Genomic DNA, 144,179 nt, shown 5'->3' with positions numbered 1-144,179 from the left:
CCTTTGGCGTGGATGTATTACTTAAATGACAGTTTATGACATTATTACTCGTCCGACTCGCCACACACGGTGCGCTAAGCGGACATATGCCCTTTGGCATGCCTGCCTTCAAAGACATGACCATGAAACCACATTCACCCTCACCCGCGCAAGTCAAGAAAAATTAAAGGATGGACGAAATACACCTCTCCCACCTCTCCGCTCCACTGTGCTCCGAGGCAAAGAGGGAACGATGGGCCTGACGGAATTTGCTCGGAGCGTTCCAATCTATTACAGAGATCCCAAATCAATAATCACATAGGCTTGGGGATAGGCACCTCGCAATGAGAACCGCAAACAGACAACAGTACTTAGCTTGTACTTTGCAGTGCGCGGCGCGGGTGCGCCAAGGTGCCGGTATTTATTGGAGTAGGCGGATCGTTGCACAAAACCAAGGGCGGGGCCAACCTCCCAAACACACACCCTAGGAAATAAATAAATAAATAAGGGGTTTTAGATATATGACTTCAAAAAATAAGAAAATTAATTCTCAGTTTTAAGCCATCCCAAGGCTATACAGATTTCAATGGGCTCCAAGTATATATATGATTGCGGGCACACAGTTTTCAAATGGGCTCCTACTATAAATGGCAATGCGGCCACACAGTTTTTAATGGACTCCACTATGAGCCCTACGTGCAAGTACAAAAGTCACCTCCTACTTCCTGAATGGAGGGTCAGGCACTTCGCGTGTCTCCAACAAAGATGTCCTCCAGGGCTGAAATAAACAGCACGCCACGAGTGCCGATCCGGATTCAATACATCTGAAATGCGTAGGAAATCAGAAACGTTAGCCCGGGATAGTGTCGGGAACAGCCAACAGTACTTAGCTTGTACTTTGCGGTGCCTGTCAACAGAGCTGCCAAGTGTCCCTAAAATCGTGGAAGTCTCTAGCAAAAGGAGGCGGACACCTGCACTCTCGTATTTGAGCAGGATTTTCTTTCTACATCTGCAAAGAAATTCAGCTGTGCCTCAGACAGTCCCTTTGTTTGTGGCAACACTGGGTTGAAGTAAGTAACACACTGCTGAACACAGCACTCAACAGCACATGCTGGTCTGACTGGGGCTAAGCTGTGTCCTGTACACCTCTGCTGCTGAATTTCCAGCTGATCTCAGTGGCAACTTTGGATAAAGAGGGATAAATGGTATAGATAAGATGATCATGTGTGTAATTTCAGCACAGGTGGTGTGCGAGAGGCTACACAGCCCATGTGATGGTCTGACATGCATATTCTGGCACACAAACATGACTGTAGTGTCTGACAGGACATATTCTTGCTTTGCTTCTAAATATTATTAGAAACCACATCCTGCAGTCTCATAAGAAGCACAGTTTAGAGTTTCTAAGCCAGTACTTTCGTTTTTTAATGTTACATAAGAAAAGGAGAGGACCTTGCAATTCTCTTATTGATTTCATGTGCAAGTTCATCACTACCAGGTCGGTGCTGCGGGCCCCGGTCAATGTCAAGGGATAGGCTTCACAGAGGGACTACTGCACCTTAATGTCTACTTTCCTGAAGCCTCAGCCTGAGGAAAATCCAGACACTTCCCAACAGACTGGTCCCTCTGAATGTCGCTGTGGCTCATATGTCTCACACGCTACACGACCTCTATTGTTCTTCAAAATCATGCATGAAATAGACAACTGTCCTCAGGGCCACAGCTTTATGGAAGAAATGGCAGCAATTATATGGCTTTTCCCCTAGTCCATGTTGGCAAGAGAGTAACAATATTCTTATACTGCAGGCCCATGTGAAATATAGCTTTCTCTTAAATCTATGTATCATATGTTTGTCCTTCTGTAGGCTGTTGATTTCTTGGAGTCATAGATGTGTGTGATGTGTTGCATTTTGATAAGTTGTTCACATAGCTCTCAACCATTTGGGTCGCGAAGGCGGGTGAAAACACCCGATTTTAGTTTTGGCGGGTGAGACGCCCATTGAAATGAATGGGCGTGCTGGAGGCTTGGCGGGTGAGTCAGCTGTTTACAAGGCGGGTGACACCCGCCAAAAGCATGAGAGTTGAGAGCTATGTGTTCATTTTGTGAGGCCCATTGCTTCCAAGTCACATTTTACATGTTACTGTGTGGGATCTCAGCAGTGGGACAAAGAATAGAAGAAAAGCATGACAGGGTTTAGTTAAAAACAATATTTCCAGAGACACATGGGCTAGATGGAGCCTGGGGTCCCCTGGTATATTAAACAGGCCAGGCATTTCAGGAGCCACATAAGGAAAGAAGGAAGGCCCTTTACCCTGGAATAGGGGGTGCAGAGAGTGGGGGCTCCCAAAGCATTGATACGAAGAGAAATGCGACATTCACAAATAGAGTGTGAGGTGTTCCTTGGTCTGTTGTGGTGTCGTCATGTCCACCTTTACATTTTTCATCATCCTAACATGATCGTGATGGACCCAAAACCCCTACTGCCAATTTTCCAAGGGTCATTTCTTCGCACAACACTCCCATTAGAGCACTTGACTGCAACTGTCAGATTACATGGTAACTGTCCACTTCGATGCAGTGGCTGGCAACCCCATGGACTACCTGCTCGGTTATCCAGGTCTTAGGGCGTCGACATCGGAGGCAGTGGAAGTTGAGGCAAAAGCTCTGGTTAGCATGGTCAGATCGATGACTCCTCTAAAATATTTATCACTTTGATTGTCCTGCTGCTATTTAAATTCGTTTTCAGCTGTGTGCCCATCTTGATTGTCCTGCTCCTGTTTACATTTGTTTTTAGCTTTGTGCATAACCTGCTTTTCATGAGAATGTGTTAACAAGTCCACCCCTCTGTACTCTGTCTAGTCTGCCACTGATTACCTCACCCTTCCTCAGTCCCATTGTCCATCTGTGCTGTTATTCCCCTCAGCCATACACCCACTACGTCCCCTTCCTCTGCGTGTTCACTGTTCTTCTGTGCATATTACCTCCCCCAGCTCCCATTGTTTTTCTCCCATTCTTGTTCCCTGTCTCCCCCCCCCCTCTGCCTTCTGCTCTCGCTGTGCCTCTGTGGCCTCAGTCTGGTTAAGTGTACCTCACTCTCTGCAGTTTGCTACGGTACTATCTATCACTCTTATCTTCTCAAACTGCTTCGCTATCTCTTATCCTTCACCCCTTACTAAGTCTGTCAGGAAGAACCTCAAGAAGGAGATACTGAGCTCTAACCCAGGCCTTCCAATTGCAAGCACCTACGTCATTTCCTCTGCCAGAGAGACTCTCCCAGACATACTCTGTCGTTCCCTCACCCGTCCTATGGACTCTCCATATGATTGCTCTTCTCTCTCCTTTCTCTTCTTTGCCCATCAATGGTGGCACCGCTGCGAGGTCATTCTTGCCCTCTCCACCTCCAGGGTCATCATCAATGTCTACTGCAATGGTACCATCATGGTCCATGGTCCTCAAACCAACCTTCTACTCTTTCATAGGCTCCTCCCCCGCCTTATCAACCTCCCTCCGCCTTTTGCACCAGCTCCATCAGCTGCCCTGGCCCCCATGCCAGCTGTGCCCACCTTGGCTCCCTTGCCACCTCCTAACCACCATTCTACCCTCGCCATGGCTTTCTTGCCACCACCCCACACATTGACAATCCCATCTGCCTTCTCCTCTTGGGTGAACCAGTCACCCACTAACACAGAATCTGGGGCTCCCTTGCCCCCTGTGGTGCCTCCCGCACCGGCTCCCTCCTCACCCATTATGGTCCCGTCTCCCTTACCGGCCTTGGCTCCTCTGCCCCCTTCTACCTCTGTCCCTCAGGTACTATCGTTACTTAGGGGGGCCCACTGTCCCCTGCTCCCCCCATAAGTCTTTCACTGATTGCAAGCTGCTCCACATTGCCATGGTAAGCACTCGCTCAGCTGTCAAACACTCCTCTGACATCTGCAACCTCCTTGAACTCCTGGATTGTGATGTTCTTGATCACTGAAACCTGGTTCAAGGATTGCTCTGTCACAAGCTTTGACACACTTCTCCCAGAAGGCTACACAATACTCTCTCTTCCTAGACCAAACAGATCAGGTGGGGGAGTAGCATTGATCTTCCCTGAGTGTATCCCTGTGTCTGTCATTCCCACTCAGGCCTACTCATCCTTTGAGTGCCTGATCTGCAGGCTGTCCCTCTCTCCAAGCTCTTCACTACTGCTGTCCACCTTCTATCAGCCACCTGGTCAGCCCTCCCTCTTCCTTTCGTAATGGGCTGACCTGGCCTCCTCTCTCCTTTCCTCCTCTTCTCATCTCCTACTGGGTGATCCCAACATCCATCTCGACTCACCTGATTCCTTAAGACCTTTATGCAACCTTTGCGACTCTCCCTTTCTTTCCATCTTACCGTCTGGCCCAACGCACAGCGCTGGCCACACCCTGGATGCTCTCTTCTCAACTGACATTCGGCTATCTATCCCTCTCACTACTTCTCTCTCCTGGACTGATCATTTTCTCCTCTCTTCTCACTTGAAGCTCTCTTCTCCCGTTGCATAGGTAAGCCCGGCACTGCCTCCCGTCTACAAGATCATCTGACCCATGAAAAGAGTCTCAGTAGCTGCCTTTGCCTCCACCTATTATACTCCTTCCACTCCTGCGACTGACTCCCACCCTGCCACAGCCCTCTCAAACTTTAACCTCTCTGTTTCCAATACTCTTTATATTCTTGCCTCTGTCATGAGGGTACGATTGAAGCCTACCAAAAAGTGCAACTCTTGGTATGACTCCAAATCAGCTTCTGTTAAACACAAGTGCAGGGCAGCCAAATAGAAATGAGATTCCTCTGGCGCACCCTCTGACAAACTGACCTGCTGCCTCCTCCAAAGGCAGTATAGACTCTGCATCTGCTCCAAGAAAAGAGTCTTTATACAAGCCTGCATCTCTGCGGTATCCAATAACACGGACACAGTTTTCAAAGTCTGCAAGGAATTAGCCAACCCTACCGCAGCCTCTTCCACCACCTCGCACCACCAGCTCGCACCATCCACCACACATGACACAAAGTCAGGCACGCACGCAGTGTCAATGAAAGGGAAGGGGCGCCTGAAAGCAGACATGGATGTGTGTCAAAGGGTAAAATAACACATATACTGCATAGCACCTGCATCACACACAAGCATGTGACTGGCATAGTCCTTCCACAAACATGACTGATGCCAATACACAGATGGCACGTAGTATATCCATGCCAGAATTGTCAACTAGCCTCAGATGGAAGTTGAATACTCCTGACCATGAGCCATGTACAATGCATGTCAGATGACATTTCATGGAATTCACTATTAGAAAACACACATGTGTCACAGGGTGCAACAGCGCTAGGGTGTTGTGCGTGGGTTAAAATGGTTGCTCAGAGTACCGTGTCGTAGCAGACAGTGTGGGCAGGTGGCAAGTGCCTTTTCTCAGTCATCTGGGACTACAACAGGGGAGAGGAGGACAGAAAGCACAACACATGAGGAAGCATCAGAAGTGCTTGCAGACCTGGAGAAGCTACACCTCCAGTTACATAGAGGCAGGGAGGCTGTACCAGAGGGAGGCCCCAGCTCAACACAGATGTGAACCACAAAGTAATTTCCATGAGGAGCAACTGACCCTGAGGGAGTAAGAAAGGGATGATCAAAGACCATGAGAATGAAGTAAATACTGGAGGTGGAGTTGAAGGAATTGCTGGCCCAGGACCCATAGGGACTTGCTAAGAATCCACAGGGTTCAGGAATGAACACTCATAGCCACTGTGAGCCTGTGCCATCATCACAGTCCTAGGGAGATACCTTGCACCAAGCCTAAAGGACTTTTCACACAGTCCAGGACTGGCAGAGTTGCAGAGGGAAGAGTGTATAATCATAGAAATCCTGGTGAAGCCTGTTGCAGTAGTCCATCAAAGGAATTACCAGTCCTCTGGAGACAGTGAGCTGCTGGGGGATGGAGAGGAAAGGAAGAATTCCTCTGAGGATGAGCAACTTGCAGGGTGACCTCACAGAGACGTCAGTCATGTGATGATAGAAGGCGACTGTTGAGTGGAAGATCATCAGAGGCTATCCGCGACCACAAGTTGGAGCAAGAATAGGGCCAAGAGAGGCTGGACAGAGAGTGTCATGGAAGGAGGGAGCAGGTGTGGTGATGAGGATTGCCTCTGTGTGCAGCATATGGTTTGTATGCAGTCTGCATGATAACAAGCACGTATCAGTCCAACATCACACGGGTCACACATGGCAGTCATTACAATGTAGCTTGAACTGGCAGACAATCATAACACATCACCCAAGCAACATACAGATGGCCTGTACACACACGCATCACCACTCACCGGACATTCCCTCATACATTGGCAGGTCTCCCACGCCTTGGATCTGCTCCACTGCAATGAAATCACTAGTGATCTCCTCATGTCCAGTGAGTTCATCGTCCTCTGGTGGTGACCCACTGTCAGTCACCATGTAGAGGCAAACTTTGAAGACAGCTTGTCTTTTGCTCGGTGTTGGAAGTCATTCCAGCGCTTCACAACATCACCAGCTGTGCGCCTCTCATAGCCCAAGACGCTAATACGGTCAGCGAGGCACTGCCAGGGGGGTCATACACTGAGCAAGTGTATGTGTACTCCCTGCCTGCACCAGCATGTCACAGCCATGTTCCAACATGTAGTCCAAGAGTATCTTCAGTTCCTCATCACAGAAACTCCTCATTCTCGATGTGTGGGACTCCTGTGTCGTGTCTGGGGTCTTAGCCTGTACTGCTGGAGCATGCTTCTGCTTCTTGTGAGGTGGTGCAGACCCTGAGTGGCGTGTACTGCGCTGGTCAGTAGGGGCTGGAGTACAGGTGGACTGGCCTATGGAATCAGCCACCAATGTAACTACAGAAGGTTAGCTTGCAGGTATCAGTAGCTGGGTGCTGTTGCCAGGACTATGCGCCACACGTGCTTGGCCTTAGTGACAAGGGACTTGGCCCCTGAGTCACACTGGGCCGGGACCAATCCATTCCTGGCTGGGTGACCCTGAGACAGGGTGCCGGTTTCTACAGCTGCCCTTGCAGCTTCCAGACACTGGCCGGTGTGAACAGCAGATGACACCGCTGCTCCAGATCCCCGTGTGCCGGTGCCTGGAACTTGCACCGCACGTGTCTTGGCCTTCGGGACATGGAAATCGGCCATTGAGTCATCCTGTCCCTGTGCCGGGACCACTACCGTCCGGGCTGGCTGACCCTGATCCTGGGATGTGATAGCCGCAGCTGCCCCTGCAGCTTCCACACTCTGGACAGCAGATGGCACTGCTTGTCCGGGACCACGGGTGCTGGGTTTGTCAGCAGCTGCTGCATCTCCCTGGCCCGGTTGGGTGTGGGGCATACTTCTCCATGCATGGTCCTGCACACCTTGCCCATGTGGACCACCTTGGCCACCTTGGCCACCCTGGCTACGTCGCCCACCTTGGCCAGCTTGGCCACCCTGGCCACGTCGCCCACCTTGGCCACCTCTGGCAAGTCGCCCACCTTTGCCTCCCTTCCCACTTGTTGCCCTCCCAGTCATGGCACTGATGGACTAGCGCAATGGGAGGCGCAGCCAACAAATGTCCTGGGAAATTGGAGTGAGGGGCCAGGGTACGTGATGGAAAATGTACCACTGTGCTCCAGAAAAGCTCTATGTGACCCCTGGTGAAAAAATAACAGGTCGTGCAAAGCTCAGGCACCCAAAAAACAAAAATCAACGTGTATGGGACCCCTCGGTAGCCCACCTTGAGTAAAAAACAGCCTGCAGTATGCTGTGTCACCCAGCAACACAAAAAATGTGTACGCGAGGAATACATAGGCTACTATGACCTCGAAAATGGTGTACGCGTCACACAGGGGCAACCACAGTGGGAAAAATGTGTGCACGACTCACTGTCTGTCTCGTAGAATGAAAAAAAATCACACGTGTGTCTGCGCGTAGGCAACTCCTGCGCCAAAACAAGAAGTATGCACTGCCACAGTAGTGAACTATTTGCGTGTGAACCCACAAAAATATGAAGTTCACGCATCCGTCCCCACGAAAAGCATGTACAGTGCACTGTTGTCCTACCCAGACCTTTAACCCGATACTGAATGACAACGCTCAATGTCCAGCGCATGTCACGCAACTTACGCGCTTAGGGCCTTTCCTCTGATTACAGACTAACGTGCTGTTTACGCATGTGCGGAGTCACTCTGTTTCCGGCTGGCCGCGCAAAAGAATATGGAAAACCCACGCTCCTGCCTACAAGGCCATTTACCTGCCTCCAACTGTCCAAGCTGCCTCCTACGAGCCATCTGCTGATGCCAGCCCACTCTGTGTGCCTGCTGCCCACATGCCCTGCATTTTGGTGCCTGCTCATCAGCCATTGCCAGTGATCCTGTCATTGTGACCACCTCTGCTGATCCTGAGGACTCCTGACTGCCGCTCCACAGCCCAGCCCCAGGACCACCTGGCCCACCCACACCTGCCTCAGGGGTTGCCATGTCTGACACCACACGATCTGAGGCAAGTGGCAACCCCCTGGCAGAGAGGCAGAGGGCTGTCAGCTTCTCACCCAGGGAAGATGGCATCCTGGTAGAGCAAGTCCTGGGGCATCATGATGCCTTCTTCCACGGCCCATCGCAAGTTGGCAATGAAGGACGTGAGAAGATCTAGGGGGACATAGTGGGTGCCATCAATGTAGAGGGGCTGGCACCCCGCGACTACCATCATGTCCACAAGTGCTGGGAAGACTTCATGTCCAGGACCCACAACAAGGCCCGGTGCCTCATTAAGGCTGGTGATGATCGAGTGAGGTGCCAGGGCCGGTTGACCACCAACGAGATGTGGGTCCTGGAGCCTACCCAGTGCTGTACCCCCAGGTCTTGGAGTTGGTACTCCTTCTGGAGTCGAATGGTTCATGTGTTCTTGTCCACCATTGAGCATGTGCATGTTGACATGTGGCTGGAGTGTGCACCTTGGCCTTATGTCTGGCATGCCTCCTGTACAGATGTCTGTGTGCATGTCCCTGACAGTGCTGCATGAGAGTCCATTCAAGCGTGTCCCACATCAATGGTGTCTGTGTTGCGCACCGGCATGTAACGATGCGCGCATGTTTGCATACCTGTGTCTGGTCTGGGGCATATGAGAGGTGTGACGCATAGGTGCTTATGTCATCATCATGGACATGCATGGTGTACATGTGCGTGTGTCTGAGTAGTGAGTGTGTAACTGCCCAACACTCCGCACGTATGTTACTTGAGTTCTTGATTTGTGATTGCCTCACGCTGCCAATTTGCCCTTGAGTGCACTGTGACGTGATAGCTCCATGGCCTGCCTCATGACTGTCAGGTGATGTGTGTGAATGAGATGTGTATGTCCCATGATGTGTGTGAGCTGAATACAGAATTATGATCTTGTGTCAGTGCCTTGTCCATGGATGTGAATGTCTGTTGTGAATGATAGACATGTTTGTGAATGTGTGTGAATGGCACTTCCCTGTGTGTAGTGGAGGTTGATGATGGTTGTGACCTTTGACAGTACCACTGATGTACATTTGCATTGTGACAAACACACATACACACATATGTTCAGTAGCCTGATGTTTGTGTTCTATGTTTCCCTATCCACAGTGACGATGGAAGAAGAGGGCGGAGAAGGCGCTGTGGAGCACCGCAGCAGGGATGCCTCCACCAGGCACAGACGCAGGGCACAGTCCTCCTCCCAGGTACTGTCATCTTCCAGGAGCGAGGAGACTGGTGCCGCGTCCATGACAATGGCCACAGCTGGTGAGGGGAGGCCCAAGAGTGTGAAGTTGGTCGTGGGCACCTCAGCAGTGGGAGGGACAGATGAGCCCACACAGGGGCAATCCTATGCAGAAGACAGTGGGGAGTCATCCAGGTTGGTGGTGGTGGTGGAGGAGGAGGAGGAGGCCATATCAGCCCAGCACATGGGGCCCAGCAGGGGTGATGAAGTAGGTGTGAGTGGTGCAGTCCAGGATCAGGGGCCAGAGGCAGTGCAGGTCACCGTGGAGGGGCATGTGACTGATCTTGTCCCTGGAACTGCGACTGCCCCAGTATGCACCTGCGGGCATGCCTCAGGCCGGACCCCTCCGCAGGTGGCGGATGTATCCACGCAAACAGATCCTCCACTACCTGTGGATGAATCAATTTGTCACAGGGTGGAACTGTTGCTAGCCGTTGCTAGCCGGTATTGCGAGGCATACAGGCACCATTAGTGATGATGTGCAGGCTTCCAATCGGGGGCTTGCACATCATCACGATGAGGTCTATCGCCTCATTAACTGGCTAGCTCAGTTCCTGGTCACAAATCTGGTACATGTGCTGGCCACTGCTGCAAACCCCTCTTCCTTTTCCTCCTCTGTGCGCCAGTCCTCCTCCCTGCCATCTTCCGGCCCAGATACCACCCAGGCCCCCTATGTACCTGTCCCAACCCCGGCGGCCAGTCTGGTGGAGATCACATCCCTGCCACAGTCGGGAGTCGAAGGAGGATCAGCAGAGGTTGTCACTACAGCGACAGGAGCTATGGCAAGGGAGGAAGTGCAGGCACCAAGAAGGAGGGCACGTGCATGACAGCCCCGGGTTGTATCATCATCCCGCAGGCTGTCCTTGTGGCGCATGCACCAGGCATTTTGGCAGCAGCAGGCTCAGGAAAGGAGGCAACAGGACTCGGGCGTTCATCATCAGAGGGGCAGGTATCGGCCATCGGGCAGGAGACAAATGTGGACCTTACGACAAGGATGTCTTCCGTGTTGGAGCGTTTGGACCGACAAAACGGATAAGAGCGGCAGCGGGCACAGGAGAAGCAACTCACCATGGCCAGGGCGGAGAATTCACTGCGTCGGGCAGAGAGGCGGGTGGAGGTCCTCGAGGAGACTCGCAGGGAGTTTGAGAGGAGCATGAAGGAGTCCCTGCAATCCCTCGAGGGGGAAGCCGAGGCCCGCCTACTGGAAGTGGACGCAGTGTTCGATGACGCCCTGGCGGAGACTATGAGAGAGCATGGTGAGGAGATGGACTAGCCTGCTGCCTTTGTATATAGTTCTTTAGGAGTAGGTTTCATTTGTTTTTTTCTTTTTATTTGGAGTTCCTGGACTTTGCTCCGCATCTTGTATATAGTTATTTTTGTATTGTATTTTTAGGATTTTTCTACATGTTTTGGGACCATGGACCCTGGATCTTTGTAAATATTTGGATTTTAATTTGGAATGGTTTTCACATGATATGTGATTTCATTTGCACATACATTAATGGACAAGGACCACATTCTTGACTCTTTCATTTTTTACATCACATTGATTTTGGTTTTCACTTTATTTTGATTTTTCATTTGGTTCATGCATGTTTAATTTGTTGTTTTTACTGTGGGTGACTTAGATACATGTTTTTTAATATAATTTTTTGACATTGAAATCGAAGTGGTATCTGGTCTCAACGGTTTAGTGCATGTTTCACTCCTCCTTGATGCATTTGCGTGTCCCTGCTGTTCACCAATGTTGTTCATGTGTATGCACATGCATGCATGTGTGATGTTAGGATTCACATAACATAGGGAGCATGACTGATGGATGGGTGTTGAGGTGCACCAGGGGGATGCAGCGTGTGGTGGCATTTTAGTTGGCATGTGCTGCGTGGTTGTATGTTGGTCCAATGTGTTTTGGGGTGGGGGGCGGGGACATGTGGCAGGGCCTGCCTGCAGGTTGCGGTCACTGGTGGGGTTGGGGACATACATGAGGCGGGGCCTGCCTGCAGGTTGCCATCACTGGTGGGGGGTGGGGACATGAGGCGGGGCCTGCCTGCAGGTTGCTGTCACTGGTGGGGGGGTGGGGACATGAGATGGGGCCTGCCTGCAGGTTGCCATCACAGGTGGGGGCATAAGGCGGGGCCTGCCTGCAGGGTATGGTCACGGGTGAAGGGGTGCCTGTGTGGTGTGGGCTGCCTGCGGGGTATGTTCATGGGTGATGGTGCTGTCCCATGTGGTGTGGGCTACCTGCGGAGTATGTTCACTAGTGATGGTGTGGGTCCCATGTAGTGTGGACTGCCTGCGGGGTATGGTCATGGGTGATGGTGGGGGTCCCATGTGGTGTGGGCTGTCTGCAGGGTGTGGTGATGGGGGAGCCATGTGGTGTGGGCTGCCTGTGGGGTATGTTCACAGGTGATGGTGGGGGTCCCATGTGGTGTGGGCTGCCTGCGGGGTATGTTCACAGGTGATGGTGGGGGTCCCATGTGGTGTGGGCTGCCTGCGGAGTATGGTCATGGGTGATGGTGGGGGTTCCATGTGGTGTGGGCTGCCTGCAGGGTGTGGTCACAGGTGATGGGTTGGCCATGCAGGGTATGTTCACGGGTGATGGTGGAGATCCCATTTGGTGTAGGCTGCCTGCGGGGTGTGGTCACGGGTGATGCGGGGCCATGTGGTATGGGCTGCCTGCGGGGTATGGTCCACTGCTGGGGTCTGGCTGTCCCGTGAGGAGGCATCTGCCTCCAGGGGAGTTGTGCATGTTTCACAGGGTACACGCAGGCCTTTCCACGTGATTTGGCTGGTGCGAGCGGGGTACGTAATTTCGCTGGGGCGCGGACGGGGTACACGCGGGCCTTCCCACGTGATTTAGCGAGTGGGGTAAATGATTTTGCTGGGGTGAGGATGGGGTATGTGCGGGCCTTCGCACGCGATTTGGCTGGTGCGAGCGGGGTACGCGATTTGGCTGGGGTGCGGACGGGGTACGCATGGGCCTTTTCACGCGATTTGGCTGGTGCGAGCGGGTTACGCTCTGATTTTTCATGCAATTACAATGGGGTGGATGTGTGCTGGGTCACGGATGGTGTGGGGCGTTGCGCCGTATTGGGCATTTCACTGTCTTTTGCCTGCGCATGGGGGTGTGTTGGGGCGTTGCTGGCGCTACTTGATGTTCATTGCGCCACGGTTACTGATGCCTCAGAAAATCCATGAATACGCGTGCCGTGCAATTGCTGGTTTGTGCCACAGCTGGTGCACGCATGGCACATGCTCCTTCTCGGCGTGCAGCACTTGTGCTGCTTCTGCGCTGGATTCTGTGAATTGGGCCCTAAATCTGAAGATTTAGCAACATTTGTAAATTATGTTTTCATGATCGTGTATATACTCTGATATATAATTTATACATATTATCAGTAGGATATGGTTGTACTGTATTTATCACAGTTTGTACAGTCAAGTGTGAAACGCATGAATTAATGTACAAACACACACTTTGATATTGTGACCATACTGTTTTGGAAAACATGTACACAATATATGATTGACATTTAAAGCATTACACAGTAACAGGTTTTGGATTGAACTGTTTTTTACATTTAGTATTATGCAAGAAAAGCACAAGATGCAAAAACTTTCAGTAAATTGTTTCTATGCTACAAACTTTCATAATTGTACATGTAGTTTGTTTTAAGATGTAACTTAAAATAAGAAAAGGAGCAGCTTTGGACCATGTAAGAGTTCACATTAGAGTTAGAATTTGATTGAACTTTAATATCGTGAGACATAATGGTGCAGTGGTTAATGGAGCTGTGCCCATTACAGGAGGTTATGAGTTCGAATCTTTCGTAGAGCATTTTAATTTTATTTTTAAAAAAAGGGAATAAAATTGACATTTCGTATTTTTATTTTTTAAAAGGAGGATTATAATTTGAAAAACCAAGAGACACCGTGACACCTGAAACCTTTTTTTTGGGGCATGGCATGTGACAGATGCTAGTGGCACGTGTCACTTGTAGTGGTGACATGCAGTGGCACGTGTCACTGGCATATGACACATGCCATATTCGGCTCCAACCCCTACTGGGATTTTTTCCAGGTGTGCAGCAAGTATAATTGTATTTATGGAAGAGAAAGCTGAGTGCATTATAGATTGCCAGTACATGCACATGTACATTATTTATACCTACTATTCCCTGTAAAGATAGGTGGCGTTGGGCATTAATAGTGAGGGATGATGGCACTGTAGCAGACCTACAAGTCTCCTGCAACGCAGGCGAGTCTCCAGCAACAAAGCTCTGTCTCCCAGCCTCTGCTATTGGCTGTAATAATGAGAGTACATGCACTGTCTGGCAACCACTCCCTCAGGCATTCTGCGTGGCAGCACCAAGGAGATGCGTGGGGTGCTGTGCTGAGCACTGCACATGCCACGTTTCTCTACTGGCTGTGACCCTCACATATGGCACTCCAGGAGCCCTTGTGTACTTTGTACTCGCCCAGGGGTGTACAAAAGTAGGTTTAATATTCCCAGCAGAACCCAAATCTAAGTCTCACTTGGTCCAGCAGCATTGCAATGCATTCACTGTCTGTGTATTCTCTATCACCTTAAGAGTATCATTCTCTCAGGGTATATCAGAACATAATTAGTTTTACTGTGTTTTGGTTTGCATCACACCTTACACATATTGCAAAAATAAATTTGACTTAATACATACATAATTCATTGCAAACAATGTATTATTACGATTGATTTTGAAAGATAAATCATCTATAAATTAAACAAATACATCATGTGCTTTTTTTTTTAATTTAATGTATTTATAAAGCGTAAAAGACGAGAGCCCGTGGGCATGGGGGCACTAAACAAAACAAACATACATAAAGCAGAAAAAAGAGGCAACCAGGGGCTACAAGTGTTTGATTACTAGATCAAAAAAATCAGCTGAACTGTGCTGTCTGCAGGCCCTTCATTAAAACAGAAAAAGGTGAGCACGCTCTGGAATTGAGAGGAAGCTCGTTCCAGAGGCTCCCGGCTCTCATTATAATTAAGACCAATCATTAGAATACATTTCATGCATCTAATATCAGAAAATAATATGGTTTTTCTAGGTTTTAATAATGTACTTTACTACATAATTGTAACATTTGTATTATGGTTACAATATTTACTGGAAGTGAGAATAATAATGAACATTTTCTTTTTCAAATGTAATAATGGTAGCACAATTAAATTATTTCATTATTTTTAATATCACCTTTTACAAAAAAATACACACCATTTTGTGTTTCAAAATGTCCTTACTTCAGGGAATGGGATGTGATCTGATTAAACTAATGACCTGCTTCTTCTGTGAGCACCAAGACAGTGCTTAATTTTGCAGGTGGGTCACTAGTTGCTAGTGCTGCTAAACCAGCACATTTATTACAGTCTGCAAAGACACTAATAATTAACAAAGAATGGGACCTACAAGCACATTTGCAGAGGCTGGTGCTCTGGTGACTTACAAGGTCTATCCACGCCCCCTTCAAATCCTGCAAACAGACAATGCAACCTCAGTGTGATGCCGGCTTTCCTGCAGGACAAACACGATGACCAAGTATATCTCCAAATACTAGGCCGCTCCTCTCTTATGGGGGTGCTGCTGTTCTCATATTACCATTAACTGTAAAGAATCACTGCAACTCCTCCAAGACAGTGCTTGCGCTCTGGTTATCCTCCTGTCAGCAGCAGCTGGGGTGGATCAAGCAACCATGCACCTAACAACACAAATATCTCCTACAGAGTGAGAGGGAGCCATCCTGATTGAGGGCTGTGGGTAGCAGAGGCATCCTGCATGGAGGCTGTGGGTAGCAGAGCCATCCTGCCGAAGGTGGTGGGTAACTGAGCCATCCTACATGAAGGCTGTGGGTAGCAGAGCCATCCTGCATGGAGGTAGTGGGTAGCAGAGCCATCCTGCTTGAGCCGTTGGGTAGCAGAGCCATCCTGCATGAAGGTGGTCGTTCATGGAGCCATCCTACATGAAGGCTGTGGGTAACTGAGCCATCATAAATGAAGGCAGTGGGTAGCAGAGCCATCCTGCATGAAGGTAGTGGGTAGCGGAGCCATCCTGCTTGAGGCGTTGGGTAGCGGAGCCAACCTGCATGAAGGCGGTGGGTAGCAGATCCATCCTGCATGAGGGCTGTGGGTAGCGGAGCCATCCTGCATGGAGGCTGTGGGTAGCAGATCTATCCTGCATGAAGGTGGTGGGTAGCAGATCTATCCTGCATGAAGGTGGTGGGTAGCAGAGCCATCCTGCATGAAGGCTGTGGGTAACTGAGCCATCCTGCATGAAGGTAGTGGGTAGCAGAGCCATCCTGCATGGAGGCTGTGGGTAGCAGATCTATCCTGCATGAAGGTGGTGGGTAGCAGATCTATCCTGCATGAAGGTGGTGGGTAGCAGAGCCATCCTGCATGAAGGCTGTGGGTAACTGAGCCATCCTGCATGAAAGCTGTGGGTAGCAGAGCCATCCTGCATGGAGGCTGTGGGTAGCAGAGCCATCCTGCATGGAGGCTGTGGGTAGCAGATCTATCCTGCATGAGGTGGTGGGTAGCAGATCTATCCTGCATGAAGGTGGTGGGTAGCACAGCCATCCTGCATGAAGGCTGTGGGTAACTGAGCCATCCTGCATGAAGGTAGTGGGTAGCGGAGCCATCCTGCTTGAGGCGTTGGGTAGCGGAGCCAACCTGCATGAAGGCGGTGGGTAGCAGATCCATCCTGCATGGAGGCTGTGAGTAGCAGAGCCATCCTGCCGAAGGGGGTGGGTAACTGAGCCATCCTGCATGAAAGCTGTGGGTAGCAGAGCCATCCTGCATGAAGGTAGTGGGTAGCGGAGCCATCCTGCTTGAGGCGTTGGGTAGCGGAGCCAACCTGCATGAAGGCGGTGGGTAGCAGATCCATCCTGCATGAAGGCGGTGGGTAGCAGAGACATCTGGCATGAAGGTGGTGCATAGCAGAGTCATCCTGCATGAAGGTGGTGGGTAGTAGAGCAATCCTGCATAAAGACGGTGGGTAGTGGTGCCATCTTGCATTAAGGTGGTGCATAGAAGAGTCATCCTGCTTGAAGGTGGTGGGTAGCAGATCCATCCTGTATGAATGCAGTGGGTAGCGGAGCTATCCTGCATGAAGACACTGGACCGCAGCAGGAGAGAAACATGGGGGTTTGCAAAGGTGCGAGTCAGAATGTTAACTATCCTGTTGAGAGGCAATGTAGTAGTGAGGAAGGCCTAGTGGAAGGGCAGATCAGTCGTCAAATGGCCTGAAAAGAAGACCAAATGGGAATTAAGGTTTTATTAGAGAGCTAGGTGAGGTGGGGTGGATTTTGCATATGTTCAGTGTGTTGATCCTGACGGCCGTGACTGTAGACGTAATGCAATGTTCAAGCTTTGGCTCATTCCCAAAGAAAACCCCAAGGTTGCATACCTTGGAGGCTGGTGTGAACAGAGGAAGGATATGGGGGGGGGAGTGTTGCAAGTTGTGAGACATTGTTTGGTTTGATAGCAGTTGAGCGTTCAGTACTGGAGTGCTATCCAGTGACCGGTGCTAGTGAGACAGTTGGATATATGGATGGGTCGTTCCGAGGTGAACGATGGGAAAGGGTAGAAGGTGTGGGTGTTGTTGGTGAATAGGGGACCTGTTAGGAGACATCAAAAGAAGAGATTGGCTTGTGGAGGGAGGAGGGTGAAGAGAAGTGATCAAATAACTGATTCATGTGTTACATCCACTAAGAGAGGGATGGTGTGGAAGTTCTAGTCCATTAGGTCTGAAGAGATCCACTGATGGGCAGTGCTGTGGATGACCATGATAGAGAGGGTGTGTGTGTAGGAGGGGGGGGCAGCTGACAGTGTCAAAGGCAGCACTGAGCTGGTCCCATGGATGGAGGTGTAAGTGGGAGCTGGTTCCATGGATGGAGGTGTAAGTGGGAGCTGGTTTCATGGATGGAGATAAAGTAGGAGCTGGCTCCATGGATGGAAGTGTAAGTGGGAGCTGGTTCCGTGGATGGAGATGTAAGTGGGAGCTGGTCACATGGATGGAGGTGTAACTGGGAGCTGGGTCCATGGATGGAAATGTGAGTGGGATCTGGTCCCATTGATGGAGATGCACGTGGGAGCTTGTCCCATGGACGGAGATGTAAGTGGGAGCTGGTCTCATGGATGGAGATGAAAGTGGGAGCTGGTCCCGTGGATGGAGATGTTAATAGCAGCTGGCTCGATGGATGGAGATGCAAGTGGAAGCTGGTTCCATGGATGGAGATGTAAGTGGGAGCTGGCCCCATGGGTGGAGATGTAAGTGGGAGCTGGTCCCGTGGATGGAGATGTTAATGGGAGCTGGTCCCATGGACGGAGATGTTAATGGCAGCTGGCTCGATGGATGGAGATGTAAGTGGGAGCTGGTCCCGTGGATGGAGATGTTAATGGCAGCTGGCTCGATGGATGGAGATGTAAGTGGGAGCTGGTCCCATGGATGGAGATGTACGTGGCAGCTGGTCCCATGTATCGGGATGTAAGTGGGAGCTGGTCCCATGGATGGAGATGTAAGTGGCAGCTGGACCCATGGGTGGAGATGTAAGTGGGAGCTGGTTCCATGGATGGAGATGTAAGTGGCAGCTGGACCCATCGATGGAGATGTAAGTGTGAGCTGGTCCCATGGATGGAGATGTAAGTGGGAGCTGGTCCCATGGACGGAGATGTAAGTGGGAGCTGGTCTCATGGATGGAGATGTAAGTGGGAGTTGGTTCCATGGATGGAGATGTAAATGGGAGCTGGTCCCATGGACGGAGATGTAAGTGGGAGCTGGTCTCATGGATGGAGATGTAAGTGGGAGCTGGTCCCATGCATGGAGATGTAAGTGGGAGCTGGCTCCATGGATGGAGATGTAAGTGGGAGCTGGTCCCATGGACGGAGATGTAAGTGGGAGCTGGTCTCATGGATGGAAGTGTAAGTGGGAGTTGGTTCCATGGATGGAGATGTAAGTGGGAGCTGGTTTCATGGATGGAGATAAAGTAGGAGCTGGCTCCATGGATGGAGGTGTAAGTGGGAGCTGGTTCCGTGGATGGAGATGTAAGTGGGAGCTGGTCCCATGGATGGAGGTGTAAGTGGGAGCTGGGTCCATGGATGGAAATGCAAGTGGGATCTGGTCCCATTGATGGAGATGCACGTGGGAGCTTGTCCCATGGACGGAGATGTAAGTGGGAGCTGGTCTCATGGATGGAGATGTAAGTGGAAGCTGGTCCCATGGATGGAGATGTTAATGGCAGCTGGCTCGATGGATGGAGATGCAAGTGGAAGCTGGTTCCATGGATGGAGATGTAAGTGGGAGCTGGTCCCATGGATGGAGATGTAAGTGGCAGCTGGATGGATGGATGGAGATGTAAGTGGGAGCTGGTCTCATGGATGGAGATATAAGTGGGAGCTGGTCCCATGGACGGAGATGTAAGTGGGAGCTGGTCTCCTGGATGGAGATGTAAGTGGGAGTTGGTTCCATGGATGGAGATGTAAATGGGAGCTGGTCCCATGGACGGAGATGTAAGTGGGAGCTGGTCTCATGGATGGAGATGTAAGTGGGAGCTGGTCCCATGCATGGAGATGTAAGTGGGAGCTGGCTCCATGGATGGAGATGTAAGTGGGAGCTGGTCCCATGGACGGAGATGTAAGTGGGAGCTGGTCTCATGGATGGAAGTGTAAGTGGGAGTTGGTTCCATGGATGGAGATGTAAGTGGGAGCTGGTTCCGTGGATGGAGATGCAAGTGGGAGCTGGTTCCATGGATGGAGATGTAAGTGGAAGCTGGTCCCATGGACGGAGATGTAAGTGGGAGCTGGTCTCATGGATGGAGATGTAAGTGGGAGCTGGTCCCATGCATGGAGATGTAAGTGGGAGCTGGCTCGATGGATGTAGATGTAAGTGGGAGCTGGTTCCATGGATGCAGATGTAAGTGGGAGCTGGCTCCACGGATGGAAATGTAAGTGGGAGCTGGTCCCATGGATGGAGATGTAAGTGGGAACTGGTCCCATGGATGGAGATGTAAGTGGGAACTGGTCCTATGAATGAGATGTAAGGGGGAGCTGGTCCCAGGGATGGAGATGTAAGGGGGAGCTGGTCTCATGGATGGAGATGTAAGTGGGAGCTGTCTCCATGGATGGAGATGTAAGTGGGAGCTGGTCCCATGGAAGGATATGTAAGTGGGCACTGGCTCCATGGATGGAGATGTAAGTGGGAGCTGTCTCCATGGATGGAGATGTAAGTGGGAGCTGGTCCCATGGAAGGATATGTAAGTGGGCACTGGCTCCATGGATGGAGATGTAAGTGGGAGCTGGTCCCATGGATGGAGATGTAAGTGGGAGCTGGTCCCATGCATGGAGATGTAAGTGGGAGCTGGCTCCATGGATGGAGATGTAAGAGGGAGCTGGCTCCATGGATGGAGATGTAACACCTACAGAAATGCAGGCCGTGGCCCAGGACTTTTACGGGGTGGCACACTTCCCAAAGTGCTCGGTGTCATTGATTGCACCCATGTGGCCCTACGTCCACCTAGGGCCACTGAGAACATCTATCGCAACCGCAAGCACTGGCATTCCATGAACTTGCAGGTAGATATGATGCCAAGGGAATCATCACCTCAGTATATGCCAACTATCCAGGGTCCACCCATGACAGTTTCATATTCAGAATGTCAGCCCTACACCGGGACCTGGAAGCTGGGAGGCATGGCAACACATGGCTCATTGGTTAGTACAAATGCTTGTGCACATGCATGCATGTCACACACAGAATAATAGACAAACCCAACTAATGACAACCATTATCACATCCCCAGGGGACAGTGCCTACCCTCTGAGCACCTACATGATAGTGCCAATACGGAACCCCACCACACCACCCCAGGTAAGATACAACACAGCCCATATTGCAATCCGGGGCATAGTTGAGCGCACATTCAGAGTGCCCAAGTCACATTTCCGCTCCCTTGACCACTCTGGTGGGCAGCTAATATATGCGCCCCCAGTAGTGTGCTGGATCATTGTGGCAGCATGTATCCTGCACAACGTTGCAACCCGGCGGGCCGTACCGGTGGACATGGTGGTGCCCCCACATCTCTAACCACACCCACGGCCGCTGCACATGGGAGGGGAAAGGGCACATGGCAAAGCAGCCTGTATCCAGCTTGTGGCTACTTTTTTCACCTAAACTCCCCCCCTGCAGAGTGCACACAGGCCGGGCACATTCCAGGTGACAATCGATGATGACAAAGGGACAGTCAACTGTCACAACCATAACACTATGAGAATGTGTCCTCGGAATTGCAGCATTGTGTGCATCCCATGCCACTTAAACAAACGCAATCCTGAGTGACCAAAAGGCACACCTGCAAGCTACAGATTCCATCACCCCTCATGCAAAACAGCTCATCCAAATCACCTGAACCTCCCTCAACCCCATGCCACCCACCCGACACACCATGCCATGGCATGCAATGTGAAAACTACAGTAAAAATATCAACACACATGACACAACTGTCACAAAGTGCACCGTCACAAATGGAAACAGGCCACAGACAATCCCCTCAGACACAGACTCTGACGAAAAGAGTGAGCAAAAATATCCACCCTATACTAAAGGTACGTAAGTGCATGCCAACAAATGTGTGAACTCCAAAACCTCAAACCTTCGGTGGCATGCATTTCAGGGAATCCCAAAGAAGAAAAGAAAATGCAGGTGCTGTGGGGTTGTCCCCCGCAGCACCCTGCTAGGGAGAATTCTCAAGAATGTGCTTATTTCCCTTACCTTTTGAGACCCCCAGCAACTTTACTGGATTTCTAGGATTTTATTTTTTACCTGGGAAGAGTTTGAGCCTTTTTCTTCCCACTCTTCCATGTTATTTTGATGTGTGTTTTACTTTTGTGTTCTTTGGTTATGGAGTTTTAAAACAACTCCATAGACATCATCTTTGTCTGTGTGTCACACAGCACCTTCAGTAAAGTGACAAAGGGATGTCTTTCAGACTTCCCAAGGTTTAAATACGTTCTCTTGGACTGACTACTGCCTCCCAGAGCATGTAAAGTTAAATTGACTTTACTAGTCTCTTTAAATTTACAGACCCAGCAAACACTATCTTCCTATAGAGTGCTGAAGGGGTTGCCTAGCTTCTGCTGAGTCAAAACACTAATGTAACAGTCAAATGTTACCCTTTCCTACTTTAAATGGCTGGTGGCAGTGGTTTAGATCAAACTACCATGATTTTTACCAACCGCGAACAACGGTAGCTAAAAATCGGGTCAGCCATGTTTTTCAATATGGCGCCCAAGACCTATCTGTAAAAAGAGATTCCAGTCAACTTTTTTCGACATTTCTTTAGGGAAAGGCCCTTCTTGTGTTTGTGTCTGCGCGCCAAACTAGGTTTGGTCCCTTTGTTTGTTGGCCTTTGGCGGGCTTCAGTGCTGAAGCCCTTCTCTGGCGTCTGAGTGTCTGGGATGGACAGGATGCTAGGGAGGTGCCTGAAACTCCCTCTGCTTAGTCTCTTAGGAGACCTGAATGCACTCTGGCGTTTTTGGCAGGTTGGCTGTCCGGCAAGGACAGCCACCCTACTGTGTGAGTGACAACCAGGCTGGAATGAATGGGGGAAAACTGTTTAAAAGCAGGTCTCTGAGACTTGGAAAGGAGATTCGACCACTGGAACGAAAGAACCGAAGGCGCACTGAAGGAAGATTACTGCTGCAACTCCTGGACGACCGGTGAAGCCCTGCTGCAGGTCCGAATTGCCTGAAACTCGATCGACAGAGAAGTCCTTCAAGGTTAACTTCTTCACTTGAGTTTGGTGGGAGCAACCAACTTGTAAGCTGCCTGTACACGGTCCCCTCCTGGTCGAATTTTCTGCTGAGTGCTGTGGAAAACTGGATAGCCAGTGGGAAGGATACCAGTTTGTGGTCTTTAAGGCACTAACATCTTAAACCGATGTTTTACCAAGCTCGTGGCCTCTTCCCTGGGCAGTGCAGGAACCTCCCGACGTCCTCCTTCTTGTCCCCACGACTGAAGCTCACAAACAGTGAGATCTGCTCGAACTGCCAAGCACAACTATCTCAGCTACAGCTCTTCTTCGCGTTAAAGGTACTGTGCAATCGCGGTCTGGAAATCTTTTCGGCCACAGTGAAAGTTTGTGACACTTTCCCGACTTCAAAGGCTTGTCCTTCCCTTAACATTCGTGTACCTTTTTGTCTGACCAAATTCTTCTGAGATCCGTGGCAAAGACTTAACCGTTTACTACCAGAACTGTGCTATCGTATACAAAGACTCTGAACCATTGACTTTGGCCCATGCCTATCAACTGAATTGCTGGTTGTAATCAACTGAAACCCTTTGCCCTGCCTATGAAAGTATTTGTGTTATTTGATTATTATACCCCTTGTCTTTTTACCCCTTTTAAAAGTATCTGAAGTGCCATTGTGCTCCCACTTCAGGGAAGCTGAACTTGTTCAGTAACCTATTGGTAATGTATTTGTAGTATATTAGTATATGATATTGAGCTGCTCTTGCTAGTGTAATGTTTTCAAACTGACTGTGTAAATAAATGTATATTCTTTTACCAAGAAACATTTGGATGTGTATTATTTGGCTTTGGACAAGGACCAGTTTAAGGATTTGCACTTTTTGGGGATTTCAGGTTAATTTGTGAATGAATAGAATGTCTTGCTCAAAAACCTGTCCACCCAATCTTTAATCTATTTAATAGGGCTATGGAGAACATGTTATTAGCATAGTGTGGCCTCAGAAATATTTGTATGTTTTATATGATTTCACACAATAATACGTTTGCAGAAGAGTCAGTATGATACATTTAGTTGGTTACGTTGGCAATTCACTTTCTAACAGAGCATCCTCCATTAGCAAAGATGGCTTTACAGCACCACTTGAAACTTGTACAGTTTTTATTGACCCGCCCACGTGGTATAGGCCACCACCTTTAGTGGATCTTTAAAATACACATAAAAAGGCTTGATAATACCCCTAGTGGTGACGTAGCCTCTATTCTGGTTCTCAGGCGGTTAAGTACACCATCATGTGAAGACATCGGGTGTGTTTTTGCAAATAAATGCTCCTCGGACTGAGGCTTACGTCATACTTGCACTGCTTTATGTTCATGCCACTGTGACATGGCCGAGGAAAAACAGCCCCTGTCAGGGGAAGGGGTCCGGTTATCATTGCCTCAGCCGGTGCCGGAATGTCTGCGAACAGTCCCCCTTCCAGCATCTCCTTACCTTCATGGGCTCTTACGTGCATGCCTCTGTGAGAGGTCTTAGAACCAAACAAACACACCCACCAAACCTACACACCTTCCACTCTCCCGTCACTGCTGCCCTTAAAACTGTATCACACACCCATCATCACATCGATCCCTTGACAACGGCACAAATCAGAGGTACTAGGGGTATCAGCGGTACCAGCAGAGCAGCACCACAGGAAGATGCTGTACAATTATTCCTTTTTAATCCAAAGACAAACATTTATGTAAATATACATCTTTTAGCTTCACTGAGTTACGAGGTACCATGAAGAACTGATAACAAAATGTTATAATTTGTAAGGTTAAAATATATGTGTTTTTGTCTGCGATAAAATCATTCTCCAGGAAGAAAAATTCCTATTTAACTCTCAACTTTAAAAATAATTATTAATCCACTCCAACTTCAGAATCTTTCCTGGGGCCCTGATCATAGCTAGTCTCCATTTTTAGGTATGTTTTTCTTCAGCCGTGTTTGATAAATCTCTTTGCCTTTGATCACTAATAAAAACCACTTGTTAGGGAGAATTCTCTGTTTAGGCTGAATTTCCTAACCTAGTGAGTCCCCCAGCAGCTTTGCTGGATTTTTGAGGTTTATTTTTTTCTCCTGCCAAGAGTGAGACTCTTTTACCCTCACTCTTGGACATGATTTGAGAGTGTTACTGTGACTTGCTATGTGCTTATGGGCTAGGGGGTATTTTTTCCCCATAGGCTATCATTGGTTTTTGAATGTGTGTTACACAGCACCCTCAGTGCAGTAACACAGGGGTGTCATAGAGACCCCCAAACATAGACTCCACACCCTGGGACTGACTACTGTCTCCCTGGGTCTGTAAAGTTGCCATTGACTTTACTAGTCTTAACTTAGGAACTTAACCAGTACAAACCATCATACTGTGGAAGTACTGGTAGGGGCAATTAGATTGCCCCTGGGTCTGTTGTCGAGGGGGTACTGTCCCGTCCCCCCTCGCCGAGTTTCTGGCTGGTGGCAGTGGATACCACAGAAATATTCCACCGGAATATTTCCCAATGGGATTTCCCATTGATTTTAATGCACCACTTTTTGGTGCAATGTTAAAGATACCGCCAGTTTATTTATTTAATAAATTCACTGATTGGGATTTTTTGCCAGAACTCGCCGCCAAAATGGCGTCTAGGTTCACTTCAGTAACCCTGAACCCGAGTCGAGCCTTTGTTCCACTTTTGGCGGGCTTCTGCACAGAAGCCCTCCAAAGTGGTGCCATTCTGTCTGGGTACCACAGGGGGTGTGGGAGGGGGTTTAGGCACCCTGGATTGAGTTGCCTTGCCAACTCATGTCGCACTCTAGTGTGATTGGCCCAAGTGGTGAGCCACCCCGCTCACCACTTAGCATGTTTGAGTGACAGCTAGGCTGTATGAATGGGGGTTTGCTGCATAAAAGCAGGGGTTTTGGGACTGGTTCTTCAGAAGTCGCCACAGGACCTAAGAAGCCGAAGAGGGAGAAGCCGAGACGACCTGCCAATACGACACCACCGGTGAAGCCCTGCGGAACCGTCTCACCACTTTTTCCGACGACAGAGGAGATCTCCCTCCAGAGAGTCTCCTTCCCTTAACTGGTGGGGACAACCAGTTGCTGCCTTCTTTTTGCCGTCCCGAAGCATCTCGTGGCCGCCTTGCCTGTGCCAAGCACCCCGGCAACCGGGATACCACTTTTTACCTCAACCGCGAAAGAGGGATAAACTCCTTTGTGACCGGAAAACTCCACAGCTGGCCTCATCCCTGGTAGTGCAACGACCTGCAACTTTCCTCCACGTCGAGCTCACCTCTTCCCCTGGACGACGCCGCAACTTGCACCCACTACCAGGAACAACTACCACAGCTGGAGGATCCTTTCCACTTTTAAAGGTACTGTGTTCCGCCCGGCCTCCCTTGCCACCGATTGTACGGGGTAGATTTAGCCCTCGGCTCTCGAACCTGGGTAGGTCGGGGACACCCTAACTAAACTTTTCAGAACCGTAGTAAAACCTTTTCTACTTACCAGCAAAGACTTGCGACATTGTGTGATCTTGGGCATATTTTTACCTGGCTCTCTCTGAAGCGGGCCCCGAACGAATTCTCCTTGTTCCACCATTGACTGTCTTTGCTAACCTTCTGTGAAAAGTGTTTTACCCTACTGCTCTCCTTATTTCTGCTTTTCCCTCCCTTTTCTAATAACTTGTTGGAGTGCCATCTGACGTTAAGCGCTCACCTCTGTTTGGAAATAAGTGGTGTTAACTTAGACTTGTCCAACAAATGACTAGGGATGTACATATAAGTAATAGTGACTGTGTTTTGACTTACTTACCTTTTTCTGTGCTAGTGTAATTTTATGAGTGTGCCTTAAAAATAAATAAGTACATACCTTTACACCTAGCTCTGGTCAGTGTTTGTTTGTACTACTGTGACTCTGTACCTATCCTGTATCCTCTATATACTGCCTAACTCTTCTTGAGGGAAGTCTGACTGCTCAGCCACAGCTACCACAGTGAATCTGTGTGGTACAGACTGCTACCAAGTGGGTTTACTGCCAACACCTGTAATCTTAAATCTTTTGCAGTGGTCCCAGAGGGAACTGCACAGGTTTCTGCTTAACACTGGTGTACAGCGGTGGGATTTGTATTGAGTATACACTTTAGTGTACTTTTGACATACCTTAGTGCAAACTAACCATAAAGAAAGGAAAAAGTCATTTTCTATCCTGTCTACTATGGAAAGTTATAGTCAAGAATCCCTTGCTACAAAAACTGCTGATTGTCTAAGACTTCTCTGTAAGCATAAGAATCTCATGACTAAAGGAAAGAAAATGGAGCTAATAGAAAGGTTGTTAGAAAACCAAAGTCTGGATGATGGTTCAGAGGAACCTATCACTCCAGCAAATGTAGAGAACAGCAATGATATTGATATTGAACAAAGTATTGATGATCTTGGGTCAGAACCAGAAGAGGAGGATGAAACTGTTATAAATGTTCCCCCTAGGCCTCTGTCTGCTCTACCAGCTGTACCTACTGGGCCTTTGCCAGGTCCCACATTCAACCCTCAATACTTTGAACTAGAGAGAATGAAAATTGAATTAGAGTACAAGAAACTTACTGCTCAAACTGAAAAAGAACTAAGGCTAAGAGAAATGGAGCTCAAGTATGAGCTAGAATTGAAGAAATTGTCTGTTGAAAATGCTTCTCTCTCTGGCTCCTCTAGAAGTTCCAGTCCTAAAAGACCCAGGATGCCTAAGGAATTGATTGGTATGTATGAGCCTAAATTGGATGTGTTGGATTGGTTGTCTATGTTTGAGTATAATCATGGGCTCCAGAACATCACAGGTAATGAGTTACTCACCTGGTTGTTCTCTAGGCTTCCCCCTGTTGCAACTGATGCGGTAATGGAGTTGGGGGAGGAGGATAGGAAAGGGTATGAATGTGTGAAACTAGCTTTGACAGCTAGATTTGGGAAGACCCCTTCCCAGTATCTTAAGAGGTTTAGGAGCCTCAAAAAGCATGATGGTACCCCTTGGGCTACCTGGGTGTGTGAAGGGCTGAAAAACTTAGAGGGCTGGATTAAGGGTTACAAGGTGAACACTTATGAAGGAATGAGAAATCTTGTCATGATGGAGTCAATTTATGATGCCTGCTCTCCTGAGCTCAGACAGCACTTGGCTGATTCAAAGGAATTAGATTCCAGGAAGCTAGCTAAGGCTGCTGACTTGTGGGTTGCCAACAGGGCTACTCACAAGGATTCTGGGGTAACTCAGAGGAAGGATGAGGGAAGACAGCCTAAAAAAGACTCCAAAGAGAATTCTGATCATTCCTATTCCAAAGAGGGCCCCAAACCACAGAATAACCAACCAGGGTAAGCCACATGGGAAACCCAGTCAGGCTAGTGTACCTTCTGGGCCCAAACCAGAAGGAGGTCAGAACTAGCCACCCTTTCAGAGAGCCTTTGGAAAATGCTATATCTGTCAGGGTACTGACCATATCAAAGGAGATCCCAGGTGCAAGGGTAAACCTGCAGGGATCAGCACAGTCTCCTTAGCCTTCACTCCTGAGGATGAAGTACAGGTGTCTAGTGCTCACTTTGAACTTTTTGCTGAAGATCCCTAGGGACTTCAAGCAACTATATCTATAGAGTCCATGGATCTGGTTAACTCCCAGAATAGGGTAGTGTATAACTCCCTACCTGCAAACTCTAAAGTGTACTATGTGGACAGTGTTCTTGTCAATGGCCAGGATACTCCTGCCAGGAGGGACACTGGGGCCAGCAGAACAGTAGTGGATGAAAGCTTCTTTCAACCTGAGGATGTGGCCAGAGCACCCAAAGGTCCCACTAAGATGTCTGGAGGCCCTGTCCAAATGGTTCCTATCCTACCAGCCCTCATTCAGTGTAACAACATGACAGTGAGGATCCCTGTCAGTGTTCAGACTGAGGTACCTGGGAAAGTCCTGTTGGGGAATGACCTAAGAACCCTAGGAGTAGTGTCACAAACCCTCAGGCCTCCCAGTATGGAGAAGCAGAACTTAGCCAAATTGGCTAGAGAGGCTACCTTGAAGGACCCTTCTAAGCCTGTGGGACCCTCTACTGAGAACCCCACTACAAGCCCTGGGGTTAGTAAGTTGACTCCTAACCCAGGCACATTTCAGGCTAGTGCAATAGGGAAATGGGAGCCCCAACCAAGCTCAATCATTGTTCCCCTAGTTCCAGAGTCTCTGACTCCCCCTGCTTCTGAAGAAGAGGTGGATAGACCAACTAGGCCCCTATCTGGACCTGAGAGAACTGGTAATTCCCAGTGCTGGTGGAAAACCAGAAAAGAAAAGTCTAAGGCCAAAAACCTCCAGACTGTTGGACCTTCTACTGAAGACCCCAACCCAAATCCTAGTATTGGGAGCGAAACTCCTAAAGTAGGTAAGGTTAGATCTAAGAGGAAGGGGAAGCAGGTACATTGCCTAACCCCAACCCCTCCAACCAAGAGGCCTAAGACCCAACCTGCTCCCTCAAGAGAGGTGGTGAGGAACCTTGGAGGCCCCTCTAGATCTAAGGGAATCCTTTATAAGGACCCCTTGAAAACGCCTAACACAGGTTCAGGAGTTGTACCCACTTCTGAGGGACTGGTCAACCAGATCCCCTATAACTTTAAAAAGACTGTTCCTCAAAGGGTTTGTAGGTCCTATAGCTTACAAAGGAAAGCCTTTAGGTTACCCATTAAACCTAGGTCAGGGTGTCACCATCAAAATGCTGATGGACTCTCTAGGATGTATGTCATCGACTAGAGGTATGAGGTTCATCCAGGAGTGGATTAAATCCTCCTGTCCCTTAGTCTGGGGGGGGGCGAGTGTTAGGGAGAATTCTCTGTTTAGGCTGAATTTCCTAACCTAGTGAGTCCCCCAGCAGCTTTGCTGGATTTTTGAGGTTTATTTTTTTCTCCTGCCAAGAGTGAGACTCTTTTACCCTCACTCTTGGACATGATTTGAGAGTGTTACTGTGACTTGCTATGTGCTTATGGGCTAGGGGGTATTTTTTCCCCATAGGCTATCATTGGTTTTTGAATGTGTGTTACACAGCACCCTCAGTGCAGTAACACAGGGGTGTCATAGAGACCCCAAAACATAGACTCCACACCCTGGGACTGACTACTGTCTCCCTGGGTCTGTAAAGTTGCCATTGACTTTACTAGTCTTAACTTAGGAACTTAACCAGTACAAACCATCTTACTGTGGAAGTACTGGTAGGGGCAATTAGATTGCCCCTGGGTCTGTTGTCGAGGGGGTACTGTCCCGTCCCCCCTCGCCGAGTTTCTGGCTGGTGGCAGTGGATACCACAGAAATATTCCACCGGAATATTTCCCAATGGGATTTCCCATTGATTTTAATGCACCACTTTTTGGTGCAATGTTAAAGATACCGCCGGTTTATTTATTTAATAAATTCACCGATTGGGATTTTTTGCCAGAACTCGCCGCCAAAATGGCGTCTAGGTTCACTTCAGTAACCCTGAACCCGAGTCGAGCCTTTGTTCCACTTTTGGCGGGCTTCTGCACAGAAGCCCTCCAAAGTGGTGCCATTCTGTCTGGGTACCACAGGGGGTGTGGGAGGGGGTTTAGGCACCCTGGACTGAGTTGCCTTGCCAACTCATGTCGCACTCTAGTGTGATTGGCCCAAGTGGTGAGCCACCCCGCTCACCACTTAGCATGTTTGAGTGACAGCTAGGCTGTATGAATGGGAGTTTGCTGCATAAAAGCAGGGGTTTTGGGACTGGTCCTTCAGAAGTCGCCACAGGACCTAAGAAGCCGAAGAGGGAGAAGCCGAGACGACCTGCCAAGACGACACCACCGGTGAAGCCCTGTGGAACCGTCTCACCACTTTTTCCGACGACAGAGGAGATCTCCCTCCAGAGAGTCTCCTTCCCTTAACTGGTGGGGACAACCAGTTGCTGCCTTCTTTTCGCCGTCCCGAAGCATCTCGTGGCCGCCTTGCCTGTGCCAAGCACCCCGGCAACCGGGATACCACTTTTTACCTCAACCGCGAAAGAGGGATAAACTCCTTTGTGACCGGAAAACTCCACGGCTGGCCTCATCCCTGGTAGTGCAACGACCTGCAACTTTCCTCCACGTCGAGCTCACCTCTTCCCCTGGACGACGCCGCAACTTGCACCCACTACCAGGAACAACTACCACCGCTGGAGGATCCTTTCCACTTTTAAAGGTACTGTGTTCCACCCGGCCTCCCTTGCCACCGATTGTACGGGGTAGATTTAGCCCTCGGCTCTCGAACCTGGGTAGGTCGGGGACACCCTAACTAAACTTTTCAGAACCGTAGTAAAACCTTTTCTACTTACCTGCAAAGACTTGCGACATTGTGTGATCTTGGGCATATTTTTACCTGGCTCTCTCTGAAGCGGGCCCCGAACGAATTCTCCTTGTTCCACCATTGACTGTCTTTGCTAACCTTCTGTGAAAAGTGTTTTACCATACTGCTCTCCTTATTTCTGCTTTTCCCTCCCTTTTCTAATAACTTGTTGGAGTGCCATCTGACGTTAAGCGCTCACCTCTGTTTGGAAATAAGTGGTGTTAACTTAGACTTGTCCAACAAATGACTAGGGATGTACATATAAGTAATAGTGACTGTGTTTTGACTTACTTACCTTTTTCTGTGCTAGTGTAATTTTATGAGTGTTCCTTAAAAATAAATAAGTACATACCTTTACACCTAGCTCTGGTCAGTGTTTGTTTGTACTACTGTGACTCTGTACCTATCCTGTTTCCTCTATATACTGCCTAACTCTTCTTGAGGGAAGTCTGACTGCTCAGCCACAGCTACCACAGTGAATCTGTGTGGTACAGACTGCTACCAAGTGAGTTTACTGCCAACACCTGTAATCTTAAATCTTTTGCAGTGGTCCCAGAGGGAACTGCACAGGTTTCTGCTTAACACTGGTGTACAGCGGTGGGATTTGTATTGAGTATACACTTTAGTGTACTTTTGACATACCTTAGTGCAAACTAACCATAAAGAAAGGAAAAAGTCATTTTCTATCCTGTCTACTATGGAAAGTTATAGTCAAGAATCCCTTGCTACAAAAACTGCTGATTGTCTAAGACTTCTCTGTAAGCATAAGAATCTCATGACTAAAGGAAAGAAAATGGAGCTAATAGAAAGGTTGTTAGAAAACCAAAGTCTGGATGATGGTTCAGAGGAACCTATCACTCCAGCAAATGTAGAGAACAGCAATGATATTGATATTGAACAAAGTATTGATGATCTTGGGTCAGAACCAGAAGAGGAGGATGAAACTGTTATAAATGTTCCCACTAGGCCTCTGTCTGCTCTACCAGCTGTACCTACTGGGCCTTTGCCAGGTCCCACATTCAACCCTCAATACTTTGAACTAGAGAGAATGAAAATTGAATTAGAGTACAAGAAACTTACTGCTCAAACTGAAAAAGAACTAAGGCTAAGAGAAATGGAGCTCAAGTATGAGCTAGAATTGAAGAAATTGTCTGTTGAAAATGCTTCTCTCTCTGGCTCCTCTAGAAGTTCCAGTCCTAAAAGACCCAGGATGCCTAAGGAATTGATTGGTATGTATGAGCCTAAATTGGATGTGTTGGATTGGTTGTCTATGTTTGAGTATAATCATGGGCTCCAGAACATCACAGGTAATGAGTTACTCACCTGGTTGTTCTCTAGGCTTCCCCCTGTTGCAACTGATGCGGTAATGGAGTTGGGGGAGGAGGATAGGAAAGAGTATGAATGTGTGAAACTAGCTTTGACAGCTAGATTTGGGAAGACCCCTTCCCAGTATCTTAAGAGGTTTAGGAGCCTCAAAAAGCATGATGGTACCCCTTGGGCTACCTGGGTGTGTGAAGGGCTGAAAAACTTAGAGGGCTGGATTAAGGGTTACAAGGTGAACACTTATGAAGGAATGAGAAATCTTGTCATGATGGAGTCAATTTATGATGCCTGCTCTCCTGAGCTCAGACAGCACTTGGCTGATTCAAAGGAATTAGATTCCAGGAAGCTAGCTAAGGCTGCTGACTTGTGGGTTGCCAACAGGGCTACTCACAAGGATTCTGGGGTAACTCAGAGGAAGGATGAGGGAAGACAGCCTAAAAAAGACTCCAAAGAGAATTCTGATCATTCCTATTCCAAAGAGGGCCCCAAACCACAGAATAACCAGGGTAAGCCACATGGGAAACCCAGTCAGGCTAGTGTACCTTCTGGGCCCAAACCAGAAGGAGGTCAGAACTAGCCACCCTTTCAGAGAGCCTTTGGAAAATGCTATATCTGTCAGGGTACTGACCATATCAAAGGAGATCCAAGGTGCAAGGGTAAACCTGCAGGGATCAGCACAGTCTCCTTAGCCTTCACTCCTGAGGATGAAGTACAGGTGTCTAGTGCTCACTTTGAACTTTTTGCTGAAGATCCCTTGGGACTTCAAGCAACTATATCTATAGAGTCCATGGATCTGGTTAACTCCCAGAATAGGGTAGTGTATAACTCCCTACCTGCAAACTCTAAAGTGTACTATGTGGACAGTGTTCTTGTCAATGGCCAGGATACTCCTGCCAGGAGGGACACTGGGGCCAGCAGAACAGTAGTGGATGAAAGCTTCTTTCAACCTGAGGATGTGGCCAGAGCACCCAAAGGTCCCACTAAGATGTCTGGAGGCCCTGTCCAAATGGTTCCTATCCTACCAGCCCTCATTCAGTGTAACAACATGACAGTGAGGATCCCTGTCAGTGTTCAGACTGAGGTACCTGGGAAAGTCCTGTTGGGGAATGACCTAAGAACCCTAGGAGTAGTGTCACAAACCCTCAGGCCTCCCAGTATGGAGAAGCAGAACTTAGCCAAATTGGCTAGAGAGGCTACCTTGAAGGACCCTTCTAAGCCTGTGGGACCCTCTACTGAGAACCCCACTACAAGCCCTGGGGTTAGTAAGTTGACTCCTAACCCAGGCACATTTCAGGCTAGTGCAATAGGGAAATGGGAGCCCCAACCAAGCTCAATCATTGTTCCCCTAGTTCCAGAGTCTCTGACTCCCCCTGCTTCTGAAGAAGAGGTGGATAGACCAACTAGGCCCCTATCTGGACCTGAGAGAACTGGTAATTCTCAGTGCTGGTGGAAAACCAGAAAAGAAAAGTCTAAGGCCAAAAACCTCCAGACTGTTGGACCTTCTACTGAAGACCCCAACCCAAATCCTAGTATTGGGAGCGAAACTCCTAAAGTAGGTAAGGTTAGATCTAAGAGGAAGGGGAAGCAGGTACATTGCCTAACCCCAACCCCTCCAACCAAGAGGCCTAAGACCCAACCTGCTCCCTCAAGAGAGGTGGTGAGGAACCTTGGAGGCCCCTCTAGATCTAAGGGAATCCTTTATAAGGACCCCTTGAAAACGCCTAACACAGGTTCAGGAGTTGTACCCACTTCTGAGGGACTGGTCAACCAGATCCCCTATAACTTTAAAAAGACTGTTCCTCAAAGGGTTTGTAGGTCCTATAGCTTACAAAGGAAAGCCTTTAGGTTACCCATTAAACCTAGGTCAGGGTGTCACCATCAAAATGCTGATGGACTCTCTAGGATGTATGTCATCGACTAGAGGTATGAGGTTCATCCAGGAGTGGATTAAATCCTCCTGTCCCTTAGTCTGGGGGGGGGCGAGTGTTAGGGAGAATTCTCTGTTTAGGCTGAATTTCCTAACCTAGTGAGTCCCCCAGCAGCTTTGCTGGATTTTTGAGGTTTATTTTTTTCTCCTGCCAAGAGTGAGACTCTTTTACCCTCACTCTTGGACATGATTTGAGAGTGTTACTGTGACTTGCTATGTGCTTATGGGCTAGGGGGTATTTTTTCCCCATAGGCTATCATTGGTTTTTGAATGTGTGTTACACAGCACCCTCAGTGCAGTAACACAGGGGTGTCATAGAGACCCCAAAACATAGACTCCACACCCTGGGACTGACTACTGTCTCCCTGGGTCTGTAAAGTTGCCATTGACTTTACTAGTCTTAACTTAGGAACTTAACCAGTACAAACCATCTTACTGTGGAAGTACTGGTAGGGGCAATTAGATTGCCCCTGGGTCTGTTGTCGAGGGGGTACTGTCCCGTCCCCCCTCGCCGAGTTTCTGGCTGGTGGCAGTGGATACCACAGAAATATTACACCGGAATATTTCCCAATGGGATTTCCCATTGATTTTAATGCACCACTTTTTGGTGCAATGTTAAAGATACCGCCGGTTTATTTATTTAATAAATTCACCGATTGGGATTTTTTGCCAGAACTCGCCGCCAAAATGGCGTCTAGGTTCACTTCAGTAACCCTGAACCCGAGTCGAGCCTTTGTTCCACTTTTGGCGGGCTTCTGCACAGAAGCCCTCCAAAGTGGTGCCATTCTGTCTGGGTACCACAGGGGGTGTGGGAGGGGGTTTAGGCACCCTGGACTGAGTTGCCTTGCCAACTCATGTCGCACTCTAGTGTGATTGGCCCAAGTGGTGAGCCACCCCGCTCACCACTTAGCATGTTTGAGTGACAGCTAGGCTGTATGAATGGGAGTTTGCTGCATAAAAGCAGGGGTTTTGGGACTGGTCCTTCAGAAGTCGCCACAGGACCTAAGAAGCCGAAGAGGGAGAAGCCGAGACGACCTGCCAAGACGACACCACCGGTGAAGCCCTGTGGAACCGTCTCACCACTTTTTCCGACGACAGAGGAGATCTCCCTCCAGAGAGTCTCCTTCCCTTAACTGGTGGGGACAACCAGTTGCTGCCTTCTTTTCGCCGTCCCGAAGCATCTCGTGGCCGCCTTGCCTGTGCCAAGCACCCCGGCAACCGGGATACCACTTTTTACCTCAACCGCGAAAGAGGGATAAACTCCTTTGTGACCGGAAAACTCCACGGCTGGCCTCATCCCTGGTAGTGCAACGACCTGCAGCTTTCCTCCACGTCGAGCTCACCTCTTCCCCTGGACGACGCCGCAACTTGCACCCACTACCAGGAACAACTACCACCGCTGGAGGATCCTTTCCACTTTTAAAGGTACTGTGTTCCGCCCGGCCTCCCTTGCCACCGATTGTACGGGGTAGATTTAGCCCTCGGCTCTCGAACCTGGGTAGGTCGGGGACACCCTAACTAAACTTTTCAGAACCGTAGTAAAACCTTTTCTACTTACCAGCAAAGACTTGCGACATTGTGTGATCTTGGGCATATTTTTACCTGGCTCTCTCTGAAGCGGGCCCCGAACGAATTCTCCTTGTTCCACCATTGACTGTCTTTGCTAACCTTCTGTGAAAAGTGTTTTACCATACTGCTCTCCTTATTTCTGCTTTTCCCTCCCTTTTCTAATAACTTGTTGGAGTGCCATCTGACGTTAAGCGCTCACCTCTGTTTGGAAATAAGTGGTGTTAACTTAGACTTGTCCAACAAATGACTAGGGATGTACATATAAGTAATAGTGACTGTGTTTTGACTTACTTACCTTTTTCTGTGCTAGTGTAATTTTATGAGTGTGCCTTAAAAATAAATAAGTACATACCTTTACACCTAGCTCTGGTCAGTGTTTGTTTGTACTACTGTGACTCTGTACCAATCCTGTATCCTCTATATACTGCCTAACTCTTCTTGAGGGAAGTCTGACTGCTCAGCCACAGCTACCACAGTGAATCTGTGTGGTACAGACTGCTACCAAGTGAGTTTACTGCCAACACCTGTAATCTTAAATCTTTTGCAGTGGTCCCAGAGGGAACTGCACAGGTTTCTGCTTAACACTGGTGTACAGCGGTGGGATTTGTATTGAGTATACACTTTAGTGTACTTTTGACATACCTTAGTGCAAACTAACCATAAAGAAAGGAAAAAGTCATTTTCTATCCTGTCTACTATGGAAAGTTATAGTCAAGAATCCCTTGCTACAAAAACTGCTGATTGTCTAAGACTTCTCTGTAAGCATAAGAATCTCATGACTAAAGGAAAGAAAATGGAGCTAATAGAAAGGTTGTTAGAAAACCAAAGTCTGGATGATGGTTCAGAGGAACCTATCACTCCAGCAAATGTAGAGAACAGCAATGATATTGATATTGAACAAAGTATTGATGATCTTGGGTCAGAACCAGAAGAGGAGGATGAAACTGTTATAAATGTTCCCCCTAGGCCTCTGTCTGCTCTACCAGCTGTACCTACTGGGCCTTTGCCAGGTCCCACATTCAACCCTCAATACTTTGAACTAGAGAGAATGAAAATTGAATTAGAGTACAAGAAACTTACTGCTCAAACTGAAAAAGAACTAAGGCTAAGAGAAATGGAGCTCAAGTATGAGCTAGAATTGAAGAAATTGTCTGTTGAAAATGCTTCTCTCTCTGGCTCCTCTAGAAGTTCCAGTCCTAAAAGACCCAGGATGCCTAAGGAATTGATTGGTATGTATGAGCCTAAATTGGATGTGTTGGATTGGTTGTCTATGTTTGAGTATAATCATGGGCTCCAGAACATCACAGGTAATGAGTTACTCACCTGGTTGTTCTCTAGGCTTCCCCCTGTTGCAACTGATGCGGTAATGGAGTTGGGGGAGGAGGATAGGAAAGAGTATGAATGTGTGAAACTAGCTTTGACAGCTAGATTTGGGAAGACCCCTTCCCAGTATCTTAAGAGGTTTAGGAGCCTCAAAAAGCATGATGGTACCCCTTGGGCTACCTGGGTGTGTGAAGGGCTGAAAAACTTAGAGGGCTGGATTAAGGGTTACAAGGTGAACACTTATGAAGGAATGAGAAATCTTGTCATGATGGAGTCAATTTATGATGCCTGCTCTCCTGAGCTCAGACAGCACTTGGCTGATTCAAAGGAATTAGATTCCAGGAAGCTAGCTAAGGCTGCTGACTTGTGGGTTGCCAACAGGGCTACTCACAAGGATTCTGGGGTAACTCAGAGGAAGGATGAGGGAAGACAGCCTAAAAAAGACTCCAAAGAGAATTCTGATCATTCCTATTCCAAAGAGGGCCCCAAACCACAGAATAACCAGGGTAAGCCACATGGGAAACCCAGTCAGGCTAGTGTACCTTCTGGGCCCAAACCAGAAGGAGGTCAGAACTAGCCACCCTTTCAGAGAGCCTTTGGAAAATGCTATATCTGTCAGGGTACTGACCATATCAAAGGAGATCCCAGGTGCAAGGGTAAACCTGCAGGGATCAGCACAGTCTCCTTAGCCTTCACTCCTGAGGATGAAGTACAGGTGTCTAGTGCTCACTTTGAACTTTTTGCTGAAGATCGCTTGGGACTTCAAGCAACTATATCTATAGAGTCCATGGATCTGGTTAACTCCCAGAATAGGGTAGTGTATAACTCCCTACCTGCAAACTCTAAAGTGTACTATGTGGACAGTGTTCTTGTCAATGGCCAGGATACTCCTGCCAGGAGGGACACTGGGGCCAGCAGAACAGTAGTGGATGAAAGCTTCTTTCAACCTGAGGATGTGGCCAGAGCACCCAAAGGTCCCACTAAGATGTCTGGAGGCCCTGTCCAAATGGTTCCTATCCTACCAGCCCTCATTCAGTGTAACAACATGACAGTGAGGATCCCTGTCAGTGTTCAGACTGAGGTACCTGGGAAAGTCCTGTTGGGGAATGACCTAAGAACCCTAGGAGTAGTGTCACAAACCCTCAGGCCTCCCAGTATGGAGAAGCAGAACTTAGCCAAATTGGCTAGAGAGGCTACCTTGAAGGACCCTTCTAAGCCTGTGGGACCCTCTACTGAGAACCCCACTACAAGCCCTGGGGTTAGTAAGTTGACTCCTAACCCAGGCACATTTCAGGCTAGTGCAATAGGGAAATGGGAGCCCCAACCAAGCTCAATCATTGTTCCCCTAGTTCCAGAGTCTCTGACTCCCCCTGCTTCTGAGGAAGAGGTGGATAGACCAACTAGGCCCCTATCTGGACCTGAGAGAACTGGTAATTCTCAGTGCTGGTCGAAAACCAGAAAAGAAAAGTCTAAGGCCAAAAACCTCCAGACTGTTGGACCTTCTACTGAAGACCCCAACCCAAATCCTAGTATTGGGAGCGAAACTCCTAAAGTAGGTAAGGTTAGATCTAAGAGGAAGGGGAAGCAGGTACATTGCCTAACCCCAACCCCTCCAACCAAGAGGCCTAAGACCCAACCTGCTCCCTCAAGAGAGGTGGTGAGGAACCTTGGAGGCCCCTCTAGATCTAAGGGAATCCTTTATAAGGACCCCTTGAAAACGCCTAACACAGGTTCAGGAGTTGTACCCACTTCTGAGGGACTGGTCAACCAGATCCCCTATAACTTTAAAAAGACTGTTCCTCAAAGGGTTTGTAGGTCCTATAGCTTACAAAGGAAAGCCTTTAGGTTACCCATTAAACCTAGGTCAGGGTGTCACCATCAAAATGCTGATGGACTCTCTAGGATGTATGTCATCGACTAGAGGTATGAGGTTCATCCAGGAGTGGATTAAATCCTCCTGTCCCTTAGTCTGGGGGGGGGCGAGTGTTAGGGAGAATTCTCTGTTTAGGCTGAATTTCCTAACCTAGTGAGTCCCCCAGCAGCTTTGCTGGATTTTTGAGGTTTATTTTTTTCTCCTGCCAAGAGTGAGACTCTTTTACCCTCACTCTTGGACATGATTTGAGAGTGTTACTGTGACTTGCTATGTGCTTATGGGCTAGGGGGTATTTTTTCCCCATAGGCTATCATTGGTTTTTGAATGTGTGTTACACAGCACCCTCAGTGCAGTAACACAGGGGTGTCATAGAGACCCCAAAACATAGACTCCACACCCTGGGACTGACTACTGTCTCCCTGGGTCTGTAAAGTTGCCATTGACTTTACTAGTCTTAACTTAGGAACTTAACCAGTACAAACCATCTTACTGTGGAAGTACTGGTAGGGGCAATTAGATTGCCCCTGGGTCTGTTGTCGAGGGGGTACTGTCCCGTCCCCCCTCGCCGAGTTTCTGGCTGGTGGCAGTGGATACCACAGAAATATTCCACCGGAATATTTCCCAATGGGATTTCCCATTGATTTTAATGCACCACTTTTTGGTGCAATGTTAAAGATACCGCCGGTTTATTTATTTAATAAATTCACCGATTGGGATTTTTTGCCAGAACTCGCCGCCAAAATGGCGTCTAGGTTCACTTCAGTAACCCTGAACCCGAGTCGAGCCTTTGTTCCACTTTTGGCGGGCTTCTGCACAGAAGCCCTCCAAAGTGGTGCCATTCTGTCTGGGTACCACAGGGGGTGTGGGAGGGGGTTTAGGCACCCTGGACTGAGTTGCCTTGCCAACTCATGTCGCACTCTAGTGTGATTGGCCCAAGTGGTGAGCCACCCCGCTCACCACTTAGCATGTTTGAGTGACAGCTAGGCTGTATGAATGGGAGTTTGCTGCATAAAAGCAGGGGTTTTGGGACTGGTCCTTCAGAAGTCGCCACAGGACCTAAGAAGCCGAAGAGGGAGAAGCCGAGACGACCTGCCGAGACGACACCACCGGTGAAGCCCTGTGGAACCGTCTCACCACTTTTTCCGACGACAGAGGAGATCTCCCTCCAGAGAGTCTCCTTCCCTTAACTGGTGGGGACAACCAGTTGCTGCCTTCTTTTCGCCGTCCCGAAGCATCTCGTGGCCGCCTTGCCTGTGCCAAGCACCCCGGCAACCGGGATACCACTTTTTACCTCAACCGCGAAAGAGGGATAAACTCCTTTGTGACCGGAAAACTCCACGGCTGGCCTCATCCCTGGTAGTGCAACGACCTGCAGCTTTCCTCCACGTCGAGCTCACCTCTTCCCCTGGACGACGCCGCAACTTGCACCCACTACCAGGAACAACTACCACCGCTGGAGGATCCTTTCCACTTTTAAAGGTACTGTGTTCCGCCCGGCCTCCCTTGCCACCGATTGTACGGGGTAGATTTAGCCCTCGGCTCTCGAACCTGGGTAGGTCGGGGACACCCTAACTAAACTTTTCAGAACCGTAGTAAAACCTTTTCTACTTACCTGCAAAGACTTGCGACATTGTGTGATCTTGGGCATATTTTTACCTGGCTCTCTCTGAAGCGGGCCCCGAACGAATTCTCCTTGTTCCACCATTGACTGTCTTTGCTAACCTTCTGTGAAAAGTGTTTTACCATACTGCTCTCCTTATTTCTGCTTTTCCCTCCCTTTTCTAATAACTTGTTGGAGTGCCATCTGACGTTAAGCGCTCACCTCTGTTTGGAAATAAGTGGTGTTAACTTAGACTTGTCCAACAAATGACTAGGGATGTACATATAAGTAATAGTGACTGTGTTTTGACTTACTTACCTTTTTCTGTGCTAGTGTAATTTTATGAGTGTGCCTTAAAAATAAATAAGTACATACCTTTACACCTAGCTCTGGTCAGTGTTTGTTTGTACTACTGTGACTCTGTACCTATCCTGTATCCTCTATATACTGCCTAACTCTTCTTGAGGGAAGTCTGACTGCTCAGCCACAGCTACCACAGTGAATCTGTGTGGTACAGACTGCTACCAAGTGGGTTTACTGCCAACACCTGTAATCTTAAATCTTTTGCAGTGGTCCCAGAGGGAACTGCACAGGTTTCTGCTTAACACCACTTCACAGGTGTATGTTGTTTTTGCGCAGGTCTGAGAGTTAATCTACATTTCTCTGATAAAATATGTGGCTATGTAGTGAGTTGCAAGCATCTTCTCAGAATTCTTTTCTGTGTCTTTTGTTTTTCTTTTTTCTTTTTATCTTGTCTGTTGCATTTGCTTTTCTTCGGCCCCGGGAACACATCTCATAGTTCCGTATCATAGACAACTGTGCCATATTGGTATTAGTTGTCTTTGTTTTAGCGTGTAGCTGCTGGAACAGTATTTGGAATAATACTAGTTGTAACATGTTCTATTTATATATAATCTATGAGATGATATACTCTAAGATTCAAACATCAGAGTGAGCCTTTGAGTATTAGTCTGATAGAACAATACTCAACAATGAAGTATTGTACTCTTTGTAAGTGACTTCAATGCAGCACTCCAACTAAGTCAATGCCTAGTCTGAGATGCCCAATGGAATCCCTTATTTATATATTTTTTTATGTCAAAGTTCTTAAATCTGGATGATGAACCCTTATATAACGCCCCTCTCTATGGATCTCCCCGACCTCACTGAGGTCAGGTTTATTTTGCAAATTAAAAGGTTTATTTGAATAATTAAACTATATATATATATATATATATATATATACATATATATATATATATATATATCACACTTTTATGAATAAAATAATATTTGAATAGCACACTTATGAATATAACAGGGATCAACAATGGGTAATATTACACTAGCACTATCTCTTTAATCACTTAGGAGTTGGAATAGGAAGGATAAGGTAGCAGAGAATACTTTTATGGTTCAAGGAAATGTAATAATGGGAAAGAAAGCAACACAGAAATAGACTTGATATGATTTAAATCAAAAGAGAATATGGTCACTTTTTCCCCTGTGACTACTCACTCCCCCACTATGCAGTATGAAGAGATTGGAAGGAGGGTACAGAGGTTTCAAGAATATAATCAGTAATGCAGTTCAATTCCAGTTCCTCCCAGCAAGCTTAGAGAGAACAGGTATAATTTTAAAACACAGGTCACAATGCTTTTAAATGTGATTGCAATGGAGGTGAAAGTATGCTAAAATGCTTTTAATTCACTAAACGATATTCGGGATAAGTGATAGTTACTTTGGATTAGTTCAGATCAACACTAGCAATGATTCATGAGTGATTACCAGGATGAAAATGAATCTAAGCAGTTGAAAGCAAGAATCAGCTATTTTTAACGTGGTGAAATTGAGCTAAATTGCAATTTGTGGCACTATTTCCGCACGCGTAAATCACTATTACGGAAAAACTATAAGGAATTGGAATGTCGTTTTAGGTTTGTTGGAAAGCTGAGGATCTTAGCTTTAAATTTCGCTTCTAGGACGTGCGGTTCAAAAGATACAGATGTTTTTGTGGAGATAGATTTACAGAAATAAAGTTAAGATTTCAGAATGATAGATGGCTTTACAGATTTGAAATCAACAGGATGGACACAAGATTTCTATAATGCAGTCCTGGATAGGTTGAAATGAATGGAAGAGGATTACTTTAAGCTAAGAGATTGATTCTGTACAGTTCTAGACTAGATACTCACTCCTAGTTTTGGAATGGAATGGAAATGGGCCTCCCCACCGATTTGGTCAGGTTTGGACTTCACTCGCCACCGGACGGTCTCAGTAACTGGTTCTGCTCACAGCATGGCCTCTGATCGGGGTCTGACGGGTTCTGGATACAGCGCTGCTTTCTGGGTCTGGACCTCGGTCCTAGCACAGGGTTCTTGGCTAGAATAGAACAGCTCAACCTGGCTGTTGAATGTGACAATCAGGTTGCTAAAGTTCTGAGGCCTGCTGAGAAGGATTCAGCTTGTGAATTAGGCCTTTGCTTCAAAGTTCTGGATTCTGGATTCTGGAGCTTGGTTCTAGGGTCTGGTCTCTGGATCTATCTGGAGTCTGGAGCCTGGATATTGTCTGGATCTGGTCTGGCAGAGTGCTTCGCAGGAATCAGTTGAAGTGGAAAAATGAGTGTGTCCTTGCCTGTCCTAAGCAGTCTCTTTTTATATGTTTTCAAAGTGGGTGTGGAGGCTGATTCTACATGCCCAATCCCCTAAGGATTTGATAGGTTAGAGGATTACCTGTGACCTGACTGGAGAAAGGATTAGCATGTCAGAATGAGTCAGAGTGATGCTGTTTTTTACAATCTAGTGAAGAAACTCCCCTTTGCTTTTACTTAGAAAATCAATTTTTCCCAAAAACATATTTCCCGGATACACAAGTTGTTGAGAATACATATACACCTCACAGATGAATTAAGGCAGGTCTCTGTTCAAGCCCCATGTTCCTACGAGCTTGGGTTCAGAAATGACAACTTATTTTCATTTTTCTGGGTGAATTTCCCAATATTGGTTCTGCACCAAATTTTACATAGACGTACACACCCTCTCTGAGCATATTACTGTAAGTTTTTATGTTTCTAGCATAAACACTGTATCTACAATATTAAAAAGTCCCGGGGTTTGGTCTCAGAACATCGTATGGCGTCCAGCTTAGTCTTGAACCGCGAGTCCACCAGCCATCCACCTGCAGCCACAAGTTGAGAAGGAAATAAAGTGTTTGCTGGACAGCGTCTGGTCTCACTCCATGGATGTCTCATATTGTGACAGTACCAAAGAAAGGCGTGAATGATGGCATATACCTATACATTGACATGAGACAGGCAAACACAATAATCTGTAGAGAGAGGCATTCAGGCATTCTACTAGATGACATGATCAGCATGTTGAATGGGGTGCGCTTCTTTTTCGAAGCTTGCTCTACACAAGTGATATCACCAGGTTGAACTAGACGTACACTCCAAGTATACCACCACGTTTCCAACCCACATAGGTGAATTTGATTATAAACGATTAAGCTTTGGCTTATCATCGGCTACTGAAATATTCCAACAGAATACTGTTTCAATTACGGTGATGACATCCTGATTTTCAGCTCCATGATTGAACAAAATGATCAGGTGCTGGTGCAAGTGTGTACTGCGCTGACGGATGCAGGCCTGACTCTCAACTTGGACAAATGTGCATTTCACATGACAAACCTCAAGGTCTTCGGACATATTTTCTTACATAAAGGTAAAGGAATGAGCCCTGAAGCAGGAAAAGTGAAAGCCATCTTAGACATCTTCTGCCCTGAAGACGTCAGTGATGTTCGATTGTTCTTAGGGATGACCAGGAGTTATATGAGAGATTTAGCCAGCATGAGCACACCACTAAGGGAACTCACTAGACATGGTGGTGTGCTTCTATAGTCTCAAATATGACAGGAGGCTGTGTGGGAGCGAGGGGCCAATGGGCCCCTCTCTAACACACTTTTCCGTACAACCTTGGACTAAGTGCCTCTAGTGGTGGGTACGCCCCTTGCCCTTATGCGATGCTAGCCGTCGGCTACATTCGCTTAGATGGGACCACTGAGCAGGACACAGGGCATCCATCTTTGTACCCCCTTTTCGACTCCATCTTGGTAGCCAGGCCTCACTGAGATAGTACAAGATGCATTTCTCCTCTTCGCCCGCCGATGTAGCTCGGAGCATATGGCCCCCACCCTCGTCCCCACAAGCAACTGGAAAACTCTGCAGCTCCGTTCTCACGCTGAGGCCGGAGCCGCTTGCAACAAAGGATAAATGTAACACATCCCTTTTCCTCTGATATCACTGTCCTGCATGTGAACCAGCATGAGCCAAGCACAAAGCTCGTCCCTCTCCACAAAAGTGTCCTTTCCCTCTTACCCTTGCCAATTGAGACTTATCGCCATTCTAACCCTGTGTCCTCGCAAGGCATCCCTTTCATGTGCCAGACTGCCAACCATGCCATGAAACTCACCCAACAGACCCCCAACTAACATTAGACCCCTGCTGCAGTATATCGTACCCAATACTAACAAGTGCCACATACCTAAGATTCTTATGAGACTACCCCTATAGTTCAATGACAGTATTATAGTGGTCAAAGGCCCATAAACCTGTGACCTACCTAACCCAAGTGTTGTAGATAGTATAAGCTCTCGAGTGATTTGTATAATGACATGATACACTACTGAGGGTCGATTTGATCAATCATTATTTAGTGCATGCATTATTCAGAAGGTATTTTCTTAGCTTAGATAGTGACCACCGTGTTTCCCATCGACCTGACCTTCACCCATCCGGAGTACAGATGTCTGACGTCAATGCTCCCGCCAAGTGAGCAACCAACCCAGAGGAAGAGATGATGCCCACACCTAAGACACCACCCTGGCCGACCAATCAAGGTCCAACGTAGTATCATATGTTAAATATGTCAATGTACTATATAATGTGTTGTAAACTTGATGTGGTCAGAGCGCTCTCAGAGATCTAGATAAACTTTTCCTTGAACTCTTGCAGCCGGCTCTTTTGGGCCTTATTCCATGTCCAGGGAGTGTCTGTTTATTCATTTTACACTTGTAAGTCAGGGAGGGCACAAACATTTGGTGACCCCCTGCAACGTGATTGGAGAGGTGCCTCGAGGTTGGCGCCGAGCGGCGAGATCCGGGACGCCCCCAGTAAAACCATTGCCACCGCGGCAGACCAGCCTGTGCGCACTACGAAGAAGGGTCCAGGGTTCCCGGTTGACGAATACCCAACTGAAAAACTGCTTGCCGAGCCGGGCCACGGCTTGGTTGGGGGCGAGCCTGACTGGGGTCGGACTGCGAGTGGCGACCCTCGAGTCACCTAACTGAACACGTGATTGCCGGTTGCGAAGGTTACGAAGGAAAGGTAAGGGGGAAATAAGGAGATGGGTGGTAACGGGTGATAGGGAACAATAGGGTCTGTGTGAGTGATGATAAGGCTTTCCTGATCTGTCCTTTATATGGCCATTAGGTTTTTGTAAGAGGTGAAGAGAAAAAAGAGAAGTGGTATCCTAGTCCGAACGGGCTAGAAGGCGGCGCCGCGTAGCATTGTCTCGTCCAGTGCAGAATAAATAAGTGAAGATACAGAGAAAATAGTAGGAGTCTCGTATATTGAGTTGACTCGGAATAGTTATTTAGAACATTCTTTTTCTGGGTACGAAAGGATTCTTGGGAAAGAGTATGGGGGTGTAAGAGGTGGGGAATGAATGAGAAGAGTAGGTGAAACGGGAAAGGGGTGCTAAAAGGAAGAAAAACATGGAGAAAACGCGCGCAGGTAGTGCATGTGCATCATAAGTGTTATATGTGCTTTTGTGTTCTGTCTATTTTTCATCAAGGATATCCAAGTACTGTGATTAATTGTGGTTAATGTGGCAACATATGCAAAAATGAACTGATGAATTTTGAACGTGCAAACATTATAAGCTTTACGTTGAAAAAGGGATCAAGATATTTACTTTACCGAGAAGACTTGTGGTTTATTAGTGGGTTTATTAGTGGGTAGGAAAAAAGACTAGTGAAGAAGCGATTAAGGGGAAAGGGAGGTTGGAAGGTAAGTAGAGATAAAAGGAGAAAAGGAAAAGATAACGACATGGGGGGAATAACACCACTAGCCCATATTTGTCAGCACCTTCCGTTATATAGTGAGAAGATACAAAAATACCACGATCAGTGGTTGACGGAGATAACGGGGGACAGTCGGACACCAATATGGCCGGAAGGTGGGTCATTCGACAAGAGAGTATTGGATTTAGTTTCTACACTCTTGTTAGCAAGGTACAAGGGGAAACAACTCCAAAACAGAAGGGAGGTGCTGGACCTATGGCGAATGTTTGAGGAAGTTACGCCTACAGCAGAGGTAAATAGGGAAAAAGTGAATGAGCAAAAAACGCAGGAAGAGGCAAGCAGAACACCAAAGGGCAAGTGTACAACCACTACAGCAGAAGGTGATACAACTAAAATATATCCCTTGATGTCAAGACCAGCAGTAGGATATAGTGAGCCCCTGTATGTACCAGCATGTCCCACCCCCACACCCACAGCAGGAGCAATTGCCACAGACCCACCCCCTTATGATAAGGGAGGGTTATATGGTCCAACAAGTGCACCCCCTGTGAACTTGGCACATATCACTGGAGAATTAGACCGCCAGCTAGCGCAGATGGAAATAACATGGCTACGGGCATTGTGCGACAGGAGCCAAATGCTGCCAGGGGGAGGAGAAGTGCCACCATTATCCATGGCAGATCTAACACTAGCGTTGAGCACAGCTGGGGAAGTGGCGCAAGCGACATCAGAACCAGCACGGTCAGTATCATCACAAGGAACACGCATATGACAAGGGCAAGAGACAAACCAATGAGGATTATACGCCCACCCACCCCAGAGAGCGAGAGAGGGGAAGGATGTGAAGGGAACAATGAGCAAGAATCTGAAATAGAAGAGGTGTGGAGTGACTTCGACGAATATGAGGCGGCAGCTGCCGAGACAGGGTCCCCACTGCCAAACCACCGTTACCCAGATACACCATTGCCACCACTATGGCAAGGTAGACTAAGAGAGCGAGGGGGAAACATGATGGTAAGTAAAATAAAGAAAGGTGCAGTAAGTAAGGTAGGGAAGAAACACAGGTTACAAATGCCATTGATTCATAAGGGAGCGGGGAGGCCACACTACATTCCATGGGCTCAAATGGATAAAAACAACTTGCTAAAGGTCCCCCCCCCACTGTCAGGTGGGGCTGGGAAGTGGATACACGCCTTTGAGAAAAACACAGCAGGAGTGCCGCTAGCGATAGGGAATGTGAAGAGCTTATTAGTGTCAGCAATTGGTGATCAAGCAGACGCTGTGTGGGAAAAGGCTGGATTCCCCGGAGTGACGATGAGTTGTGATCGCCACGATGGGTGGGCATTCAATAACGTTTGAGCACAAGTATGGGATGCATTGAGGCGCACGTTTCCAGATATCCCAGATTAACATTTATTGATGCAGTGCACAATGGAGGAGAACGAGGATCCTACGCAATTCATACTGCGGGTGCAGCATTTATGGAGAAGCGAAACTGGCACGGCGTGGAACCAGTCCACCGCCTTGTTCTATTTTATCATCAAGAAAGGGCTCCCGAAGGAGGTTCAGAAGGCCTTGGACAAGATAGCTGGGATAGAAGCCAAGGGTTGGCCTGATATTCAGAGCATAATTGTGCACCACTGCAGGAGGATCAAAGAGAGAGAAAAGGAGATAGCACAAAAAAGGCTGGCAGACGAAGCGAAGCTGCTACAGAACAAATTAGTGAAGGTCGCCGCCATCAATGCCAGCGTAGCCACCGACAGAGAGAACGAGGGAGACGAAGGAGCAGGTAACAGACCAGCAACGATAGCGGCATTGCGGGCCACAGGAGGACAAGGGCAGTGGAACGGAGAGGAACAATACGGAGGACAACAGTGGCAAGAAAGACCCACAAGAGGAAGAGGGGGGTACCGTGGCCAGAGAGGGGGGTTTGGAGGTATGGGGAATAATGGATTCGGTGGGCAAGGAATGAGAGGCGGACCACAAGGGTCGTGCTGGAACTGTGGGAGATGGGGACACTACTCTAGAGATTGTAGAATGCGGACGTCAGGGTATTTTCAGGGGCAACAGCCCATAGAGAACGAACAAGGCTGGGGGTGCCCACATCCAGGTAGCCCCTATGGGTTGCCAATGGGAAGACAGCAAGACCAATGCTATAACGAACCTCAGATGCAGCAAGGACAGCAACCACCTCCACAACCTATGGCAAGAAAAAATGCAGTGGGGTGCGCAAACAATAATTGCTATTCAACATCTGCGAACGGTGCGCCCGCACCATACCATGGTGTGACCGTGGTCGGAGATAATATCTTCTCAGTGCCAGGGCAAGAAAGACACTCAGATTAGGACAGCCCACAGGGAACCCTTGCATGTCCAGTCCTATCCACCACCCTATGTGCAGAAGAGGAACCACTAGTGGGGGCAGAGATAGGAAATAAGCAGTTTATCTTTATGGTAGACTCTGGAGCTGAGAAATCATGTCTTATGAAAGGGTGGTTTCCGCTCTCAGGCAAGAATCTAGAGACGCAGGGGTTCTCTTGGGCTATTTTAAAAGTTCCTTACACTAAAGATCTTGATATAACAGTGGGGGGGGAAACCGTGCGGGCGCCCTTACTGTACCACGAAGACGCGCCAATCAATTTGCTGGGAAGAGATCTGTTAAGCAAATTAAACATGACAATCTCGTTTACAGAACGAGGAATAGTGTGTTCAACACCAGGAGTATGCCCAGTACGAGCCATGTTGATGATAAGTACGGTAATGAACGAAGTTGTGGTGAGAGGAATACCCATTGACATAACCATGTTCATTTACGGCATCAAGGTATTAGCGCGAGCGGTACCAGAGATAACAAGAAAAGAATGAAGAACACCATCAGATTTCATATTTCGCCCCATCACGCACATAGACGTCGTGCCAGGCACAATAATGTCCATAGACATTGAGGCAGTTCAAGTATCCAGCAAACGTATTGTGGTCATAGGACTGGACGCGCATGGGTGTGAGTGGAGAGCTGTGTTATGCATAGACCCAAACATAATGCTACGGGATATAACAGATGAGGAATTATTCACTGATGGTGAGAATGATGGGGAAATAATAATGGGAATAAGCATACCATGTGACATTATGATCCAGTACAGAGAGGTACACAACCCACTAATGGCTAGCATTAAGGGCCCACTGACTATATTTGAGGAAGACATGGCAAAGGTAGCACCTGAAATTTGGACAACAGGACCCCACGATGTAGGGCTACTACATGAGGTGACACCAATAAAAATAAAACTCAAGCCAGGTGCAATACTGCCGAGAGTGAAACAATATCCGATATCAAGAGAAGCGGAGGAGGGAATTCGGGAAACGATAAATGCACACCTGAAACAAGGCATCATAGTGCCTTCGAATTCCCCATATAATACAGTGATTTTTCTGATCAAAAAAGCAAAAGGAGGGGCGTGGAGGATGATCCAGGATCTCCGCCCACTCAATGACTGTAATGCTCACCTGATTCCCACAGGGGCGTCGATCGGAACTGGACTGCTAAGGTCTCCACCAGCGTTATTCGTAGTGCAGAGACGGCTGACTGGACTGGCCTTCCTAGCTTTGTCAGCTTGATTCGTAAAAGTAGTTTCCTAAAAGCAGGAGGAGGGGAATTAGCCACCCAGTGGAAGCAAGGAAACGCTTGTTTAATTCGTTCCCTCTAAGCACCCCGATATTCCCCTTTTGTTGTCTCACCTTATTGTTTGTAATGATGAGCTCTCCATCCTGCACCGAGCGCAGGGGCGCGTAGAATCCCAGTTGCTTCACCGGTTTGAAGATTTTGGGCGAGTTCCAGACGTGTTGGACTCCGTGGTAAATGGCAAGGAGACGTAAGTATAATGTCTATAGAGTTCAATTGTCTGTTATTAACTAGTTTTTATCCCTTTTGTATTGCAGCTTAATCCGAGAAGAGTTCACCTGAAGTGCTGCAGGTTGCGCGTGGGTAAGAGTCTGTATTACCCAGCGTTGTCTGGTAAAAGCAAAATAAATGTCTTTAACAAGTGTTCTTTCCTCCCACAGGTGCGGTGTTAAAGAGGTGGGACGCCGATAAAAGATGCCTAGGGGAGCGGTAACTCTGGTGAGTATAATATGGTTGCTTTGATTGTCTTTGTTAGCACCCGGCTCACCTTGTTCTCTTTGTCCCTTTCAGGTTCCACGGATGCCGTGATGAAATGATGATTGGAGCGCTGAACCGGGGAGATGCAGACTGGTAAGTATGGCGCGGCGCGCCTGTTAGCGATGCAATTATTTTATTTCCGACGTGTCTTTTCCAATTCTGAAGTGCGGCGAATTCGGGAACAGATGAAGATTAAAAGGTAAGTTCTTGTTCTTATTTCTCTTTCTTCTAGGATGGTGTCCAGATTCGAGGCGGGCGTGGCAGAGGACTGGCTGCTGCAAGCACGGTGAGCGTCACGCTGCTGAAGTGCAGAATAACGTGAAGCATGGGCTGCTGTTCGGGCGTGGTTTAAATAGCCTGCAAAGTATTCCCAGGTAAGAAGTTCCCAGAACCACACCCGAGTAAAAAATAGTCCCTGTAATAAAATAGTGCCATCCAGGCCTCACGTGGGCTTTGATTCATTTGCAGCATGGTCTTCAGGAGGTAAGTAATGTCTATGGCGCCAGGACTGATGTCTATTATGAGCCTGGTGCCTAAGGCGCCAGGACTGAACCCAGATAGCCCCCAGTCGGAGCTAGCCCCCAGTCGGGGCTGCTGGGGTCTCAATAAATGTCTGGATGCCTGCTCCCAAGGCTGCTGGGCTGGGTCCGGATGCCCGGGGGTAGGCATCATGACAATGACGTCATTCCAAAAGAGTTCCCATTAGTGCCTAACCCGGCATCAATATTGTGTAGCGTGCCAAAAGAATCAACATGTTTCACCGTAATTGATTTGAAGAATGCTTTCTTCTCCATATCACTTGACCCAGGATCCCAATACCTGACAGCATTCACATTAGGGAACCACAGGTATGAACATCGCAGACACAGGGGTATTGCGAATGCCCCAGCATCTTCAACAGAGTGCTACGTGAAGACATTGGAAACATAGACGTAGAGAGCACAATCATCCAATACGTATACGATTTACTCGTCTGCAGCCCTACAGAAGAAAAATGTAGAGAAGACTCAGTAGCACTACTGAATGTGCTCGCCACCAAGGGGTACAAAGTGGACAAAGAAAAATTGCAATACTGCCTTGCTGAGGCTGTATACCTTGGACAGCTAATATCAAAAGATGGGAAGCGAATACCCCCAAACAGAGCAGCTGCTATACGCAACATAATAATACCAAAAACTGTGAAAGATATGCAAAAGTTTCTTGGTATTTGTAACTATTGCCGAGCATGGATCCTTGATTACGCGGCGTATACACGCCCCCTACTGCAAGCATTAAAAGAAGCACAGAAAAATAGAGCGGCAATAAAGTGGACGCATGAAATGATAACTGTCATGATCCATCAATCACACCCCTTTTGGTCCTCCTGGTCCCTGGCACGTCGGGGGTTACTCGCTGTAGTAAACCCACATGGCCATATTCACAGAACGTGGTCTATCGACCTTACGTCCCATGCAGCACGTTCCATAAATTAACCACTCCCCTGCGGCTCTGTGCGTCTCAACGCTATCGTTAGCTGTGGCTAGACGTGCATCGCTGTTCGTGCTCCTGGAACTGAGTTGCTGCCTGAATTCCCGGACCCATTCCTACTCCTTTTCCTTTCCCTCTCCTTGTAGCTGTATTCATCCGCGTTTCCGCGCAGACCTCCCCCGTGTGCGGCCTTCCTCCCTGATCTTCCTGGAGTTTCCTTGATCCCGGACGAAGAAGCTGAACGAATCCTGGAATCCGATGACGGCTGAGCGGGCTTATACAAGACCCGAACAGAACAGAAGAAAATCCCGGCAAAGGATTACGCAAAGCAGTGAAAACAGGTGAGAAAAGGGGAAACCTCTGACAGATTGAGATACACCTGATTGAATTTGACATAGACATGGAAGCGGCCATCCAGGACCTTATGCGTGGTATGCAAGAGCTAACGACCGAAGTGCAAAACTTAAATGCAGAGAACGCTGCCTTAAAGCAATTGGTGTTGTCCCGTGAATCTGCTACGAAAGAGAGCATAACACTGGGTGGCGTTGTTGATAAATATGATGGTTCTGCCAAGAGCCTTCGTGGATTCCTGACTCATGTTTGGTCTACTTCACTTTTAAGCCTTATTATTTTTCTACGCCCAGGGCTAAGGTGGGCTTTATTATTTCACATCTTTCCGGTAACGCCTTGACCTGGGCCACCCCACTGGTTAACTCTGGGGATTCTCTCCTGGATGATTACGATGACTTCACACAGGCCCTTAAGACCATGTTTGGCCACCCAGAGCAGATCTACAGTGCCCAGGAACGTCTACTCGACTTTCAGCAAGGTACCCAGGATATGCTAACATATGTCACATGCTTCAAACACCTGGCTAAAGAGGTGGATTGGTCCTCTGAAGCTTGTTTTACCCTATTTCGAAGAGGGCTAAACGAAGACATCAAGGATGAACTAGCCAGAGTGGCGCTCCCGAGTTCTTATCAAGCCCTGATGGATCTCGCCCTGCAGATTGACTTTCGCATTCAGGAGAGAAAGGCAGAGAAAAAGAAAAGCAAGTTACCACTCCATAAGAACCCCATTGGGATACCCTCGAACCCCGAAGGCATTTCCACTTCGAGTAACAAGCCTGAACCTATGCAGCTAGGGGCATTCCGTGGACCCAAATCCTTCCAAGAAAGGATGCGTAGGATCCATACCGGGTTGTGTATGTATTGTGCATCAGACAAACATTTAGTGAGAGAGTGCCCAATAGCCCCCGCACGGTGCTCGGGAAACGCCAGCTCCCGATCCTAAATGGAGCACAGGTTCGGGAGAGAGATGCCTGCTCCACATCAATTCCATCCTTGAACTCTCCTGGACAAAATTCTTTGGTGATCTTACAGGCCTTATTATCGCCATCCAAGAAGGAAACGTATTCCATCCTGGCACTGGTGGACTGTGGAGCTATGGGGATTTTCATAGACCAAGAATGAGTTCTTAAACACCATATTCCTTACGAATCCTGGACTATCATGCAACCTGTAGAAGCAATTGATGGAAGACCCCTTTCTTCAGGACCCATAACACTTCAGACCAAGGACGTTGAGCTTGCCATAAACCACCATCGAGAAAAGATAAAATTTGACATCATCAAATTGGCCCATTACCCAATGGTTTTGGGAATGCCCTGGCTTCAAAAACGCAATCCATACATCAATTGGGCAGCGGGTTCCTTGTTTCTGGGCTCAGAATTTTGTATGTCCCACTGCATAATGTCGGACCTTGTTCCGACACCATCAGAAGGACTTCCTACGAATCATCAAGGTACAATCTCAGTCTCAAACATTATCCGGGTTCCGGAGATATACCAGGAATATTCCAATATTTTCTCCTCTGCCATTGTCCAGGCGTTACCTCCCCATAGACCAGAAGACTGTGCTATAGAAACGGAACCTTCCGCTGTAATTCCCTTTGGAAGGATGTTCATCTTATCCGAACCAGAAAAGAAAGCCCTTCTAGAATACCTGGATACAAATCTTGCAAATGGCACCATACGACCCTCTAAATCCACAGCAGGGGCCTCACTGTTTTTTATTCCCAAGAAAGACACCAAGGAACTCAGACCGTGTCTGGACTATCGGGGTCTAAATCAATGCACCCTTAAGGATCGCTATCCGTTACCCTTGATCTCGGATATCCTGGAGGCAGTAAGGGGCGCAGTTGTTTTCACCAAGTTGGATCTCAGGGGTGCCTACCATCTGATTCGTATTAGGGCAGGAGACGAGTGGGAAACTGCCTTTAGAACCCCCTTTGGTCATTATGAATACTTGGTCATGCCTTTTGGACTTGCTAATGCCCCAGCGGTCTTCCAACGCTTCATGGATAGGGTGTTCTCAGACATGCTATTTCTTTTCGTGATTGTCTATCTGGACAATATCCTAATATTCTCAAAGGACCCTTCCAAGCACGAAGAACATGTTAAGGCAGTGTTACAATGGCTACGCAAAAACAAGCTCCTGGCAAAGCCCGAGAAATGTATCTTCCATGCTTCTACTATACACTATCTAGGATTTGTCCTTAGTCCAGAAGGCATCGGTATGGATCAATCCAAGGTTAAGGCTATTTTATCCTGGCCAAGTCCCGCCTATGTGAAACAAATCCAGTCCTTCCTGGGATTGGCTAATTTCTACAGGAAATTCATACCTTCCTTTTCCGAGATAGTCCAACCAACCATTGCCCTGTTAAAGAAAGATGTTCCCTTCCTCTGGACCACAGCTCAAGAGGAAGCCTTCCAACGGTTGAAGACTGAGTTTACACAAGCCCCCATCCTGGCTCAACCTGATGTCAACCGACCATTCATAGTGGAGACAGATGCCTCCAGCTACGCTATTGGAGCCGTTCTAAAACAGCTATTCGGGGACAGGATGGAGCACCCCATCGCTTACCGTTCACGGACATTAACTCCCAATGAAACCCATTACTCAGTCTTGTAAAAAGAACTCTTAGCCATCCGTCAAGCCTTCACAGAGTGGCGTCATCTACTCCTCGGAGCGAAACATCCTGTCCAGGTCCGCACGGACCATAGAAATCTACAAGTACTGCAGGCCTTGGAATGTAGGAATAGCCGTCAATCTCGGTGGGCTTTCTTCTTTGCCCAATACCAGTTCCAGATTCACCACGTCCCGGGGACACAAAATCTAATAGCTGACGCCCTCTCTCGAAGTCCAGACTACGAACCTCCGGGAGATCGGGCATATCCCAAGATGTTTCCTCCCACAATATTTGTAGCTCAAGCAAACAATCTCCTGGCAGACATTCGCATGCAAACTCAGACTTCGGAACTCTGGAAGGGTCTTTCGGAAAGGAATCAATGGGATCTGAGAACCAAGGACGGATACTTGTTTAAAAATAACAACCTGGTCATTCCCACACAGAAACTACAACAAAAGATAATAAACCTCTGCCATGATACCCTTCATTACGGTCATCGTGGCATTTCCAACATCCTCCGGCTAATACAAAGACAATTCTGGTGGCCCAGGATGAAGGCTGATGTTCAACTGTACATTCAATCTTGTTCCGTCTGTAATCAAAACAAACATGACAACCAGAAACCAGCAGGATTCTTATTACAGCCTACACCACCAACAAGACCTTGGGAAATCATCGCTACAGACTTCATTGTAGAATTACCGCCATCCAGAGGGTACACCACTATCATGGTCACCATTGACTTGTTCACTCATATGGCTCATTTTATACCTCTGTATAAGTTACCATCCTCGTCAGAACTTGCTGGAATCTTCCTGGAACACATCTTCTGACTGCACGGACTTCCTTCCAAGATCATATCGGACAGAGGACCGCAGTATATCTCTCAATTTTGGAAACACCTCTGCAGGATACTAGGAATCCAATGAGCCCTCTCCTCAGGATATCATCCCCAAACCAATGGAGTCACAGAACGAGTGAATCAAACCCTTGAAGAATACCTTTGTTGTTTCTCTACTAAGGTCCAGGACGATTGGTTGCTTCTAATACCAGTGGCAGAATTCGCCTACAACAATTCGGACCATTCGGCTGTTAAAACCAGCCCCTTTTTTTGTAGCCATTGATTCCACCCTTCGGTATTACCTTCAGTCCTTCCGCACCCTACACCAGTTCCAACAGTCGACTCCTGATCGAAACACTCATCAATGTACAGAGAGAAGCCAAGGAACATCTAGAAAAGGCACAGATCCAAACCAAGCACTATGCAGATTCGAGGAGAAGACCAGGGCCTTCTTACACCATTGGGGATAAAGTATGGCTATCCTCAAAGCTACTGCCCCGACATCTCAGACCGAATAAGTTGGCTCCTCGATATTAGGGGCCTTTTCCTATAAAAGAAGTCATTAACCCTGTGGCCTTTCGACTTAAACTACCAGACTCCTGGAAAAAAATTCATCCAGTTTTTCACAAATCTCTATTGAAGCCTTACATCTAAACCACCCGGACTAATCTTAGACCCAGTCCTGTGATTGTCAATGACCAGCTAGAATATGAAGTGTCTCGAATATGTGACTCGAGATATAGGCGAGGACAACTTCAATACCTTGTGGAATGGAAGGGCTATCCACCCAGTGAACGTACCTGGGAACCAGTCTCAAACCTAAACTCCCCCAGATTGTTCAGGAGGTTCCATCTAATACATCCAGGCAAGCCCAGTGGAACAGGTTTTAGAAGGGGGCATGCTGTCATGATCCATCGATCACTCCCCTTTTGGTCCTCCTGGTCCCTGGCACGTATGGGGTTATTCGCTGTAGTACACCCAACATGGCCTTATTCACAGAACGCGGTCTATCGAACTTACGTCCCATGCAGCATGTTCCATAAATTAACCACTCCCCTGCGGCTCCACACATCTCAACGCTATCGTTAGCTGTGGCTAGACATGCGTCGCTGTTCGTGCTCCTGGGACTGAGTTGCTGCCTGAATTCCCGGACCCATTCCTACTCCTTTTCCTTTCCCTCTCCTTGTACCTGTATTCATCCGCATTCCGCGGAGACCTCCGCTGTGTGCAGCCTTCCTCCCTGGTCTTCCTGGAGTTTCCTTGATCCCGTACGAAGAAGCTGAATGAATCCTGGAATCCGACGACGGCCGAGTGGGCTTATACAAGACCCGAATAGCACAGAAGAAAACCCCGGCAAAGGATTCCACAAAGCAGCGAAAACAGGTGAGAAAAGGGGAAACCTGTGACAGATAACACAGTATTTCAGGTTGAAAGAACTCATTGCTGATGCTCCAGTCCTTGCGAACCCAGATTATGAGAGGGACATTTTCTTGTTTTCACACTGCAACGGGACACTAATGACAGCAGTATTGACACAGAGAACCTCTCTAGGTCACAAACCATTGGCTTATTACAGTGGGACATTAGATCCTGTAATGCAAGGACATTTCACATGCGAACAGGCTCTCGCAGCTGCGGCCTTTGCAATTGAGAAAAGCGCCACCATTGTTATGGGATGTTCGGTGACGCTATATGCAGAGCATTCACTGTTTGCCATCCTCGAGCGATCAAAATCGACACTAACAACACAGAGAGCTACAGCATATGAAGTTATAATTTCAAGCCCCAACGTACACGTGGTCCGGTGCAAAACAGTGAACCCAGTGACATTTATTACAGAACCATGCATGACAGAGGTCATGCAGGAACACGATTGTGCTACATATGAGGGGGAAGGTGATGACATCCCAAAAAGCAAGCGAGAATGCCCCACAGGAGGGAGAAATATATTTCATAGATGGGTCAGCATCAATAGACCCCGTAAAAGGGGAGAAACATGTTGGAATGGCGGTAGTACGCATGGAAGGAGATGAATATGAGACAATTGTACAAAAGCACCTTCCATCCCATTATTCTGCACAGGCCGCTGAATTAGCAGCCCTGATTGAAGCACTGGGCACAGCCAAGGGCTGTGCAGTGATGATATACTCAGACTCAGCGTATGCAACTACCACAGTGCCCGCAGGACTGTCATGGTGGCGTAGACGGGGATTCAGGAGGGCAGATGGCTCTCCAGTACAGCATGCAGCATTGCTGAATGAGCTGATAGATGCATTAGCAGCAGCATCAATAGTGGCGGTGGTAAAGTGCCAAGCCCATACCAACAACACAGACGCAATCTCATTGGGAAACGCGGCAGCCGACTCAACAGCGAAGGAGGCCTCGTATTTCAATGTGACACCAACACTTAAATGCATCACAAAAACAACCACCACAGAACCACAAGAGGAAGCATACAATAATACTCCTATAGCGCAGATAATAGAGTTACAAAGAAGAGCGTCCCAAGAGGAGCAAGAACTATGGAGTAAACGGGGATGTAAACAATCAGCCACAGATCTCATTTGGAGACAAGAAACAACAGGAAAGGTTGTGATGCCCTTAGAATTACTAGAAATAGCATTCCAAAAGCTGCATATCCCAGGCCATGTAGCAAAACAACACATTGCCGCAGACATCCAGGAACACTTGTTGGTTCGTCACCAATTTGCAAGAGCACCTGTCAAAATTCATTGTAGAATGCATAACATGCCAAACATATAATTCAGTGATGACATTAAGAACACTGCGTGGTACCCTGCCCCGACCAACAGGGCCATTTAGAGAGCTTCACATAGACTATGCTGATATGGAAGAACGGTGTAACGGAGCAAGATATCTGATCGTAGTGGTATGTCCATTTTCAAGGTGGGTGGAGGCAGGCCCATGTCCCCACCCAGACGCAAAATGTGCAGCCAAGTTCCTCGTGCGGGAGGTGTTTTCGCGATGGGGGATACGCGATGTCATTAGATCAGACAATGGCACGCACTTTGTGAATGACCTCTTTAAAGAAGGGACATCACTCTTGGGGGTGAAGCACAAACTATGCTCAATTTATCACCCAATGGCGAATGGGATGGTAGAAAAGATCAATGGATTATTAAAGAGTAAGTTGTCTAAATTGTGTAACACACTGAAGAAGAACTGGGTTTATTGCTTGCCCCTAGCACTGTTCCAACTCAGGATGTAACCATGTAAAGACCACCATCCAAGCCCCCATGAAATTGTGACTGGGAGACGAGTACACACGCCAGTATCCCCAATTAGAAGAGCCTCGGATGCGCACAGGGCTGCCACAGTGCTGGGGGAAGAGTTCAAGGAATACCTAACCCAGTTGACACGTGCAGTACACAGCATAGCGCGACAAATAGCACTGCCTTTTACTGAAAATGTGATGAATGATACTACCACGCCGGCCACCGACAGTACAAGCGGCCCACTGATGCCAGGAACACATGTGTATGTGCACAGCTTTGTGAGAAGGTGGAATTCACAAAGGTTTTATGGCCCTTATGAGGTCATTTACAGTACACCCACCGCGGTGAAGGTAAAGGGATTGAAGTATTGGGTGCACTTATCCGATGTGAGGAGGGCACACGATAGTACAATCCCCCAGGAGGAGCAAGACAGCACCACTGGAACCACAAATGAGATTGAGAACAAATAACAAAACTGCCAGTAAAAAGAATATGCAAGAAAGAAAAGCAATGCTATGTATTTTTTGCTCTGCATTTTTGATCTGCCTAGCTTATCTCCTCCCTCCTTCTTTTCTGTGCCTTTGTCCTCTCCTCTTTAATTAGATGACATATGGTCTATACCGCTAGATTACCTTTCCTACTCTATCTCACACCTTCACTCCGACTACTGTCTCTTTAGCAAAAGTAAGTGTGCAAATGAAGTAAAAGAACAGTTGTGACAAAAAATGATGACAAAACATGAAATGAACAACAAATGTACATACATGTAGACATATATTGTGATGACTTAACGAATTTATATCACCCTCCAGGTACCCAATGGCCCAACAACCTACAACCGCGGAGAACCAATTAATGATAGATAGAGATAGGGTCGCCAGTAGGGCAAAAAAGCTGAGAAACGTCGAATGTGTTCTGAAATGTGCTGCAATTTTGATGTCAGTAATGTTGTTTTTTGCAGCTTGGTACTATACCCTTTTGTCTCCTGCTAATGATATGCAAAGGGGGGAAGCGGGGCTAACATGATAAGAGAGGGGTCGCAAATGATATGGACTGGGGTGAAGACAATATGGCAGGAGTCACACGAAATAAATGACAACAAAACAGAGGGAATGCAACCTTCAAAATATGTCACTGTAGGATCAACAAGTGTGTCAGTGTTACATTTAAATGTAAATATAAGCAATGCTTATGGATATAACAAATATGATGTAGATTATTATTGGACAAATGATCTAATTAATAGCAGTATTAATGTACAGACAACCATATACCCTACCTCACACAATAGTGCTGCTACTGATGACGATACATATGCCTTATCGAATGGCAATGATACAACCTGGGCAGGGATGTTTCCAATACATTACAAGAGAGTTAAAAACAATGACCGGGAAGGGAGGAGGAGGAGAAAAGGGGGGGCGGGAGGGGAAAGATACGACATCTACCACGACCTGGGGTTAGATGAAATAGAAGATCCCTGCCACCCTGATCAGTCAAATAAAGGTATACTGACATGAGTGCCACAGCGAAGCAAGCAACAAATGAAAGCTGCTACGTCTGTTCACTCATTCCGCACGCATCAGGAACACCAAAAATGTTAGTACCACAGGAAGTGCCCTTGTCGGAGGCCCAATGTTTAATTCATCTGGCTTTATCCAGAATAAAGAGCACATTCCAGGCACACACTGTTACATTGGAAAAGCTGGAAAATGAGAAAACATGTACAAGCCGGCGCCAAGGAGTAATTTGCCTCGAGGAACCAGTCATAAGGGGGACGTGATACATAGAAAATAAATGGCACAAAGAAACAATCCAATGCAAGACAGAAGCACTTCGAGGCCTACCAAATGACACTTTCCAATGGATAAAAGAGATATGTGACCCCATCTGGTCGCAACATGTCGCAAAACTAACGTGGGTCACAGCGTTAGAAAAACCTATCAAGATACAAAAAGAAGTACCACATGAACTGTGTTTCCGTGGGGAAAGGAAGGTGAACATGGGGGAAGCAAGGAGATGTAATAAAACAGTGATCATACCCGACATGAAGAAAGGCACAGCTGCACTAATGGACATGTATTGGGTTTGCGGCAAACAAGCTTACCTGCACCTCCCCGCATCGTGGAAAGGAACCTGTGCTTTAGTCACCCTCCACACAGCCCTGATGGTTATACCAGAAGGCCATATCCAGGGGACAGCAGGACAATCGGCTGGCATATCGACAGCAGAGCAATCGGCTGGCATATCGGCAGCAGGGCAATCGCTGAACCATCGACAGCGCCCCAACTAATAAGAGCCGAAGCTCCAGCATATGAACTATTGTCAGAGTATGAATGAAAGAAAAGATTAATACGAAGTAAAAGGTCCTCCAGTTACATCTCAGCCGAATCATTGAAACTCCTTGCTGAAATACCAGAGAAATGCAAGCTCTTTTCATCAGCAGAGACATTCTTTGCCTCACTTCTTGCCCCGGGACTGCAAGCCCGAGCGAATGCCAAATGGTTGCAGATCGTGCACAGGGAGCTCATTCAATTGGCCAACGACACTGAAGAAGGGTTCAATGTGATAGAAATAGAGCACTGCACACTGCGCCTAATGACATGCAAAACAGATATGTCCTAGATCTCCTCACGGCAATGGACGTGGTGTTTGTCGGAAAATTGGGGGTGTGTGTTGCATGTTTGTGCCAACTGAAGATGCTGATAACGGGACACTCTCCCAAGTGATAAACGCAGTGCACAACCTGGGAGAGAGAATGAGAGCGGAAGGAGGAGCAAAAGAAAGCACATGGTTCGACAACTTGTTCAGCTGGATACCATCATGGGTGAATGTGGCAATGAAGATTCTGATCCCCATCATCGTTTTTGTTCTCCTGTTCTTTTGTGTGTGGCAATTAGGACTACGGTGTTGTGAAAAAAGCATGCCAACTTCGGCCATGATGATTGTGACAATGGGCCTACCGACAACGGTAGCTACCATGATAGATGCACAAATGCAAACAGGGGAATACACCACACCACAAAACCGGATGACAGCAATTTACAGGCGATACGGGGATATAGTGGATAATTTGTATCATACAACTATAAAAGAGCCGACAGAGTTGCAATGATACCAAGAGGTATGGGTGCATCTAGATGGAGATGGAGGTATTTATTTAATGTGTACACCAGACGAATATGCCAGAAGAGGAAACAGCCTTAGAAGTGTATTTAGAGCATGGATGCCCATAAAAGGCACCCCCGCATGGGACGAGGCGGTGGCAGAAGCTGAGTACTACCGAAGGGAGAATGAAAAGAATAAAAAGTAGGAGTATTTTTTACTTTAGATGTAACGAAAGGGGGGAATGTGTGGGAGCGAGGGGCCAATGGGCCCCTCTCTAACACATTTTTCCGTACAACCTTGGACCAAGTGCCTCTAGTGGTGGGTACGCCCCTTGCCCTTATGCGATGCTAGCCGTCGGCTACATTCGTGTAGATGGGACCACTGAGCAGGACACAAGGCATCAATTTTTGTACCCCCTTTTCGACTCCATCTTGGTAGCCAGGCCTCACTGCGATAGTACAAGATGCATCTCTCCCCTTCGTCCGCCGAAGTAGCTCGGAGCACATGGCCCCCACCCTCGTCCCCACGAGCAACTGGAAAACTCTGCAGCTCCGTTCTCACGCTGAGGCCGGAGCCGCTTGCAACAAAGAATAAATGTAACACATCCCTTTTCCTCTGAGATCACTGTCCTGCATGTGAACCAGCATGAGCCAAGCACAAAGCTCGTCCATCTCCACAAAAGTGTCCTTGCCCTCTTACCCTCGCCAATTGAGACTTATTGCCATTCTAACCCTGTGTCCTCGCGAGGCATCCCTTTCATGTGCCAGACTGCCAACCATGCCATGAAACCCACCCAACAGACCCTCAACTAACATTAGACCCCTGCTGCAGTATATCGTGCCCAATACTAACAAGCGCCACATACCTGAGATTCTTGTGAGACTAACCCTATAGTTCAATGACAGTATTATAGTGGTCAAGGCCCATAAATCTGTGACCTACCTAACCCAAGTGTTGTATATAGTATAAGCTCTCGAGTGATTTGTATAAAGCAAACAGAGTAACTGAGGTTGCCAGGAAATGGAAGCGCTTGAGCAAATAAATAATAGACAAATTGCTCGATATTGTACTGCGACTAGCTGCCGCCCTGTGGTGAAAAAGTGAGCACCTCAGTACCTACTAACACAGAAAGAAGACAGTGATAATTTCACCATATGAAAGCGCAGCCGGTAATCTAATGATTGAAGATTTTAAATAATAGAATTCAAAGTTGCAAGATCCTTGATAAAGCTGCTCCTAAGAGTCTCACATGTATAATTCAAATTTTTTAATAATGTCCATATTCAAAGAGTCAGAGTTCTGTGCCAACACGTGTTTTGACCTCCACAGGTCTTTCTCAAGGCAAAGCTCTGCTCATTATGCATGATGAAAAATATATTTTAACATATACATTAACCACAATGCATATCATAAAATCCGCACACAAGGAAAAGACGAAGTATTCCAGGACAGAAAGAAAATGAATACAAGATAACAAGTGAAAAAATACAATGAGATGCATACAGAAAGAATCATCCATTGGATATACATTACCAAAGCCAGATAAACGAAAAATATACAGGAATCACGTCACCATTGGTACATGTAGAAAAAAGAAAAAGAAAAAATGGCAGACCAGAACTTGTGCTCAAAAACCACACTTTAGAACAATGATGTTATAATTAGGGTTAGCATGGAAACTGTTAGTATGAATCACATCGGTCACCACCAAACATCCACTATTAAAACAGTAATATGTTTTTTGAATTATACGTGTGAGACCCTTATGAGGAGCTTTATCACGGATCTTGCAACTTTGAATTCTATTATTTAAAATCTTCAATCGTTAGATTACCGGCTGCGCTTTCATATGGTGAAATTATCACTGTCTTCTTCCTGATTTGTATAATGACATGATACATTACTGAGGGTCGATATGATCACTCATTATTTAGTGCATGCATTACTCAGAATGTATTTTATTAGCTTAGATAGTGACCAACGTGTTTAACAGCGACCTGACCTTCACCCATCCGGAGTACAGATGTCTGACATCAATCCTCCTGCCAAGTGAGCAACCAACCCGGAGGAAGAGATGATGCCCACACCTAAGACACCACCCTGGCCGACCAATCAAGGTCCAACGTAGTATATGTTAAAGATGCCAATGTACTATATAATGTGTTGTAAACTTGATGTGGTCAGAGTGCTCTTAGAGATCTAGATAAACTTTTCCTTGAACTCTTGCAGCCAGCTCTTTTGTGCCTTATTCCCTGTCCAGGGAGTGTCTGTTTATTCATTTTTACTGTGGTACCATGCAATGAGTTTCTATAGTCTTGTAGCATGTTGCACAGAGCCTGATATAGTGACATGTAGCATAGCTCATCACAACATCGAACAACTAGATATAATACCCACAGACTTGAGTGATCACGATGTAATGTGTGTGACTTGGAAAATCTGGAATAAGACTTCAATGACACATCACCTGCTGGAATAAGAAGTAAATCCAGGGAGAAATCACCTAAAGTATACTTTAAAAGATATGAAGACACTAATTGAAAAAATGAATTGAAATGTGAAGACACTAATTGAAAAAATGTCTAGAGCAATCTAAAAAAGATCACACTGGAGTATCTTATGCTCCACTATTAGCATGCTATGAGGTGACTCAAACAATGTTTGAGCATTTGCATCATAAACCAAAACATCAGTACAGCATTGAGGTGGCACAACAGAAAAAAAACCTAAGGAACGATCTTAAAAGGCAAAGAAGATACAACATCTGTTGAGGTCTCTCGCATTAAACGAAGGAAGCAGCGATACCGTAACTAGATGACTGTATTCCGACTTCTTCATGAACAAGAACAAGGTGAGGAGATGCTCAAGACAATCTGGAGGTCAAATGGCAGAGAAACCTGGCACTCCTAAATAAAACAACCCTAAACCAACAAGCGATCTTGAGCAGTGGTGTGACTGAAGGGCACTGGATAGAACACTATACCAGAGTCTTTACAGACTTGAATAAAAAGAGAGTTTTCTACGTCTAAACTGCAGTTACTGTGGCAGATCAAAATGGATCCAATTGAGATAAGTAATGGAATCAGAAAACTGAAATCATCTAATGCATCCGGTCCTGATGGGCTCACAAACAACATTCTAAGAAAAGCACCAGAAGAGTGGGCCAAACTTATACATCAATTATTTCTAACTGTACCAATTTACACACAAGGGGACAGAATGGAACCTAGAAATTATAGACCTATTGCCTTAGAAGATGTAATCGGAAAATGACTTGCAGCAAACATTCAGAAACAATTTATATGCTGGGCCAATAAATCAAACATAATGGATACAAGGCAAACTGGTTTCACAAAAGGAACAGGAACAGATCTATTATTTGAAACACTCTAAAGATGCAAACAATCAGAAATAAAACTAATTTACATCCAACATTCATTGATCTCCAACAGACCTTTGATAGCGTAAATAGTGACAAATTGCACGCTTGGAAATGTCCAGAAGTGCTGCTGGAGATCATAAAGGCCTTTAATGGTAACACTTCCATTTGTATACGGATAAACAACCAAGGTGATCTATCCTCTGAAATAAAAACAGATAAAGGAGTCAAACAAGGTTGCCCTCTAGCGTCCACATTATTTAATCTGTATCTAGCAGACTTGCTGCAAGCCCTTACAAATGTGGCAACTTTCCACCAAAAATCAACAGTCATTGCGTGGATGCTACATGCAGACAATTTAGTGTTAATTGATTGCACTCAGATAGGACTCCAGTGCAAATTGAACCACCTAGAAGATTACATGCTAAAGAATGAGCTAACGATTAATAGCAAGAAATAAAAAATCATAAGTTTTGTACATGGGTGTAGGAAAAATCTCTAATTCAATTGGAAAGTAGGGAACAAAGGTTTGGAACAAGTCGATTCAATCAAATACTTGGGCATCCAGTTTAATAAGGCCTTTGGTGAAGAACCATGGTCAGACATCCTTAAATCCAAAAATAAGCTACTCGCCTCACAAGGGGCCTCATTACGACGCTGGCGGAACGGGTTAAACGGCGCCGTAAAAAGTGACGGCGCCGTTCAACCCGTTCCGCCACATTACGAGGTCCCCTCGCGGGACACGTTAAGCACGCCTGGGAAAACCAGGCGTGCTTACCGGGTCCCGCGAGGGGAAGAGGGAGCAAACAACGGGCCATCTCGTTATGACCCGATGTTTGCTCCCTCTCCCATTCCCATTCAGCCCTATGGGGGCTGAAATGGGAATGGGGAAGGACCGTGTCCGGGTCCTTGAAGGAGGAATTACCGGGCCATCCGAACTCGGAATGGCCCGGTAAATCCTCATTCCGAGGACCTGGACACGGATGCGATTTTGGGGGGCAGCCAAGCGGCATGGCTACCGGCCGAACTCGTAATGAGGGCCAACGTGTGATAATTCATGCTCAATATGGATAATGTATAATGCTCCCATTGTTAATGTTCTATAAACAGAAAGGGGTACAAACTATGACATATGGCGGAGCAGCAGCCTTGAGCTCAATCTGGATCACATGGAATCTGCTTGAATGTTCCTTTTGGAAAACCGTATTATATATACCCAAATGTATTCCAGTGAGTGTCATCAGAAATGAATTGGGTCTACAATCCCTACACTCAATAATACTATGGAAAAGCCTTTCGCATTTTCGGAAACTCTCAATGAAAGTCTCGGCTACCCCATATCACATTCTATTCAGGTCAACAAATGGCCCTCAAGTGTGGCCCATGGACGAATGGCCCAAGACTTGTTTAAATCGTCTTGAATATTTGGACTCAGACTTAGAAACCCTAATCACGAACCCTGATGCAGTGAAAAAAAAAGTTACAGAATAGGGACTGGATTGAAACATTAAATCAAGGAGCAAAATACAAACCGCTGATTTTGTGTCCAAATGAACCGCCTAGGCTGAATACTGTGCCAAAATATCTCCAAAAGTGTCCTAGTCGTCACCATCGGAACCAATTTCTATGCTTAAGGCTTAACTTATATCACACTAAAGAGATTATGTTCAGAAGAAAGCAAAATAACTGCCTTGATAATCTATGGTGCTTCTACAATTTCACCTCGAGCATAGAGCCAGTCAAACATCTGTTAACTGTGTTCCCGGGATTAACATCATAGAGAACATCATACCTAGGAAAGCACATCAGTGATGCAAGTTCACTATCTATAGACAAATGGTGGCGTCTATTTTTGCTTGGCAAAAAAACATCTGGTGTTTGTGCTGGTATAAACTTTCTTGACATAATATTAGAAACCCCCTATGTGGCCGCCATTCCACTTGTGTCTAGATTAGAACCAAAGGTGAACTATGAAGTAATGAGGCTTGTGAGGATATCAGTGATGGCAGCAAGGATTTTTAATGACAAAAAACATTGTGAATGGACCTTCAAAGTGGAAAGGAAAAATAGGAAGGCACCGATGATAATGCATGTACTTCTTTCTTTTATATGTGTTTAAAACGTTTGTAACAAATTATAACACAATAGATACAAAATTAAAAAAATAGTGCTGTTGCCAAATCAGATCAGTCGTGAAGATTCTGTATTGATTTCAGAAAGGTGAACATGGTATCCCAATTCGACAGTTATCCTATGCCCAGTGTTGCTCTCCACGATTGATCTGACTAAAGGACACTTGCAAGTACCTGTTAATCCAGAGGACCAGGAGAAAACATCCTTCGCCACCCTTATTTTACTATTTCAGTTCAAAGCATTGCATTTTGGGCTACAAAGTGTCCCGGCCACCTTCCAGAGATTAATGGATCAAGTTATCCGCCCTTACTCCGCTTTCTGTGGAGCTTATATCAATGACATAATCATTCATAGTAGGATATGAGAATAACTCATGCACCATCTATACCTAGTTACCAGAGCTCTGAGAAAAGGCTGGGCTCACAGTGAACCCGAAGAAGTGTCACATAGCCCAGTCAGCCAGTAATTATTACCTTAGGTGTTCTGTGGGTAATGGGCTGGTTCAACCCCAAAGTGAGAAGGTGAAAGCTGTCAGATGGAATCCGGTGCCCAAAACTAAGAAAGATTTACGAGCTTTTCTGTGTCCTGTGAGGTATTATAGACAATTCATCCCCAGTTATTCTTTCATCACATCCTGCCTCACTGATAAACTTAAGAATGTAGAACCCGAAAAGATAAGGTGGAGTGATGAAGATCAAAAATGCTTTGAAAAACTAAAAAATATCTTTTGCAATGAACCAGTGTTAAAAGTGGCAGACTTGAACAAAAAGTTTATCTTACAGACTGATGCTTCTCATGTGGGGTTAGGAGCTGTAATTTCACAAGACCACAATGGAATAGAACACCCAAGTGTTTGTTTCAGTAGGAGGTTATACCCACAGGGAAATAACTATGCCACCATTGAGCTGGAGGCCCTCGCTATATGGTGGACGGTTTCATACCTTAAGTAGTACCTCACTGGTAGGAAATTTAGATTGATCACGGATCACTCTCCATGAACATGGATGATCCTTCGTAAGGACACCAATGCAAGGGTCATGCGCTGGTTCTTGGATATGCAGCCCTATTTCTTTACGCTAGATTGACACAAGGCAAGAGAACAGGGACATGTAGACTTCCTTTCTCATTTACCAACAGGGCCCGAGAGAACCAGTGGCATTAGGGGAATATGATGAAGCCAATGGTGTCTTCACTCCTTTCCCGGTGGCAGCTTCCCCCATGTGGCATGGGGATGGCAGCAGTTACCTGATCCTGACCCTGGGGCGGCAATATGAGGGAGGACCACATGGGGGCGGTAACCCACAGGAGAGTGTCATGACCTCATCAGACGAGACATGGTTTCCCCTTTTCAATGGCATACTGTTATAGCTCTCCTCATCCCCTCTCCAAAACTACTGAAAATACTTCATATAAGTCCTCAATCTTGCCATTTAAAACTATAGAGAACACCTTCACAAACTGACGTTCCTTCTTCTAAGGAAAGTAGTACTGCCACAAGGAAACAGAGCCGAATAATGAAGATCACTGAAGGCAAAGAATGCAATCTGCGCTCTAGTTGTTGCGAGCGCTTATTGGCAGGTGGGACATTTAAACAGGAATACCAGCTGACATGAAGAAGCTGGCTGACGAGGTCGAATCCTCTCGATGTTGACTGAGAAACTGCTGGGCGAATACAAAGTCCATGGGGCCACCCGGCTCATGGGAGGAGCCGAAGAAGGCAGACTGCTGGGATCTGTATGCCGGGGGAATGCCAGAGGAGGAAGGACAGCCTCCTGGCATGCAGCTGTACCTAGGTGCAGCCTCCATACAAATGGAGCCCAAGGGAGCGCGGAACAGGCAAGCGAGAGCCATGAGAAGGTCAGGAACCATCAAGCAGAGCTGGCAAGCCCAAATGAGGGAAGCGTGATGCCGACAAGGCACTGCAGGTTACTCACGGGAGGAGCCATTCCTGTTGCAGCATACTGGTGAGTCTACTAGAGGGAAAAGTGGAAACTGGGGCCTTTATGGGGATGGGACCAAATGCAAACAGAGGTAAATTAAGTAAATGGAAAGGAGCGAAAGGTGCCATATTTCTTAAAGAAACCAACCAGTATAAATATAAGCGACTGTCACGTTTGCAAGTGTGTGGAATATGTATATGAGAAAGCCCTGGCCAGAGAGTGTACCAGGTATTTCAATACATAATTGTTTTGTATATGAGAAGAAGTGTTTGCATATAAGCAAAGAAAGCCCTGGCGGGTGAGTATACCAGGCAGACCCAAGTTGCAGAAGTGAGCATATGAGAAAAGCCCTGGCAGGAGAGTATATCAGGCACTGTAAGTCATAAGTGTTTGTATATGAAGAAAATCCTGATAAGGATATGTATGGAAGTAACAACAAAGTGTGATTGAAACATATCAAGGAGTAAGAAGAAACCTGGTAGGAGAGTACACCACTAACAAGAATCAGACTGTCAGCCAAGCTACTTTGTATATTAATTATATTTGACCTAATTGAACTTAAGGAACCATTATAAAGCTGAGTGAAGAGACATCCATGGGCATGGAAACACCCTCTGGAGGTGTGAACTTTATCCTCCTGGAACATTTGTGTTGGAGTTAAGCATTTTCCTTTTTAAACATTTGTATACTTTCCAAGGCCAGAGAATGTTCCCTTTTTACCTTATCATTGGTTTTTACAATGTGAGGGTGTTTAATCTGATAACGTTTTCAATAGTCAAATAATCAAAATGGCACTAACCTGGATCAGATGCGGCGAGTTTGCTGCTATGAGATATCTCCCTGGTGTTCCTGAGCCTTCCCCGCTAAATGACAGCGAAGGGAAGCACAAGCACCCCAGGGAAACCCTCTGGGGAAGAACACCCTATGTTGTGGATGACCTCAGTTCTGCCGTGTGCATGAAAGCCCTGTAGTTTTGTAGTCGTCATGTACATGTGAAGCAGTGGTCACTGTCTCAGGAGGCGGCATTCATCATGCAGTTTCTGGATAGTAAGAGGTAGAGATTAGGAAGGGGAAAGTCTGTAGATAGGGATATGATTGATCTGTTGATATTAGAAATTACCCGGGGCTTTAGGAGAGATGAAACTGGTAGGCAGAAGGTGGCGGAAGAATAAAGGTTTGTGATTCTGTATGAGGAAGCAGAAAGAGGTAAGATACTGCAGCAGGGGCAGAGGGCGCCAGGGATACAAGGAATGAATCAAATCCCTACCGTTGAATTGCCGGATGGATGTTTCTCTAATCTGCTTCTTGTCGCAGTTCTAAGAGTGTGAGGAATGGCGTTGATCGGGGTATACCATGGTGTGGGGAGAATGGGAGATTAGAATCCACAAGGCAAAGAGCAACTCTAATGTGGTGCACTCTTCCAGCCGTACCGTTGATAAGCAACATGGTAGCATTGCAGGAAATGAAGCCGGGCCGATCGTAGTTCAATGTATCCTTTCGTTCATAAGATCGTTACGATAGTGTTTGGGATGGCGGGTTTCCAAGTGATTCCTATAATGGGGATAACTATAAATATGGAGCGAGAAAGCTGCGTGTAATGTTGGTTTCGAATATACGGCTGCCCTACCGTTGCTATGCAACGTGATAGTGTTGCAGGAGGTAGAGCCGGAATGAGTTCAGTGGTCTGAAGTGAGACTCGCCGACCGAACGGGCACTAAGAAAATAGATAGCAGAGAGTTAGATCTAGGAGTAGGTATAGGATAGTGTACAGGGAAAAAGGCACACAAACTCACGTAGTGTCTGCTGAGAAGAGTAGCAACGCAAAGTCTGGAGGGCTGGAGAATGTGATAACAGCTTCAACGGTGTCCAGGAGGTGGAGCTCAAGCAGAGAACACAGAAAAAACTGCAGTGCTGTTTGTGCAGATGGGTGCAATCTTGTGAGAAGAAAATTGAACCACCCCAATTCCCCTCCAGTTATGCCACAAAGACCAATGAAGCCCACGAAGCATAACACCCAAAAGACTAAAGTCATGATGGTAGGTCTGCAATCCAGGAAAAAAAGAAACACGTTTTTATGGAAGATAAATAATAAATGTCTGGAACCCATATTTTGGCACGCCTGTCGTTAGCCATCCAACTGTCAATGTATAACATATTATCCTGTAGGATGGTTAACCATTGGAATGTTATCAGAAGATATTTCGCAGCAAGGGATGGTTATTCCACTGAGGGCTTTATTGAAATATATTTTCAGGGTAATTCATGGAATAAATGTGCACCAAAAAGGGGAGCGCAAGCGTGAAAATTGCAGCGCACGCATGCTAAAACCGAGCACGCAGCCGTTTGTCGATTCATGGAATGGGCTGTGCGTGGAAACCCTGGGATGTGCGCCAAATCCGTGGGTGCCGCACACGGGCGCACACATCACTAAACACAGTGCGCGACGCGCACAACGAAAGCGCACAACATGTAGCGCACACAAGAAAAGGGGGCGGAACACGGGGCGGAACACGTGGAATGGGGAACACCGCGTGAAAATGTCGGCGTTACGGGGGAAGTACCACAGGTAAATGCTTGTAACGCCCTGACATGCAGTAACAACACGTATTTATGGAATCGGACAGGGGAAACCCGTGCGCCAAAAAAGACGCGCTAATCCCGAAACACGTACACCAGCAGGAAGCAGGCGTAAGCGGCCCGCTCAGCATAAAAGTGCACGAAAACAACAAACAAGCTCATACGCTACAATGAATATAACATTCCTCGCAGCAGTGGTCGTGGGACACCGCAGGAGGATGAGGATAGCCAGGCCCCATATTTTTTTACCCAGGACCAACCTTTTTGGGATGCCTGATGACCAGGTGTATGGGAGGTACAGGTTTCCACCACTAATAATCCTAGAACTGGTCAGCGAGTGGGAGGATGATCTCACATCACCCACCCTGTGCTCCCAAGCACTTAGCCCCTTGGAAAAGGTGCTCAATGTACTGCACTTCTTGGATACTGGGTCATTTCAGCGGACAAGTGCCATAGTTTGGGGTGTCTCACAGGCCACACAGTCATGCTGCCTACACCAGCTGTTGGCGATCTTGACTGCACACCCCTCTGTCCGCAGGCACATATACATACCCAGAACACCTGCAGAAAGGCAGGCCGTCGTCCAGGACTTTTACGGGGTGGCACACTTCCCCAAAATGCTAGGTGCCATTGATTGCACCCATGTAGCTCTACGCCCTCCCAGGGCCACTGAGCACATCTATAGAAACCGCAAGCACTGGCATTCCATCAACGTGCAGGTAGTATGTGATGCCAAGGGAATCATCACCTCAGTATATGCCAACTATCCAGGGTCCAGCCATGATAGTTTCATATTCTGAATGTCAACCCTAAACCGGGACCTAGAAGCTGGGCGGCATGGCGATACATGGCTGCTTGGTGAGTATAAATGCCTCTGCACATGCATGCATGTCAGATACTGAGTAATGTCACAACCCCTCTAATGCTACCCATCATCACCTTCCCAGGGTACAGTGCCTACCCTCTGAGCACATACATGATGACGCCAATATGGAACCCCACCACACCACCCCAGGTAAGATACAACACAGCCCATATTGCAACCCGTGGCATAGTGGAGCGCACATTCGGAGTGCTGAAGTCACGCTTTCGCTCCGTTGACCGCTCTGGTGGGCAGCTGCTATATGCGCCCCCAGTAGTGTGCAGGATCATAGTGGCAGCATGTGTCCTGCACAACGTTGCAACCCGGCGGGGCATGCCAGTGGACATGGTGGTGCCACCACATCCCCAACCACATGCACGGCCGCTGCGCATGGGAGGTGACAAGGCACGTGGTGAGGCAGCTTGTACCCAGCGTGTGGCAAATTACTTCACCTAAAATCCCACCCCTGCGGAGTGCACACAGACCTGGCACATACCAGCTGACAATTAATGATGATGAGAAAAGGGGCAGTCAACTGTCACAACCATACCAGCCTGAGATTGTTTACCTGGAAGTGCTACATTGTGTGCATCCCTAGCTACTTAAACACACCCAATGCTGTGTCAGTAAAAGGCACACATTCATGCAGCATGAAGGACTACCCCCTTGCAAAACACAACAAACAAATAGTGGCATGTCACCCAACCCCTCCCTAACCCCATCTCAGCTACCCAACACACCATGGCATGGCATGCGATGTGAAAGCAACCAAATGAATGCACATCACATGACACAAGTGTCACAAAGTGCACCGTCCCAAATGGAAACAGGCCAGAGACAATTTCCTCTCACCAATGAAAAAAGAAACAGCACACATGAACAAATACTTACCAGCAAGACAAAACATCAGTACAGGATCCAACAGTGGCAACATATGACAGTAAAAAATGAAAGTACTGCAAGTGTCACAACCTGACAAAGGCAGCACATCGACTCCTTCCATCTCCAGTGTGTTGCTGGTAGCCAACGGTGGCAGTGTACTGCATACAACATGAACTGCATCTGCAATGGAGACGGGCTCGTTAAGACGTGAAGAAGCTACATGTATATATGCAAAACTTCCTGTATGTAATACAATATACAAATCAACCATGCAGTGGAGAAATCATCACCAATCCCCACTAGGAATGTATACACAGTTTGGACTACAGACTGCCCACACAACTTATGGGAGCCCAATGCCTCTGTGTAAGTTACTGTCACTTGGTCACACCCTTTGCGAGCCCATGGAAAGGGGAAGCAGGAGGGGCGTGTGTGTCAGGAACCCAAGTTTCTAACCCAAACACAGGACAATCCTGCATGTGCCCAGCTGGAATACACAGTGGATGCCTACGGGAGCCACACAAAGCAACACACTGTAACATGAATTTGCAATCTGAAAGAAAATGGTTATCAACAAAAGAAGTAAATGCAAATTAAATGAAGAAAAAGAAAAAAAAGTAAATGAAAAGTAAACAAAATAATTTAAATAATAAAGTAGAAATCAGAATACAATTCAAATTAAATAATTAAAAAGAAAAATAAAAAAATAAAAATAAATATGAATTGAAAATGAAAATAATAAATAGAAAAAAGAAGAAAAAAAGATAATCAAAAAAAGTAATTCTAATTCTAATTTGCAAGTCGGAATGAAATATGAAAAAACCAAAAGAAAAATGAAAAACAATATAAAATTATTGAAAAAAAAAGTTTACAAATAAAAATCTAAAATGGCCATGTTTCGACCATGGGGGGGGCACCCAGGAGGGAGGAGGTACAGGGTGCACCTCAAAACCCACATGCGTGGATGTTGAGAAAAGAAATACCCTCCATGGGCTCATAGCCTGCACGGCTATCCTATAGTGGGAGAACTGCCGTCGCTGTCATCACCCTCTGGTGGTACATTAGAAGGTGCGTGTGATATGGGAGGCAGACCACGTAATGCCCTGGCATGCTCCTCCATGGCAGAAAGCATGCAGGTCTGAAAGGTTTGGTTCTGCAGGATGATGGTACGGAGATCCCCATGCAGCATCTCACGGTTAGCACGGAGTTCTACCTGCAAGGCCACGCGTGATGCCCGGATCTCCTCACAGGTTGCCTGGAGCTCAGCTGAGAGTGTGCGTGTTAGCTGCTCCAGCTGCTGTTCTGACCTTGTACTCCGGGACACCTCAAGTGCACCCAGAGTATCTCTGAGGGACGGGTGTTCTTACCTCAGGGCATCCCTGTGGGCCTGTGACTCTGCAGATATGGCTGTTCGCAGAGTCTCCAGTCCAGCCCGTTGCTCCCTGTTGGACACCAACATGTCCTCCCTGTGTGAGCGGCACATGGACTCTGTTGCCTGCTGCTGGAGCTCCACCTGCCTTTCAGGGGGGAGAATGGAAGTGGCCACCCTATCCACGGCCTGAGCCATCATCTCACACGATGCCCCCTTGTTGAGCTGCAATAGTATACATAGAGTTCTCCCACACAGTATTGCCTGGTGGCGCACGGCCACTGTGTTGGCGGGCACCACACCTGTTTGGGGCAAGGTGATGTGCACCTTGCTGTGCTGGCACTGCTTGAGGCTGCAGGACTGCATTCCTCCTTTGATCTGCTGGCCCAGGAACAGGAGCAAATATAGTAGAGTGTGACCCTGCATCCGTAACCGCCACAGGCGGACTTTCCAACACTGAATGGCCCACAGAGGGCTCTACCCCCAGTGCAACTGGGTTGGACAGAACAGTATCCTTGCCAGAAACACTCACCTGCAAGAGGTCTTCGGAGGTGTACCCAGAGACACCCATGGACAGGATGGTCTGTAGGACAAATGGATTTTCACCCACCACCACCCACGTCCTCCACTGGTGCCCGGTTTGGGCTGGGAGTACTCCTGCCCCTGCGCCATCTCCTCTTCCTCAACAGCATCTAGTGCCTCATCACCTGCAAAAACATAAAAGAAAAGTAATGAAGACAGGCATGAGCAGCACAGCCCACACACATAGGCATCACAATGTACACATTGATACATAAATGACACGTCACACATGACACTAACTCTGGCATGCATGCACTGGCAATGAAGTGGAAGGGGAGCTGAAAAGCAGACACTGAGGACTCCAAGATGGAAAAGCAACACATGTGCTGCATGCTGCATAGCACCTGCATCACACATTAGCCTGTGAGTGGCATGGACAATCCACATACATGACACATGCCAGCACACAGATGGCATGTAGCATAGCCATGGCAGATATGACAATGACACCCAGATGGTAGCAAATCAGTACTGTCCCCCATCCATGTGAGATGGACATCATGAAATAGAATATGGAAAAGAGTGTGACAAAACATGCATGTGCCACACGCTGCAACAAAGCCAGTGTGTTCTAATACAGTGATGGCATGCACATGGATACATCAATGGTTGGTCACTTCGACATGACTGAAGACAATTGTCATGTTGAACATTCAATCAGGGGCCCGTAGTGATTGTGTGCAGGCCATGTGTAGGTGCACATTACTCAATCAGCCTGATTGGTGAAATCATTCCCATAATAAGGTAACAAATGTGGGCCATTGTGGGTCTAATCTATGACTGAAGTATGTTACGTTTAGGGCAGAACGGCACAAAAATGTGTGGTAAAAATGCGAAGGATTTCATCAATCAGGCAGAATGAACAGGAAAACAGTATGAACAATGTTGTGGCAAGATGACAGTTGAAGGGCAAGTGCAGTAATCTGGTGCAAATTGTCTACTGCGGTCAGAAGGGATACTTGAAAACCCAAAACCAAGGCCGTGGTATGGTTTGTATGCACCACATGGGTGACTCATAGCAGTCATGACTACACAGCCTGACCTGGCACTCAATCAGAACACATCACCCAAGCAACATACACATGGTTTGCAGACACATGCATGCCCACTCACCGGACATTGCCTCATGATCTGGTAGGTCTCCCACGCCTTGGATCTGATCCTCTGTGATGAAGCCTCCAGCGATAGACTCATGTTCTGTGAGTACTTCCTCCTCTGGTGGAGACCCACTGCCAGTCACCAGAGTAGAGGCATGATTGGAAGCCAGTTTCTTTTTTGCTCTGTGTTTGAGGTCGTTCCACCGCTTAGAGCAATCATAAGCTGTGCGCCTCACGAATCCAAGGGAACTAATCTGGTCCGTTATGCACTGCCAGTCGGCCCTACGTTGAGCAGTCATAGTCTTGCACCCTGCAGTCACCAGCATTTCGCGGCCATGGGCCAACACGTAGCCCAGAAGTGCGTCTAGTTCCACATCATTGAAACTCTTCTTCCTTGACATGCCGGAGGGGGGAGCCGTGTCTGGGGTCCCAGCCTGTACTGCAAGAGCACCCTTCTTCCTCTTGAGAGGTGGTGTGGACCCTGAGTGGCTTACGCCGTTCTGGTCATTAGGGGCTGAAGTGCAGGTGGACTGGGCACTGGAAGTATCCAAAGGCATGGTGACCAAAGGTCTCACTGCAGGCATTGGCTGCTGGGTGATGTTGTCAGGACCAACCTTGGTGTGATGGTGTTGGACCAACACTGACCCAGATGGCTGACTCGAAGCTGGGGTGGATTGAGCTGCAGCTGCCCCTGCAGCCTCCTCACCCTGGCTACTTGGGGCAGCAGATGACATTGCGGCCCCAGATCCACGTGGCCTGGTGACAGCAACTTTCACTGCCACACGTGGCTTTGACTTGATGACACGGAAGTCGGCCTGTGAGTCATCCTGTGCCAGTTCAGTCAACAATATGGGCTGGGTTAACAAGGCCTGAGATGGGATTGTATTAGCTGCATCTCCCCGACCCATTGGGGGGGCATAGGTGTCCCTGATTGGTCCTCCACACACTGGCCTCTTGGGCCACCCTGCACATCCTGGCCACGTCCCCTCCCGCGCACCCCTCTTGGAGGTCGGCCACCTTTGCCTCCCTTACCACTTGGTCACCTCCCAACCATGGCAGTGATGTTCTTGCGCGAATGGGAGGTGCAGTAAACAATTGTCCTGGGCAATTGGGGTGAAGGGGGCAGGGTACTAGATAGAATACGTACCCTAGTGCTCTAGCAAGGCTGTCTGTGACCCCTGGGGGAAGATGACGGGTCACGCAATGCTCAGGCACCCCGAAAACAAAATTTAACATGCACGCGACCCTTGGTAGCCCACGTGCGTGGAATAAAGAATCCGCACTACGCTGTGGCACTCAGAAACACAAAAATAAGTGTACGCGTGGTACACGCAGGCTACAATGACCACAGCTGAAAAATACATGCGCGACTCGCCGTCTGCCTAGAAAAAGAACGTGAAAAAGACGCGCGTGTGCGTGTTGGCAACACCCCCGCCAAAAGAAGAATTGAACGCTGTCTGAGTATACAAGGATTACGAACTAGAACCGTTGTGAAGTAATCGCGTGTGAACTGACAAGAAGTACAAGAATCACCTGCTCGCTCTCCACAAAAAGCACATACAAGAAAATGGCGTCCTAGGCGTACCTTTTAACCCAGCCCATAAGTGCCACGTCACGTGCGTACGTGCTAAGGACCTTTCCTCCAATTACATGCAGTGACACCCAGACGTGCAGTTTTTGCACGTGTACAATCACTATGCACCCGTGTGGAAAGAAATGCCCGTGCGCGTTATGTCACAGACGCGCTTATGCGCTAAGGGCCTTTCCTCGAATTACACGCTGACGTGCAGTTTTTTCATGTGCCAGTTCACTCCATATCAAGCTGGCCATGTGACACCACACAGAAGACCACGCTCCCAGAAGGCCATTTTCCTGCCCTACAGAGCCCCGAGCCCGCTCCCACCTGCCATCTGCTGCTGCCTGCCTGCTGGTTGGCCACGTGCCCTGCTATTTGGTGCCTGCACGTCAGCCATCTGCAGGGGTCCAGTTGCTGTGACAACCCCTGCTGGAACAGAAGACTCCCGACTGACATTCCATCGCTCCACAGCCCAGCACCAGGACCCAGTTGCCCACCTACACCTGCCTCGGGGGTTGCCATGTCGGGGGAAACACCATCGGAGACCACTGGCAACCCCCAGCCAGAGAGGCAGAGGGCTACCAGCTTCAGTGCCACAGAAGTTGGAATCATGGTGGAGCAATGCCTGGTGCATTATGATGCCCTCTTCGGAAGACGACGCACCAACAATGAAGGACGGAAGAGGATCTGGAAGGACATCGTGGCTGCCATCAACGTGGAGGGGGTGGCAGCCCGTGACATGTAACACGTCCAGAAGTGCTGGGAGGACTTCAGGTCCAGGACCCTCAGCAAGGCCTGGCGCCTCTTGGAGGCAGCGCATGCAGATGGGGGCCAAGTCCACCTTACCAACATCCAGATGAGGGTCCTGGAAAATATACCCCCAGCGCTCCATCTCCAGGTCCTTGAGAGGCAGACCCGTCTGGAGTCGAACGGTAAGTGTCCATATGTACAGATTGGACTCAGTGCATGTTGAGGTGTGCCAGGAGTGTGCAGGTTGGACATATGTCTTGAAAGGCCCATGTATGGATGTGTATGTACAGGGTCATGAGCCTGCAACATGTGAGTCCAGTCATGTGTGAGGCCCATCAATGGTGTATGTGTTCAAATGCATGATGCCCAAATGCATGTGCGGGTGCACACATGTTTACATTTCTGTGTATGTACTATTGCATGGTTGGGGTGTGACACATGGATGCTGGTTCCACCTTCATGTACGTGCACGGTGTACATGTGCGTGTGTGTGTATTTCACATGTGTGCCACTGTGATACACCATGGATGCATGTGACACCGACATGTAGGAGGCTGATTGGCAGATGTGACATAGTTGCCGATGATTTCACTGTGACAGGTGGTGGAGATGTACAGATGCACGTATGTCTGGTGGCGTGTGTGCATGTGTTTGGCACTCCCCGTGTTGCATGTGACGTCAGGCTGACCTTCGGATGCTCATGCTGTTGTATGTGTATGGATGGTGCTGCCTGCTGCATCATTCCTTTTTATTTGTGCATGTGTGTGGGTTCAAATGATAGGTGTGCTGGGGAGTGTGATGCCATCTGTGCAGTTTGACCCTGCCACTCATGTGAAACTGCCATGTGTGTGTCAGACTATTGTACAGTGCCCTGATGCCTGTGTTCTGTCTCTCCCTGTCTGCAGCGTCAACTGATGAAGAGGGCGGAGACGGTGCTTTGGAGCACAGCGGCAGGGATCCCACCGCCAGCTGGAGATCAAGGCCCAGCTCCCCTCCCATGTTGTCATCTCTTCAGGGAGTGAGGACTTGGGTGCCGCATCTGCAGCTGCCGAGGGTAGGTCCAAGAGGCGGAGGTCGGAGGTGTACTCCTTGGCAGCAGAAGGGGCAGCTGAGACCCCAGAGGGGCCTATGAAGGAAGATGGCACAGAGTCATTCAGGTTGGTGGGGGATTGGTTGAGGAGGAGGCCGTGGAAGGGCCACGCATGGGACCTGGAGGGGGGGATTCCACTGGTGCTAGTGGTGCAGTCCAGGGGCAGGGACAGGAGACAGCACAGGCGGCTGTGGATCCTGTGACTGCATCATCTGGCACCAGCATGGATGCCTTTGTCCAGACCCGTTTTCAAGGAGGGGATGCGCACACAACAACTAGCCTTCCTCTCCCTGCAGACGTGGAAATCCAGGACTGTGTTGAGCCTGTCCTGGCTGGGGTGGCATTGCATCAACGTGGCAGTCGGGATGACGTGCAGGGTTCTCGTGAGGACAATGCACGTTATTTCGGATGCCTCGTTGACCACGTCGACCTACTAGGACGGGTCACCAGTGCTGGGTTCCTCCGTGTGCTGGAACTTCTACCGACCCCCTCCTCAACTGAATCCCCTATGCGCCAGTCATCCTCCGTGCCATATTCCTGGCCACGTATCACCTGGGCACCCTGTGGAGCTGCCCCTGAGCCAGCGGCCTGGCTGGTGGAGGACACATCCCTGCCACAGTCAGGAGTCGGAGGTCCAGCAGGGGTGGCCACCCCAACAACTGGACCCCAGCAGGAGGACGTGCAGGCATCGACAGGCAGGGCACATGCACGGCAGCAGCAAGCTCAAGGTGCAAGCAATGATGGCTCTGGGCCATCGACATCACAGGGGCAGGCATTGGCCCGAGGGCAGGAGGACCCTGGATTGGGAGTGTCTTCCGTGTGGCAGCGGTTGGGTCGGCAAATAAATACGGAGCGGCGGCGTGTGGAAGAGGCACGGCTCACTATAGTCAGGGCGGAGAACTCCATGCGCAGGGCGTTGAGGCGGGCTGAGTGCCTCGAGGCAACGCACAGGGAGTTGAAGGAGGCCTTGGCTGCATCCCTGCTAGACCTCAGGCCAGGGAAAAGGCCCGCCTCCGTGATGTTGAAGAGGAGTTAGATGATGCCCTGGCCCGGGACATCAACAAGTGAGCTGTTGGACTTGCCCGCCGCCTTTGTACATAGTTCTTTAGGGTTAGGTTTCCTTTGTTTTTTCTTTATTTTGGAGTTCATGGACTTTGCTCAACTTTATGTACATAGTTAGTTTTATAGGATTTATGGTAGGTTTCCTTTTGTTTGGGCATCATGGACCCTTCGGACTTTCAGTGTATATGTGACAGTGTCTATACTTGTACATACTTTAGTTATTTAGTCATCCCATGGATCAATGGTTTTTTAAAAAATGTTCATGTACTTAATTTGGACATTTGAAGTGGACCACTTTCCTTTTTTCCTCTTGTTGATTTTTGGTTTACATTCGATTTGTTTTTTTGGGGGATTTCATCATTTCTTCATTTACAAGTTTGAGATTTCATTATGTTTTTTCATTACGTATTTTAATACAAAACATATATCTTCATGATTGGTGTTGTGTACTCTGATTGGTTTTGTGCATGTCTCAATGAGCATTGCCTCAGTCATGTGTTGCCACTGTGTGGCTCTGTTGTACATTTATGCATGGCCATGGTGGTTCTTTTGAGGCTCTCATGGCATGGGTAATTTGGGAGTGGGTGCAGTGGATGGTTGCGTGCTTGTACTGGGGGGCAGGGAGGATTTGTGTAGGCATTAGGCCCATGGGTCTCTTTTGTTGGAACATGGTGTTTGGTGGGCCACGTATCGGGGCCTGCTGGCAGGTGCCCGTCAATAGTGTGTTTGGACATGAGTCGTGGCCTGCTGGCAGGTGCCCGTCAATGATGGGTGGGTGGGGGACATGAGTCAGGGCCTGCTGGCAGGTGCCCATCAATTGGGGGACATGAGTCGTGGCTCACAAGTTCATGGTGCGATGTAGGCTGCCTGCAGGGCATGGTCAGGGGTGTAGGGTTGCCCCCTGTGGTGTGGGCTGCCTGCAGGGCATGGTCAGGGGTGTAGGGTAGTCCCCTGTGGTGTGTGCTGCCTGCAGGTGATGGGGAGGGGGGAAATAGCACACCCAGGAGGGCCCATAATGCCAAATCGTGTGTTAAACTACACGCGCACCCCCGAAATACACGTACCCCGCTCGCGCCATGCCTATTGTGTGTGAAACTCCCTGCGCACCCCCGTAATATGCGCAGGCAGCCCATCCACCCTTCCCATGGCCCGCAGGCAGCCCATTCACCCTCCCCAAACCCCGCAGGCAGCCCATCCACCCTGGGCATGCCCCTCAGGCAGCCCATCCACCCTGGGCATGCCCTGCTGCCAGCCCATCCACTTTTTCCAGCAATTTACCTGGCGCGAGCGGGGTAAGTGTACTCCAGGGGTGCGTGTGGAGTTTTACACGCAATTTCACTAGCGCGAGCTGGGTGCATGTATTCCGGGGGTGCGCGTAGAGTTTCACACGTGATAGGCGTGGCAGGAGCAGGGTACGTGTATTCGGGGGGTGCGCGTGGAGTTTTACACGTGATTTCGGTAGCGCGAACGGGGTATGTGTATTCCGGGGATGCTCAGGCAATTTTACATGCGATTTCGCTGCGCAAGCAGGGTACCCGTATTCCGAGGGGGTGCGCAAGTACATTTCACACGTTTTGGCTGCGGTGAGCGGGGTACGCGTAGTGTTTTCACGCGATTACAGTGTAACGGCCCTGTAAGCTGGTCCAGGATTAGTGCAGCCCTTTGCACCATATTCGGGATTTCAATGGCTTTTCCTTGTGCAAGGGGCATTCTTGGGGGCGTAACTGGCGCTGCGGGATGTTCGCTGCGCCAGGGCTCAAAATGCCTTGTAAAATCCATGAATATGCGGTGCGCCAGAATGCTGTTTAGTGCACACGGCTGGCGCACGCTGGCACATGCTCCCTCTCTGCACTGCTCACGTGCGCTGCCTCTGCGCTGAAATCTATGAATTACCCCATAGTATTATTCCTGGAGTACTGTGTGCATTGAAGTTTCTAAATGACAAATATGTGCAATGGCCTGATAAAGTTGAGGGGAATTTATGGAAACCGGTTCTTAAACTCCCAGGAGTTGTCCCAATAGAAGCAATTAGATGTGAACTAGGAATTGTTTCACTGTACACATTGAGGAAAATGCGCTGTGTCAAACTTTATAACAGTTTTATGCGTCCATTTCAATCAGAAAGCCTTTATAGCGCTGGTCATACAAATACCCTTGTGAGCACTTTTCAGAAGACTGAGACTTCCTTTTTATTGAATATTAACTTAAACAATATTAATTTTAATAATAAGGACCTTCATTTTAATAATGCAATTAAAAGGAAAGCTACCGGATGGGATATGATTAATTGCCTGGAGTACTTGAATACCAAAAAAGATGTGCCTCCTATATTAAACAAGGATTTAGGCTTGGTAAGTCATGCGCAGAACTGTGTGGAAATTGTGTTTTTTTCGCCACATTTTGGACTTGCTGGGGGTTCTGGGTAATAAATTCTGGGCCGATTTGCGCAGATCAGACCTCTGTGGATTCCCACGGGTGTCCTCTTTTCAGAAATGCATGGGCTTCCCAGTTTTCTTTGGTGGCTTGGACAACCTAGGCCCAAATCTGTATGGTGTGCACATGAGTCAATATCCTGAAATTTTGCTGTGTGAAAAGACTTGAGATTACCTGTGTTTTTGGCTTTTCCCTTTGCGTCCAGGTAAGTGCACCCACACATGTGAGGTACCATTTTCATGGGGACACCTGTGGGAACGCGGAACGGTAGGCCATGTGTTGTTAGCGGTGTGTTTCGGTGGGTGAGCCGAGTGAAATGTGCGGAAATTGTGTTTTTATTCCCACAAATTTGGACTTTGCTGGGGGTTATGGGTAATACATTCTGGGCCGATTTGCTCAAGTCAGACCTCTGTGTATTCCCACGTGTGTCCTCTTTTCAGAAATGTATGGGGTTCCCAGTTTTCCTTGGTGGCTTGGACACCCTAGGCCCAAATCTGTATGGTGTGCGCTTGAGCAAAATTCCTGAAATTCTGCTGTGCGAAAAGACTTGGGGTGAGCCGTGTTTTAGGCTTTCTCCTTTGCGCCCAGGTAGGTGCACCCACTCATGTGAAGTACCATTTTTGTCGGGACACCTGTGGGAACGTGGGAATGTATGACATTTGTAGTGTTTGCATGGTTTTCATAAAGTTTCGACCCATTTTCTGCTGCCCTTTGTCACACAAACCTTTCATTTCCCAAATGTGCCCTACATTTAGTCGCTGCTTTAGGCCCTATACACTTTTCTAACCTGCACAAGTCACCTACCCTTCAGAAAGTTCTGCCTGTGCTGTTTCAAAAAATGTATGCTTGCCCTTCCTCACCGCATTTGCTTTCCTTATTTACACATGCTTATTAAGTCTTCTGTCCAGGCCGTAAGCATAAAACTCCTGGGTACCATGGCTCCGTTTTTGGCTTGTGGTATTGCTTGTTTTGTGAAACATTACAAAAAATGTGTGATTTACTAACTGCAATATTCGGGGGAATGTAGCGGAGCATTGTTTTTCACAAAATTCATACAAGCCATTGCCGTACCAGGCCAACCATGTCCACCACATACCTTTTTTTCGGTCATTTTCCCGCTTTTTCCACCAAACTATGGAATTTTTCCCTACATAGTTGTTGCCTGACCTGCGCAAATCACCCCTTCCTAAACTTGGAATTTTGTCTACGTTTCAGAAATGTATGCCTTTCTGTCCTCCCATTCAGCTTTCCTACCCTTTTCTTCCATTCTGCCCACGCATGTCGTATTGGAAAAAAAGGCCAAAATCGCCTACCTCTCACAAAACGGCTGATAACCATATAAAAAAAATGTATTTTCGTTTCCACTCAACCTGTTCTTGAAAGCCAGGAAAATGGGGAATTCAGCACAGCAAACCACTTGTTCCTAGCTTTTACAAGGAAATAACCACAGGCTTCTTTGTACATTATTTTAGTGGCATTTATTTAAAATAAAACAAATTGGCCCTCATTACGACCCTGGCGGAAAGTGACTGACCGGACCGCCACAGCGTAAATAGCGTTTCCGCCATTGCACGATGGAGCAAAGTGCGGCTCATTCCGACCCATCGGGCACGAGCACCACGCCATGGCGGAAGTGCAAAGTCCGCGATGGCGGAAATGACCCCAAAACGGCCCACACCGCCGCCGAACGGCGCCCTAGGTGCAATACCGCCACCCATCTCAGCGGACACCGCAGTGAGCGCCAACCGGAAAGTACGGTGACCGTAAATATACGGAAACGGAAGTAAAAGCATGGTCCCGGAACGGGAAACATCACGCCGTACACCTATAAAACCACTAAATCCACACAACCATTAAAAATACTACCCTGAGACACATCCCAACCCGTCATCCACCCTAGTGAAACCAAGAAAAATGGGAAAAGTAGCGAAGAAAGCGTGTGACCGCAAGCGGCAGGTCCACTTCTCCTGTGAGGAACTCACCGTACTCACAGAGACCCTCCAGGAGAATGCAGCCGCCGTCTACTCCACACAAATGACCAGGACGGCACTTGCGAACAAGAAGGCCATATGGGCCCTGGTGGCACAGCGGGTAAGTGCGGTGGGGACCGCACCCCGCAACCCACAGCAATGCAGAAAGCGATGGGACGACCTGCGGATACACGTCCGTAGCATACTGTCTGCCAACCGCAACATTGCCACAGCCACCGGGGGAGGATCGGAATCACCCATCAAGTTGACCCCCTGGGAAGAAATCTGTGCCTCCACCATAGGAATGGAGAGCATAGAGGGAGTCGGAGGGATGGAGAAAGGAGTGCAGACATCCGAAGAATCAGGTAGGTGGCCCAAATAAAACAATGCCAAAACCACAATGTCCAATCATGTGAAGTACCACGTGCCCACATAGTGCAACAGTAACACATGTCCAGGAGAACGGCCACATATATAGGCCTGATAGCACACTTCAAAACTCACATCAAATACATAAATAATTAAAAATCCTAAAAACACCCTCTACACGTGCAGCAGGCACACCCTAACTGCAGGCTGCCAAACAACTGCACCCTCACACCACACACAAATGAAACCACCTCCGAGGCCCCGACCCAAATCACCCTCAGGCACCACCCCAATGCATGTGATACATTGCCATTCCAATTCCCACAGACCCATCAATAACGCTCGCCCTCCTTTACTCCACCACAGGGTCCGATCCAAACGACGAGCTCCAGGACACCCCTACCAGCACACCTGCAAAGAGGGCCAAGACCAACGGCCAAAGACCCTCCACCTCAGCTGCACGCATCAAGACAAGGCAGCAGCACAAATCAAGTGGCAGCACAGAGGAGGGAACTCCAACAGGCACCCCAGCAGCCAGCATGCCCACACCACCACCACCACAGGTCCCCCCAATGGATGCCACAGTAGGCACTGCTTCTGGTGGCAGCAGCACCATAGGTGACACTGCATTAATGGCAGCATGCTCCGACAAAGAAAACGGGGATGTCGAAGTCAGATCCATCCATGACCTGTCCCAATCCCCCTGTCTGTTCCATCCCATACACCATGAGGATACCACGCAGGGGCACCCACAAGACGACGACTGGCCATCCCCCACAAGCCCTGTGGCAGGGCAACATGAGGCGAACAGCCACTCTGTGACACCACCGCAAATGGCCATGGCCCAGCAGAGGCAACAGTCCCTCGACCAGTTAATCGTGCAACAGCAGCAACTGGCCACGCTCCTCAAGGACCATGCCGATGAATGTGGGGGCACTAAGGCAGACATAGAAACATCAACTGAGACACTTAGGGCAGAAATGGAGAGAAGTACAGAGACACTAAGGGCACAAATGGAGAGTAGCACCGAGTGCCTGAGAGTCCAAATGGAGAGTAGCACCGAGAGCCTGAGAGTCCAAATGGAGAGAAGCACCGAGAGCCTGAGGGGGGAACTGCATGCGACGTCCAAAGATGTATGTGCCGAACTTGCCGCAGTGCGCCGTGTGCTCACTGAGCTCTCACAAACCCTTAGGGACATGCATGGACGTGAGCAGGCAGAGACATCATCCGTTGCAAGTTCCGTCCAGGGCAGCCCCCAACGTAGATCTGGGAGGAACCTGCGCTCCACAGGCAGGGGTGCCCCTGATACCCGCAGAGGGGGCTTGCAATAGCGACTGCCCACTGACAATGAGCATCTCTGGACACTGGTGTTCGGGGGGGAGGTAGGAGGGTGGAGGGGGGGGTGTTGGGCTCACTTGGGTGGCGGGTCGATAGGGTGTTTAACATGATATCACATATGCCATAAACAATGCACGATCAACCAATGAGATGTGTGGACATTGATCTTTGTGTACGAGGCCATTATAGGCGTACAGTCCATATTGTGCATGTACCATACACACACAGTGCCACGAGTCCCGTGTCCATGTATCAGCCACCAGGCGTGAGTGCTAGAAGCATGCATCTATGAGATGCTGACGAATGTCACGGCCCTCCTGTGCCTCGCAGACTCCTTGAGGTGCTGCCACATCCCCACCCTCATCATGACCATCTTCAGGTGCTTGCAGTTCTGCGTCAGGGGGCATGGGCACATTTCTACGTACGCACATGTTGTGTAGCATGACACATGCCATCACCATCTTCGCAACCTTCACATGGCGGTACAGGAGTGCCCCGCCAGACCTGCTGAGGCACCGGAAACAAGTCTTCAGTAGGCCGAATGCCTGTTCTATGACTACACGGGTACGTGAGTGGGCATGGTTGTAGTCCTCCTCATGCTGGTCCCGTGGGTTCCGGACTGGTGTGAGGAGCCATCTCTTCAGTGGATATCCGGCATCACCTGTATGTGGACGATAAACGAATCATGTGGAATGCCATTGCTACGTACGCACCCCCCCCCTTCCTGCCAGGTCATTGCCGCATCACATACCCCACATCATCATGCATGAAATGAGACTCACTGAGTAGCCAGGATCTGTTCCCTGCGTGTCGCTCCATGTAGCGTGGTATTGTAGAGTTCCTCAAGATCATAGACTCATGGGTTGATCCAGGGAATCGGGCACAACAATGTGTAATGATCCTGTTGGAGTCACACACCATTTGTACATTCAGAGAATGAAATTGTTTCCGGTTGCGGTACTGGGCCTCCATGGCATGTGGGACGACTAATTCCACATGGGTGCAGTCGATGGCACCAATGCAACCCGGTATGCCGGCAAGTGCATGGAATCCCACTTTTGTGTTGGTAATTTCCTGCTCCGAGCGTGGTAGAGAGATGTAGTCATCTGCGTGCTGCAGGAGGGCATCGAGCACTTGCAATAGTGTCCGTGAGAACAGTGGCTGTGAAATGCCATGCAACTGTCCGACTGTGTGCTGGTAGGTGCCTGTGGCCAGGAAGTGGAGTACAGACACCACCTTCAGTAGGGGTGGGATGGCGGTTGGGCTATCTATCATGCTGACAAGGTCAGCCTGTGTCATGTCCACAATGGCGGTTATGGTGTCCCGGTCCAAACGGTAGAGGGTGTGGATCTGCTCATCAGTGAGGTTGAACGGATGTGCTCGGAGGCGTGGGATTGCGGGCTGCCTGCGTGGTGGTAGTGGCTGTGCTGGCGGCCCTTGCTGGCCCTGCCTTGCCCTCCTCCTCCTCATGCGTCTCCTCCGTGCGGCCGGTTGTAGTTGGTGTTCGTCTTCTTCTTGAAGTTGGAGTACTTGCAGTGCTATCAGGTCCCCCAGGGCCAACATAGCTAGTCCTGCCGGTAGCATTTCGGAGTGGTTGTGGGAGGAGACTGGGCGTGCAATTTATGTGTTTTCAGGCTGTATGGCCTCCACCTGTGGTGATTCATTCCACCTGTGCAAGCTGCTCTCCCCTTTGGGCGAGCACGTCCCGCACGCAACGCTGCAATTCGACGAATGGCATCTTGCTATTACAATCATGTATTTGTACCCGATGGCAGTGTAACATTGGTTGATATGTTCATTCGGCTATGGTCCCATTGTTTCACATACTATCTTTGCAGTCGCGAACAGACTTGTGAAGGGTCAGTGGAACGTAGCACTCGAGTAACGGTGGACCCTCATGCATCACTGCACCGAGGTTCAACGACGGACGGGGCGTCCCATTTGTGAGTGAAGGCAGTTGCCATTTTCACACACAGCCGCACTAGATGGATTAATTTGTGATTTCAAGCGGCCACAGATGCCTTTTCGACGTGATGTTGCAAATGAGGAATTCGAAGGGCGGCGCTTTCGGTTTTCAGCTAGCGGCGAGGAGATGCCCACAGGTCTGACTGCAAATATAACGTTCTATTGTTCAATGTCCTTGGGACAGGGGCCATGGCGAGGATGCAATGATTGATATGAATAGTTTGGGATGCGCAATGGCGAAGTGGACGATGAGGCCGGACGTTCCCAAATACATGTTACTTCACAACACTGGAATTACGGGCTGGGGCACAGTGGATTTTGCAGGCTGCATAACGCACAGACTCAATGGAAATTTCACATGTTATGTGAGTATGGAAACAGGCGTTCTCATTACGGGATGAGGGAATGATGAATGGATGCATGGACAGATGAATTGATACAGAGTTTGCCATGTACAGGGCTTCTTGGAATCTGTCCGCCTCCCCTGCGCTATGTGATGCAGGGCTGCCATAGTGGGACCATCGTCTATCTGGCCTTGTTGAGCCCTCCCTGTCTCGACGCGCCTTCAGACACTTGTGTCTATGCACGTTACCAATCCCATCTGATGGATTCTGTTTTAACAGACGCATGCACAGGTACACTCGTTTGTGATGGTGTTTTCACCTCGATATAGATAGTTATGATTCGCAAGTGGTTTTTGGGTGGTGATGATCCTTTGGAGTGGGCTAGCATGCATATGGCTGTGGATTTGGTGTGATCATTGAAGTGAGTAATACTAATGAAGTTCTGATGGCCATACTGTTCTTTTTCATTTCATTTGGTTGACAGGTATCTCCTCCCCTTTTGCCACTGCCATCTGTATGCCACTCCTGCAGATGGATTTTACTCCCGACACCTGCTGCTTCGTGTTCATCAGTGGAGCAGCATTACGATCTTATGGGACGATCGCCAATGGGCCACATGCCCTTACGCAGTACTAGTGGCTAGGAGCAACATTTCGGCCTTTCAGCTGGACTAGTGCCTCCCTATTGGGACGGCCCTGCGGTTCTAGGCGCTTCCATGTTGCCTTTTCGTACGAGAATGTAGCCCCTGTGTACCATGAAGGAACAGGGCGTCACACAAGAAGTAGCTGGTCATTTATTGCGGATGCAGCCCACAATGGTGAAATGTGTTTTGGAGTTCATGGCCTAATGGCTGTATGGGCTTGGTGAATTTGTTGTGCATTAAATTTCTATTCTGATATGGACCGTGTAGCGTTCTTCTTTGCAAGTGATGTGGCATATTCCTATTTGGGTAGCGATGTATTGTGAGGAGATCTGCATTGGGTTCCAGCTTCGGAGTATAGTTGCGTGGTACTGTGCTGGGCGCGTTTGCCTACGTAGCCCAGTGAGGTCAGGGATGAGGGCTGCCAATATGACTGTTTTAATGATGTCCTGCTCATGGGCGGGGGATTTGCTTTTGTGTAACAGATGCCGGTCAGCCAGGTGGATTGGTGGAATGATGTGATTTTCGGAATATTGCTGGTCACAGGTGCCTGTGTTTGCGTGCGTTTCTTGGTGGGGGACTGAGGTCATGTCCATTGGGATGGCTTCTGTATTCGTGCCATCTGTGCCCTGCAGCTCCCATTGGCCCCTCTTGAGATTCATTTGTTCGTTGGCAGGCATGGATGACTAGTACATTTCACTGGTTGCATTGTGTGACTTCATTGCACCTACGGGGAGTTGTGCAATGTGGCCAGGGAGCGGTGTACAGGCACTCAGTGGGGCCGTTTACGGTTGATTCGCGATGCCGTACTTCTCACCATGGCGGAATGGTACTTTCCGCCGTGCTTGATGGCGTTAGGTGCATGTCCGCTAGGGTCAGAATTCACGTACCGTTGCGCCATGGTGGTAATTACGGTTTGGCATGGCGCGCGCGCGCGTACTTGGTGCAGTTAGCGTTGGCGTTCACTACGGTGTCGCTAATGGCATCGTACTTTGCGGTGACGTGTCATAGTCGCACCGAGCGCTATTCGATGGCGGTATTGCATTTCCACCATCGTTTTTCGATTTCCGCCAGGGTCGTAATGAGGCCCATTGTCTCTGTTTTTGGTTATTTTTTGCCACCCCCCCCTCCCCCGCAGCAAACTAGTATTACTGGAAGGCATTACGACTGCCTACATGTGGCAGGCCTCAAACTCACAATTCATTTGTATACATAAAGATACACTTTAATGTTATTAACATTTTCTGATGATGACGTTTCTTTCTTCCTTACTTTAGTTTCCCTGTATGTGCCTCTGATTTGTATGTATTGTGGGTCTTCATATGTATTGTGTGTACTAGCACAAGTGTGTAGTTAAATCTTGAATGGTTAGCTAGTTATTACATGTTTAACATTACTCAAAACTCTGATAAGGTAGCATTCATTATTTTACTATCCAAAATTACAAGATTATAAATACTGTACTTCTATGGTGCATGCTGCAGCCATTGCCTATATATAAGTACTATTGGGTTTCTGTATTAACAGCAACACTCCAATTCAATGTTGTTTAGATTAGTACATTCTTACATTCTTTATTTTATATTTTGTTTGTTATTTTTATTTATTTGTATATGGTTTACATATGAAAACTTTACAATTACCTTTAATAGGAGGAAGAAAAAGAAAGAAAGCGAATACATATCTATAAATTAACAATACAGCAAAGCCCCAACCTTCTTCTAAATTGTATACACAGCATATAAAATTAGTAAAGAAAGAAAAAACGAACATTTGTCAAAATTCAATATGAATTCCAATTTCATACAGAACAGGGCAATACAAACATTCATAATTTGCAGATATTGCTCAGATAGTACAGTCATTTATCGGAATAGCGGGAATGTAAATGAAAATGCATTAAGCAGGGCCCTTTGAGAAAAACATGCAGCAATCAAGTCAGGGGTGCATAAAGATCTAAAGATTTGATAAAGCAACCGCAAGGCCCTCCGTTACATTAGAAATTGAGAGACATCTTGACCAGATAAACATATCTGCCCCCAAAGAGCGATATTAACTATTAGGGAATTGTGAAAAAATACAGGACATTACTACCTCTCTTCTTATGTTCATATTTTAGATCAGTGAGAGAGGGATATGAATGGAATGTTTCCGTTGTACTATTCCAGTCATGGGAATAAAGGAGTTTTTCACCTTGTCCGGATTGGTCATCAGAGTATCCCTGTCCGTATACAGATCCAATAGAGTCCTATCACAGAGGTCTCTGAATTTTAAAAGATATATATTGCGGTCCAAGCATCCTTTTGAGAGAAGAATTTTGCCCAAATCGACATAGAGAGAATCCTCTTTAGGACAAAGCAGAGAACGAAAAAGGGCCAAAACCCGCCAGAGGGTTTTAGCTCTCAAAGACACAAGACCCAATTCAAACCTTATGGCCACTTTTGGGATGCCATTGGGAAGTTTCATAACCTTTCCCCAGAAGATACCCTCCAAGGGACTCCCAGAAAGTATGGATATCTAAGTAATGGAGTCCATGCCATATATTCATTTTGGAACAACCTTTCCTTTGAAAAAGTCAACCGCTGGCTTAAATGAAAACCTACCATACTTATTGTCCGACTTAATAGTTTGTGAGATAAGGGGTAATAGATCGTCTAAGTTCACCAACCGAGGGTTGAGCCAAAATCAGGATTCCCAAATAGACACATTTTTGTGCTCTGACAATCAGTTCCCCACCAATTTTCCACACTTGTTTGTTCCCTTTTATTCCTTTCGAGAAGACCATCATACGTGTTTTGCTAGGCTTAATTTTTAACCCATTTATCAACGGCATATTCTTCAAACTTACATATTAGTCTTTGTAAGCCAACTTTGCACTCACCAGCCCTGCATACCTGAAAAATTCCCCTGCATCTGCCAGATATAGGATAAAGAGGGAGGGAGCCAGAGAGCAACCCTGTCTCACCCCTATATATGTCCTTATTCTTCTGGAAAGAGCCCCTTCCAAATGAATCTTTACATGAATCCCTGAGTTCTCATACATGGCCTGCGGGGAGCCCCCACTTAGAGAGTTTGGCCCAGAGACGGTACCTAATGACTAAGTCAAAAGCATTTGACAAGTCGATCGATACAACATATAAAGTACCACCAGATTTGCTCCATGCTGAACCTTGTAGAGCAGTTAAGATAAAGCCATTTAAGTTGGTTAAATGTCCAGCCCTGAACCATGTTTGGTATTTGTCTAGGATATGGTTCTCTTTAATCCGGGCATTCACATGTGAGAGTAGCAGGGAGGCAAAAAGCTTGCAGTCTGCATTGATAAGGGAGATCGGTCCGTAGTTCTTAACATGAGTCCGCTGACCTCCCTTAAAGATGGGAACAATATAAGTAGTCTGCCAAATAGTAGGTATTATGCCAGTTCTCACTATGTTTTGAAAGAGCATGGAGAGTAGCTTAGCCCATATTTCTGGTAGGGCTGTCATGATGCCTACCCCCGGGCATCCAGACCAAGTCCATCAACCCCCGGAAGCAGGCATCATGTTACCTGGAGCAAACCCAGCAACCCCTGTTAGGGCCTATGGCGCCAGGCTCATATGTTAAAACTTACCTGATGCAGACCATGGTGCAAGGGATCTAAGCATCCAAGCCCATGTGAGGCTTGAAGGGACTATTTTATCTTAGGGACTATTTTGTTACTCGGGTGTGGCTGTGGAGGAATACTTACCTGGGACTACTTTGAAGGCTATTTAAACCACGCCCAAAGAGCAGCACATGCTTTGCGTTATTCTGCATCCAGCAGCGTAACGCTCACAGTGTCTGCAGTCAGCATCCAGCATCCTGCCACATCGCCTCGAGTCCAGAGCGCCTAGAAAGAAGGGAAAGAAGAAGAAAGGTTAGAACAAGAACTTTACTGGATTTCTTACCTGATTTCGGATTCAGCGCATCTTCTAACCAGAAACAGACTTCATTTTAAACGCGTCGCATCACCAGCAGCAGCACCGCGCCATACTCACCGTTCCTCGCAGCATCTCTATGATCCGGTGCTGTCTCCATCACCTGGTTGCCGCATTCCAGTGCCTAAGGGGGACAAGAAAACAATAAGGTGAGTGAATCCCTTCAAGGAGAACTCAAAGATGTTTTGGCTCAAGTTGTGAACCCACCTCAAGACTGTGCTGAATATATAGTTCTCGGCACCCGAGTTAAACTATGCGGTTACCGAAAAGGAGCTATTAGCTATCAAATCCGCCTTCAAGGCTTGGCGGCATTATCTTCTCGGTGCCAGGCATACCATTACTGTAATCACTGATCACCGGAACTTGCAATATTTAAAGACAGCCAAAGCCCAATCATCACGCCAACTTCGATGGGCATTGTTCTTTGCCGAGTTCGATTTCGTGATCACTTATCGACCAGGCTGTAAAAATGGCAAGGAAGATGCCTTATCCCGAATAGGAATGGAAGAAGCATATGCGAACCCGCAGCCGGTGCCTATAATTTCAGAACAAAGAATTCTTGGTATAACTACTTTACAAACCCTAGAATATATTCAGGTAAAGATCCAACAACTCTTCGATCCAACAGCCCTGCAGGACTGGGTAAAGAAAGGCTCAGACTACTCTGTCATCAATGACCTACCTTATTATCAAGGGCGTCTATTTCTACCACATAAGGAACTACAAGAACTAGTCATCTCCAATTATCATGACACCCTGATGGAAGGGCACCCAGGTATCGCAAAAACTGAAGCTAAAATTAAGAGGCAATTCTGGTAGCCCACCTGGCGAAAAGATGTAAAGTCATTTGTAATGTCCCGTGGCATTTGCGCCCAAAACAAAAGTCAGAAGAAAAAAACGGCTAGCCTTTTACAACCCTTGGATATTCCACCTACACCATGGCACACCTTATCGTTAGACTTTATCACAGACCTACCTCCATGTAATGGATTTAATACCTTTCTCGTTATTGTGGATCTTTTTTCCAAAATGGCCCACTTTATTCCTTTAAAGGGATTACCTTCTGCTTCAATTCTGGCCAAGGAGTTTCTCGAAAACATTGTTCAAATACACGGATTTCCCTCCGTATTGGTCTCTGACCGAGGTAGTCAATTCATTTCATATTTCTGGAAGAAATGTTGTCAATTGGCGCAAATCGACGTGAGGTTATCGGCCAGTCACCATCCCCAGACCGATGGTCAAACGGAGAGGACCAACCAGACTCTTGAACAGTACCTGCGTTGTATGTTACACCAGACTGAAAGTAATTGGAAGGACATTCTATGGATCTCCGAATATGCATACAATAACTCTGTACATTCTGGAACTGGACAAAGCCCCTTTTATACCATATACGGGCACCACCCTCGAACCTCAGAACTTGACTCGCCTCAACACTTAGAAATGCCTGCAGTGAACCATCTGCACGCTACTATTACACAAGCCTTTAAGGAAGCAACTGAACATTTGAAACATGCGAAAGAAAAGAAAAACGCTGATCAGCATCGAAGTGATGCTCCACAATAACAAATTGGAGATCAAGTTTGGTTGGCCACAAAACACATACCTCTAAAAGGAAAGCGGACCTTTAACCCTAGATATTTGGGACCTTACCTTATTAAGGCCATTATCAACCCGGTGGCCGTCAAATTGGAATTACCTGCTAGTATGCGAATTCCCCCCGTCTTCCATGTGTCACTTCTAAAACCAGTACAACGTGGGACAATACTAACCAAGCCACCTGACCCCGTCCTTATAGACGGGGAACCCGAATTTGAAGTGAAAAGTATCCTGGACTCCAAAATGGTTAAGTCAAGACTTTTTTATTTAATCGACTGGAAAGGTTACGGACCACAAGAACGGTCATGGGAACCTAGTGACCACGTTCATGCACCTAGGTTGGTGAGAAGATTCTACCGGAATTTCCCAGACAAACCAAGGCCAAGGTGAGGAACGACTTTAGGAGGGGCCTTGGGGGGGGAGTGCTGTCATGATGCCTACCCCCGGGCATCCAGACCAAGTCCATCAACCCCGGAAGCAGGCATCATGTTACCTGGAGCAAACCCAGAAACCCCTGTTAGGGGCTATTTGGGTACAGTCCTGGCGCCTATGGCACCAGGCTCATATGGGACATCAGTCCTGGCGCCATAAGTGGGGACGCAGTGAGGTGTTAATACTCAAATCCATGGGTGGCTAATTCCCTTTCCCCGTCTTTAGGAGACTACTTCTACGGGTCAAGCAGACGAAGCTAGGTGGGCCAGTCCAGTCAGTCATCTCTGCACTACGCATCACATTGGTAGAGACCCTGGCTGTCCAGTTCCGCTCGACACCCCTGTGGGAGCCAGGTGAGCGTAACAGGGCTTTCAATGTGTTATTCTTCAGACTATTTGGGCCTGGTGCCCTAGAGTTCTTAGCTTTAACGATTAGCCCAAGTACTGTCTCGTAATCAATAAAAGGTTCCCACAAGGTGTTAAGAACAGCCTCCCCATTTGCAGCTTCTTGAAGGCCCTCTTCCCCTTGCCCAAAAAGCTCAGTAAATAAATCTGCCCAGTGGACCTCCGAGATGGGATTCAGTTGGTCAGTAGCAGAGACAGGCTCCTGAGATGAAAAGAGAGCCCAAAAAGCCCAGAGATTCTTCTTGACCAGAACACGGGGCATCAGCTTTGCATCATTTTGCAGCAGACTGCATTTTTTTGCTATACAGTAGTTTTTATATCTTTGACGTATAGATTTAATCTTAGCTCTTTTATCGGACTGGTCAATATCGAGTTTTGGGGGTTTCTCTGAGGAGTTTACGTACATGGGTCTTTTCTCTAGCAAGCTCCTCGTCAAACCTGTGGGAATGGTCTCTTTTAAAATGTCCCTTTCTCAGTTTATCATGGACACTACTATGGAGAACATTCAAAAATCTTTCATAATGTTGGGTGTTAAAGACCACTTGTTTCCACAGAAGAGAGGTATGGTTCAAAGAAGAGAGGAGTTGGCCATTGAAGAGATTGATATTTCCAGATGACCAGTGTACCCCCATACCTTGTCCCACAATTTTCAAATTACGTGGACCCCCAAAGGGCAGCTTTTTACTAGGAAGACAAAAAGGAGACAGTCAAGGGCCCATGATCACTCCAAGGGTTAAAGAATACCTGAACCTCCGAAGAGAGAGGTAGCAGAGAATGGTCTGTTGAGTTGAGAGACCTCACTGCCAAGTAGGCAGGAGAGGGTGGGTAGAGTCAAAGGTACCATTCAGACATATCAGACCCACCGATTCCAAAGAAAGATTCCAGAGTCTACCCCAAACATATTTCTGGCCCCTCCGATCAGACTCCTCCAGTTCTTGTCCCAGGTCCCCGTAATCAAGAACGGACGACGTAGAACAATCAGAATTCAAGTCACCTGCCATAATCACTTTCCCCCTAATATTCACAGATCTCCAGGCTAGAATCATTTCCGTTAGACATTCCAAAAAGGACTCGAGGACGGCTAAGCCTTGGTGCCAATAGATATTAATCAAAAGAATGTCAACCGAGCTGTCGCGAGTGGCGGTCACCGCTGCCAGAATCCCAATTGGCATGTCGGGGATAATCATACTCCGGAAAACAAGAGAGGACCTAAGCCCAATAAGTAGGCCCCCTGACGGTCTCCCTCCCAGACTAGGTTTGGCATTTTGAGAGTAGATTTCATACCCATCAATATAGGGGGATGAGAGCAGCCAGGTTTCCTGCAAATAGAAACAGTCAGCAAGATTAATCATAGCTACTGCATTAGTATTTGTCAGGAGATGTAGATTTCCCCTTGTATTCCAAGAATTAAAACCGAGTTTATTGGAAGCTGTTTTCTTTATTGCAGAGCCCGGACTTATATTACATAGCTCAGTTCCACAGACCAGAGGAAACCTGGGCCCAGTTTCGAGCGTCTCCATGATTCCTGGCCGGGAAATTCCTCCGTTGAGGTTGAGAGAACCTTTTCGGGTGGTAAACCATAGTCAAATTTCCCCTATGCTCCTCAGATCTTCCAGGGATACCAGGTACTGGACTAGGTTTTACCAATTTTATTTCAAAGCCAAGCTCCCTAAAACCCTGTTTTTCTCCCATTATCAAATCCAGCATCACTCTGGATTACAAGACAATATTGCTAAGATCTGCACGATCCTTAAGGGGAAAGTAGATCCTTTCTAGATCATAACTGGAGACCAAAGACAATGGACCTCATTCTGAGTTTGGCTGGATGTCTCCAAACCCGGGTCCGGTCTGGCAGAATGGGGTCTTACTGGGTCATTACGACCTTGGAGGACCCGGTAAATCCCCATTCTGTAGACCATTCATCATTCCCATTTGAGCCTCAGTAGCCGAAGTGCAGGCATTAGAAGCCATAGTGATGGGTACCATTAACACCCCAGAGGGCAAAAGCAGATTAAGAGACACAGTTGTACCTGATCTTCTTTCATCAAATCTATGAGAACAGGAGCATTCTCCGAGTTTTGCTAAACCTTTAAACCCGGAATAGAGGCAGTATCAGCTCCCTTATATCGTTTAAGATCTTAGATGTAGTAGAGTCACGTGCATCTGCAGGAGCAGATAGACAGGGAGTATAAGGAATCAACCTGTCTAAAGCTTCCTCAGACGCAGTAGCCGATTTAGTTAGATCTATAGTAGCAGGGACCCTCTCCAGGTTTTGCAGTACATTTACCCCTGAGATAGAAGCAGTGACATCTCCCTCATTCCACAAGAATGATACCGATGGAACATGAGCAGATACGACCCTCCCTGAGGAGAGAAAGGGAGTTAGGCGAGGCATCTTATTTAAATCTTCCCCAGGGGCACTAGCCACTGCCAAACCCGAGGCCCTCGCAATAGAGCCCCCCTCAGGATTTAACTGAGACGGCACAGGAGAGGCGGAACATTGCTTAGTTATAGTAGGATTATCTTCCCTAATAATCTTCACTAACTCTTCAAACCCATCAAGCCCCTCTAACCTGGTATAGATTTCCGAGAGTAGGAGAGAATGGGATCGGACCTCTGCCCAAATATTGTCATAGAGACTAACAAAGGAACTGAGCACCATATTTAAGGCTGAAACTGTAGGTTGGGTAAGCCTTATCCTTTCATCAGCTTCCTTGAGAGTGTGATGCTGCATTGAGTCACTGGGATGTTCCTTTATTGGCTCCGCGAGTAGACCCCTCTCTTTCAGCCAATTTAGCTTTTCTGTATACTCATCAATGAAGTTCGTGAGTTCAGATGGGGAACCCATAAATGAAGCATCACATGTCTGTTGGGTTACATTGTTAGTATCGATTGGTCTAGGTTCTATCCCACTCTCTGCAATTGCTTTGTCTGCACACTCAATGATGCTAATATCATCAATATCATTGTGTGAAGCCTCCTCAGTAGCCAATCTTTTCACTACTTTTGCCAGATGCAGATGATCTAAAGTAACCACAGAAAGGGCCTAAGGGGGTGGTTTAATTAGTGTGGTGGTGAACTGTTCTTTTCCCAAAATAATTAGAGATCGTTTTCCCCAGAATTGGTTCCTCCAGCGAGCCCAGCTTAGATTTTATTTTAGAGATACTAAGCATTGGTTTCCTTGCGGGAGTTTTAAAGACCAGGACTCTCAGGATAGAACTGTCAGGGTTCCCAGCAGTGGAGGCAGATCGATTTGTATGTGTGGTAAAGCTTTGATTTACCACACCACCTAGAGAAGACACACCCCCCCAGAAAACTTAGAAGGAGAGGTTGTATGATTGATATTGCCCTCCATTTGCGAGGAGTGTAAAACACTGGCAACGCTAGTGACAGCAGAGATTTTTATGCAATTAGGACCAAGGGCAGCAAACTGTGAGGCAGACAGGGTTGTGTTTAACTGCGAAGGAGTAAGGATCAATTGGATAGCATTCACCATTACATAATCCTCTTCATTAATAGCGGGGTCCCCCCGAGTGGAGATACCCCTCTCACCCAAGTTCAGAGCTAAAGTGGCTGCTAGTCGCTCTTCCTGAGCAGCAATAGAGATATCATGATTTCTATTAAAAATACAGCTATTGTCACACAAAGTACGTGGGGTAATGCCCATAGTATTAAAAACCTTGTTCCTAACATGAGGATGGATTTGGGCATGTACAACACTTATTAGTGTGGTAATACCTAGGGGGCCAGGAATTTGAGTGCTAGGGAGTTCTACCGGGATAGTGTCATGTTTGCCTGGGAGGGCAGTAGAGGGAGATTGAGGTAGACTACCTACTTTTAAATCTGGAGAATTTAGCTCCTCACCAGATTTCAAAGAATCAAGGGTAGCCTCCATGGCTGACTAGCTCCTGAGACCCTTACGTGTCATCCAAAAGAGATCCACACAGAGAACTGGAGAACCAAAGATACAGACAGAAGATAGAAGGAGACAGTTCACAGACCAACAGGGGCAGTATAGGACCAAGATATACAAATCACAAAATTCATGAGCAACAGAGTTAAAAAAGAAGACAAGTTTTTTCCATTAAAATGCACTGAGTAGGAGTAAAATCTAGGTTATATCACTAGATAGAAGCATATCGCGGGAACAAAAAAATTAAAACATCCACATATAGATCTAAAATTAAGAGATATAAGAGTATGGCTTCTTAATATAAGATAGATATTGATGTTTAGGCAGAGTCAAGCACCAGATTTCCTAGATAGCAGCAAATATTCCGGAAACGGCTATGTAGTCCACGGTTACAGGGTAAGGAACGCACGACAGCTTGAGGAGCTGCCAAAGTCCGACTCTCCTCCCTCACTCTTTAAACCTAAGTAATGAAGATAAGGAGGACGACCAATATAGCAGACCAATAATTTTGTTATGTCTTGTGGTACTCACACATTAACTTCTGGGCGATAGGCAGTCGTCTGGCAAGTCTGAGTCTTGACCTGGGGGACAAGGACACAGGTCACAGCCAAACAGCTAAACAGTGGCTCCAGCCCTTACAGCTCCAGGGCTTAACGCCTTAAGGGGGACTGTGAGCTGAATAAGAACCTCCCTGAAGCGTCACGTGACATGGTCACGTGATCAGGGGCTCCGCCTTACTTCCCGGAAGCAGAAAATACAGGTGGTTTGCAGTGCTGCCTTGAAAGTATGCCCAAAATCACAAGCAGAAAGTCTATAGCAGAGTATCATCAGTGCTTTTACAGTAGGCTTTCTTTAATAGATTAAGCAGTTCATGATAGGTCTCCCGATCACCCCTGACATTTTGTTACCAACATTATACACACAACCCCTTGTAGGGACTTTTCATCAAAATTATTTTCACATGTGATGTCATTTGTGATGTCATCTTTGATGTCCTGGGTGTTAGTCTTAGCAGTGCATGGTGGTGGCACGGGTTATGGTTGCTTAGCAGTTAAAGGTGCCTGTAAGTGCATGTATGGGCCTCTACATGTTTTTATATAGTTATCATTTCACCCACCATTCCAGCCTGGTGGAGTTTCCAGTTACTGGTGTTCTATACAGAGTTATCACGTTCCAAGACTAGTGATGGACTAGATCTTAGAGCCTGGTGCAAAGGGATGTTCTGATTCCAGGAAGAAGCAGTTGATGAGAGCTTCCCTGGCTGGGGGTCGTTACTAATAGAGCTGAAACGTGAATACTTGTTCAATAAAGACAAGTATTACAGCACAGAAACTTGTGCGTGTCATTTCCACTACTCTCAACAATTTGGCAATGAGGATTGTGGGGGAGGAGAGGGACAACCCCCGGCAGAGAGTGAGGAAGGGAGCGGCAGCATTGTGGCATCCTCCAGGGCAAGAGCGGCGGCACTGCAAGGAGGTAAAGGAGTCCGAGAGTCTGTGAATCTGAATATATACCTGCAGCGCGTGGGTGGGTGCAGAGAGGACGGACAGAGATGAGCCGAGGCCACAGCTCAAGTCCGGAAGATTTGCCAGTGGCCAGAACGAGCGCACATGCTGTGTGACAGCCCTGGCAAGCAAGCAGTAAGGAAGCTTGGGTACGAGAGGGGATAAAATAAAATTGGAAGGCCGCACGCAGTTCCCCGAGCAAGAGGGATTCTTTGAATCCAAGCGTCCAGGTTGTCATAGTGACCTGCGCTTACAGAGAGGAAAGGACCCTGGTGCATCAGGGAACGTGGCAGCCATTTTGGAGAAGCCGGGCCGGGTTGCTACGGCGGCCACCGCACAGCTGACAAAGTGCAGAGCATTCATGCAACCGAAGAGGACACATCTCCGTTCACAGCCATCAATGGTGCAACAAAAACATTGGGAGAACTGTTAGCAACTCTGTAGTGCACATAACATGTTGACAGTGAAACGGTGAGTGGCGTATACGAAGTGCATTGTCTTTGAAACAGGAACATTGCCAGTTCATGCAGCTGGAGAGAGAAGCTTAGCAGCATTATCATACAAGTTGCAGAGGGACGAGCTGCAAGACAGTAAAGCATTAGAAATGTCAGCAGTCCAGTGAGCCTTGAAAAGTGTATTGGTGAAATCCAACCCAACATGGCCAATATTCCAGCCCCATTATTTTTCTGTCCACACCAGGTGAACCCAGGGTGCGTTGGTCTGACTGTAGGGAGGGCTTGATCAAATATGCGTTAGCCATGTTTGGGTCAAACCACTCTAATGACAGGAAAGAGGCTCTTTTGTTTCACTGTTTAGGACCTGCAGGTCAAGACATTTTATGGAAATTACCTGAACCTGGTGGCACTGAAGATTCAGGTGCTTATAGTGAGGATGAGCATGATGAGCATCTGAAGAGGGTGTTGGAGATATTAATGGAGGAGGGGATTACCATTGCAAAGGAGGAGTGCACATTTAAGGTGAGGAAGGTTGTGTACTTAGGGCATGAAATCTCTTGGGAAGGGGTAAGGCCAAAGAATGATGCCGTGGAAGCTATAAGAAAGATGGAATTGCCCAGGAGCAAGGGTGATGTTTTGTCATTTTTAGGGTTGGCGGTGTCTATGGAAAATGTATTGAGCGGCTATCTGACAAGACAAGACAAGAAACATGAGGAAGCTCACTCGGAAAGTGCTTTCATTTGTGTGGGATGAGAGTTGTGTGAAGGAATTTGAGGATATCAAATGCGCTGTTGTGGATGTGCCTGTGTTGGACAGTTTTGTGTAGACTAGAAGAAAATTGATTTTTGTTGATGCTAGCAATTATGGATTGGGTGCAGTTTAGATGCAAGAAGCCGGTGATAGGAAATGCCACCAACGTAAGAGGTGAGAATGGAAGGTTATGGGAAGGTGAGGAATGGAATTTGTGTGAAGGGTGGTTATTTGTACAGGGGTCATAAGTTGGTAGTCCCAGAAAGGATGAGTGCAGTAGTTGATTTGGCACATACTTGTCATTTAGGTTTGGCTATGACTAAAATGTTGGTGAGGTCTGAGTTTTGGTGGCCAGGTGTCGACAGGGATATTGAAGAACAAATCAGAATGTGTGTTGAGTGAGTGGAAGGGGACAAAGGACTCAGAGCACAGAAGACTCCCATGATTGTGAGGGAGAGCCCGAGGATGCCGTGGGATGAGGTAGCATTGGATTCATTAGGGCCTTTCAATATTAGAGGGTCAAGAGATGCCTATTTACTTGTACTTATGGACTTATTGTCCAAGTGGCCAGAGGTGTGTGTGCTCAAGGAAATCACCAGCAGCAGCATAATATGGTTTTTGGAGCTGTTACTTTGGAGAGAGGGGTTCCCAAGGAAGTGTCTGTCAGATAATGGTTCTCAGTTGGTGTCGAGAGAGTTTAAGGAATCTTGGAGAAATATGAAGTAGAGCAAGTCACCATGTCATTATATCATCCGCAAGGGAATGGGTGTGTGGAGCGGTTCAATCGCACCTTGATGGAAGCGATTAGGATAGCGGTCACTACAGGGGGTGATTGGTTCTGAACTCTCATGGAGATGACATTTCAATATAGATTGGCCCGGCATGGGGTCATTGGTGTGCCTCCCTTTGAGTTGCTGCGGGGCAGGAAACCCAACTCGCATTTCTGTCCTGGATGGATGTGCAGATCACAATGTGTTGGTGTGGAGATAGAGGGAGAGAAAAATTGTTGGCCAGTGGGCAAAACTCCAAGTTGCGATATGTTGAGAACAATTATTGTACAGAGTTGGTGGTCAAGCCAGGTGAATGGATCAAGGTAAAACTGCCAACAAAGGCGAATAAAGGCAGCTCCTTGTTTTCGGAGCCCAAGGAAGTGATCAAAGATCTGGATGGGCTCTTCAGTGTTAGTTAAAGGGGGAGCAGTATGGAACAAGGAGAAAGTGGCAGTGTTGAGGAGAAATGAATCCGTTGCTAAGCAGCAGAAGATGGAAGGGAAGTGTCAGAGGTGCCTGTAAGAGCATGTATGGGCCTCTACATGTTTGTACATAGTTGTCACTTCACCCTCCAGTCCAGCCTGGTGGGGTTTCCAGTAACTGGGTGTTCTGTACATAGTTACCAAGTTCCAAGTCTAGTGATGGAGTAGAACTTAGAGCCAGGTGCAGAGGGATGTTACGATTCCAGGAAGAAGCAGTTGATGAGAGCTTCCCTGGCTGGCGGTCCTTACTGATAGAGCTGAAACCTGATGATAACTTGTTCAATAAAGACAAGCATTACAGCTCAGAGACTTGTGCGTGTCATTTCCACTACTCTCAACATTAGCTTACCATAACTGGCGAATTTCTGAGGTTTTTCGGTTTTACTTGTTACCATAATGTCCTTTTAACAAAGTTTTTTCATTGAATTGCATAGGTTTTTATTAGTGCAACTTAACCATAACGTCCCTTTAACAAAGTTTTTTCAGTGAATTTCATGGGTTTTTACCAGTGGATGCTATTTTCCTACAACTTAGTAATATCTTACTTACCCCAATATAGCAACATTTGTGTCCAATTTACAAAGTTTCACCTCAAAACTCTGCCATTTCCCACCTTCCAGCATCATTTGTAACACTATGTACACTTTTTTTTGCATCCGTCGATGTCTGCGAACATCTGACATTATCATGGACCTTCCGAACAGTGCCACGTGACCATGCGCATGGCATGATGACGTGTCAGTGAAGGCATCTGCACTTAGCGATTGGGTCCGTGCTTCGAGGACAGTTCGTAACTGCCTTTTCTACTTGTTTAGGAACTTTCAAGTTCAAAATGCACAGCTCCTACACCTATACTTACTCATCATCCATTAACAATCTAGTACACAGCACATGCTTGGAAAAATATTTTCAAAACTGGCATTTATCTTAAAATAGCCACCACCACCACCACCACCAGCTAGAGGAACTACACACCAAAAAAAAGTACACCCGCAAAAGGGGGTCCGGCTGAGCCGGAATAGCCCGGTAATTGTCCATTAGCGGGTGCCAGACCCGGATCGAGTTTGGAGGTAGCCTTGCCGGTTTAACCGGCAAGGCTACCGGCAACCTCATAATGAGGCCCAGTAACTCCTGTATAGTAGGATGCGGAAGAGGTCAGAAAGGGAAGGGGATACAGTATTTCATCATCGGGTGCCTCTACCCTGCTCCCCGAGGTTCTGTACAGTGAAAATCCCTTGGGTTTTTCGCACTTCCCAGTATGGGTCTTTTGGTGCTGATACAGATGTGAGCTCTGAGTGAAGCTTTTCTAACACTCCATAGTGATACGGTTGCCTCCCAGTATGGATCCTCTGATGCTGGTACAGATGTGAGCTACAAGTAAAGCTTTGCTCACACTCCCTACACCGATATGGTCAGTGGTCGAAGTGCATGGGAGTGTTTAGAAGCATTGCTCCTTTATAGGTTACGCATGGTGACGCTCACTGCGCTGACTTTGGCCGCTGTGCAGTATAGAAATGTTTGATTGAACGTATAACATGACGTCATGTTACTTGGACATAGGTTTAGCACAGTGTCCACTGTGCACAGGTGAAGCAGAAGACATCATGTCCAGAGTCACTTCACTGCTGCCTGCAACAAGGATCCCAGTAGAATTCCCCAGTCCTTGCAGCTTTCACTCCCGACCTTCCACAAATCATACAGGTTTTGTGTTGCTTGACCCCTGCCCTCCGACCTTAGCCTCCAAAGACTGCTTCCAGATAGTAGGTGTGACGGGTATTTTGTTATGTGCGCTGGGCTGAAGATAGCTTCAGCAGATTGGAGGCTGTAGCATGGAACCCTCTTACACTGTGGCAAAGACCTGCCTGCTGTGCAGGTATGTCAGCAACTCGTAATTGTCACAGTTTTATTAGGATCATTTGCATAGATTACATACATGCAGAGTAAAAGACAAGTTGTATGCAAATACACTTACATGTCACGATGATCCCTCCTGAAGTCAGAGGGATAGATATCATTTTTTTGTTAAGCACATTTTCTCAGCCTGTTTGTGAACCTACCTACAGATGAAATTGATAAAAGTTCTTAAAAGTTACACTCATGCAAATATTAACAACAGAAAGGGTGGAGCTGGGGAATGGGGCAAAGGCATTGGTAAGTGAACGCTTAACATCGTAAAGCAGACTCATGACTACAGGTCCAGATCTGATCGACAGAGCTGTGTAGAAGTGGGGGAGCTGCAAGCACACCACATTTACTGTTTATTGCATCTTGAGCAGCTGGGAGCGATCTGAAAATTAACACCTAGCTAGATGGGTAATGTTAGCATCAGTTCAACGTCTGCGCTATAGGAACAAGGCCAGTCTATGTATTTGTGCGATTGGCACCTGCCTCCCACTGGTTGTCATGATCCATCGATCACGCCCCTTTTGGTCCTCCTGGTCCCTGGCATGTCGCGGGTTGCTCGCTGTAGTACACCCAACATAGCCGTATTCACAGAACGCGGTCTATCGACCTTACGTCCCATGCAGCACATTCCATAAATTAACCACTCCCCTGCGGCTCCGCGCGTCTCATCGCTATTGTTAGCTGTGGCTAGACGTGCGTCGCTGTTCGTGCTCCTGGAATTGAGTTGCTGCCTGAATTCCCGGACCCATTCCTACTCCTTTCCTTTCCCTCTCCTTTAACTGTATTCATCCGCGTTCCGCGCAGACCGCCCCCGTGTGCGGCCTTCCTTCCTGGTCTTCCTGGAGATTCCTTGATCCCGGACGAAGAAGCTGAAGGAATCCTGGAATCTGACGACGGCCGAGCGGGCTTATACAAGACCCGAACAGCACGGAAGAAAACCCCGGCGAAGGATTCTGCAAAGCAGCGAAAACTAGTGAGAAAAGGGGAAACCTGTGACAGATTGAGAACCCACCTGATTGAATTCGACACAGACATGGAAGCGGCCATCCAGGACCTTATGCGTGATATGCAAGAGCTAACAACCGAAGTGCAAAACGTAAAGGCAGAGAACGCCGCCTTAAAGCAATTGGTGTTGTCCCGTGAATCAGCTACGAAAGAGAGCGTAATACTGGGCGGCGTTGTTAATAAATATGATGGTTCCGCAAAGAGCCTTTCGTGGATTCCTTGACTCATGTTTGGTCCACTTCACTTTTAAGCCTTATTATTTTTCTACGCCCAGGGCTAAGGTGGGCTTTATTATTTCACATCTTTCCGGTAACCCCTTAACCTGGGCCACCCCACTGGTTAACTGTGGGGATTCTCTCCTGGATGATTACGATGGCTTCATACAAGCCCTTAAGCCCATATTTGACCGCCCACAGCAGGTCTACAGTGCCCAGGAACGTCTACTCGACTTTCAGCAAGGTACCCAGGATATGCTTACGTATGTCACATGTTTCAAACAGCTGGCTAAAGAGGCGGATTGGTCCTCTGAAGCTTGCTTTACCTTATTTCGAAGAGGGCTAAACGAAGACATCAAGGATGACTAGCCAGAGTGGCGCGCCAGAGTTCTTATCAAGCCCTGATGGATCTCACCCTGCAGATTGACTTTCGCATTCAGGAGAGACAGGCAGAGAAAAAGAAAAGCAAGTTACCACTCCAGAAGAACCCCATTGGGATACCCTCAAACCCCGAAGGCATTTCCACTTCGAGTAACGAGCCTGAACCTATGCAGCTAGGGGCATTCCGTGGACCCATATCCTCCCAAGAAAGGATGCATAGGATCCATACCGGGTTATGCATGTATTGTGCATCAGACAAACATTTAGTGAGAGAGTGCCCAATAGCCCCCCCACGGCGCTCGGGAAACGCCAGCTCCCGATCCTAAATGGAGCACAGGTTCGGGAGAGAGATGCTTGCTCCACATCAATTCCATCCTTGAACTCTCCTGGACAAAATTCTTTGGTGATCTTACAGGCCTTCTTATCGCCATCCAAGAAGGAAACGTATTCCATCCTGGCACTGGTGGACTGTGGAGCTATGGGGATTTTCATAGACCAAGAATGGGTTCTTAAACACCATATTCCTTACGAATCCCGGACTATCATGCAACTTGTAGAAGCAATTGATGGAAGACCCCTTTCTTCAGGACCCATAACCCTTCAGACCAAGGACATCGAGCTTGCCATAAACCAACATCGAGAAAAGATAAAATTTGACATCATCAAATCGGCCCATTACCCAATGGTTTTGGGAATGCCCTGGCTTCAAAAACACAATCCGTACATCAATTGGGCAGCGGGTTCCTTGTTCCTGGGCTCAGAATTTTGTATGTCCCACTGCATAATGTCGGACCTTGTTCCGACACCATCAGAAGGACTTCCTACGAATCATCAAGGTACAATCTCAGTCTCAAACATTATCCGGGTTCCGGAGATATACCAGGAATATTCCGATGTTTTCTCCTCTGCCATTGTCCAGGCGTTACCTCCCCATAGACCAGAAGACTGTGCTATAGAAACGGAACCTTCCGGTGTAATTCCCTTTGGAAGGATGTTCATCTTATCCGAACCAGAAAAGAAAGCCCTTCGAGAATACCTGGATACAAATCTTGCAAATGGCACCATATGACCCCCTAAATCCCCAGCAGAGGCCTCACTGTTTTTTGTTCCCAAGAAAGACACCAAGGAACTCAGACCGTGTCTGGACTATCGGGGTCTAAATCAATGCACCCTTAAGGATCTCTATCCGTTACCCTTGATCTCGGAAATCCTGGAGGCAGTAAGGGGTGCAGTTGTTTTCACCAAGTTGGATCTCAGGGGTGCCTACCATCTGATTCGTATTAGGGCAGGAGACGAGTGGAAAACAGCCTTTAGAACACCCTTTGGTCATTATGATTACTTGGTCATGCCCTTTGGACTTGCTAATGCCCCAGCGGTCTTCCAATGCTTCATGGATAGGGTGTTCTCAGACATGCTATTTCTTTTCGTGATTGTCTATCTGGATGATATCCTAATATTCTCAAAGGACCCTTCCAAGCATGAAGAACATGTTAAGGCAGTGTTACAACAGCTACGTGAAAACAAGCTCCTGGCAAAGCCCGAGAAATGTATCTTCCATGCTTGTACCATACACTACCTAGGATTTGTCCTTAGTCCAGAAGGCATCGGTATGGATCAATCCAAGGTTAAAGCTATTTTATCCTGGCCAAGTCCCGCCTCTGTGAAACAAATCCAGTCCTTCCTGGGATTGGCTATTTCCTACAGGAAATTCATACCTTCCTTTTCCGAGATAGTCCAAACACCATTGCCCTGTTAAAGAAAGATGTTCCCTTCCTTTGGACCACAGCTCAAGAGGAAGCCTTCCAACAGTTGAAGTGTGAGTTTACACAAGCCCCCATCCTGGCTCAACCTGATGTGAACCAGCCATTCATAGTGGAGACAGATGCCTCCAGCTACGCTATTGGAGCCATTCTAAAACAGCTATTCGGGGGCAGGATGGAGCACCCCATCGCTTAGCTTTCACGGACATTAACTCCCAGTGAAACCCATTACTCAGTCTTGGAAAAGGAACTGCTAGCCATCCGTCAAGCCTTCACAGAGTGGCGTCATCTACTCCTCGGAGCGAAACATCCTGTCCAGGTCCGCACGGACCATCGAAATCTACAAATACTGCAGGCCTTGGAATGTAGGAATAGCGTCAAGCTCGGTGGGCTTTCTTCTTTGCCCAACACCAGTTCCAGATTCACCACGTCCCAGGAACACAAAATCTAATAGCTGACGCCCTCTCTCGAAGTCCAGACTACGAACCTCCGGGAGATCGGGCATATCGCAAGATGTTTCCTCCCACAATATTTGTAGCTCAAGCAAACAATCTCCTGGAAGACATTTGCATGCAAACTCAGACTTCGGAACTCTGGAAGGGTCTTTTGGAAAGGAATCAATGGGATCTGAGAACCAAGGACGGATACTTGTTTAAAAACAACAACCTGGTCATTCCCACACAGAGACTACAACAAAAGATAATAAACCTCTGCCATGTTACCCTTTATTCCGGTCATCGTGGCATTTCCAACACCCTCTGTCTAATACACAGACAATTCTGGTGGCCCAGGATGAAGGCTGATGTTCAACTGTACATTCAATCTTGTTCCGTCTGTAATCAAAACAAACATGACAACCAGAAACCAGCAGGATTCTTATTACAGCCTACACCACCAACAAGACCTTGGGAAATCATTGCTACAGACTTCATTGTAGAATTACCGCCATCCAGAGGGTACACCACTATCATGGTCACCATTGACTTGTTCACTCATATGGCTCATTTTACACCTCTGTATAAGTTACCATCCTCGTCAGAACTTGCTGGAATCTTCCTAGAACACATCTTCCGACTGCATGGACTTCCTTCCAAGATCATATCGGACAGAGGACCGCAGTATATCTCTCAATTTCGTAAACACCTCTGCCGGATACTAGGAATCCAACGAGCCCTCTTCTCAGGATATCATCCCCAAACCAATGGAGTCACAGAACGAGTGAATCAAACACTTGAACAATACCTTTGTTGTTTCTCTACCAAGGTCCGGGATGATTGGTTGCTTCTAATACCAGTGGCAGAATTCGCCTACAACAATTCGGACCATTCGGCTGTTAAAACCAGCCCCTTTTTTTGTAGCCATGGATTCCACCTTTCGGTATTACCTTCAGTCCTTCCGCACCCTACACCAGTTCCAACAGTCGACTCCTGGATCGAGACACTCATCAATGTACAGAGAGAAGCCAAGGAACATCTAGAAAGGGCACAGATCCAAACCAAGCACTATGCAGATTCGAGGAGAAGACCAGGGCCTTCTTACACCATTGGGGATAAAGTATGGCTATCCTCAAAGCTACTGCTCCGACATCTCAGACCAAATAAGTTGGCTCCTCAATATTATGGGCCTTTTCCTATAAAAGAAGACATTAACTCTGTGGCCTTTCGACTTAAACTACCAGACTCCTGGAAAACAATTCATCCAGTTTTTCACAAATCTCTATTGAAGCCTTACATCCAAACCACCCGGACTAATCTTAGACCCAGTCCTGTGATTGTCAATGATCAGCTAGAATATGAAGTGTCTCGAATATGTAACTCCAGATATAGGCGAGGATAACTTCAATACCTGGTGGAATGAAAGGGCTATCCACCCAGTGAACGTACCTGGGACCCAGTCTCAAACCTAAACTCCCCCAGATTGCTCAGGAGGATCCATCTAATACATCCAGGCAAGCCCGATGGAACGGGTTTTAGAAGGGGGCATGCTGTCATGATCCATCGATCACTCCCCTTTTGGTCCTCCTGGTCCCTGGCACGTCGGGGGTTACTCGCTGTAGTACACCCAACATGGCCGTATTCACAGAACGCGGTCTAGCGACCTTACGTCCCATGCAGCACGTTCCATAAATTAACCACTCCCCTGTGGCTCCGCACGTCTCATTGCTATCGTTAGCTGTGGCTAGACGTGCGTCGCTGTTTGTGCTCCTGGAACTGAGTTGCTGCCCGAATTCCCGGACCCATTCCTACTCCTTTTCCTTTCCCTCTCCTTGTACCTGTATTCATCCGCGTTCCGCGCAGACCGCCCCCGTGTGCGGCCTTCCTTCCTGGTCTTCCTGGAGGTTCCTTGATCCCGGACGAAGAAGCTGAACGAATCCTGGAATCCGACGACGGCCGAGCGGGCTTATACAAGACCCGAACAGCACGGAAGAAAACCCCGGTGAAGGATTCCGCAAAGCAGCGAAAACAGGTGAGAAAAGGGGGAACCTGTGACACTGGTAGGTGTAAATAAAAGGTTACAAGTATGAGTGCAGATGCAATAGGGGACAGATAGGTGTATTTGTGGGTAGTGGCAGAAGGTAATGCATATTAGGTTGCACCCCTCCTGGAACATGCTCATATTAACAAGACATTCTAAATACATGTGATGTCATTATGTACGGGGGAAACACCTTTACAAGTAGTCTGTCTAGCACGCTTGGTTACATTTCCCTACCTCTTTCCCGTCCTGGCTGTTTAAACCACACCCCACACTACTGCTAGTTCTTGGATTTGCCAAGTCTTGTGTAGCAAACAATGTTCAAAGCCCACTAACTTGCTTAACTTATGATTTTGCTGGAAGCAACAGTCACATTTAAAGTATTTGCCATTATTAAGCAAAGGGACATCTTCAGGCACAGGAACTAATGGTCACTGTTTATATTATATATATGGAACAACACTATAATCTGTCTCAATATGATTAAGGTTTCATTTTCAAAAAGGAACACAATGCAAAGTGCATCACTTCTATGGACTTTTGGCTTACAAGGCACAGTTAGTCAAAATGATTTTCCGGGCAAGATCAAATACTTGATGAAGCTAGGATTTCCGCAGTCATCTCCTTAGAAACTTGAGCGCATATTTTTTTTTTTATATTTTTTAGGTCTGGTTGGTAAGTATATATAATAGGCCAACATGACATGTAAATAATAATATGGTAGGACTGTGCACAAACAAAATATGAAGTTCCTAAACAGCAAATTGATCTATCTGATGGCATACAGAACTCCAGCCGTGTAGTCCCATTGCGTCATGCATAGTCGAGGGTGTTTTGCTTCCCCAGTCTTGCAAAGCATCACTGGACATGCAGTCTGGGGAACTGCGGGCCTAAAACTATGAAGTGGTGCACCTGTGCTTTCCTGCGCATTGATGGGCACTAGGGAGCAATTTAGGGCTGAACCAGCTCCACTGTGTATGTTAAGAACCAGGAGGGTGAGGTGTTTGATAAACGTCTCCCGATTCCTGTCTGCAGGGTGTGCGGGCAATGAGGGTTCATGCAGGCTGCAAGTAGCGCCTTAGATTTGGTGGGAGTTCTGATGCTTTGGCATCGCACAGGTAGGAAAATAACAAACCTCTGTGTATGCATGCATCCCTGCACTTGGTTGTCTGCTTAAGTGCACTTGTGAATAAGGATGCGGTGTGTATGTTGCAGCCTATGGTTACTCGTGTGAATGGGAGCGTGAGAGTGCACCGTGAATGTTGTATCCTATTAGTACATGTATGAATAGGAGAATGAGTGCAATGTGAATGTGTATGAATGTGCGTATGGGCTGCTGGCTGGGAAGTAGGTCCTCTGATTGGGGGTGGCTGGGGAGACATAATGTTTACTGGCATTATGGGAAAATCTAACATGAGAATCCTCAAGAGGGGCTACTGGGCTACATTGGTGCAGCCAGTATGTGCATATTTCTAACATTTGTATCGCCCTATACTGGCATTAAGGGCAATACTAAAGTGAATGTTCTCACTTATGTTTTCTCATAATATCCTTGCTGCCATTATGGGCCAAGCACAAAAGTAGGTTTGTCAATGGGGATATTGGCATACATTTGCATGACCAGCATGATTTTATTTCAAACCTACAGAATACTGGTACATATTGTGGGCAAAGGCATCATCAAAATGTGTTGGAAAGGACGCCTGTGCACGGTTGGTGGACTGGCATCTATTGAGTTTGTCAATTTGCTGCCCTACAAACCTTCTTGTCAACTGTATCATTTTGTGCAGAAGGTTTGCTGTAAAATGCACCATGTGAATCCAATATTTTTTAACAAATTCTTAGGGGAAGGACTCTTCCCAAACTCCCCTTGGTTTGATGAGGCTCCCACACTGCACTCAGTCATTCATTCACATTCATGAGAAATGTTTATGCTGCTCCAATTAGAATATTCACCAGCCGCCAATGCTAGGAAGGCTCAACTTGCAGGGGTTCATCTCTAGAATGCCTGAGTTGCACAGGAACCCATGCACTTGTGATGCAGGCAGCGTAGGTCCATGTGAGAGTTAATCTGTTCACAAAATAACCAGATTAATCAATAGTTTGTGTTTGTTGCTGGGGACTTTTTACTTTTAAAGCATGTTTTGTGGTCTTCAGCTCATTCGTTTCTGGGGTATTTCACTCATTCCCAGAACTATTTGTGTTCTTTAAGCAGAGGCTGTCATGTTATATGTACAGTAACTATGAGGAACTCTGCCCATTAACATATTTGATTGGCTCTTAGACCTGCATACTTTCTATAGGGAAGGGCCATCATTAACAGGTGAAATTGAGCCCTAATTGCTACATATATGATATATGATATTTTAGTTGTATCGCGCTTGTACATACATGTTGGGTGATTACCTACACATTTTGTATAGTAGTTGTAATTAAGTGTATGGAAAAGAAACAAATAGTCCAAAAATAACTTTCTTCATGATCTAGCCAACCCCTACCACCCTGCACATTTTTTGTCAATGTTTCCACTTCGACCACTGTATATGGTCGCATCCCAGTATGGATCTTCTGATGGCGGTACAGACTTGACCTATGAGTGAAGCTTCTCTTACACTCTGTACAAAGGTATGGTCACCCCCCAGTATGGACCCCCTGATGCTGCTGCAATGCCGAGCTCTGAGTGAAGCTTTTCTCACACTCTGTACACTGGTACGGTCTCGTCCCAGTATGGACCCTCTGATGGTGCTGCAGATCTAATCTCCTAGTGAAGTTACTCTCACACTCTGTACACTGGTAGGGTCGCCCCCAGTATGAATCATCTGATGGCTGCACAGATCTGCACAGATCTGAGCTCCCACTGAAGCTTTTCCCACACTCTGTACACTGGTATGATCGCACCCCGTTATGGATCTTCTGATGCAGGTGCAGATGTGAGTTATAAGTGAAGCTTTTCTCACACTCTGTACATTGGTATGGTCGCCCCCCAGTATGGATCTTCTGATGCAGGTGCAGATGTGAGTTATAAGTGAAGCTTTTCTCACACTCTGTACACTGGTATGGTTGCCACCCGGTATGGATCTTCTGATGACTGTAGAGATTTGACTTTGTAGTGAAGCTTTTCTCACACTCTGTACACTGGTGCGGTCTTTCCCCTGTGTGGGATGTCCGATGCCTCCTCAGGTGAGCTGCGTGATGAAAGTTCTTATCACGTTCCATGCGCTCGCAGGACTTGGATCATCTGACGGCTGCTCATTTTCTGTTGAAAGAAGCAAAGGCACTTTGTATTATTTCATGCCATGGTATAAACTAAAAATCAAAAGATCTAATGCAGAACTGTTCATTCTCGTTTTACACAGTCCCATCCCCAAAAATTATAACAAACTAAACCTTTCTAATCCATCACCAACCAGGAAAGTGAAAAGGACACAAATACTTGGTAGGAAAATGAAACAATGATTTACATGTACAATATTGCATAGAGAAATTTAAAAAAAAAAAGACAGCTATTCTGAAGAGGCCATTTGCCAAGGGAAAGGGGCTTATATAATGGTAAAGGTACGTTGGACGTCGGCTTAAATTACAAATGTCCACGACAAGTGCTGTGAAAGTACTGCTGAGTTAAACTAAAGTACAGAACATGTGATAGCTTCATCAAATGGTGGAGGATTGAATAAAGGAAGATCCTGAAACTGTGAATCCATTTGACTGGCCGTGAATCATGTTCTGCTTGGAATCCCGATTCTCTAATCCATGTCAGATCTTTCCCTTTGGACATTCCTTTCCAGTGCCTTTGTGTTCACACAATCATATTCCATCATTCATCCCTGTGTACCGGCTCCGCTTGCTTCTGATACTTTCCCATTATTCATCCAGCTTGTGCTGCAGTGACAAAAATAAAGTTCTTTGCATGGAGAGCTGTATCGGGCTCGATGCCAAATATTGCTGTATTCAGTGTAGGTTCTTTCTGAGATATTTTACACATTCCAAGATTTCACACCTTTTATTGGAATAACTTGAAATATTATGCTGAGATGGCAGATGCATAAGCTTTCAAAGTCCCATAGACCCCTTCATCAGATGGTGGTGACACGATAAAATGAACAATGGTGAAACACAGAGCTGGTCATATTTTTTACAAAGGAAAAATAATCTGTCCCTTTAAACTCTATTGACTGTGGGAACAGGTGTGCAAGGAATCCAGACGTCTGAGGCCTCCTCTAATGGCAAGGCATAAAAGGGGGGATAAGAAGCAGATGACTCCCACTGGAAAACAGTTCTCAGCTGCAGGGCTGGGAATTATATTGTAAATAAAATTATAAGTATTGTATTGATGTCGTACTCACCATCAGCCTCCCAAACTGCCCACGCTGTACTGCTGTATTACTGTATTGCCATCATCTAGTATCTCCCACGCTGTACTGCCTGTATACTGCACTGCCATCATTTAGTATCTCCCACGCTGTACTGCTGTATTACCGCATTGCCATCATCTAGTGTCTCCCACACTGTACTGCCTGTATACTGCATTGCCATCATTTAGTATCTCCCACGGTGTACTGCTGTATTACCGCATTGCCATCATCTAGTGTCTCCCACACTGTACTGCCTGTATTACCGCATTGCCATCATCTAGTATCTCCCACGCCGTACTGCTGTATTACCGCATTGCCATCACCTAGTATCTCCCACGCTGTACTGCTGTATTACCGCATTGCCATAATTTAGTATCTCCCACACTGTACTGCCTGTATTACCGCACTGCCATCATCTAGTAGCTCCCACGCTGTACTGCTGTATTACTGCATTGCCATCATCAAGTATTTCCCTTACTGCATTGCCTGCATTACTGTATTGTCAGCATCATGTATCTCAAACTGACTATACATCCTGCTGCTATCCCCACTTATACAACAACAAAGTGTTAGCTTTGTAATGTTTTTGTACCCAACACCCAGATTTACAGGCCTATATCTCAAACAGCCCATATTGTATTGTTTGCGCGCACCTACTTCTGCCGTACATCTAATGTGCCAATAACGTACATTTCCACTCGTACACCTTAGACAATAAACACTCAGTCACTCTTCGACACTAGACTGTAGAGAGTACCCGCCCATGATGTCAGGAACCACTCTACTGGCTAACGCCCTAAGCACCACTACTCCTTGAACCCAGTTACACTCGGACCGGATATACCAGAAGATGGATATCCAGGAACCAAGGACCAATTCTATCACCCGCCTGCACCACAACAGGACTGCCCCAAACACACTTACTCTAAAAATGGCTACTAACCTCACAGAGACGCATACCATCCTACCCTCACGTTTCCTTCCAGCTATGCAGCATGTCAGCTCTATAGGAAATAAACAACCCAAACACACACCTAGCATCAGCCAATGTATGCCTCACAACCAACAGAACACCTCCTTTGCAAGCTTGCCTAGCATCAATCTTCCATGCCCACTGGGCACCAGGAAACTCAGACTAAGGTCTCGACTAGCAATACACCAGCCACAGCCATCCATTCTGACACAAGTGACCACTTTTAAGAACTCTGACCCCAGATCAAGTGTCTACCACCAAACCACCAATAAAGTGTGTCTTACTCCACTACCTTCCACACACTACAGCTCTATGGACACTACCCCTAGCCCAAAGGCCACTAGCAGCAGCTACCCGACACCACATCGAACACCAATGATACCTGTAATGCACTAATCTCCCAGGCTCAACCATTTACCCCGGCTGTAACACCTAACGATACCAACTGCCATCCCACATCAACGCACACTTTTAACTCAAAAATGATCCTTCCCCCTAGTGAGAATCAGAACATTGAAACTTCCTCAATTAAGGGTGCGCTTATCAATGCAAGATCACTCCCACCACATGCGTTAGACATTGCAGACCTCATCACATCAGACAATTTAGACTTCTTAGCAATTACCGAAACTTGGCTCCAAGCAGCAGATGGACCAGCTCTCTTCTTGGCCATCCCCGAAAACGACACTATCTTCAGGACAGATAGAGAAGATAATAAGGGTGGAGGAGCAGCTTTCATTGCCAAAAAAATAACTTGTTCCCTTCGGGTGAACTCCTCTCCATCAAACGTTCTCTCACCTCCTCCCTCACCTTGACCCTCCATCTCATCTATAGACCTCCAGGTCCAACATCCACCTTCGAGGAAGATGTCCCACAACTCCTTGCATGGAACACTAAGCCAGGTTTGCAAATCATCGTACTTGAGACCTTAATCTCGGACTTAAGGATCCCACTGATGATAACGCCCTAGCCAAAGCCAATACTATCACTGCATTAGGCTTCTCGCACCATGTCAATTACCCCACACACATTAAAGGTAGAACCTTGGACTGGCTGGCAGATCTCAACTGCAATATCAAGGTCCTTTCAAACACACCATGCCCATGATCCGACCATCATGTCATCACCTTCACCATCCAGCAGAACCTCTCTTTAGACACCTCCTTAACCCAAGCACCAGCCACCAGCACGCAAGAGAAATAGACGCAACTACTGCCCTTAATGCACCCCATCACCAACTACATACATAACCCGAGCTTGGACCCATCCTCTATGGTAGAGCTATATAATCAAACCTTACTAGTTGCCGTAGACAAAGTAGCACCTTTGAGCATGCGCAAAGCCCAACTCCACACATGGTATACCCTCAACCTTAAAACCATGCGCAGCACCAAAAGAACAGCAGAGACACATTGGAAAATATACCCCACTGAATCCAAAAAAGAGAGCTTTACCATTGCCTCCAAAATCTACCAACAAGATATCCTCCAAACTGAAAGTGCCACTTACAATGAGAGAATTACCAAAGCCAATTCTGAAACTAATTCTCCGTGAATTAGAATCCCTAGTGTCTCCACAAGAATCCTGTCTCAAAGGCACGACTCTGTGCACAAACATTCAAATAGCCCCTTTGGACAAAATCTCCTTACTACAATCTAAAATTGAATCAAAAAAGTGTAACGTATCACCTGACCTACACTTCCAGATGCCAATAGAAACCGCTCTGAAATCTAACATACAATTCGAATTCGCCCCAGTCTCCATACCTGAAGTAACAAAAATCATCACAAGCCTCAAACCATCTAGATGTCAAGGGGATATCTGCCCAGCCTCAGTCATTAAAGACTCTGTGGCTGAGCTTACTCCATTCATACATCACTAATAAATGCCTCCTTTGAAACAAGCACCATCCCCACTAACCTCAAATATGCCTGGGTCCTCCAGTTACTCAAAAAACACACATTAGATCCCAGCACCCCGACTAACTATCGCCCCATAACAACAGTACTGTTCCTCCTGAAAATAATGGACCGTGCTGCTTACTTGCAAGTTCAAAATCATTCAGAATCCAGCAACCTCCTTGGCCTTTGCCAGTCAGGCTTTAGGCTCGGACACGGCACGGAATCAGCCCTCGTAGACCTAAAAATACAAATGGATGAGATTAAAGACAATGACAACCTAGCACTCCTCCTCTTACTAGACCTCACAGCGTCCTTTGACCTGGTAAATCACATAATACTCTGCAAACACCTTGCCTCAGCTGCCCACTTCTCAACCAAAGCTATACTCAGGATACAGTCCTTCCTCTCTAATAGAACCATGGGGGTATTCGCCATTATGGCATTAGCAGACCCTGCCCCAGTCTCCTGTGGAGTTCCACAAGGATCCTGTGTTTCCCCTACACTCCACAATATCTTTACAAAACCTCTATTCAACCATCTGGATTACTTGGGTGTCACTTACACTAACTATGCTGACGACACCCAAATACTCATACCTATCACAGGCACCTAAGACATTGACTCAAAATTACTAAACAAGATTTACCAAACTATCCAGGCATGGATGGCTATTCACGGTTTATGCCTAAATGATAACAAAACCGAGTTACTCCTTATTGGCTCACAAAACCGACTGAATAAACTAGACAACCACTTCAAATCCTTCACCTTTGACAGTATCACAATCTAAGTATCCAAAGAATTTAAAACTCTTGGCGTCTACCTCGACTCTGCCCTCACGCTAACTAGACAAGTCAATGCTATGGCCTTTGTGGTAGCCTTTACCTCTAAGCTCATTAATGCCTGTAGACCCTTCCCCTCAGACAGTTACATTACCTTGGCTAGAGCCGTCATCCTATTCAGCCTAGACTACTGTAATGCCTTGTATGTGGGCACTAACAGCCGCAATCTAAAAAAAAACTCCAGGTGATTCAAAATAATGTCTTAACAGCGGCCCTCATGTGAAAAAGAGGGGGGGTGCCCTTCCTAGTGGACAAGCTCAAGGCTATAGAACTTCACAGGTGCAGGAGGGTGGTCCTGCCCACAGATTGATATATAGGTTGGTCTTTTGAATGATAGATCCAAACCTAAGGTCAAAGGTGTATTGCCTTCTCACTAAGCTAAAGCAAACCAGAGGGTAGAAAGCAAAAGTTTTATTTGCTAGTTGTATAGACAAGTATTTAATACATAAAAGTTGAGAACAAATGTTGAAAAATGTGCAACATACGTAAATGACAGGTTAAGACAACATATAATACCATCAATAAAAATTCATAACAAAAAACAAAATTACAGTATTTACAACAAGGTGAACAAGAAGTACTGTATTGTCAATATACAGGTCAGTCTTAAGCAGAAGTTTCTTTTCTATGTTCTTGCAATACTTGTAAACCAATAGAAGTGGACACACAGGTCCTTTGTGAAAAAATCCAAGGTTAGAAATTCCTTTATGGGTAACCTAGTAAATTGAAAGTTGCTTAATCGGATATTACTTTCCAACATATTGTGTTTCCAGGGTCCTATGGAGAATAAGATATCTTGGTGGCCCTCAACATCCCTAGAAAGAAATCACATTACCACGGCAAGACGGAACGCCCACTGGCTGCCAGTGCAGGATCCTATCTCATGCAAAACTCTCTCCTTAACGCACAAATGCCTATCCAATTCAGCTCCCAAATATCTGGCTGATAAATTCACTTAAAAACAAACTAACGGCCAACTCGCTCAACCCAGGGACACTTACTAACAATTCCTAGATACAAACGACAGAAAGCAGGGGGGCAGCAGCTTCCCTGTGGTAGCTGCCAAACTTCGGAACACTCTACCCCTGTCATTAAGAGCCGAACATTCCTTCTGGACCTTTAGAAAAAGCATGAAAACACGGCTTTTCGCAAATGAGCAGTGATTTGCATCTCCCGTCATCCTAAAACACACGGCCTGTGGAAATCTCTTTGTATAGGTATACTGCCCTGCACAACTCTCTCACTTCTACCACATCTGTACTCATATTCTGCATCTACGATGTAACTGCATTTGTCCATGATGAAACTGTAGTTATCTAATTTGCTGTTGCTGTAACCCAGCTGTACCAGTCATGAATTGAGCCCAGATGCTTCTGGGTTAGGTGCGCTATATAAATGCATAAATAAATAAATAGAGCCACATTATTTACCCAATGTTATGCATGCAGTGTGTCCAAACACTCAAGAGTCCACACCCAGGCACTTACCTGCAGTAATTGCAATTCCCAAACTGGCCTTGTAAGGGCACACAAAACCTGGGTGTTGAAATTCCCGCCTACTGGTCAGCATATCACAAAGCCAATAAAGAAACGTCCCCAACGCTTACATGGCACAATGGCCAGTTTTATCCAAGTGTGCCTGATGCTTGACAGTGCCTTACTGACTTGCACACAAAGTGGAAAACACAAAAATAATTACCACTGGTAGAATGGTGCAATGCCCAACATTATCTGAGTGTGCCTCTTGCAGATGCCTGGTATCAATCAATTGCGTTTAGGCATCCAATGTCACCATCTTTGATGGACTTCTCCTCACTCATTCAGGGTTATCAAACATTGTGTCCAACAGCTTTACATTGGAGGTGGGAGGGAGAAGCGGTTTTCTGGCAAAGTTGATGTGGTTGCTTTGATAGTCCCAGCTCAGAGGTGGCTGTAGTGTGTCATGAAACGTATATCCATGTTCAGACGTCAGTATTTAGGTTGAGACTCTTCAAGTGTTTGAGCTCCGGCATTCTTCTTTGTGTGGGATTCCAGAGGCCCCCTTTCAGTACCATCACTGACAGGTTGTGCAGTGTGTGCCTGGCCTGTGTGAAGGGTCGACCAACCTTTCCGTTTTCTGGTTCAAAGTGGTGTATCTAAGCAGGTTAATTCTTACATGTAGTTCTGGCAAATCTCCTCTACATACTTTCCTTGTGGGCATTTCTTGCTTCGGAGGAGTTGTGCAGCACTGGGTGGTTTGCAAGTGTATGCCTCTTGGTTCCGCAGGGTTGTTACGGCTGATCCCGTGCACATTCGTTGGCAGATTTCACATCTTCCAACATTGACAGGAGAGTTACCGGTCTCATTTGTTCTTGATCTGGTAGAGATGGTGATGGACAGTGTTAGATGTTTGGGTTACTTGTATGCAATTGAAGGAGATTTTTTGAAAATGTCCCTCAGTTTCGTGTCCATGTTAACTATTGACTGTATGTCCTTCATCATTCTATTCAGTTGTGTTGGTGCTGGATGATGACAAACACAGTATTCGTTTGGCAGTTTGCCTGTTTCTGTTCTGGAGCAGATCATCTCTAAGCTTTCTTCATGCCCCATCCAATTCCCTGTCCAATTGTCACCGCTGCAGAAAGGACATTCAGAGTGTGGCAAGATGATTGTCTCGCGTCTTCCTGTTGGAGCATATTCCTTGGTAAAGGATGGTCTGGCTGTAGATGATAGATTATTCTTTGTGGCTTGAATGGAAACTTGTCCTGTGCATGAGTTGGTTGATGTCTCTTGGTTTCCTGTATTCACCTGATTCAAGGTGCCGTCCCCTACAACAGAAGTAGCAGTCTGCAGGAAGTGTACAGTGTTTTTGGAGTATTCCATGGTGAAAGTAATACTTTTTGTTACAACATATGGTTATACAACAAACCTTTTGCCAATGTAATACAGTGACAAGTAGAATGAATAAGACAAGTTAATACAAAGAAGTAAAAATGTGTCAATTATATGAGTGAAACAACATGCATTTGAATACAATACAATCTAAAAATGCATAATAAAAACATTCATTATAATTAAAAAGGGTTACAATTATAATTTTGTAAAATAATTCATTAGTGATCAGTAAAACTAGTTATTTAATCCTGATATACAATGTAATGTTACTTTCCATACATAGTAAGCCTCTGCTGTCTCTGCACTGTACAAAGTATTCCAAAATTGGTCCCCCTGAATAGTTAGTCTGCAGGATGTTTATGGTCTTCTTCTTGGAGTATTTCATGGGGGAAATCAGTGCAGTGGTGGAAGCCACTTAGGGATTCATGGAGCTGTTTAAAGGGATCTTTGCCTTCTCTCCAAATCAAGAAAATACAGTGAAGGTGCTGATTCACCGCTGCCAAAGGGAGCATACCTACCAGTTGCGGGAATGATGGGAGCAGAGATAGGGTATCATGGACGGCTGTAATAAAGGTGTCCTGGGCACACGTGCAGCTCGAGAGGTCTAGGGACAAGATCAGGGTGTGGGTGCTCGGGGGGGGGGGGCATGTGGGCTTCGGGAGTCTGGGGTAGGAGCACAGGGTTTAAATGTTAACATAATACAAGGGAAACCACCTTGTAGTAGTCATAGATTTTAGTTCCATCCGCCCCGTAGGGAGTAGATGTGTGGCGGCTACGTCTGAGCTAGAGCAGAAGAGTGTAGAAAGTGACGGACCCTCTTAGACGGGAGGTGCATCTAGTGCAGGCGACTGTATAGTTGCATCATTAGGGAACAAGGGTGTTTTTTTTTATTTGTTGAAAGTAGTAGAGGGCGAACACTATAGAGTAGCATATGTTGGACGTTCATCGTGACAAATTATTGGCGATTCGTTTTTGTCCCGTTTGTGTGGCTTCGGCCCAAGTTGTAAAGGTTGATGCCTAAGGTACCAGGTGTATAATATTGCGCTTAGCATAGCAGCAGTGTCCACACACACTGACATAGGTAAAGGTGGGCCTGTGGACAGGACCAGTGGCATGCTAACACAGAACAAGTGGATGGGCCTGTGGAGAGGCCTGGTACGAATGGTGGGTGTCCGAGGGCAGGTCTGCGGAGAGGCCCAAAGAGTGTGAACAGGGCGTAAGGAGGAAGGAAGGTCAGTATGCGTATCTGAGACATGAATGAGAGTGAAGGTGGAAACGGAGAAAAAAAGAGTAATAGGGACAAGGGTGATTTTAAAAAGGGCGAAGGGGCCATAGGGATGCAGAGGGAGAGACGTCTTTAATAAATACAAGGTGGGGGCGTATAAATAGGGGAGGATAATGCCTTTGGCTTTTCAAGATAGTTCCCTCGATCATGTGTTTGAAAAACTGCCCCAATATCACGATAAAATTATAAAACGCAATTTTCAATGGGTTCAGGACAGTGCTTCCATGCATGGCCAGCAGAAGGATAGTTCGACAGTAAGGTCACAGAACATATGTTTTCAAATCTATTAACAAAGTACAAAGGTTTTAAACTTAAGACCAAACAAAATATTTTAGGGCTGTGGAAGCTCTATGAAGAGAAAAAGGACAAGTCCTTGAAGCAGGGCAGTAAGACAGATGTTGTGATGGAACCTCCCAGTGCCCCGCCTCCCCGTACGGAGCATACCCAGCATTAAAACCGGCAGCCGGGTATAATAACCCACTTCAGGTGTCCCCAGACAGAAAGGGAAAGGGGAAGATGGGAAAAAGAAAAGCAAGGAGACGAGACAGGGAGAGACCTGACAGGGGGGGCAGTATCTGGCAGACATAGAAAAAAAAGAACACAACAGGTGGGCGCTTTGTTCAATGAAGCAGAGAGAGTGATAGAGCAGGAGGTGAGGAGAAAGGAAAAAGAAAGTGGGGACACAGACGATGGACAAGGGTGGACATCGGGAGAATAACATTTAAATTAGATAATGAAGAGCACGGCGGGGGAGGAGGAGGAGATGGAAATATGGGGCAAGTACATTGTTGTGTCCGACGAAGAAGAAGAGGAAGATGACCAGTGAACACCGGATAAGGAAAGGGGAAGGGGGTGAAAAAGAGGAGGAAAGGAGACAGGGGGGGGGGCAAAGTAGAAACTGGTCTACCATGCTCCACAACCGGAGGGGGGAGACGAAAATAGTGCTGGCACAGGCAAAGAGAGGGGGACTGGAAACAAAGCCATGGGCAACACAAATGCTGCTACTACTGAAGGGAACGGGAGACACACAGTATGTACCAAGGCAGACAATGGACACAGATAATCGCATTTGTAGCTTGCCCTCCCCCATGGCGGGAGCTAGCAAGTGGATATACACACTTGAAAAGGAGACCGCAGGGGTGACGCTAGCAATAGGGAACATGAAACATTATTTGCAGCAATAATAGGAGAGAGAGGGGATAAAATATGGGAACAAGCGGGGTACAATGGGATAAAATCAAGCACCAATCCACATGATGGAGCATCGTTCAACTAATGTCGTGGCCAGATGCAGAGAGTAATAAAGGAGCATTTATCTGGATAGCTTGGATTTAGGGGCTGTCATGACCCGTAAGATGAAGCCAGATGAGGACCCTGCAGAATATATACAACTAGTTCAGGAGCAGAACGCAGAAACTGTTAGGAAAGATTTCTCTGAATGCAATTTTCCCTCCATATTATGGACCCCCCCCAAACATTTTGCTGTTGGTTGTCTATCCTGACCTAACTTTTTCCAGTCTAGCACAGCCTTCAGCTGCGCTCCCCTGGGCTTTTGCTCATTTGTTATAAACTGACACGTTCTTCAGGCTGTCAGTACTTGGAAACTAGGTTTCCCTTAGTCTTTTATTATGTTGCCATTTCTTGGTAACTTCTTATTAGTGCACAAAGTACATTACTGTACCGTGCACTGGGGTCCTTTTGTTTTATGGCACTAGACACCCTCTAAGGAATTGTTGGTGAATGTACAAGTGTGCCTTGGATGAACTGGTGGCAGCAGTTTACCTTTCTGGTATTTTTACTGCTTTGTAATCGAACCATACAGCGTTTACCGCAGATAGCTTATGACTGTGGCCAGTGACGAAAATGGCCATGCCACGTAGTCTTTCGTTCTGTCCTTTGGCCATCTTGTCCCTTTGCCTTCCCCCAGGTCGAGCTGACCAAGGAATCACTTATTTGGGCAGGCAGCCGCCCACGAAAAAAAACACATCTTTCGCGGGCTCCAGCATGTCACGTGTGCTAGCGCATAGGAAGAAGGTTGGACTGTCTGGTCCCAATCCACACTACTGGTGACAGAATGTCTGGTGTGCATGAATACATGGGGACCACTGTGGAACATGATTGGACCACGACTGGAGCATGCAAGGGAGAAGATCTTCTATTGGTTGTCCAGATACGATCACGCATCAAACTTTGGATAAGAGAAGGGGCCCTGCATCCATTCCAGGTCCATCTACAGTGGTTCATCTTGAACTACCGATGGAGCCATCTATCCTGTGAGCTGAAAGAACTGTGAGCCCGCCGGAGACGAGCTGGAAGGTTTGGCACCCTGAGCCCGCTGTTGTCCAGTCGGACCACTGTTTCGTTCTCAACCTTAGAAGGCCTGCAAGGGCACCTCAACCCAGTTGAGAAGTGGGAACAACTACTCTTGGCATCTCCTGATTTCCTGTCAAAGGAGCCATCTCGGAAGTGTTCCTGGACCGTCCAGTGAACTGACCAGCTATTTCCTGGGACATTGCATAGGAGCACCAGCGTTCCGCGTTGAGACTTGAAACTTTTGGAATCCCTAGCATGTGGTTCTCGACATTCTCCTGCCAAATTTCAAAGCCTTAGCTCCTCTGGGTCATGAACTAAGAGTGTGTCACGCCACAAGCCTTTGCGATCCCTGTGGCACTGCGTTGTGGTGATGGTCACTGTGGGTGGCCTTCTTTGCTGTGTCCCGAGTCCTGCTGCACCGGAATTTTCTTCTTCCTCCCTTCATGGGCAGAGTTATGGCTACTATCCCATCACGGACGATCGTCCTGTCCCGCAGCACCTGAGAGCCGGATCGAAGAGCAAAGGCAGGATTTGCAACCTCAGACGACTTCGACTAAACTGGAATAGTTTGGTCTGGATTGAAGCAGGGGGCGGTGAGTACCTGCATAACTTACCGATGGCCCCTGGCTCATCCATTTGTCTTTACGCACAAGGATTCCTTGGGATCCTGTCTTTGGCTGGGATAGCCTGTGCTCCCTATCCGGTTTTTAAAGTTGGAAACTGCTCTGTCTGCGAGGGAAGACCCATCCCTGGCGATTGGAACTTCTTTTATCCCCTTCAAGACCCTTCTTGTCTCAGCATCTTGAAAAGGTACGGTCTTCGCTTCACGCATGACCGCACATTTTAATACACTGATGTACTTTGAGCACAAGTCTCCCCACTTCATAGCGCTGAACTGAATAACTTGCTGTTTCCATCCTTAAGACTGCCTAATGCATAATTTGTGTTAACCCCCCCTTCTTTCACAGGTTGTGGATGTTTTACTCCCTTTATCGACTTAGGCTACAGTAGTTGTATATATGTTAAATAGTAATATGCTTGTATGGTAACTGTTGCATTATTAATTTGGTAATGTGTGTTGTTTTATTAGGCCTAAAATAAATGTATATGTATTTTTATTTACACCTGTCTAAGAGTATTCTGTGGTATCTTTACTGTGTGTGCTCTGATCACTCTCACCCTCCGCCCCCAGAGACTTGGTGCCTCATTACGAGTGTGGGGGTCCGGAAACAAGGGTGCTGGTAAGCTTACCGGCACCCTTGTTTCTGGACCTCCACACTACGAGTCTGCCTGCAGGGACCGTAGCGCACGGCAGGTCTGACCCTGCCGGGCCCATCAGCCCTGGTAGGCAGGGTCATCACAGAAGCTCCGGCACCACTAGCAACGGTTCCGTCTGCCCACTCCCATGGAGTCCTATGGACTCCATGGGAATGGGGGGTCATCGAATCTGCCGCCTGACTTCCCGCGCCGCTGGGATTTGTAATGTCCTGGTGGCACCGGGAAGTCAGGCGGCAGATCCAGTGTTACGGGTACGGCAGCAACCCGCCAGTAGCACCGGCGGGTTACCACCGTACTCGTAATGAGGCTCTTAGTCTTGACGGCCTGCCAAGCTACCATGATTGGTCTGGCTTGTCCAGAAGATTCACTAACCTACGGTGGCCTCCGAAGCTTCTGGTTAAGGCACTCCCGTCGGATGTTCAGGCCACCCTAGACAAAATAGCAGTAATAGAGGCAAAGCGGTGGACAGAAAAACAGGCTACCATAGTACACTATTGTAAAAGGAAGCAGGAGAGTGAGAGACAGACAGCTGAGAACGCAGCAAAGGCAGAGAACAAGCTGGTACAGAAAAAGCTTGCCAATTTCGCAATGGAAGGGGCAATGCCCATACCTGATGCTGCTCCAGTGGCCCCCGCCCAACAGGGAGAGTTCCCGGTAGGGAATGTGCCCAGCAAGGTGAATAAGTGCTGCCACAGTACGCCCCACTATGGGGGTACAACCGCAGGAAGGTTATACACAAGAAGGGGATGTACCTGCCAATGGGATATTATTTGCAAGGGAGAGGGTACTCACAACAGGGGTGAGGGGTTTGGATAAGGAGGTGCAGGATTTTGCTTCCTCTGCCCAGGTTTCATATGCAGGAAACAAGGACATTTTGCACCTATGTGCCCCTTTGGGCACCTTCCCTTTGGACCATGGCGGTCCCCAAGGCTCTGTCCTGGGTCCCTTCTTATTCTCTCTTTACACTTCACTCCTCGCCCCTATCATCTCCTCCTTCGGGATCTCTCACCATTTCTATGCTGATGACACCCAGCTATATCTCCCCTTTTCTTCCTTTACCTCTGATCTACATCTAAAGCTCTCTTCATGTCTTACGGCCATTAAAAACTGGATGTCATCTCACTATCTTTCTCTTAACACTGATAGAACTGAAGTACTATTCTTTCCCTCTAACACACTTGTTTCCCCAACTCCCCAACTCCCCCTCCTTCCATTCATCTTCCCCCTTCTAACCTTCCTATTTCCATTCCACCCACCAAGGCATTTACTTCGATCCTTCCCTCTCTTTTTCCCATCATATCTCCCTTACTTCTCGTGCATGTCGCTACCTCCTCTTTAACATCCATAAAGTCCGTTCCTCTCTCACCTTTCATGCTACCAAACCTTTAATGCCCTCCCTCATCTTCTCTCGCCTCTTCTATTGTTCTTCCCTCTTCCTTGATCTCCCCGCCTCCCACCTTGCCCCCCTCAAATCCATCTACCACTCTGCTATCCGTACCCTCTGCCTTCTCTCTCCCCTTGACTCCATCTCTAACTCACTATCTAACCTAGGCTGGCTTCCTTTCCACGCCCAACTTAAATTTCACTTCCTTTGTCTTGTCTTTAAATCTCTCCATGACCTCGTCCCTCCATATCTCTCCTCTCTTCTCTCATTCCACACTCCCTCTCGCTCCCTTCAGTCCGCTGATCTCTTCCGCTGATCTCTTCTTACGTTCTGTACCCCCTTGTGCCTCTTCTCATTTCCGTTCCTTTCAGCTCCTTGCCCCTTTACACTAGAACTCCCTGCCTCTTTCTATCCGCTCCATCCCCACCTATTCTACATTCCTTTCATCCTTGAAATCACTCCTTCATTCCCCCCGACACCCTGTTTTCTCTCTCTTTCTCTCTCTCTCTCTCTCTCTCTCTCTCTTTCTTTCTTTCTTTCTTTTTCTCTTTCATTCTTTCTTTCTTTCTTTCTTCCTCTTCTAGTACCCCCATCTTAGCTCTATTCACTTTCCCCCTTCCTTCCTATGAACTCTCTTCCTACTATGTAATTTACTCCCTAATCTCTCTCCCTCATCCTTCTTTCCCCATCCCCCTCCTCTTCTCCTCCTTCTCATATGCAAATTGTTCTACATACTGTTTATTGGTCTAATTCATGTATATTGTTTGCTTCTACTGATCTATATTTGGTGTATTCTTGTTGTTAAACTGTAAAGCTCCTTGGATTAAGGCACTATATAAATACAATAAATACAAATCAAGCGCGAGCATATCAAGTAGCGCAACAACAGGACCCATTCATACAGCAGGCGCAGGCACAACCACAGCAGTTCCCGCAACCGTAGAATGGAGCCCCAACAACTACAAACCCAGCAGGGACAACCACAACCACAACCACCACCGGTACAGCCTCTCACTTCAGCTGGGCAGGTGGGGACTTCGTGGGCACCCCTGAGAATACTAGAAGCACCCGCACAGGCACCAGGGGACACAACATTGCTGGGACTGAATGTGGTACCCTACTAGACTTGAGTAATCGTTTTGGGAGGGAACCCTTTCCATTCCCACAAAACATAACACCCCAATAGGAGAGCCCACAGGAAGTGTGTGTGCGTCCTCCCAAAGAGAAACTTGAGGTAGCAGTGAAGATAGGACAGACAGAGTTCTCTTTTCTGATGGATAGCGCAGCCACGAAGTTGTGTATAAACAAGAGTGGATTCCCACTGTCAAACAAAGTAATGGACATGCAATTGTCACAATTCCAGTAACAAAAGAGTTACCTTTAATGATAGGCACAAAACACCTGATATTGTATTCCAAAAACAGCCCCATAAACATACTGGGAAGGGACCTACTGAGCAAACTAAATACAGAATCCAGAAAAGGGCATGGTGTGCTCAAACCCGGGTGTGTATTCTGCCAGAGTGGCAGCTGTCATGCAGGCCGTATATGCCCACAGCACATTGCGAGGACAACCCACATGCCCAGAGTTATTTCTATATGGGGTCCAGATACTACTAGGGTGGGTGCCAGGGACAAAAGGGAAGACATTTCGATTAGCTTCAGAATTCTTCTTCAAGCCTCAGTGCCACAAGGAAATTGCCCCAGGCACACTAATGTTGCTGTAGCTCAAAGAAGTGATCACTAGAAAAGACATGGTGATACTATGTGTTGAATGGCGTACAGTACTCTGTATTGATCCCACACTGACTATGATAGATGTCACTGACACACAGCTTTTTACAGATGAGGACCAAGAGGAAGCGGGTGGAAACAGTGTTTCAGCTACACATCCCCTGCCCCATAAGAGTACTAGAGAGGCCAGTACCACAATTAACACAGATGGTGGAATGAGGGGGGATGATAAACACAGGAGGATTTAAAGAAGGTCCCTGGGAAATTCTGGACAGCTGGACCTCATGATGTGGGGTGCTGAAAGTAGCAGGGGCTGTAAGAATACAATTGAAAGAGGGAGCATTATTACTAAGAGCAAAGCATCATCCACTGTCCCGTGAAGCAGGCAAAGGCATATTGTGATGAATCCTACGGGCCCCTCAATAAACCCTGCCTAGTCTCCTCCCAGGTGGCCAGCAAAAGGGAGACGCTTCATGATCCTGACCTCGGGGTGGTACTCTGTTGGAGGATCACCTGGGAAGAGACGAGGCTCAGGGTGGTGAGGAGAGTTCATGGGATGAGTCGGCCTCATTACGAGTCAGTCGGTCCGGAAATAACGGACGCGGTAAACCCGCCACGGCCGTTGTTTCCGGACCGGCTGATCTCGAGTTCTGCAGGCGGGAGGTGTCACTCCCGCCAGGTCTGACCTGGCAGGAATAACGCGACCCGCCTGCAGGCGGACATGGAAACACCGGCACCATTACAGCATGGTGCCGGTGTTTCCACTTCCCCACTCCCATGGAGTCCTATGGTACTCCATGGGAATGGGGATTAACAGAATTCCGTCTCCAGAATTACCGGGTCACCGGAGTTGTAATGCATTCTTGTGATGTTTCCTTAAATACATTTAGATGAAGTAAACTTAGTAGGAGCAGGAGTAGAAGTGGGGGTAGCAACAGCAGTCACAGCAGCAGAATGAGAAAGCAGCAGCAGGCATGTTGTTGGCAGTCCATGCAGAAGTTGGAGGAAAGAGAGGGTGCCGGAGCCACTGCAGAGCAGATTTCAGCTGCTGGTCATGAGAGGGTCCTTTTTCCCCCCATAAATCTGAAGTGCAGATTTCGGCCTTCTGGTAACTGTAGTTTCACTCAGACAGGATAGGGAAGGTTTGAGAAATTGACGGGAATGACCGGGATGGAAAACAGAACAGAACCTAAGGGATTGTGGGCACTGTAGTATTTTATCTGAGCCTGTTGGAAGTGTGGGAAACAATAATCAGAGGGATGTGGAGAAGAACGTTTGGAATCATTCAAGTAGGAAGTAGAAAAGCAAGGATTCTGGGATAGGCAGTTTCTGGGAGTAAAGGAAATTGGGATCCTAGGAGATTGGTTGTATACAGAGGGGTTGTTGGTTTTTAAAAGAGGATGTTTATTGGATTGAAGAGAGGTCGATTTGGTACATCCTATGAAGGCTTCATAGCCCTCGTCTTCCTCGTCCCTCTCTCCTGTATAGTACCGCGTCTCACCTGGGTCCTGTCCCCCCAAGCATGACCCCGGGTTCTCCTACCCAGGTGATCCTCCCTCGCTCATCCACCCCCAGGGTTGGGATCTGAAAGTGCCAGACCTTTCCTGGCCGCCTGAACTGAATAAGGGATTCTCAAGCTCTTATTGGGAGAATACACTCAGATTTCTCCCAATGTCTGCAATTGTGTGCGGAAATGCGAGAACCTAGCTTTACTGGACCCCATGAAGTAATGTATTCAACACCCAGAGCAGTAAAAGTGAAAGAAAGGAGAGCATGGATCCACATGTTGGGCATTCGCAGAGACAACAGCGTCGCCCCCTCGGGAGAGGAAGAGAGGGGACCAACTTGATGGGAAATATACACCAGTTATCATTAAAAGTTTTTTCTGCCATTAGACTTTACTGGAGGCCCGTAGAAGAGGACAGTAGGCATGGTTACAGTGGGGGAATGGGAGAATTTTTAAAACAAGATGTGACTTGGATAAGGGTAGGCCTGTTTTGCACTTTTCTGCTGCTTCTCTTTCTTTTCTGGTTTTCTTTGCAAGAGTCAGGCAGCATGCCAAAAGAAAATGAAAAAAGTATGGGAGCAAAAGGAAGTGTATTTAACATAGACAAATCTCATGAGATGATGGGGGCAGGACACGGCATCCGGGAACATGTGGTATGAAGAACTGAAACGTGAGGAGCGAGAGAGGGCTAATGGCAACTGCTATGTGTGCTCTCTAATCCCACACATTATAGGGACACCCAAACAATTCTTGTCCCGAGAAGTAACAGCAGGGGAGAAGGGATGCATAATACATCTGTCTTTCTGTAAGACCCATAGACTTTTTCAGGGGCAAACAGTAGCCATTCATTGGATAGATGAAGGGTAAAAGTGTACGCTGATAATTATATACAGCTGGGGAGCATGTCCAAAAAGGAAGTCACCAAGCACATAATACTAGAATATGTAACGAAGGGGGACAAGGAGGGTAGCGCAGTTGTTCACGACCCACAACAGAGTGTACTGCAAAACATCTACAGGATACGATATCCCCTGGTGCCACACCAGACCCCTGATGAGAATACAGGGTTCGGTGTTTCACGATGGAAAATGGGAAGAGGGCATTGTGCAGGTCGCGCACAGGGGCTAGTGGGATTTGAGGAGGATGTGGCAAGAATAAATAAATAAGAGTTGGTGGGTGGTATGGAATGAACACCTACATGCTTTACCTTGGATAGATGAGAAGCATCAACCAGTTAACATAAAGCCTCTTACACGATTCCCTTTGTGTTTCAGGGCCACGGGGCCAGCAGTGGTGGGGGTGAACACTGGCAGAGAGAAGACAATGAGCATGCCGGCAGTGCACAGTGGGACAGCGGTGTCGATGGACCACTGCTGGGGCTGTAAATCGAAAGCATAGGCCCAGCTGCCTCCAGACTGGGGAGGAGTGTGCTCCCTTGTCACACTCCACAGCCCTACATTGGTTGTGCCTCAAGCAGATTTAATACCCTTCAACGACCATCCAGCATTACCGCAATGGAAGATGGCGGCAGAGCAAAGGGCACCAGGAGTACAGGAGTGCACCATGAATAGGAGGAAAATTAGCAGTAACTACTTGTCGGAGGAGTCCTCGCAGAGTTTGGATGCAATCCCACACCACTTCAGATTGTTTACTAAAGCATCTGTCTTCTTTGCCTCACAGTTGCTCACTGGAGTGCAAGCAACCACCAATGCCAAGTGGCTGCAGATTACCAGGTATGAAGTGCTACAGCTGGCAAATGTGACTGACAAAAGGATTGAATGCAGTAAGGGAAGTACTTCATGCACTACGACTGGTAGCACTTCAGAACAGACTGATTGTAGACATGCTAATAGCAAGGGAAGGTATTTCTATTTGTATTTATTTTTATTTGTATAGTGCACCAGGCCCAAGGGCATCAGGGCGCATGTCTTAGGACAAGTAAGCAGTGGTACAGATGAGAACAGTTACAAAGTGACGTTACATATGATCATGCAGAGCAAAGTACTCAAAAACAAGAATGTAGATTGGAATTACAGGGAAGTAGAAGAGCTTGAAGGCAAGATATGCACTATATACACAATACACAATATACTCAATATGCACAATATACATCATTATATTCAATCTGCATAGAGAAGTTAACCCCGGACGCAAAAGAGATTAGCGCACTGTAATACTGAAGTGGTGGTGGTGAGGAGTTAATCTTGAAAGGTGATTAACTAGTGTTTGGCTTTTTGTTTAAATAAGGAAGGAGAGGATTCAGACCTAATAGCTAGTGATAGCGAGTTCCAGAGTTTGGAAGCAAGGACTGGAAAACTTGCATCACCTGCTTTCTGCCGTTTGTATCTGGGGATGGACAGGCAGTGTGCTTGGGCTGATCTGAGTAACCGGGTGGGCATGTAATGAGAGACTCGGGAGGCTAGGTAGATGGGGGCTTTGTGCTACTGAAAGCCAGTGTAAACTTCTCCTTGTTTCAGAGATGTGTGAAGATCTGGAGATGCCAAAGGCCGCTCTGATGGCATTATTTTGGATAACCTGGAGTTTATTTAAGTTACGTTGGTTGGTCCCTAGATATAAAGCGTTGCAATAGTCAAGTTTGGACATAACCAATGTCCTGGCCAGAGTAATGCAGTTTGGGGTAGTTAGAAAGGGGCAGCATGCTGCAATAAGCTTACATGTGTAAGCAGATGCAGAGATTACAGAATTAGTTTGTCTATTGAGCGATAAAGTGGAGTAAAGATAGATTCCTAATGTTTTGGTGTCGCTAGAGACCTTAATGGAGTTGCTGTCAATGTTGAAGATTTTGAAAGAGGCATCAAGTCTATTCAGTCGATGTTGGGAGCCTAGGATGAGAAGCTCTGTCTTGTCATCATTGAGACAGAGCTCATGTTGGGCCATCCAGGCTTGGATTACTTGGTAAACATCATTAAGGGCTTTAGAATCCACCATGTAGTCCCCCGTGATGGGGATGAGTATCTGGGTGTCATCAGCATAGTTGGTATAGGTAACACCCAGATAGTCAAGTATGTCAAACAGAGGTTTAGTGAATACATTATAAAGCATTGGCGAGACGCAAGAACCTTGTGGCACCCCACATGGCACCGGTGAGGGCTGCACCGAGGCAGTAGGGGAAAAAACCCTCATGTATCAGTTGTCCAGGAAGGAGCTAATCCATTTGGTGGCTGTCTCAGAGAAGTGGGCAGCTTATTTAAGGTGACGACAGAGGATTTGGTGGTTGACCAAGTCAAATGCTGCCGATAAGTCACGGAGTAATAATAGGGCCAATTTACCATTGTCTTTTAGGTCCTCATTTGTGTTCTGAGATCTATCAGGGCTGATCCCGTCCCGTGCTTAGGTCGGAAGCCAGATTGTCTCGTGCCCAGTAATTTGTTGGTTTCCAGATACTTCTGAATCTGGAGGTATGCTGCCTGATCCAGGATTTTCAGCAAGAATGGGACCATAGTGATGGATCTGTAGTTGGTAGGTATGCTAGGGTCTAGAGTGTTTTTTTTTAGCAGCGGGATGACCCAAGCATCCATGAGGTTGTCAGGGACAATACCCGAGTGAATTGAGAAGTTGATGAAGGCGGTGATGAAAGGGGCAAGTTCATGCGCAGATTCCTTAATGATTGGGGCGGGGCAGGAGTCGCTGCGACAGATTGCCGGTTTCAGTTTACTAATGATGCTTTCTACCTCTGGGATGGTGAGAGGAGCAAAGCTGAACGGTGCATGAGTGAATGTGGTAGGCGGGGTGTTGCTAGTGGGGAGTTTGGCTTGGAGAATGGTTTGAAGGCAATTTTGTTTAGCATTGATTTTGGACTGTAAGGTGGATATTTTAGTAAGGAGAGCTTTTTGGATGTTGTCACACCACGTACTGTCTTTACTACATATAACAGGGGGGGAGGAGAGGGGTTCTAGTTCTTTAAGAATTTTGAATAGCTCCCTCATGTTAGATTCTGCTTGTGAGATATGCAGGTTGTACATCTCTTTTTTGGCTTGAAAAATGTCTTACTTGTAGTTAAGTGACACTATGGTGAGGTTATCTTTATTGGCTTCACACGGGAAACTTTTCCAGAGTGCTTCAGCATTATGTTTTTCTTTGCGTAGTACTCTTATTTGTGGGGTGAACCACGAGTTGAGGTGGGCACATTGTTTAGGTTTCCTGGATTTGAGGGGTGCAATGGTGTTGATAGCTTTGAGCAAAGTTTGGTTAAAGGTGTCAACTAAGGCCGAATGATCGTCATGTGTAAAGGCGCAATTATTGAGAATAGGCAGAATGAGGGGGAGCAGTTTGTCCCTGGTGATGTACTTTTTGTTTCTTGTGGGGATGGAAGGTGCAATAATATGTTTGGTGCGTGGGTCATTGGCAGGTAAGGTACAGATGATAATGTGATGGTCGGACCAGGCACAAGCGAGGTTGGAGCAAATATGCGTATTGCAGTTTAGGTCGGCGATCCAGTCGAGCGTTCTTCCCTTAGAGTGGGTAGATTCGAGGATGCGATGAGAGAATCCTAGATTAGAGATATTGCGAGCTATCTCTTCTGCATGGTGGTCATTAGGGTCTAGTAGGCCGAGATTGAGGTCGCCAAGTAGTAGGACTTGGGAGTTGAGTTTAGTGTCATCTGTAAGGATGGTAGTGATGTCATCTGAGAATGTAGAGAAAGGACCTGGGGGTCCGTAGATAAGGTGCATAGTGGCTGTGTTATTATGGGATAGAGAGAGTTTGACTGATAGAGACTCAGCAGAGCTGAGCTGTATTTTAGGAATAATTCTTATATTAATGTTGTCTTTATGGATAAATGCAACACTGCCTCCTTTGGTTAGGTTAGAGTTGTGGTCGCATCTAATAATGGAGTATCCGTTAGGAATGGCCAATGCCAATAGTGGACCTGAGGCTGAATGTAGCCAGGTCTCTGTAATGGCGATGAAGTCAAGGTTTTGTGTGATAATAAGATCCGCTATGTCAAGAGCATGGGCAGGGAGGGATCTAGCATTAATAAGAGCACCCTTAACCTCATTTCTTAAGGGGGTCTTGAGGTTGTCAGAGTGTATCTGAGAGGTGTGAGGTGGGGTGATCAGATGTGGGTTATGAGAGTGTTGTGGTGTGCGGTGGAATCTGGATCCCAGTCTGTAGTTTCTCATGTGAAGCGAGCAAGGTTGATTGGGTGTGCGTTTAGTTGCAAAGTGCTGTAGCTAGAGGGCAGGAGAGTTAAGGTAGGGATTGGTTATTTGTGGTGAGTTGGAGTTATAGGTGCTTAGGTGGGTGGGTGTAGTGGGCGTAATGGGCGTGGCAGGCATGATGAGGGTTGTAATGTGGTGAACAGGTAGTTTGTTGCCACTGTTCAATGCAAGCGGCAAGGTGATAGGATAGAGGTGTGTCTCTGAGGTGGAGGTGCCTAACGAGCTTCGTGAGCAGGCCAGCAGGGATGTCAAGATCCAGAATGCAAGGAGGTGGCACACAAAAAGGTGCAGCAGCATAGCGAAACGCGGTGGGAATGTGGTCTGGCTAGTTGTGGGCAATGCTGGAGGTAGCGTCTGTAACAAGATTGGCAGCAGTTGTTGCACAGCAATACCTGCCAACAATGCCGTCAATGGGACACTGACTTAGGCCGTCGAGGAAATCTGCACCCTCCATGAAAAGAAGAACAAAGAGACACACAATACCACATCTGATAATTGGCTAGACTAATTGTTTGTCTGGGTGCCCGAGTGGATGGCTATGATATTTAAAGTAATTTTCCCCATGCTTGTCTTGATGCTCGTCAGCTTTGGTGCATGACACTTGATTCTAAAAAACTGTAATTGCAGCAGGAAAAGAACTTGCTATATAATGTCTGCCACTGATAGGGGGGGTATATGAAAAGATAACAAGAGAGAGAGACTCGACATCCTGGAAAGAATGATGGCGAGGAGTAGGTGGTTCTGCAGTACAACCAACTAATGTAGAGGATTATGATGCATTCTGGGTAGCATGTTCATCAGACCGGCGGGAATGCATGCTAATAGGATCCACTTTGGAAGGATATGAAGAAGAGGGGCAGGACATGGACAGACTGACTAGGTTAGGGAGGCCCAAAACAATAAGCAAAGAAATGTGGGAAAAAGTGTGTTGATCGATAGAAGGGGGGAATGCAGTGAGGCTGCTGATTCGGCGCTGCCATGGGGTGCATACCTATCAGCTGCGGGAATGAAGGGAGCAGGGATGACGCACCTCTAGATGGGACAGGATATCATGGACGGCTGTGATAAAGGTGTACTGGGCACACTTGCAGTTCGAGAGGTCTGGGGACAAGATCAGGGTGGGGTGCTCAAGCGGGAATGTGGGGGGCTTCAGGAGTCTGGGGTAGGAGCATGAAGTAAAAATGGAAACATAATACGAGCGGAACCACCTAGCTGAAATTATGGGGCAAAAACCAAAGGTAAGTAAATCATTCGGGTTTAACACTGATAGGCCCTGCATAGCGAGCAGTCACAAATTCCACAAGCACTTCGAAGCAACAGGGTGCTGGAAGAATGTTGCAAGCTGGCTGTTCCCAGGAGACAGCAGTCACTGGGAAAAGGGACCGACAGATACATACAAGGTCAGCGAGCCAGGCTCTCGCTGGGAACCGAGAAAATTAAACACAGAAACATGCTCTGGGAAGTACAGGCACAGTTGGGTCAGCGGTTTCAAATTGCCCCTTGGCAGGTGGGTCACAACTTCTTGTTTGTCGATCTGAACCACTACAACACCCAAACTCGGTGGGTTCACCAATTCCCATAATACAGTCTGGCTCACACCAATCAGTTATGGTGGGTTTCAGTGACAGCAAGGGGGGAAAGTGCCTCAGCAAACTCTCCACCTCACTGTGCTGATGTGGGGTCAGGTGAGGAGACACTAGGTTATCCTCATTGAAGCCATTAGAAGGAATTATCTGGCACAGGACAGAGAGACAATCAGAATTATCTGGTCCCCTTTCTGTAGGCTCAACCAGGGCTCCAATTCTATCTCTCATGACAGACTCCTCCATACTACCCATAGGAAACTCGATGGTAATCTTTCTGGGTCCACGAAGGCCTTTGGAATGGTAAACTAAACTTACCTTGCTAAGTTCGGAAACTTGGTTAGACCCAGAGCAATCACACGTGTCCAGGGATTTAGTAAGTATGTTTGACAGGAGATGGGTCCACTCCCTTCTCTGGGGCTAAGGGCTCCAATCAAACCTATGAGAGATCTAACATGTCTCCCTCTCAGACCATCTTCCTGTGGATGACAGTTAAGTGACACTTGAAAGGTCACTACACTCTCCTTCCACTGGGTCTGATCACTACCGAGAACAGCAAAGGAGCTACCTCTGGCATTGTCACTCAATAAGGTGTCAATGACTGACTTGCCAGTTATTCTCTGTGAGTTGGCACAAAGGCCTATGGTGTTGTGATCAGCAATCACCAATTGCTACTTATTTCCTGAGGTCTCCAGAGTTAAAGGGCTAACCAAATTAGGCCTTGTCTCTGGTATAGATGAGTCTACTCCTACAAGTGAACTCTGGAGCGACTGAATACTTGTGCCACTCCTGTCAACCTGGTGACAGTGAGAGCCCTACATTGGTTTTCTCCTGGGACCCCCATCATGGGCCAGCAAGACTGTGTGTTAGACCACTCTGGTGGTATCCTGACACTAGGATGTACCACCAGGTGAATGTCACAGCCCAACTGTAGGAGGAAGGGCCACACATCCTGAGAAACCCCCATCCTCTAAAGGTCTCTCTAATGGGCTCTGTGGGCTTACTTTCCAGTAACTCAACTTCCTGCTGTATTCTTCACTTCACTGCAGGGGAACCCTCCCATTGCAAATAGGCCTTTCTCCACAGGCCAGTGAAAGATGTGTTTCTTCTTTGTTGGCCCATAGTAGTTTCTCCCATAGAGGTCTCCTCTACCAACACGCTGGGTAGCTCAGGAGTCCCAAAGGATCTAAGATAATCTGGTGGTCCTTCTTCCAAGCTTGGATTAGGGCCCCTACCAACTACCTCAACAGATGTTGTAGGTAGGACATGGGGAATACTCTCTTTCTCTCTGCCTCTTTTACTGACTCCTCTGGCCATAGGTTTCCCCTTAGGCCTAGGCGTTCCCTTAGGCTTGGCTAAGGCAGTCTGATTCTGAGACTTAGTGCTTGAAGGATTCGGTTAGTGTCTATCAGGACCTACGTCTTGAAGACTGATCTCATGCAGAACTCTTCTAGTAACAGTTCTCCTAACATTGACGGATGTCCTGACCAGTTCACTACTCACAGCTCTCCTGGCAGGTGCTACTGAAACATTGAGAGAGGGCCTACCAGTCAACTGAGTCTCCACCACAGGATCTCTGGCAAGAGCTTGTGGCTTTACCATGGAGGAAGCTACAACAGCAGGACTGGGCACAGTGTTCCTAATAGTAGAGGTACTTACACCTGCTACCTGAACACTATCCTCAGAGAACACATGCCTGGGGGACGGGACTTGGAAGGGAACAGATGCTCCAGCACTACTAAGTTCCAAGGAATCCAGACTAACCTCAGATTATTCACCTGTGGAGATGGAATTTAAAGGGAAGGACCCCCCTGCAAACACTTCTTTCTCATACTGAGGGAGGCCAAACTTCCAGAGTGGACCCCCAAGGTCTCACCCTTAGACTTGGGGTTCCCCTTATTGTGGTCACTGGCTACACAAGTGTAACAAGTCCCACTCGGTCTTGACACATAGAGAAATCACTCTTATGCTTGGAAGGGTTAATCCCACTACTCTTGTGAGTTCTCCTTATTCAACTTTTTGAGGGCCTTTTTGGACAAAGATTTATTTGTACCCACACCCTCACTTTCTGCTTCCTTCCCTCCTCCTGCTTAACCAAAGCAGGCTTGTCCTTATGGGACACTATGTGAGACCCATACGTCAGCAGCAATGGTCAATCTCTTAGGATTTAACTCCTTAGAGTCAGCCAAATGCTGATTAAGCTCTAGGGAACAAAAGGCAGAAATATGCTCAAGCATGACCGTGTTGATTATGCCTTCAAAGGGTTACCTGATAACCCTCTACCCTGCCACACAAGTTCTTTAAGGAATCTGCAAAAAAGTCACATAATTCATACAGTCCTTTTTCTTGTACTCTCTAAATCTTGACAAGTATTGGGCAGGGTTCTTTATTTTATTCATTGGTTATTTGTAATGTGCACTCTAGAGCAAAAATTGTGTTTCAAGGCACATCAAGACAAGGAGGGGTTATGGATGAAGGAAAGGTATAAACCAAAATACAAAACATTCTTAAAGGTCTTGAAACATTCAGAACATGCAAGTGCTATAGCATGAGAGCAGGGAGAGGATGGTAAGTGAAGGAGTGGGTAAAAAGGGAAGGAAACAAAAAATAGCGTTCTGACCAAGTCGTGAGACGATTTGGAACGTGCAAGTGCTGAAACATGAAAGAAGTGGGATGGGGGGAGTGCAGGAAGGGAGGATGGTGAGAGGTACAATACTTGCAAAAGAGGTTAAAATGAGTGCAGGAACAAGTAGGTAAACTGCATTAAGGAAAAAAAAAAGACTGGCAATTGTGACAAGCATGTGTGAGTGACTGCAGGCCGGAAAAGTGTTACCTCATGGAATGAGGGGCAACATCAGGCAAGCAGACAACAGCTAAGATTGATTATGGGGGATTTTACAAAGATATTGGAATGATGGGCATCACACATTTTCAGTTGTCTAAATAAAAAGTTATGTTGTTTGTACATGGATTATGGTCTTTACTGCTTTACTTGTACAGCACATCAGCATATTTGGGTTGTACTGCTCTTTATACATTTATAAATAAAGGAACGTGAAGAGTGCTGATCGGTGTAACAGGATCAAGGCAAAAATACTAATTGCAACTACTGATATGATACAAGTCTTTTATAACACGGCAGTACACCAGTGTTTCTAGGCGCGACAAGAAAAGGGAGGGAAAGCAGAGGGAGGACAAGACAAATTATCTTACTAGGCCTTTGTCATTCAGATCGTGCAAGTACCAAAACGAGAAGTGCAAGGCGAAAGGGAGGGGTGAGTGCAAGGGAGAGGGGAGGGGAAAACAGAGCAGCAATGCTTTTAGTAATTGCAGCCAGGGCAGCACAGCTCTGGGTAGTGCAAGGGGAACAAGGGACTGTAGGGTTACAGTTACAGCCCGTAAGTGTGTGGTAGGCCCGGAGGCAGAGCAAGAGTGACTGATCAAGAAAGAGCCTAGTGAGACGCTGAGGGTAGCCAAGCAACCAGTCAGTACAGCAAACAGGTCGGTCAGCAGGGGAGGGAGAGAAAGAAGAGGAAAGTTCTGAGCTGCTTACGGAACTTCAGGTGTTCCGGCTCAAGTTTGAGAGATCTACCCCCCACTCTCTGCCTGGATAAGCGGCCAACCCTCAGAGAGTTGGAGGTAGCTGAGCAAAAGGCCAGAGAAGGACGGTATTTTGGAAGAGAGCATTTGATGTAGTGCAGGCCTGGCAAAGGGTCTTGAAGTTAATATTTGCAGCCACCGGGAGGGAGTGGGGAGATTTCAGGGCTGGAGAGATAAGGTCCCTGGGCTTTAGGCCAAGGATAAGTCTTGCAGTCCTGTTCTGGATTAGTCGCAAAGGTCTGAGAGTAGAGGAAGGCAGATTGAGAAAGAGGCTGTTGCAGTAGTCCAGCCTAGAGATAACAAGGGCACTGGAGACAGTGAGCTTCTGGGGAAAGCAAGAAAGGGAAGCGTCCCTTTGAGCAGGTGGAGCTGGTAGTGGGACTTCTTGGTGAGATCACAGATGTGAGGAGAGAAAGTGAGAGTGGAGCCGATGATGACAACGTTTTTTTGCCTCGCAGGAAGGCGAAGGAAAAGGGCCCAAGGCGGACGGCCAGAGTCAGGAGAGGGAAAAGAGGGGCAGAGGTCTCAATAAGAAGGATCTCCGTCTTACTGGCATTAGGGCAGAGAACGTTGGGGTGCACCAATCCTGTATCGCGGATACACAGTCAGGAATGTGCGGGAGAGGAGGCTGAGGGGAGCCTCAAGGAAAGCGG

This window comes from Ambystoma mexicanum, chromosome 9, assembly GCF_040938575.1.
Source record: "Ambystoma mexicanum isolate Mex_15411 chromosome 9, UKY_AmexF1_1, whole genome shotgun sequence".
Taxonomy (NCBI): Eukaryota; Metazoa; Chordata; class Amphibia; order Caudata; family Ambystomatidae; genus Ambystoma; species Ambystoma mexicanum.
The sequence above is the reverse complement of the archived record's forward strand: the minus strand, read 5'-3'. Positions refer to the sequence as shown.